Below are 135860 nucleotides of genomic sequence, written 5' to 3'. Positions count from 1 at the left end.
AGCACCACCAGGCCCCGCGCCTTTGTTCCCCCAACCCCTGCCCGACAAGACCAGCTCTTCACTCTGGCCTCAACAGAATGTCCTTTCCTGTAAGCCAGAGAGCATGGTTCCAGCCACAAACGTGACTCCGTTTCCCAAGTAGGCAAAGAGGGGCTGGGGAGGGAAGGCGGAACAGTCCGGGAAGCCATCCTGGAGGCAGGGGCAGGGTGGCCCCGATGTTGGCTCTGGAAAAGGGGAGGGAGGGGACTTCCAGGCCGCCAGTGGCCTTGGGACGGGCAGAGATCCAGGGGCCACCGAAAGCCCAGAGCCCAAGGGAGGCAGCCTGGGGGAGGGGCGGCTGCCATGCCAGAGAAGCACAGAGGGGTCAGGGTTCGGGCAGAGAGGAAAACAAGCAGAAACCTCTGTTCCAAGTGGCAGCTCCCCAACCTGCAGACCAGCCAGGCCCAGGCCAGGCAGGGTGGTGCACGCGGAGAACCACAGGGCCATTCAATCCTGCTGTTTACAAAGCCCAGGGCTCCAGGGCCATGGTCAGGCTCCCAGGCTGTGTCTCCATAGCAACGTCACTTCTCATCCCCGCTACCAAGGAAACCAGACCTAGAGCTCCTACACACCCCTTAGGAAGCTGCTGGGGCTGCCAACACATCCCGCCCCCACCCCACCTCTGAGAAGGGGGTCCCATATCTTTAATCTGCAGCAGCCCAGCTCCGCCTTCATTTCTAGCAAAGTTTCTGTTCCAAAGCACAGAGGTACCTGCTGAGAAGCCTGGCTGGCTCCGCGGAAGCGTCTGCTAGGGTTTGTTTGTAAGCAGCGGGGCGACGCAGCCACTGCCGCGTCAGGTTAAACCTGATCTGGCCCACAGGGTGGGGGGCAGGTGAGGGGCACTGGAGTCCTGCCATAAACGCAGGAGCCAGAGACCACGACCCCGCGGTGGTCAGGGAGCCATGGAGAGGGAGAACGTGGCCTTGGAGCCTGGCCACGTGACCAGACGCCCAGCTCCATCTCAGGCATGTGGGTGAAGAAAGGATGAGGGGTGGGGTGCCCGTGGTGCCAGCCTCAAGAGGCCGGCTTGAGTCCAGGCAGACGGGGTCCGGACGCCGCCTGGGAGCGAGGTGTTGCCTCTGCTGTGTGCCCATCTCCCACCCACGAGAGGACAGGAGTGACCCCCCACAAGCCGCGACCGTCCAAACATCTGGGGGACCAAACTGCCCCTGGGGCACGGCTGCTCCAGAGCCTGAGCCTCCAAGAGCTCAGGACCCTCGAGCCTCTCACCCCTGCCTTCCGCCTGCCTCCTTGCACGCCCCCCTGCCTCTCCAGTCCAGGTTTCCCCTCTCCGGGAACGTGGAGAAGCTGCTGGGGGTGACGCCACACCACAAGGGTGCCTCTCCCGAGAGCTGACTGAGGGATGGCGGCACCGACCAATATGTGGCCCCCAGGACAGCGCCCCCTCCCCACGCACACATGCCTTCCAGCAGCGGGGGAGAAGACGCCACCTGAGCAGAGAGTGGAGGTGACTTCAGGTCACGCTGTTGCAACCACTGAACTCAAGCTGCACAAGGCTTTCTTCAAGGAGCCAGGTGACCCTGCTCAAATGAGCACACAGCGGACCGACTAGTACAGAGGGTTACGATCACAAGGTAAAGAGCTCACGGGGGCTGCTGAGCAAAAACGATCACGGTGAGTTTCTCCTGAATGTCCTGCAGTGAACTAGCCACAGTGACTCGGCGGGGAAGAGGGGACAGGTTCCCGGGGCTCGCCCCCATGGCCAGGGCCACAGTGCAGGTGAGCCTGCTGCCTCCCAGCCTCCACCACCTTCCCTCCTCAGAGCCCGGCTCCCAGCGGCCCAGCGCCTCAGGAGAGCCGGACTCATGCCTCATGGGACGGACAGGCCCTCCAACCTCACCCTTTCACCTTCTCCCACCCAATCCCACCAGCACTGGGACTCCCACGCCCCCAGGGCCTGCGCCCGGCCCTGAAGGAACTCAGGCCAGTGGGTACCAGAACATACGCCCTTTCTGGCTTCCTGAGACCACTTTCACTGTACAAACAAGAAACCCCGAGGTTCCCAGCAGCCTGGAAACTACAGGTGAGAACGGCCGTGAGAGGAGTCTCAGGTCTGCTCCACCGCACACCTGCCTGCAGGTGCCGGGCGGTCCAGCCCCCCAGGGCCCTGGCACCCGGGATGCCCTGGAAGGGACGGAGCCAAAGGAGACCAGCGGGTGCATGGGCACCTGCCTCTTGAGGTGGCTGATGTATCTTCCTTTGCCAGGAAGGGCGGCTGAGGACATTCCCCGTGGCACCCCCACCTCCCCAGCCCCGGCCCCTCTGAGAAAGCTGCCCTCCAGGGCCGTCACAGCCGACACAGACCAGCTGCATGTGGGCCCTCCCTACCCGGCAACGCTTTAAAGGGGCACCTCGCCCGTACACGGGGCGGGACGGCTCAAGTCACCAAGGAACATGGCCCACCTTTCCACACACATGCCGCCGGCAGTAACGCAAACAGTGGGCAGATGGAAAACGGCTTCTCCCTGAAAACAAAACTGGCAACCTGGCCAGAACTGAGAAACCGTCCTCATTCTTCTCAAACAGGCTTCAGAGTCTGGCCATCCTAGGACAGGACGCTCTGCCCACTTCTCTCATCTAGGTAGCCGTCCCCCGGGGCAGCTTTCTGGGGCTTCTGAGCGCTCACTCCCAGCTCTGCCTCTCCTAGGCCAGATCTCCGCAGGGGAAAATGAGGGCTGGGTGGCGTGTAGCTGGAGAAATGCTCCAGGTTGGTCTTCAAGAAGAGAAGATGCTTAAACGTCTCCACCAGGAGCAGGGAGTTGTACTCCATGATGGTGGGGCTGCCCAGGGAGGCAAAGACGCTTGCAGAGGAGGCGCTTGTCGGCAGGGGGAGCAGGACAGGAAAGGTAGGTGGTGGCCAGTCTCGCCAGGGCTGGCCAGATGTCCCGCCGCTTCTTCCAGTAAGCCAAGGGGTCCTCATGGGCACCCACTGTCTTGTTCTCACGCAGGTGCTTCTTGACGATGATGCTAGCCAGGTGGCTCTCCGTGGACCGGGAGGCATCGCTCCACTCAGAGGCCAGCAGCCCCATGCTCTCCAGCCGCTCCAACAGGCTCTTCTCACTCTGGCCCAGCAGCGAGGACCCGGAGGAGGGGGGCCAGATTCTCTGCACTGGCTCCCCCTGGCCCTTCCCTTCTGACCCGGGGCTCCTAGCTCCTCTGTTGCTCAGGGAGGCCTCCACCCACCCAGCCTTGGGGCCCTGCAGGGAAGGGGAGGGTGGCACGGGCTATTTAGACAGCATGAGCTCCTTCACTTTGTACACAAGACCCTGCTTCCAGTGGTACCTGTCCACCCCCTCGGGGAGGATAGTCTCGATCCTGCCCTTTAAGCGGGGGTCTGGCAGGGTCCTCGTGGTGGAAGAGCTCGGTAAGCTGGTGGTCCGTGGAGAGCTGCAGGGGCCGGGCCCTCGGCCAGCCACACGGCCGCGCCAATCTCCTGGGCGCTCCGCTCCTCAAAGTGCCCACGTTCCACTCCAAGGAGACAGGCGGGTAGCGCAGCTGGGGTGGCACCGGGCGGAACGCGGCCTGGGCGGCACGCGCCTCCTCGGCCGCCACCCGGAAGGGTCGTGGGTGCATGATCGGGCTGTCAGTCAGGCTCCAGGAGGTGGCCTGGAGACAGGGCGGCCCCCGCCTTGCCCAGCTGCTGCTTCTCGTAAACTCGTGCAGGCGGCCGCTGCTGCACCCACCAGCCACTCTGGCCGGCGGTGCATGGACACCCAGTGGTCCGCACAAGTTTCTTTTCAGGAAGCCCGGGCACGGGGAGACGGGTCCGAGAGCCACAGGCCGAGCTGGCCCCGCAGCCTGTCCTCCGGAGTGCAGCCCAGGGGCAGGCCGCGGACCCCAAGCACCGCCTGCCTCCTCAGGCCCCTCGGTGGGCAGTGACATCCACAGAGTCCACGTCCTTGGCCCGGCTACCACGGAACGGTGAGGTGGATTCGGATGCCCTCGGCCCGGCACCTGCTCACCCATCGCCTCGTGGAGCAGGGGCTCTGCTCTATGGGAGAAGGCCGGAGGCTGGAGGCGGTGGCAAGGGTCCCCCCTGGGCCACGAACCTCCTGAAAGGGTGGAGACCAGACAAAGGAGAGCGGCAGGGCTGGGCTACAAAGGAGCTCCGCGGTGCTCTGGTTCCAGGCCTGGGCCTGGGGCTGGCTGGGGGGCATACGTGCCACCTGGGTCCTGCCCAACCACCATCAGGGGAGTGGCAGGGTCCTCTCTAGAGGGGGAGCAGGTTGGGGAGGGCCACGCGGAATCACCTGTCCGTCCCTATCTTCCAGAGGTGAGGCATCGGGCGCTGGCATGGTGACGGTGGCCCTCAGGGATACGGCTGCTGGCCCACCAAGGCCAGGCCCTTCTGCTGCTTCTCGGGTGGCCCTCCCCGCTGCCCCCCGGGGCCTCCTGCCTCCAGCCCTGTGCTTCCCCACCAAGTGATGGGACAGACGCGAGCATTGGGGCTGCCCCTTCACTTCACCAGGCCTGATGCTCGACTGGCATGGAATGCGGGTGACCCAGCGGACGTTCCTGCAAGTTGACAGTAAAGAAGTGCCTCATGTTGGGGAGGGCCGCTGACCCGGGGACAGCCTGGGGGCCCATCCCTTGGCCTCGGCCTGCGCGGTTCTCCCCGGCTTCTACAGGCACAGCAGCTTCAGGGCCAGGCGGCTGCTCGCCCCCACCAGGAAGCAAGTGTCTCTTCTTCTGCTTCTTGAGGTGACGTGCCTCTCTGGCCAGACGGGCTATGAGGATGCCGGCCAGCCTTGCCTCCTCAGCCTCGCTGGGCTGGCCTGCCTCCAAGCCCGTCCGGCCTGACCAGGGCTGAGCACCAGGTCCCCCACCTCGCACCGTCCGCGGGCCTTACACCTGCACACCTTCTCCCCCCGCTGCACAGGGCACCCCTGCCCTGGCGCGGATAGGAGGCCACAGGGCCTGGAGTCTCTCCTTCGGCCAAGGGCATGACAATCTGCAGAGGGGGCAGCCAAGCCAGGGCCAGGCCTCCCCAGGCAGTGGGCCTGTCTCCTCACTGAGGACATCGAGGCCCAGGAGACCTCCCTCCTGCCCCTCCCGGAAATCCTGGTCAAGCACAGGGACCCACAGGCTGCTGGGCAGGGGGCGGGCTCTCTTCCTCTGCTGGGAAGGGTCCCTCCCACCCATCTTCTGAGCACTGGAGCTTCTGGTCTTCCAGGGGCCACTGCTGGCCTTCTCCTCTACGTCTGCAAACTCAAGCTTGACCTCAGTCTCCGGCAGGTGCTGCCTGGCACCCTGGCCGAGCCCACAAGGGGCGCTGGTAGCTCTGGCATCGAACTTGGAGCTGGGAGGAGCCGGAATGGCGGGTGGGGTCGTGGGTCTAGTCCTGGAAGAGTCGGCATACATCTGGGGCTCTTGCCCCACGGATCCTGAGGACGTCTGCTTCTTGCGGGGCTTTATGACTTTTTCTACTTCTGACATGCCTGGGAGCTTGGGGCAGTGAGAATGTGGGCCTGGGCTGTAAGGCAAGCGGAAGAGGATGGCTCTTGCCTAGTGGGCTCTCAACCGTGGGCACCATTGAGGGGGGACATGAGGCCAGAGATGGGGAGAAGGGAGCACTGGAGGACCTGAGGAGTCATGACCACTGGAGATCAATCCCAGGACAGAGCTCTCCAGACCCCACCCTCCTTGGCGAGGGAGGCCTGACATTCACTGTTCCGGACCCAGCAGAACCACAGCCCTTGGCACCTGAGTGGTATCTGTGTCTGTCTTCTTTGCCACGCTAACGCTGTTTTGTTTTTTTTTTTTAATGTTTATCCAAAACCTAGTAGGCACTTGACAATGTTTCTGCGTGCTGGATACAGTATACAGTAGGCAAGGCCCCTGCATGCAGGTAGGCCCCCAGGCTGGCGGGAGAGGCAGACGTGAATGAAACTCTCACTCGCACGACAGGAAGAGGAGAGCCCCACTGTGGGCTGTATGGGGGCACTGCGGGGCCGTGGGACCCCGGGGGGGGCTGACCTCACCATGACGTAGGGCTCCAAGGCACCAGGCAGGCTTCCCGGGGAGAGCCATGGGTGCCCGCACTGTCAGCGAGGCCGTGGGAGCAGAGGGGGCCAGGCTTGGCATCCTGGGCACCCACAGGGCCCAGGAAAACAGGGGCATCACTCAGTCCTGCGGAGCAAGGCAGCCTGATGCTTCCCAAGCCTCCATCAGGGCACAAAGGACGGGGCAGCTCCTGACGCTGCCGACTCAGCATCTCCTCCCCTCGGAGCCTGCTCTGCTCTGGGTCCGGCCCCCACCACTCCCTGGCTCTGCCCCCCACCGACCCCAAGGCCCCAGTTGACTCCCACTTCTCTGCACCAGCCCCACCCACCCCGTTCTCTCGACTCTGGACAGCATGGTCTCCTTGGCTTCCTGTCACCGGAGACTCCTTCCCAGCCTCTGCCCTGCTCCCTTGTCCCCTGCCTGCCCCTTAATGACATTTCCTCGTCTCACCTACCATGCCCTCCCCCAGACTGGGCCCCTCCACACCACCAAGCGAGCGAGCGTTGCAACCCCCAGCCCCGCCTGGTTCACGACCCCCTCGCGGGCTGCCCCTCACCCACTCTGCCTGCAGTCAGCTCAAACCAGGGCACAGACTCCAGTTCACCCAGACGCTCAGACCCTACACCCAGGCACCGTCCTCAACCCCTCCCCACCCCCCACACTCATTTTCCTGGAGATGAGATCAAATTCAGGGCCGCTCTCAAAAGAAAAGAGACACGAAGAAGTCAGAGATGAAACATGCAGAAAGGAGAAAAGAAAATGCGAGGGAAGGTGAAAGGCCAGCGAGCAAGGACGTGTCTCCCAGGGAAAGAGAAGGTTCAGAGGAGGACGGCGGGTCCACCCCAGGCACCTGAGGAGGAGGAGCGTGCGTCCCTCCAGCCCAGAGCGAGACGCAGGCTAACCTAGGAGATTTAAGCCAGGACGTTCTGACTCGGTAACGTGAAACGTTCAGAAGCGCCATCAGGGATGGCAGGGAGCGACGAGCCTGCTGGGCAGCTCAAGGGAGGTTCGACTGTGAAAGCAGGTGGACAGCTCGACACCGAGGAGCCCTGTCCAGTGGGAGAGGCCTCAGGAGAACCAAGAGGAAACCGCCCCAGCCCATCACTAGACAACCAAGTCAGCCACCACCACACCAGGCACCTGGAGCCCGCTGGAGGGGACGCCACAGAGGGGCCGGGTCAAGGCACAGACGAAGGGCCAGACGCTGCCGTGGTCCAGAGGAAGGGCTCTAGATGTCAGAACCAGAATGGACTCCCCTCTGCTCTTATTTTGATTGAAGAAACGGAAACCCAGAGCAGAAACATGATGCTCCGTGGCACAGCAGAGGACCGGAGCGGTCTGTCGGCTCCGTCGCTCTTGGGCCCACAGAGCAGGGTACCAGAGGCAGGCCTGTGTCCTGCCTGCACTCACGGATGAGGGCAGAGAAAAGCATAACACCTGTGAGTCAGGCTGCAGCCTGGGGCACACCCCAACACCTTCACCCAAGGGCCCGAGTGGACCCCAGGGCACCAATCCTGTTCCGTCCCCGACCAGCCTTGTCCCACCGGTCTGTCTGTATTCTGCGGACACCTTTGATCCACTTGACTATTTAACAAAACTTCGTCAATATCTACCATGAGCCAGCACTGTGCCTAAACACACACACAGGAGAGGAGCTGTCAGCTGGCACGCGGGGCTCAGGACGACAAGACAACCTGGGAACAGCGAGGCAAGCGGGGCGAGTGCTGCAGAGCCCGGGCGGGCTGCCCGGGAGGCACACCGAGTCTATGACACCGGAGTTTAGTGCTGTCTCTGAAGGGTGGCTCCCCTTGGGCTACCGCTTGAGGAACCCCGTCTCTGGACAGAGAGCCCTGGGCAGATCAGGAACCTGGGGCGATGGGCGGCACCCACAGTAAAGCGCCCCTTTCTCTCCAACGAAGCACAGCAGGATGAGAGCTGCGGAAAGCTGGCCTCGAGTCTACACGAATCCAAAGTATAAAATTTAAAAAGAAAGTCACCCACAAACTCCAGGACTTTGGTTATTAGTGAGAGATTGTTTGTGACATGTCTCATAACAGCTGACACATGCACCTTCGAGGACGACAAGATGGACAGTCGGGCTGAGCTGGAGGATGCGGGGGACCCCACAGAGGCAGGCCTGGCCCTGAGAAGTGAATGGGGGGCGGGGGGCAGAGGAGCAGGTGATGGCGGCAGGGCTGCAGGTGAAGGGACAGTTTGGAGAGCCATGCGGGGGGCAGGTGTGCTTGGGCCGCTGCGTGGAGGAGGGGACACATAGGGCCTCCCCAGTGGTCCTCCCCAGTAACCCAGATCAGCTACAGATGTGGCGATTTTAAGGTTCTCCTGCAACAAGTCTTCAGGAGTAGACGTGACAGGTACTGAGCTAAAGATGCAGATCCACAGAAAAGTCCCCATAGAAACGGAGGGAAAACACTGGCAGGAGAAGAAAGGGGAGGGTGGTTGCCCAGGCAACACACTGTGGGGAAGGTAGAGGAGGAGCAGACTCCAAAGGTGCCCTATGGGCAGAGGGCAGAGAAACACCTAAGTGATGTTAGGGAGGGCCAAGGGAAGCCCTTCCAGAAAGGACAGACAGGGTCACTTCAGTGGGATGAGGTGGCTGGAGCCCCCAGCTATGCAATGAGAAGCAGGGGGTGCAGGCACTTGCTGTGTCAAAGGGTCAGGAGGGGAAAGGCTTAGCTCCATCTCAAGACAGAGCAAAGGTGCAGTGGGAAGATAGGGAGGCCTGGTGGCAGGAGCCTCCAGAGGGCGAGGGGCTCGAGGCACAGGTGCATGTCGAGCCGGGAGATGGAAGGAGTTATCCTCAGAGACGAGAAAGAATCTATTTTTTTTTCCCCCCTGACACAGCAAAGAAGGATGCTGGGGTGGCAGGCAAGTCCTTGAGTGAGGGCAGGGGGAGGACCCAGGCAGTTTATGCCCAGGAGCCTACAGTCTCCCAAGGGGAAGCCATATACTCAGAGAGGCAGCAACCTGCTGGCTGAGCCTGAGGCAGGCGGGGCCTCAGCACAGGCGCTGGTTCAACGGATCAGAGGTTTCCTCACCACCCTCACCAGTGGCTTCCCAGGTGGCTCAGGGATAAAGCATCCACCTGCCCAGGCAGGAGACGTGGGTTTGATCCCTGGGTCAGGAAGATCCCCTAGAGAAGGAAATGGCAACCCACTCCAGTATTCCTGCCTGGACAATCCCACGGACAGAGGAGCCTGTTGGGCTACAGTCATGGGGTTGCAAAGAGTCAGACATGCCTTAGCACCTCAACAACAACTCTTAACAGGCCTTTTCCCACGCGCAGGCCCAGAAGGAAAGGGGGCACTTTTCTATTTCTCCTAGGCCTGCCTCACCCCAGCGCCTCGTTTGCAACTCAGCCTACCCTGGGCATTCAGGACCTATGCCAGAGAGACGTTTTCACCCTGCTCAGTCACCAGCCCCCACCTCTGTCAGTCCCTGCACTGGGGGGGTGGAGGGGGGGAGGGGGTGGTGCCAGTCCATCCCCGCCAGACCTGCAGGGGACTTCAAAGCACTGGATGAGCCTCCAAGTCCTGGGCTTCTCATTCCCCTACCCACTCAAGCTAGGAGGAGATAGAAGATGGTGAAGAAGAGGATGGGACTAGAGGAACACATGGATGTGAAAGCCTAGAGCAAACCACTGTACATTTCCGGCTTTGGTCCCAAGTGCACACTTGGTTGCACGCAAACCCTAAAGAAGAGGCTTGAAACAAACACGCATCATTAGGTTTCATCATATGCAAAAAGTGACACAAAATGAGGTGTTTTAAACTACACACACTTGGCTCTTTTCTGCGAGGCTGCTCTCCATAGTGGATTGAGAGCATCAAGTTCCACAGCCAGTCTATGGGGGCTTAAATCCTGCCTGTGGGCGAAGAGCTGTGTGCTCCTCCCGCTACTGAGCCTCGGTTTCCCCGTCTACACAACAGGGAGAACAGCACCTGACTCACTGGCTTGTGAAGGATTAGTGACGTTCGGTTCAGTTCAGTTCAGTCTCTCAGTCGTGTCCGACTCTGTGACCCCATGGACTGCAGCACGCCAGGAATCTCTGTCCATCACCAACTCCCGGAGTTCACTCAAACTCATGTCCATCGAGTCAGTGATGCCATCCAGCCATCTCATCCTCTGTCGTCCCCTTCTCCTCCCGCCCTCAATCTTTCCCAGCATCAGGGTCTTTTCCAATGAGTCAGTTCTTCGCATCAAGGTATCGAGCGACAGTTCCAGGCATAGACTGACTGATGGACATGAGCTCGCTGTCCAGCGCGGACTCTGAAGACCGGGGAGACCGGGCCGCCCGCTGGGCCGAGGTCAGGACAAGCTGCCTCTGCCCCTGGAATCCAGGGACCGCCACGCTCGCTCCCCGGCTTACCTACTGCCGAGGGTCAGGCCGGCCGGCGGGGCCGACGGAAACGGGACGCCCGCGCCACTCCACCAGCCACCGGCCGCGGCCCCGCAGCTGGGAGCAGGGCGCCGCCTCCCACCCCCTGGCGCAGCGCAGCAGCTGGACCTACCAGGAGGCGCCCAGGGCCCAGCACAGCCAAGGGGGAGGAGTCCAGGTTCCGGGGCGGACTTACGGAAGCCACAGCCCAAGGGATCCTCCGCTCCCAAGCGCGTCCCGAGGCGCCTACGTTCCTCCTACCAGCAGTCAGCAGGGAGTGCGCAGGCGCGGCGGGCCCCGACCGGAAACGGTGAGGTCTCGCCGGCTCCTCCGCCGGAAGTCGCTCACTGCTCTGCCCAGATTGACATTGTTCTAGTTTAAGGGTGCTAGTTTGGAGGGGGCGGGGAGAGACTTGTTTGCTTGTTTATAATCGTGCTAGTTTAGCTCTATGGTCTTGGAAGAAGCGCTGGCATGAGCTGCGGGCCGATGGCGACCAAGTCTTCCTTTTCCACTGGCCGATCCCCAAGGTCCCTTCCACCGCGGGGCCTTTAACCCACCTGAACTTGACCTTTGTGCATGATTTGAGACGGGGGGTTCATCTGACCTTTTTATCATTTAGAGCTGATCCTCCTGCAGTGTGTATTCCTCGCTGATTACTTCTGCACCCCCCCCCCCACTCCCGCCTTCTTTCACTCCCATATACGTAGGAATCTATTCCTAGGCTCCATATTCTAATGCATTTCTATTCTATACTAATAGTCTCTCCCTGCAGGAATACATTTCTGGTTTTTTAAGACATGATTTAGATCCAATCAATGTCCCAATTTTAAGTGTGCATTGCAGTGGATTTTGACAAATTTGTTCACTTGCAGAACCACCTTCACAATTAAGGTGTAGGATATGTCTATCCACACACACATCCAGTAATAATAAAGTAATAAATCACTTCACCTTTTCCCAATGAGCTTTCCACCCTGTGCCCCAGGTAACAGCTAATATGCCATCTGTCATGAAAGACTAGGTTTACATTCCCTAATACTTCATAAAGATGGCACTACACACTATGCAGTTTTTATGTATAGCCTCTTTGGCTTAATGCAATGTTTCCGGGATTCAGCCATGCTGTTGTATGAATCAGGAACTCATTCATTTTTATTGTTGAGTAGAATTCCTTTATATGAATGTAGCATAATTTGTTTACCCATTTACCCTGTTGACAACTTGGATTCTTTTCAATTTTCAGTTCAGTTCAGTTGCTCATTCGTGTCCACCTCTTTGCGACCCCATGAATCGCAGCACGCCAGGCCTCCCTGTCCATCACCAACTCCCAGAGTTCACTCAGACTCACATCCATCGAGTCAGTGATGCCATCCAGCCATCTCATCCTCTGTCATCCCCTTCTCCTGCCCCCAATCCCTCCCGGCATCAGAGTCTTTTCCAATGAGTCAACTCTTCGCATCAGGTGGCCAAAGTACTGGAGTTTCAGCTTTAGCATCATTCCTTCCAAGAAATCCCAGGGCTGATCTCCTTCAGAATGGACTGGTTGGATCTCCTTGCAGTCCAAGGGACTCTCAAGAGTCTTCTCCAACACCACAGTTCAAAAGCATCAATTCTTTGGCACTCAGCTTTCTTCACAGTCCAACTCTCACATGCATACATGACCACTGAAAAAACCATAACCTTGACTAGACAGACCTTTGTTGGCAAAGTAATGTTTCTGCTTTTCAATATGTTATCTAGGTTGGTCATAACTTTTCTTCCAAGGAGTAAGCGTCTTTTAATTTCATGGCTGCAGTCACCATCTGCAGTGATTTTGGAGCCCACAAAAATAAAGTCTGACACTGTTTCCACTGTTTCCCCATCTATTTCCCATGAAGTGATGGGACCAGATGCCATGATCTTCGTTTTCTGAATGTTGAGCTTTAAGCCAACTTTTTCACTTTCCTCTTTCACCTTCATCAAGAGGCTTTTAGTTCCTCTTCGCTTTCTGCCATAAGGGTGGTGTCATCTGCATATCTGAGGTTATTGATATTTCTCTCAGCAATCTTGATTCCAGCTTGTGCTTCTTCCAGCCCAGCGTTTCTCATGATGTACTCTGCGTTGAAGTTAAATAAGCAGGGTGACAATATACAGCCTTGACGTACTCCTTTTCCTATTTGCAACCAGTCTGTTGTTCCATGTCCAGTTCTAACTGTTGCTTCCTGACCTGCATACAGATTTCTCAAGAGGCAGGTCAGATGGTCTGGTATTCCCATCTCTTTCAGAATTTTCCACAGTTTATTGTGATCCACACAGTCAAAGGCTTTGGCATAGTCAATAAAGCAGAAATAGATGTTTTTCTGGAACTCTTTTGCGTTTTTGATGATCCAGCGGATGTTGGCAATTTGGTCTCTGGTTCCTCTGCCTTTTCTAAAACCAGCTTGAACAACTGGAAATTCGCTGTTCATGTATTGCTGAAGCCTGGCTTGGAGAATTTTGAGCATTACTTTACTAGCGTGTGAGATAACTGCTATGAACAGACCTGTCTTTGTGAGGGCAGAAGTTTTCATTTATCTTTGGTAAGATAGTAGTGACCATGGTGGGGTCTATGGTAAATAATGCCTAACTCTGTAAGAAACTGCCAAACTATTCTCCAAAGTGTTTGTGCCGTTTTGTATTCCTAGGAACAATGTTCAAATTGCCTCCAATCCTCATCAGCACTTTATTGTCAGCCCTTTTCATTTTAGTCATTTGCATTTCCAGGTGAATAATAATGGTGATTACATTTTCAGGTGCTTTTTTGCCATTTGTATGTCTTCTTTTGTGAAGTGTGGTTGCAAATTCTTTGCCTACTTTAAAACATTGGGTTTGTCTTACTGTTGAATTCTTTATATATTTATATTTGGCTCAGTTCATTATATATTCTGGACATATGCACTGCAGATATTTTCTCCAAATTTTCTTAACAATGTTTCAAAGACCAGTAGTAGAGATGGCGCTGTCTGATCTCACCACCATCACCCCACACAGAGGAACCCAGAGATCAAATTGCCAACATCCATTGGATCATACAAAAAGCAAGAGAGTTCCAGAAAAACATCTACTTGTGCTTTACTGACTACGCCAAAGCCTTTGACTGTGTGGATCACAACAAACTGGAAAAGTCTTCAAGAGATGGGAATATCAGACCACCTTACCTGCCTCCTGAGAAATCTGTATGCAGGTCAAGAAGCAACACTTAGAACTGGACAGGGAACAACCAACTGGTTTCAAACTGGGAAAGGAGTAAGTCAAGGCTATATATTGTCACCATGCTTATTTAACTTATATGTGGAGTATATCATGTGAAATGCCAGACTGGATGAAGTACAAGCTAGAATCAAGATTGCCAGGAGAAATATCAATGACCTCAAATATGCAGATGACACCACCCTTATGGCAGAAAGCAAAGAGGAACTAAAGAGCCTCTTGATGAGGGTGAAAGAGGAGAGTGAAAAAGCTGGCTTAAAACTCAACATTCAAAAAACGAAGACTATCACTACATGGCAAATGGATGGGGAAACACTGGAAACAGTGACAGACTTTCTTTTCTTTGGTTCCAACATCAGTGCAGATGGTAACTGCAGCCATGAAATTAAAAGACTCTTGCTCCTTGGAAGAAAAGCTATGACAAACCTAGACATCACATTAAAAAGCAGAGACATTACTTTGCCAACAAAGGTCCATCTAATCAAAGCTGTGCTTTTCCAGTAGTCGTGTACAGATGTGAGAGTTGGATCATAAAGAAGGCTGAGCACCGAAGAATTGATGCTTTTGAACTGTGGTGTTGGAGAACACTCTTGAGAGTCCATTGGACTGCAAGGAAATCAAACCAAATCCTGAAGGAAATCAGTCCTGAATATTCATTGGAAGGACTGACGCTGAAGCTCCAATACTTTGGCCACCTGATGTGAAAACCTGATTCATTGGAAAGGACCCTGATGCTGGGAAAGACTGAAAGCAGGAGAAGAAGGGGACCACAGAGGATGAGATGGTTGGATGGCATCACCAACTCAATGGACATGAGTTTGAGCAAGCTCTGGGAGATGATGATGGACAGGGAAGCCTGGTGTGCTGCAGTCCATGGGATCGCAAAGAGTCAGGCATGAGTGGATGACTGGACAATAACAACACTAATATAAAATTTAATAATGGGGCACCTGGGAGGGGGTAGCTGAGGTGAGGGGATGGAGGGGAGCTCTCTATACTTTCTGCTCAGATTTTCTGTAAACCTAAAAGTGTTCTAAAAAAAATAAAGTCTATTAATTTTTTAAAGTGACAGCAGTAACGTTACTTGGATTATGAATCAGAGACCTCGTGATCTGTGTTTAAATGATCTAACTGTGAGCCATTATTATCTAAAAAGCACCTTTCCACCCACAGCACAGCCAGTCACCCAGATGTTTGTGGCTTCCAGAACCTGGGGGTCTGCCTCCTGGCAGAAGCACGACTTTCCCACCAGGTCTTCTTCCCACCCTCTCCCTCCTTCCTTCTGGCCCTGTCGAGGGCACTGGCTTTGATAATCATATGTGCGTGCTAAGTCGCTTCAGTCGTGTCTGACTCTTTGCGATCCTATGGACTGTAGCCCGCCAGGCTCCTCTGTCCATGGGATTCTCCAAGCAAGAATACTGGAGTGGGCTGCCATACCCTCCTCCAGGGGATCTTTCCATCCTAGGGATTGAACCTTCGTCTCTTAGTCTCCTGCATTGGCAGGCAGCTTCTTTATCACTTGCACCACCTGGGAAGCCCGTGTTCAGACAAAATGCCCTTGAGAATCATCCAGTATCATCTTCCCCCAAATGTGTCTGATCAGATAGTCCTGGTTGGGTAGGAAGAGCAGACAATGTGTTGTTTTTCAAATAAAAATATCCAGATTCTTCCCCGGAGTCTGTGAGGCACAGCTGCTAATTCAGGTAGCTCCTTGGACCTTCTTAACTCACTTGAAAGCAGAAATAGTAATAGTAATTGGGAGAGCTGACCAAACACACACAGCTCTTAGGGTCAAGACAAAGCCTCTAATGCTGGATGAGGAAAACTTCCAACCATTTCCTGAGTCAGAAGATGACCTTTCCTACCTTTCCTCTCCTCTCCTTACTCCTTCCATGTTCTGTTTGCTAAGCCCCCCTAGAAGAAAGTAGCCTAATTTAAAAAGCCTCCCAACAAGTGGGGTTGGGGTGGAGGTGAAGGTTGGTGGTACTGAGATCTAATCTACAGTGACCACGTGTGTGGTCTCCAGATGAAAAGAAAATCAGCAGGGGGCACCCGGATTTGAACTGGGGACCTCTTGATCTGCAGTCAAATGCTCTACCCCTGAGCTATACCCCCAGGCCGTTCTAGGTTCTGAACTAGCACCAATTCACTGTGTCATAACACCCAGGTATGCAGTAGACGGCAATTACCATCCATTCTCTGAGAGCCAGTGGAAACCTGTAGAACTGCATCCCTCAGTAACGCCCTCTGGTCTCCAACCTCCCCTGCGCCTCCCACAGAAGTGCTTACTTCTTGGATGATTTCTCTACAGACTATGTCAGCTCTTTTGTTTTTTTCTTTCAGGTCAAACTAATTATCTCATCTATATACTGTTTGTCCTGTGGATTTATACCTTTTTATTGCTTTATTATAGTTGTTGTTCAGTTGCTAAGCTGTGTCCGACTCTTTGTGACCACACGGATTGCAGCACACCAGGCTTCCCTGTCCTTCACCATCTCCCCGAGTTTGCTCAAACTCATGTCTAGTGAGTCAGTGATGCCATCCAACCATCTCACCCTCTGTTGTCCCCTTCTCCTCCTCTCCTCAATCTTTCTAAGCATCAAGGTCTTTTCTAGTGAGTCAGCTCTTTGGATCAGGTGGCCAAAGTATTGGAACTTCAGCTTCAGCATCAGTCCTTTCAATGAATATTCAGGGTTGATTTCCTTTAGGGTTCACTGGTTTAATCTCCTTGTAGTCCAAGGGACTCTCAAGAGTCTTCTCCAGCAATCACAATTCAAAACCATTAATTCTTTGGCGCTCAGCCTTCTGTGGTCCAACTCTCACATCCAGACATGACTACTGAAGAAACCATAGCTTCAACTATACAGACCTTTGTTGGCAAAGTGATGTTCTGCTTTTTAATATGCCATCTAGGTTTATCACAGCTTTCCTTCCAAGGACCAAGTGTCTTTTAATGTTGTTACTACAGACACTATTCTACAGTGATTTTGGAGCCCAAGGAGATAAAGTCTGTCACTGTTTCCACTTTTTTCCCATCTATGTATCATGAAGTGATGGGACTGGATGCCAAAATCTTAGTTTTTTTGAATGTTGAGTTTTAAGCCAGTTTTTTCACTCTAACTGTTGCTTCTTGACCTGCATACAGGTTTCTCAGGAGACAGGTAAGTTGGTCTGGTATTCACATCTCTTTAAGAATTTTCCACAGTTTGTTGTGATCCGCACAAAGGCTTTAGACTAGTCAATGAAGCAGAAGTAGATGTTCTTCTGGAATTCTCTTGCTTTTTCTATGATCCAATGGATGTTGGCAATTTGATCTCTGGTTCCTCTGCCTTTTCTAAATCCAGCTTCAACATCTGGAAGTTCTCGATTCATGTACTGCTGAAGCCTAGCTTGAAGGATTTTGAGCATTACCTTGCTTTCATGTGAAATGAGCACAATTGTATGGTCATTTGAGCATTATTCAGCATTGCCTTTCTTTGGGATTAGAATGAAAACTGACCTTTTCTAGTCTTGTGGCCACTGCTGAGTTTTCCAGATTTGCTGACATACTGAGTACAGCACTTTATTATTATTTATCATAATTAGGAAAATATTATTTTTTAAAATTGTGTAAGTGAAAATATAGGCACAAATAAGTAAAATTAATTAGCTGTGTAGCCAGACCCATGAACCATGCATGCATTTCAAAATTTTTTTACATTTGATACTTTGGTGAGAACAGCAATTGAATAATAAAGTTGTCTTTACTGATACTTTATAGTATTATAAAATACATTTTTTAGGTATAAAGAAAAATAACTTCCAACCTAGAATTCCGACAAGATTGGGTGCATTCAGTGTGCTATGGCTGTAGAGGCAATCTAGAATTCTGAACCCAGGTAAACTGACATTCAAGCAAGAGGACAAAAGAAAGACATTTCAGATGTGCCAAACCTAAGAGCATTACCTGGATCAGAACCTCAATGAATTAAGGAGAAAGAAGGAATGAACCCAGAGAGAAACAAGGAAATGCAAAGCTGAAGGATGACACCCCTGGGATATCTGGAGCCGCCTTCTCTCCTGAGCGACTTGCCTTTGTGGGGCCAAAGATACTCTCCCAATCTCTGTTTCCTCATCTGCAATATACATGTAATAATACAACCCCCTGGGCTGAATTTTTCTGAGGCAGACTGAGATTTTCAGCTTGAATCGGGCTGCTCTGGACAGAAGAGCTGGATCTCCTTGACTCCCTTGAATGAGTTTTCCCCATATTTGCAGAAGCTTCTTTAGATTTAGTTTCCTGAATGGTAAACTAGGAAGAGAGCTAATCCATGACAAAGAAGACCCTCCCGGGGGCTCCCAGCAGGCAATGGGAGGAAAGGCTGGGGGGGTGGGATGTAAGGATATGGATCTTTGATGGAGTGGAGGAGGCACCAGTGCTCAGTAAACACACAGATGAGGCAAGGGTGAACAGGTACCCTGGGTGTGGCTGCGAGTGTGAAAGGGCCTGGTCACAGACTTGTGGATCTAGAGCAGCGGTTCTTAAAGCATGGCCCCAGACCCCCGGGATCAGAGAATTTACCTGAGAATTTGTTAATCAGAAACTTTCAGGGAGAAGCCTAGACATCCCTGTTTTAACAAGTCCTCCAAGTGATTTTGACACACCCTACAATTAAGAACCACGGGTCAAGAACCGAGTTCAGAGGATGACCAATCTCATTGTGGTCCTTGGTTTTCATCCTGCCTCTGCCCACCAGCTCAGCCTGACCCTGGGGCAGGAGCTAGAATTCCTAACCCATCCCTTCCTGGGGGTTCAGTACCTAAGTCTTCCTGCAGGTGGCGCACAAGGGAGCCGATATAGATCTGTGACAGGTGTTTCTCAAAGTGGGATCCCCCAGACCCTCAATAAGAAGCTTGTTCCTAACCCCACATCACATCTGCATATTTGACAAGCTCCCAAGATGCTTCCTGAGCACAGGAAATCTGAGGACTGGCCCGAAGGGTGCAGCATGCCCAAGGTCAAATTCTGGTGTCCCCATTAGCTTTTCCTTGTGCTCTGCTAAGCCCACACTCTAGTTCCCCTGATGGTCCCAATTCCTCATTAATCTATTAAAGCGCTCCTCTTCTGTAGCCTTTACATTTTTTGACTGATAGAGGATAGGGAAAAGAGGAAGATAAGAGACTCACTGGCTTAGTTATAAGGTCCTGAACCCAAAGTCAGGAGAAGTGGATTCAGGTCCTGAGTTTATCTGTGAGGAGCTGTGTGTGCTTGAGCAGACCAGTAATCCTGAATCTCTGTGTTCAGATGCCCACTGTGAAGGGCATAGACCAGTGACCCTGAAGGCCCCTCCTGCCATAAATACCAGTGTCAGTGCTTTTCCAGAAAGAGCAGGGAGGTGGTTACAGGGAGGGGGAACCTGGTGCTTGGTTTGCATCAAGGGAGTAAAATTATAGTGAGGCCAGTTTGGCAGCTTTGAGCAGGCCCAGCCTGGTGAACACCTTGTAGCAAAAATTTATAGGAGTGTTGGGCATGGCTACACAGGTAAAAGGTAGTACTAAGGCCTCCACTTACATCAGGGGGTATAGCTCAGGGGTAGAGCATTTGACTGCAGATCAAGAGGTCCCTGGTTCAAATCCAGGTGCCCCCTGCTGTCCTTCACTTTTGCTAGCTGGAGCTGATATTGAAGGTTCAGCTCCTTTCCCTAATCCAGGGCCTCAGGATACCAAGTCTTCTCAAATCTGGGAAAAATCTGGAGTAACTTAAAACCCTGTCTCTGAACACGACAAGCCTAGAGTGATACGTTCCTCCAACTATGGCTTTTTATTTCACTTACCACTGGTCTTGTCCTACATAGGCATGTTTCTACATGTTTTCATTGCCCTAAGTTAGTGCTGTGTTGGTAAGTGTTTAACAACCAGCTCTTGAGGGGAGGGGAAGCATTGATTTGCAGTGTTTTCCAACTTCACAGTATATATAATCTCACCAAATCCAATGTCAAGCCACAAACACAAGATCACTGATCATAGTGTTGGGAAGACATGCTGAACTGCCTCTCTGGTGCAAGTAAGCTCAAGCACACCACTGTTCCTAACCCATCTTCCCTATAGTGGCATGGGCTCTTTGACCCCCATGTTATCCTCACAAAGCTTACAGAAATAAGAGCAATGGCTATGACAGAATCATCCATTTACTCAAGACATATTTGTGTTCTACGTGATGCCAGACACAGGAGAGACAGAGCACAGCAGGAACTGCCTGTGGTGAGCAAGGGAATCAAATGAAGAACTGGTCAATTGAATGTAAGGATAACTAGATAAAAGAAGAAGGGTGCTAATTTAAAAGAAAAGAGGGGAAAAATAAAAGAAAAGGACTGCGGTAACCAGCAATATACTGGTTGAGAGTTGCTTGGACTCCAAGGAAATCAAACCAGTCAATCCTGAAGGAAATCAGTCCTGAATATTCACTGGAAGGACCGATGCTGAAGCTGAAGCTCCAATACTTTGGCCACCTGATGTGAAGAGCTGACTCATTAAAAAAGACCCTGATGCTGGGAAAGATTGAAAGCAGGAGGAAAAGGGGAAGACAGAGGATAAGATGGTTGGATGGCACCACCAACTCAATGGACATGAGTTTGAGCAGCTCTGGGAGATGGTGATGAACAGGGAAGCCTGGCATCCTGCAGCCCAGGGGTCGCAAAGAGTCGGACACGACTGAGCAACTGAACTGAACTGAACCTCCCCACCAACACACACTGTCTTCTTCCATCTCTCTTCCTGGCACTAGCTATATGGGATTAGGGGAACTTGTAGCTAAAATATATAAAGAAATTCTATAAATCAGTAAGAAAAAGGCCCAAAAAGTCTAATAGAAAATCAAGCAAACAATATGAACAAATTAGAGAAGTGGAAATCCAAATGGCCAACAAACAGATGAAGAGAGTCATGCTCATCAGGTATTATTAGTGAAATGTAAGTTAAAACAAGATACCATTTTACACACATTATCTGGTTGAAAAAATAAAAAAAGGCTGAGTAACAAATGAAGTCCAGGAGTTCCTGTAAGTTTTGTCAGAGTGTAAATAATTGCTTTGGAGGACAATTTGGTAATACCTTGTGACATTGAAAGTAAACATCACCCACAACTCTGCTCTTTACATGGAGACATACAGCCTAGAGAAGTTCCAGCACCCATGCACAGGGATCTATGTAGGGTTGCTCATTGTAACAGGAGAACCTGGAGTAATGCGAGTATCATCAACAAGGGAGTAGAAACACAACATGTATGTCACCCTGTGCTAGACCTGTCATTACGCTGATCAGTCAGCTATGCCACCACGATGCTGCATATCAAACGCCTGAAAACCCTGACTCAGAACAATAAGCATTTATATTTCACTCATATGACTCTGCTTCTGCCGAGGTTTGGCAACACTGGGCTCCAGGTCATTTTGTGGTTGGTCTGTTTTCCATGTTTCTTCTACGGCGTTGGTAGGCTGCCCAGGGAACACACCTCATGATGAAGACAGAAGCACAAACCATCTGCTCAGGGGGCCACCAGAGCTGGAGAAACCCCAGGAGCATGTACACGCAAGCCCTATCAATCAAAGAGTGTGCTGACGGCAATATCTTCCTGAGAGCACTTCCAGCCTGCAGCACAGGGCAGGAAGACAGTGCTGACAGCTGGAAGTCAGCTAGCGTGCATGGAAGTATTCAGAGCAAGGGGAGCTGCAGGCGACACTGACTGTGACTATTAGGAGACATGTCTGTTATAGTTTGTTAGCAGTTTTGACCTCTGTTAACATAACAGGTAATGATGGGGTTACATTGTTGTTTCCATTTGCTTTCCTTGCTTATAAATGATGGGAAGCATCTTTTCATGCTGGAAAGTCACTTCTACCACTTCTTTTGTGAATTGCCTGCTTGTCTCCTTTGCCATTAACCTGCTGTGTCTTATTGATGACCTCTGTATATGTTTGTTGTTCAGTCACTCAGTCGTGTCTGACTCTTTGCAACTTCATGGACTGCAGCATAGCAGGCTTCCCTGTCCATCACCAAGTCCTGGAGCTTGCTCAAATTCATGTCCATCGAGTCGGTGATGCCATCCAACAATCTCATCCCTCTGTTGGCCCCTTCTCCTTCTGCCTTCAATCTTTCCTGGCATCAGGGTCTTTTCCAATGAGCCAGCTCTTCCCATTAGGTGGCCAAAGTATTGGAGCTTCAGCTTCAGCATCAGTCCTTCCAATGAATATTCGGGGTTGATTTTCTTTAGGATTGACTGGTTTGACCTCCTTGCAGTTCAAGGGACTCTCAAGAATCTTCTCCAACACCACAGTTCAAAAGTATCAATTCTTTGGCACTCAGCCTTCTCCAAGTATCACAGCTGTACATGACTACTGGAAAAACCATATTTGTTGGCAAAGTAATTTGAATATGCTTTTCAATACATTGTCTGCTTGTCATAGCTTTTCTTCCAAGGAGCAAGTGTCTTTTAATTTCATGGCTGCGGTCACCATCTGCAGTGATTTTGGAGCCCAAGAAAAGAAAATCTGTCACTGTTTCCAGTGTTTCCCCATCCATTTGCCATGAAGTGATAATCTTCATTTTTTGAATGTTGAATTTTAAGCCAGCTTTTTCACTCTCCTCTTTCACTTTCGTCAAGAGGCTCTTTAGTTCCTCTTCACTTTCTGCAAGTGGTGTCATCTTCATATTTGAGGTTATAGCTATTTCTCCCAGCAACCTTGATTCCAGCTTGTGTTTCATCCAGCCTGGCATTTCACATGATGTACTCTGCATAGAAGTTAAAGGGTGACAATATACAGCCTTGACATACTCCTTTCCCAATTTGGAACCAATCCATCTTTCCCTTGTCAGTTCTAACTGTTACTTCTTGACCTGCATACAAGTTTCACAGGAGGCAAGTAAGGTGGTCTGGTATTCCCATCTCTTTAAGAGTTTTCCACAGTTTGTTGTGACCCACACAGTCAAAGGCTTTAGCATAGTCAGTGAAGCAGAAGTAGATATTTTTCTGGAATTCTCTTGCTTTTTCTATGATCCATTGGATGTTGGCAATTTGATCTCTGGTTCCTCTGACTTTTCTAAATCCAGCTTCAACATCTGGAAGTTCTTGGTTCACATACTGTTGAAGCCTAGCTTGAAGGATTTTGAGCATTGCTTTGCTAGCATGTGAAATGAGTGCAATTATGTGGTAGTTTGAACATTCTTTGACATTGCCCTTCTTTTGGATTGGACTGAAAACTGACCTTTCCAGTCCTATGGCCACTGCTGAGGTTTCCAAATTTGCTGGCATATTGAGTGCAGCACTTTAACAGCATCAACTTCTAGGATTTGAAATAGCTCAGCTGGAATGCCATCCCCTCCACCAGCTTTGTTCATAGCGATGCTTCCTAAGGCCCACTTGACTTCGTACTCCGGGATGTCTGACTCTAGGTGAGTGATCACACCATCGTGGTTATCCAAGTCATCATGATCTTTTTTGTACAGTTCTGTATATGTCATGGGTTGCAAATCATTTCCCTTGTCTGCCATTCATCTTTTTTCTCCAGGTTGTTCTTTTTGCTTTGCAGAAAATCTAAATTTTAATTAAAGTTCATCCATTTTATCTTCATCACTGCTGGATTTCTTTGTTTCCCCTCTTACTTAGACCTTTCCCATTAGGAGGTGATTTTTTAAATCCCCCTACGTCTTCTTCTGGTACATTTATAGTTTCATTTACATTTGATGCAGCCGGTAGTAATTTTGTCTCCAGGAGGGAGAGAGTCCCCACACTCCTCATTGCCTTTACTCATCTTCCCCTCACAGATTTGCTTTGCATGTTTATCAATTTGAGTTTATTTTTAGACTCTTCTTCTCTTCTATTGACTTGTCTATTCATGTGCTAACACCATTGTTTTCATTTCTGTAGCCTCTCATGTTGTGACTTCATAATACTTTTAAATATCTAGGAGGGCTAGTGTTCTTATCAATATTCTGCTTTTTAAGAAATTTCCTGGTTGTTTCTTAAACATTTAGTTTCCCCAAGAACTTTAGATTCAGCAGATCTAGTCTAGTACCCATTCCCTCTTCATCCCCACACCCCCAAAGCATGAGTGTTTTATCAAGAGGACAGTACATTTATAGACTACATTAAGAACATTTAATGCAAAGCACAGAAATACAACTGCATAAACAAGTTCTGGGTATTTTTTGTGGCACATATTTCGCAGGTTCTATCTCACACATCAAAGCACTCAGGGTGCTTGCCACTTTCTGCTCCACAAGGTGGATCTGTGTAGAGTCCGTGATGGGAATAAGAAAAGGTGAAGGAAGCTGAGATCCTGGCAGAATGAAGGGAACCATGAAAGTAGAGTTACTACGTAAAATTCACGTGATTGGTTGATGGCATTTATTGAGGAGGCAGGCACCATTAACCCATTTACCACACAGTCACAACCTCTACAGGGCTTCCCTGGTGGCTCAGACGGTAAAGCATCTGTCTGCAATGCAGGAGACCGGTGTTCGATCCCTGGGTTGGGAAGATCCCCTGGAGAAGGAAATGGCAGCCCACTCCAGTATTCTTGCCTGGAAAATCCCATGGATGGCAGAGCCTGGTAGGCTACTGTCCATGGGGTCACAGAGTCGGACACGACTGAGCGACTTCACTCTTCACTCAGAACCTCTACAAGGCAGGCACGAGTAGTATCATACCAACTGGGTGATAAAACCGAAGCTCAGAAAGATTAAATAACTTTCACTCAACTAATTACTGGAGAAGCTGGACTTTGAACTCAGGCAGCCCAGTTCCTGCAGCTCAGTCAAGGTGAACAGCCTCTGGGAGGCTGAGCAGACAGAAAAAAAGAGAAAAACTTGTTTGCTGAATCAATTGCTGCAGACCAAGAGCACAGCTGTTGCCCCTGGTATCAGCACGGGTGAAGGCTGCAGGCTATGCCATGATCCTGTTGCCACAAAACCAGAAATGAGTGAACAGGCTTTGGCACATACCGGCCAAATAGGCCTACAAAAGTTAAACATCCTTGGGTATTCTTTAGCTGTTACCACTAACAGACACTTGTAGCTGGACTTGTCCTTCACCAAGCTAATTACTCTCTGACTCCATAAAACCAAAAATCTTCAGGGTGCAGGTTATACCCTGCACCTGGCATTCTTCTCCCCCCATATATCCTCTTGTAGCATCCTGCATCTCAGAAAGAAGGTCACAGGCCGATAACTTCAGGGACACCAGACCCAGCTATTGAGTTGCCTGATGCCAGCTGTAGTCACTCTGAAACTTTGCAAGAGGAAGAAAAAGAAAATGCAAGACCTTCAAGAGGATATAAATCCTCTTCCCTACTCCCAAGAGAGGGGGACACAGCTCTCCAGGCGCTAGCCTGCTATGCATCCCTTTTGCCTGGCAAAAAATAAAGCTACTCTTTTCAATTTCCTCCAAACTCTGTCTCCATGTTTCTATTCGGCATTGGGGGACAGGGAGCCCAGACTTTGGCAACGGTCCTTGTGGCCCCATGCTCCCATTGTACTAGACTGGGAGTGGTCAGGCACAGAGGATCACTCATTGATGTCTCCCGGGTCTTTGTCAGGGGAGGAAAGGCTGACCTTTACTGCAGAGGGAAAGCCTTGCTGCCATCACAGCCCTTAATCCCCAGATCAGGGAGCTGAGGTGGGGGCTGTATGGGTTTCTAAGAATATCCACCTCAACCCTTTTCGGAGCAGATGCCTGCAGGGTGAGCCAAAGTTCAGCTGGGCTTGTGTGACACCCCGTCCCTCACCTGGCCTCTGCTGGACCACGTGGCACTGGGATTAGAGTCCACTCAGACACCCCATAATCCCCGAAGGCTTTGGTGCTCCTGAAACTGCTAGATGGCATTTCCAGGGGCTCCATGGAGCTCTGGCTCTTTATGTCTCAGCACAGAAATACCACTGCATGATTCCAAAATTCGGGTCCTAAGACCTGTGTGGGCCTGCCTAAGAACAACCCAGAGTTCTGGGATTAAAAGTCTGGGATCCTCGCTCCAGCCCTGGAGACCCTGTCGTGATGGGCCTGGCTTTAGTCCCAGCATTCTATGGGTCTGTCTGTTCTGGGTGATTCTCACCCAGGTTCATTACACGGAGCGTGGGCTGAGCTAGCGCAGACTTTGGTCACCAGCCCTCACCCTTCTGGCTCCAAGTCAAGCAGAACTGCAGTGGCTGCCAACTGACTCCATTCCTGGAAACCCCAAGGTGTATAAACAAAGATCATGCCCCACACGTGACCTTGGAGGTTCTCAGGAGCAGACAGCGATCACCCACCCTTGATTTCTCTGCTCTTCACATTCCCAGTGTTATCTGCACACTGATTTTTTTGTTCAAAGCAACCCAAAGGCCCTCATCACAGGCCTTGCTCTGGGTGTTTCAGCAGGGAGGGTGGCCCTGCAGCCTGCAGTAACAGACACCTCCATCCTCCCCATTGGGCCAATGGGTGTCCCTACCGTAGACTGGAATGTGCCAGGTCTCAGGATGCTGAGGTGGGGATAAGTCACGGAAGATCGTTAGGAAGCCGGGCCTCACAGGAGCATCCAGTTGTCAAGGTCCCTTAGTTTTCTGCCCTTTGGATTTCCCCAGAAATACCTGGATGTTGCAGTTACATATCGTTCAGTGACATTTCATCCAGGCTCCAGTACCATCTGGAAAATCTTCCCCGTTCCCTACAACTGCCGCACCTTCCAACATCAGTGCAGAGCAGTTGCACCCCCAATGACAGCATAATCTGGTCTGAGGTCTCCATCCTTTGGGCAGCACCGCCCTCTGCTGGCCAGCCTCTGTGCATGCAGCTGAGCTAAGCTTCCCACTCTGCCACTAGGGGCGGGTGGGGGTGTCCCACCCTTGCCCACTGGCCATCTTCAGGGATCGTTTGCTTCATGTAGTAAGTGTTTGCGTCAGAGGCAGTCATTTACTGATTCCCACCCCACTTGGCAAGGGAAGGGGGGTGGGAGGGTACTTCCTGCTTGAAACAAACAACAAGCCCGTCCACACCCGGCACTAAGAGACTCGACCAACCTGGCTTGGCTTCTGGCTGCCTAAGCAGCATCCCTGGGACAACCTGGCCACGTCGGGTTCCTGTCTGACCAAGCTCTGGGCCGTCAGAAGGATGTACTGTTAGAATATACTGTCTGTTCTAGCCAGTGCCCGACCCCGGGCCTCTGACCCCCGCCCCTCCACTCTTTCTTAGCGCATTCACGGTTGTGGATCCTCCTTGGTCCCTCTGGGAGAGAGATGTATCTCCTGCAGCCCAGGGGCGGCTCTTAAGAACCCTCCTGAGATGAACGCAGGAAGGCCCAGGCCCGTGTCCCGGTCTCAGTGGCCTAGCCGCACTTGTGCCTACCAACCATTTGTGACTTTTCACTCCTGGCTCTGCTTGGGCCCTGTCCACACCTCCCCTCAGCCTTCACCTTCCTGCCAAAATGCCCAGACCCTGCAGCGTTCTCATTTCCCTGTCAGTTGTTACAGAATAAAACGTACTTTCACGGCTTTAACTGATGTCTGATTGTGTTTATTTCTGACAAAACCTGCTCGCCCTGTGGTCCCCCCTCGTCCCTGCACTGAGGTGGGGTGCGAGCTTTGAGAGCAGCAGCATCCACACAAAGTGGGCACAGACCCCGGGAGGGCGTCCCAAGCTCGCTCTCCTTGAATGGCTGCAAAGGCAGAAAAGAAGGGAGAGGAGGGGAGGCAGCCTGCTGGGAGGGGTCTGCCTGCCCTGGGAGAGTGGGGGGTGGGGGCTTCCCGGGACAGAGGCCGCTGCCCAGTTCAGCAAGAACTCAGGGACAGACACACACACATCTCAGGTCTTCAGGCCACAGCTTCATCCTCATCTCCAAATCCAAGCATCCAACCACTTGCTGGGCATCTCCATGGGGAGACTGGGCTCACCAGGACACACAGGACGCCCCAGGTCATCGCTTCTCCTCTGTGGCCTCTTGCTGAAAGGTTCCAGCCACCAGGTCCTGGGCACCCCTTCATCCACGGCTCCCTGCAGGGTGCATCCTGCCTCATCCCTCCTCCCACATCCCTTGCTGGGCCCCTTGAGCTCCTAACTAGCCCTTCACCCATTCATGGGGCCCCATCCTCCCCACCACTCTCATCTGGGACCCATTACGCCCAGAGCAGAGATCATCCTAGAAGCCTAGTGGGGTCACATCCCACACCCCCCATCACTTTCATGGCTCCATATTCGCTTTGGATGAATCCAGGCTCCTCACTTCTCCCAGTCCCTTCTCCACGCACCCCACCCCTAGCTTCCCAGCTGCTCCTCCCAAGAGCTCCCCTCTCTGCTCATTCCATCACCCTCCCCTGTGCAGGGAACCACGGATATTTAGGAACACTTAGGAAAGAGCAGGCCATGCTCCACAAGTTGGGGACAGGCTTTATTGCAGAACCCCAGAGGCTGTGCACTCTCTGTAATCACAGCTGGGAGGTGGGCAAAGGTTCCACTTGAACGAGTCCTCCGTCTTCCTCCTCCTGCCAGGCCTGGTTCTGGGCAGACTCCGGGAAGCTATACTCACTCTCAGGTCTCAGGAAAACGTAGTCCTTGATGTCCATACTCCAGGGCTGCAGCTCCAAGCAGCTGCCAGGCCCCTTTCCTGCCCCTCAAATCCACCCACCGAGGAACCGGGAATTGGGTGGGCAGGGGTGCGGCAGGCAGCAAACTTGGCCTCAGCCAGGACTTTGCCCCCAGACAGGAGTTTCCCCACCTTTCATTCATTAGTCACTAGACATGGCCGCGAGACTCAGCACCCCCACTCCAAGGGGGCCACAGAGCTCAGCACAGCAAGGGAGCTGGAAAGGGGGTGGAGGAATGTCAAAGGGAGGCCCCATCTGAGTAACAGGCCAAGCCCAGAGCCAAGAAATCCAGGGGAGACATACCATGTTCTGCCACCGCGCCAAAACAGATGCCCGCTGAACAGAATGCCAATCAAATAAATAGTCAATAAAGACAAGAGACTGGCTTCCCCCGCCCCAGGGAGGCAGCACAGCGAGTCAGCTCTGGGACTGTCAGGTGTCTGCCCCAACTCTGCTGGGGGAAGTGAGCACATGGGCTGGGGCCCCAGGCTCCCTCTGGTCCGATGCCCACAAGCTCTTTCTCCGGTCCTCACCAGGCCAGGGGTTCCCCAGCCCACACTGGGGACAGTCCTCAGGGCCCACGGCACCGCCCACACCTCACTCACAACTGTCTGTCTTCACCCTCCCTCCATCCAGGTGACCTCGAGGGGCTCAGAAATCCTCCTCCCACAGGGAGTCTAGGCCTGGGGTGCAGGGGTGCAGCTGCTTCAGGCTGAGTCCCGGGGAAGGGAGGGAGCCTGATCCCCAGACAGGGAGGCCCAGGTCGGGGAGGAAGCGGGGAGAGGATATGCAGAGAAGATGCCACTTCCTGAGCAAGCCCCTTTGAGTGACTCAGAGGATAAAGGATGCTGAACATACAGCTTTTCAATCTTGATCCAAATTACTGTGGCGCTTTTTGTGTGTGAATGTTTGTCCGTTATGTCAACGTTTCCAGAAATTTCACATCAAAGCATGTCAGAAAATCAAAGAACTCCCAAGAGGGGCCTTCGCCATAGCCCATCTCACAGGTGAGGACCTCACGCGGGCAGATGATCCGGGATCACAGAGCCGGGCGGTGCAGGACCCGGCCTCCTCCCCAGGGCTTCCTCTCCAGCCTCGGAGCATCTTGGCTCCAAGCCCTCCTCCCCAGGACGGCCCGGCCGGCCTTGGGCTCCCCCTTGTAGTTCAAGGCAGCCCCCACCCTAGTCAGCTCCCGGCCAGGACCTACTCGGGGAGGAGCGGGCAGAGGGAACTTGAGGGCTGGACATCGGCTGCTCTGGCTGGCTCTGAGCCCGGCCTTCCTGAGCTGGGGAAGACAGGACTTTCCAGAACCCGGCAGGCCTTAGGGGAGGGGGCCCAGAGGGACCGGACACAGCTAGGGGGACGGAGACGGGGGACGGTGACAAAAGAGTCATCAGGGACAGTGGAGCCACGGTCATCCGGACAGCGGGGGCACCTGAAAGCACATCACGTGACAGCGTCACGGCCTCGCGGTGGAGACCCCGCCCCCCAGCCCCGCCTTGAGGAGCGGGGCTCACCAGGACCCCTGAGGCCTCCCTCCCAACAGATTCTGCTGCCTCCTCGGGGGTCTGCAAACCCACGAGCGAGGCTGGGCCCACGTGCTCCCCCCAGGACCCTGATCTTCTGTCTGTGCTGCCCAGCACAGCGTGGGGTTGGCGGGGTGGGGGGCGCGGAGCAGATGCTCAGGGGCTTGTTCTTCTTAATAAATGACAGCCTTCGTCCACACGCAAAGTCCTGCAACCCTGCCTGACCTTGTCCTCCCTACCCCTGCCTGCCCGCCCGCCCGCCCACCCAGCAGTACCTGAGGCCGCGGAGGCGACGGTCACTCCCACAGGAAGCGAACGTACCAGATGGTCTCATTCTTCAGCTGGGGCCCGAACAGGGGATTCAGCTGAGCCAAGATGGCGATGAGCCAGCTGCCAGGGACAGCACAGCGCCGGTGAGCCCGGGGCACCGGGAACTCCGCTGTGCGTCACGCCAGTGGTCACATGACCCACCCAGCGCATGGATGGTCTGGCTTCCAGAGGGAAGGGTCCCTTGGAGACATCCGCACTGCAGCCAGCTCCGGGGCTCAGTCAGGGCACGTGGGTTTGGGTTTAGGTTTGGTGACTTGTTTTGTAGATTTATAAGATCCCTGTGTTGGGGCTGGACTCAGGGTGTTAGAGAAGAGGTAAGACGGCCCCCAGGGGCACAGAGGGAAGCCATTCCGACTTAAGATGGCTTAAATACCTGGAGAATCCCATGGACAGAGGAGCCTGGTGGGCTAAGTCCATGGGGTCGCAAGAGTCCGACAGGACTGAGCGAGTAAACCGCCACCACCAACTGCTCATGAGAGAGGCCTCCCTCAAAACCAGAGCTTGGACTTATTCGTCAGTTTGGCAGCCAGGGAGATTTAAACATGGAGCAGGCTGACATAGAACCGGGGAGCAATGGTGGAGTGTCTCTTTTGTAAAAGGGGAGGGGCTACCATGAAAGGCACTTATAGAAAGAGAACACCTAGACCCTACTGACATGGAAATTGACCCCCTCACATGGTCCAGGCACTCACATCTCTTGGTATGTGTTCTGTATCCCAGGACTTGGAATATAGGACAGTATTCTATATGTACTGACTTAGCCAAGTTTGAAGACCACTGTTTACCCAGTGGTTCTAAATAGTCAGCATCACAAGCACTCAGGGGCATGCATTAAAAGTACAGATTCCTGGAGGGACTTCCCTGGTGGTCCACTGGTTAAGAATCTGCCTTCCAGTGCTAGGGATGTGAGTTCAATCCCTGGTTGGGGAACTAAAATCCCACATGTGGGGCAACTAATCCCCTCATGCCGCAACAAAAGACCCTGTGTGCTGCAACTAAGACCTGATGCAGACAAATAAATAAATTTTAAATAAAAATACAGATTCCCACGTGCAGACTGTGAGAACTATGATGTAGTGAGTCCAAGGTGGAACCCTGAAACCTGTGTTTTACAATCTCTCCAGGGGATTCTGATGCCCATCGGGGACAACAGGCACCGAGCGGGCCCCACTCACTCGTGTCACAGATGAGACAACCACAGCCCATGGACATGCCAGAGCTTGTCCAGATGATACACTCAGAACCAGAACCCAGAGTTCATAACTCCCAGCCCGTCGCTGTCTTTGCTACTCCAAACCCCTCTTCTTCTGTGGTTTACAGACTCAGCCTTTCAAGAGCTAAATGTGTAGGTACCAGGACAGAGGTGAGAGCAGGGCTGGGAGAGGAGGAAAGAAGGGAGGACAAGGGCCCCCGTGGACTAGGAGCTGGGAGAGCAGTACTTACAAGAGGTAACAGCAGACAGCAGTGGCCACCAGCATGGTGATGATCACCCTGCAATGGAAGAGGATGTCAGATCAGGATGGATGGAAGCAGCACCCTCAGGAGGCCTGGCCAAGGCCAGAGAAAGAGCTCCTGGTGCCAACCCCTTTCCCTCTGGCCTTCTTGATGCCACCTGAACACAAGGAGGCTGAGATCTTCCGGGGTAAGAATTGCTAGATGGAAAAGAAAAACTCCAAGTGTCACCTCTTGGGGAAGCCAACCTCGACCACATCCAACTTACATTATCCATCTTTCCCTTCACCTATCTCCGTTCTCCATCACCCACTGTTTCTCCATCGTAGAGGAGTCATGTTGGAGAACAACACTGCACACAGCTGCGTTTGCAGCCACCCACCGTGGAGTGGTCTCTGGGATCCAAAATTCACTGGGCAAAGGGAAGGAAGACAGAAGACAGAGCAAGAAGCAAGGAGACCGAGGGTCATCTCTGAGGCAGAGTAAGCAGTTACACTGAGAATAGGGACTTGTTGCCTTGAGTCCCACTCCAAGACTGGAAACAGAGGCTTTAAATGCAGCAGGAGAGACTTCAGTTAGAAGAAAAAACTCACCAGTGTGTAGGAGAGTTGATGCGCTAAAATGGTTTACAAGGTGAGGCCATGGGACCTCAGCCCTGAGAATTTTGAAAAACAGAGGCAACATCCATATGCAGCCTCCAGCTGAAGCTAACCCTAACCCAAACCAGGCCCTATGACCTCTGCTTGAGGTTGCTGCCAGAGACATCAGCATCTGATCCATTCTCTCAACATTACCAAGCACCATGGGCCAGTCCCGAGCTGGGCACTGGGGTCTACAGTGGTAAAAAGGCAGTCTTCCACCTTGAGGAACTTGTCATCAAAGGGTGAGGGCCCATCACTGCTGAAGAGACTATGAAGCAGAAACCTGTGAGTGGTGCAACAGGTATAGAAACCTGCTGGGAGCCCCCAAGAAATACTGACACTGGCTAAAAATTATTCCATACAGCATGTGCCACGCACAACTAACAGTTTTATATACATTATTTTGTGTAATCCTCAGAGCAGCCTTAAAAGGCAGGAGTCATCATCACCCCCAGTGACCCAAGAAGAAAGTGAGGCTTGAAGGGGTGAGGGACGCTCAAGGTCACAGCTGGGCAGGAATGGACAAGCTGCATCAGTGGCTCACCAGACTTTACCTTCCCAGGCGCGGGGGCAGGGAGCGGCGCGGGCGTAGCTGTCTCCTCCTTTCGACAGCACGACCTTCTCTGCCCTTTGGACCCGACAGCCCGCCTGTTCCCGGTTGTACGCGGCCCAGCGCGGACCCGGGAGGAGGACTGGGGCGCTGCGCGCCGGGACCAGTGCCCACTGCCCCGCTGCCGCCTCGCGCTGGAGGAGGGGTGGGCCCAGGCGCAGAGGGGTCCCCAAGGAGGCTGGGCCGCGCGCGATCCTTACCCGCGGTTGGGTCCTTTGGGCACGAACCAGGGCCCAGCGATGCCGATGAGGCCCCAGAACGTGGTGAAGATGACGACCGGGAGGGCGAAGGAGTGCGCCGTCATGGCCAGGCGCGGGATGCGGGTCAGAGCTGCGGATGCTCCGCTGGGTACCTGTCACGGCCGGGCAGGGGACTCCGAGCATGCGCAGCAGGACCCCGCCGCCCCGAGAGAGCGCTTTCTGCCGCCCCGCTCGCGCATGCGCGGCAGCTAGACACTCTGGACGGAGGGGGACTTTGATCCGCCCAGCCGGTTTCCTATAGGATTTATGGGATAGAGACACATATGGGGAAAAGCTACGCTTTATTCGGATAGCACAAAGGTTGAGAATCGAACATGGTTTTCTTAAACCGTGTTTTGCACATCTTTGAAACCAGAGAAGTGGACCTCGGCAGACGGACCCCTGGATGGAGGGAACAGGCCCATCATCACCTGGTCCTTAGCACCCTAGGAACTGAACGTGGGTTTGAGGGAAGGAAAAGGTCTGGAGGAGCTGACCTCCTCCGCGTCTGGCGAGGGCGGGGGCCGGCCCCCACCTCCTACCTGGTCTCTATGGCTATTGCACTCACGTTGTCGGTTATACCGCTGGTCACTGAGCTTGTCAGCCCTCTCGGCATCGCTATGGACACCACAGGCGGGGAACGAGAGTGGAGGCAGGGCAAGGGCTCTGGCCAAAGACAGAGCGCTCGCTCCTTCCATTCCCAGCGCCCTTCAGCTTGTTTTCTCCAGGAAAAAGTAGGCAGGCTCTCCAACAGTGGGGTCTCCAGGCCCTGGGGTCTGAAAGGCTGCCAGACTCTTGAAACAAAACGCAGGAGCCAGCCTGGGCAAGGGTAGGGGTTGGGGGGGGGGGGTCTCGCCATGCTTCGGCCCTGGGGTCCTCCCCAAAATGGCCAGCGTCCTCTTTTCCATGAGCTAACAGACGGGAGCCAGAGCATGGCTGTGCTCCTTGAGAAACTGGGCAGCGTAACTTCCCATGATAAACAGCATTTTCAGTAGTCCCCCTGCCCAAGGGGCCCAAGTTTCTCACAGCTGGCACTGGAGGCTTCCTGAGAGCACAGGTGTGGAGGGGCAGGGGCAGCTCTGGTGGGCCTCCGCCTCACGTGGGGTTTGTGCAGTGGGGCTAACGCACAGTGGTGCTGGCAGGACTAGTCTCTTGCTCTGAGGAGTCTTAAAGAATGGCAGCTGCCACGGGGAGGATGCTGCGGGAATGTCACTCAATGGGAATCCCAATGGTGGGAGCTATAAAACCCCCATTTGAAAGGACCCGTCTCTCTTCCACTGGCCGAGGGCGGATTCCTCAACTCCCTGTAGAGCCCCATGTGAATGGGTCGGGAGGCCTGGGCTCCATCTTGGCTGTGTGGACAGTGGCCGGGCCAGAGCTTCAAAGGCCCATGGTACACCTCAGCCCCCAGGACACAGCGCTGGAGACAGTGCCAAAGGTTAAAAGGCAGGAAGCGAGAACAAAATTCTTGGCTCAAAGCTGAAGAAAACAGGAAAGTGATGGCAGTAAGGCAGAGTCAGGAACACTGGGAACCATAGGTTCTGCCCATGAGGCACTTGGTACCAACATCTCAGGGGCTCTCAGCACCCTTCCGGGGTCTGCTCAAGGGTCAGACTGCTTGGGCCTGAAGCACAGAGCAGGGACCCCACCTGGGGCCCAGCAGCAAGCCAGGATGGAACGCTACATCTTGCCTGTCTAAAGCCAGAGAAAGGCAGAAGCCTTCCCTCCAAGCTCCCCTGGTTTCCCACCTGTGGGAAGGAAGGCGGGAGGCAGACACCACGTCATACTCGGCCAGTCAAGCAGCCTAGGCCTCCCCAGAGCAGCTGCCCTGGAAGGAAACATACCCTACTTCCTGGTGGAAACGGAGACGGGGAGAGGCAAGGGGAACCAAATCGTGTGGGACACCCTCTGTGCTGCCGGGGTGGTCTTCTCAGGCTTCAGTGAGCCCGCAAAGTTCCTGGGGGTCTGTGGGAAACAGTCCCAGGGAGCTGATCAGGTGGGTCTGCATTGAAACATTTAAACCAACACCCCTATTGATTCCCAGGCTGGTCCCCAGAGCACCTCTGGGAAGAATGGACTAGACCATTATGCTGAGGGCACCTCCTCCCACAATAAGGACATCGGTAGCAAGGGACAGGGACAAGAGCTGATGACAGCCAAGTCCACTCTGCCTCCTGGGGCCCGTCTTTGCCCGCAGAGGAGCTGTCAGCCAGCAGTCCCGTGGAGGCCGGGCACTAACAGGCACTTGGCTTCTCTGCTGCCGTTTCACATAGAGGGACGTGAAGGCACAGGAGACAGGGAAGGGGCCATCACGGTTGACCCACTGCCTGAAGCAGAGCTGGGGCTGGATCCCAAGCCCCCCAAGTGCAAACTCATCCTTACGCTCTGCTCCGCAGAAATCCAGAGCTCGGCATGACATAGAGGCTGGACTGGTGGGAAGCACCGGGCCCCTCCAGGGAGACACTCCTCCCGTCTAGGAGCTGTTGGTTGCTCAGGGTGCAGGGATTCTGCTTGCTGCATCCTAGAGGCAGGCCCCGCGATGAGGCAAAGACAGCCTCTGAGGCAGGTCTCCCGTGTGTTGAGACTTCCCTGCTTCTGCTATGGAGCCAGGGGGACAGAGCCCAGAGCCAGGCTGGCCCCAGTCCTGCTCACCCTCTGCCCTCACCTCATGCCTCAGGCTGTGCGTGGCCCCCTGGATGCTCCCCAACTACCCAGGGGCCGGAGTGCTCCTTCAAGCCCTTCCCCCAGCTGTCATTCCCACTTCAGCAAAGTCTTCTTGCCACCAGAAGCTGAGGGTTTCATGATGGGATTACGTACTGAAGCATCTTGAAAATGAGCTTGAGATAGAATCTCTATGCAAATTTAAGTGCTGTGAGGTCCCCCTGGGCCTGGAGAAGGGCCCCGGGAAACAGGCCGTGCACCTCCTAACCCCCGGCCTCCCCGGGGTGTGGCTTTAACTGCCTTGTCACTGCCCACCTCCCAGTGCTTAGCGTCCCACCCAGTGAAGACTCGGGTGGCCTTGAATCCCAGGGCCTGTCACCACGATCACAAGGCCAGGGCAGCATGGGGCTCCAAGGAATGAACCCCTCAGATTCCTGCTCCTACTACAGGAGTGCTTTAGCAGGACAGCCTGGGGCCTCCTGGCCAAGGAGGGGACACGGGAGCCTCTCAGGAGGCTCCAGGACGCAGGCCGTCAGGACCTCCACCGGTTCCCTGCAGGACGGGCCGGGCGGCTTCCAGGCAGTGGGCTCCTCCCTGCAGAGCGTGCCAGTCTTCTTCCTGAGCCCTGCCCCTCGTGTGGGAGGAAAGAGAAGCCACAGTGAACAGGAGAGAACAGTTCAGGTGATCATCCATCCCCCTCACATCCAGCTGCACCCAAGGGAGGCTGGGAGAGTAACCCCCGGCAGAACAGACTGGAGGCGGACAAGGACTGCTCTCTGGGGCTCAAGTGAGTCCCACTCGGCGGACTCTTCCACCCGAGGGCAGCAGAGCTCACGGGGCGATTCTGCCCCCAGGGGACCCTAGGCAGAGTCTGGAGGGAGACGTTTCCGATTCCTACAACTGGGAAGGTGCTGCTGGTAACCACTGGGTGTGCAGTGGGCAAGCCGGGGTTGGCTGAGCACAGGACGGGCCCCCACAACAAAAAACTATCTGGCCCCGAATGTCCACAGTGCCAAGGCTGAGAAACTGCCTGGGGAGGAAGGCTTTGTTATATAAAATCTGGCTGGGTTCTCTGTTTGCTTCAGAGGTATAGTCCCATTGCCCTGTGATTACTACCTGCAGAAGGGCATGGATGAGGGCACCTTCTCCTCCACCCCCGGGGGCCAGGCTCAAAGAGCAACTCGTTCAACAGATGCTGGGTGAAGGACCCTATCTCAGAAGCACCCTCTTTCCTTCTCCCCATTTCTGCCACCCACCTCCCTGCACCCACCACCCAGCAGCAGGCCCAGGGCCACCCTGCTCCCCACGGAGCCTGTCAGCCCTGAGGCCAGCCCACTGCTGATGACCACAGACCCCGAGACAGAATGAGAGTGGAAGCAACAGGACGGAGACCCGTGCACAGCCTGGAGAAGCTCTGGTTTTCTTTGTTCAGTGAACACTTGAAAAGAGGAAAATTTCTTGCTTAAGACTTTCAGTAACTGGGTCTCCAAGATAATATCACTTCCCTCAAACCTAGTCCCGGCCCAGCCCTCCAAGCGAGTTGAGAGGCTCTCCTCATGGACCCCTCCCCTGCCTGAAACCCCTAACCTTCTCCTCCACGTAGCATGGTCCTCACAGCCCCTCTGACCTGCACTGACCTCTTCCTGCTGCAAACAGGGTCCCCACAGCCCATGACAAGGTGGTGTCCCTGCCCTCACTCATCCAGTCCTCGAGTTAGTCCTGGTCATAGCTGAACCTTTAACGGACACCATGGGTATTACTCGCCAGACACTGTTCTAAGCACCTTTGTTGTTGTTGTTCAGTCACCAAGTTGTAAACAACTCTTCCCAACCCCATGGACTGCAGCACTCTAGGCTTCCCTGTCCCTTCCCATCTCCCAGAGTCATTAATTCACTTTGCAGATGAAAAACCAAAGTACAGAGAGATTAAGTTGCCCGAGGTCACATGCTAGTTAGCGGCACGACTAGAACTTGAACATGGGCAGCCTGGCTCTGGAACTTCCTGCTCTTAGTGCTGCGCCCTGCAGCCTGCAGTGTGGGCGCCCAGCCTGTCTAGCTGAATTATAAAGGTGACCTGTCCTGAGCACCCACCGGTCTAGCAAACAGTTAAGCACGTGACCCCTTAGAGCAAATCTGTGGTGACGGCTGACTTGAGCGGAATCTACCAGGCTGTCAGCTCAGGGCGGGCCTGGGAAGCTGAGGTTCTCCTCTTTAGTGTCCCTGCGTCTAGGAGCTCTGCTGTGCATACTTACTTGCGTGGGAGCGGGGCGGCACCGGGGCACAGGTGTAGACGTGGCTGAACCGCCGGCCTGAGGAGGTCAGGTACCAGTGCTGGATGGCCGGCTGGGGGTCATACTCTGTGACCGCCACACCATTCACGGCCGTCATCATAAGCATGTTGATCACTTCATTGGAGAGCTTGGTCCTCTCTTCGGTCCTGATCCGGTTCATGGCACTGAATCCGCGCTCACAGCAGGAGGTGGAGACAGGCACGCAGACCACCAGGGCCAGGAGCCGGCTGAGCAGGGGGAAGCGGCGGTGCTGGGCCAGCGCGTGCTTGCACAGCATGGAGAAGGGCAGGTTCTGGGCCATGGCCTTCAGGCCCAGCCACTCCTCCAGCAGAGCCTCCTCGCTGTATCCTGGGGGTAGTGAGAGCTCAAAATACCTGGCCAGGGTCAGGATGTCGTCATTCCCGAAACTGGCCAGGGCCATCCCACTTGGCCAGGCCTTGGTGTCAAACACCTCCATGTTCCTGAGCTGCGGGGGACGGTCAGCGTCAAACCTCCGCTGGAGGTATTCGATCCCCGTCAGGACCACTCTCTCCCTGTCTGCCTGGAACCACTGTTCTGACGTCTCAGTCCTCTCCAGCACGATGCCGTGGAGCCGCCCGTCCCTGAAGCCAGCATTGAACTCTTCCTCTTTGGGGCCTGCCCGGTGACGGAGGGTCTCCAGTGCCACGTAGGCCCGCCCCAGCGTGGCGTTCACCTCGGTGATCAGCACGATCTCCTTCTGGCATACCTCGGACAAAGGCCGGTAGAGGCTCAGGAAGTCCAAGAGGAAGTGGCAGAACTTGAGGAAATGGAAGCCCTTCATCAGCTTCAGCATGCCTTGGGCCCTGTGCCCAACCTGCCCACCCGCGTCCGCCACGCTCTGGAGGTGCCTGGCCAGGGCGGGCCAGCTCAGGGTGAGCGCGTTCAGCGTGCGCCTCTCGCTGGCTACCCACCTGACTGCATTCAGGTCCTTCAGGCGGACCATTTCCTGCTCCAGGGGAGCCGCGCCTTCCTGCAGCTCATTCAGCCTCTTGTTGGAGGACTGGTAGAACTTGAAGACGGTTCGGATGTGCCGGTCACACTTCTTGACCAGGCCAATGCCCCCGCAGGCGTCGACCACGGCCAGGGGGAGCCGGTGGGCCACGCAGTGCACTGGCAGCAGCCGGGGCAGGATCTCCTGGAGCTTCTCCACCAGGCCGCCCCCGCAGCGCAGCGGGGCGGAGCCGTCAGTTCCCAGGCCCACCACCCAGCCCGGCTTCCGGAAGGGGATGTCCAGCTCGTCCAGAGCCGAGATGATGGTCTCGAAGTATCCGTCGGCCGTCTCGCTGTGGAGGGGGGCCAGCGTGAGGTAAGACTCCTTCATCTCCGTCCCCTTTAAGTAGCGCAGGTAGATGCCCACGCAGGACTGGTCGGAGGCGTCCGTGGCGCCGTCCAGCAGCACGCTCAGGCACGGGGAGTTGCGCACGTCCTCCAAGATCTCCTTCTTCAGAGTCTCGGAGATGTGCTTGATGAACTGCGTGCAGGCGGTACGGTTTCGGTACTTGCCCAAAATCATGGTCCCCGTGCTCTGGAGGAGCTGCAGGATCTTCTCGAAGTCGTTCAGGGGCCTCGAGTGGTACGCGATCGAGTAGGCGGCATGGAAAAAGTGCTCCATGTTGGCCATCAGGTCACTGGAGATCTCGGGGACTGCGGCGGCCTGTGGGGCGTCCTCCCTGACTTCCACGGTGTTGACACAGAGCTTGTGTGCTTTGCTGACTTCATGGTACTTTAAAGTCTCCACTTTGAAAGGGCCCGTGTAGCCGCGGACCAGCCGGGATGATCTGTCATGGAGACTAGGCCTTTCTTTGCAAGCTGAGCAGAAAAGCTTGGTCTCTTTGGGATCCATCACTAACCACGGGAACTGCCCAAACCACGACCTCTGAATTGAGCGGGGTCTGTAAGTCCTCTTGATTTTCGCCTGTCCATCTGCCTCCAGTTCACAAAGGCGGGGCCTGCAGTAGGAGGTACACGTCTCCACAGAAGGAACTGGAAGCCACGAGGACTCTACAGCTGAGGCCTGTGTGTGTGCCTCTCTAACGGCCACCATCTTCTTTTTCCCTTTGGGGCAAATCAGACTGTGCTTGGTTTTGCTGCCCAGGACTCTGCAGCCTCCTATCAGCTAAGACACCCCAATTCAGTAAGTACCCCTTATGCAAAGTAGAGAAGATGGATGGGCTCCACCTTTCTAGAAATCAGAAAGTGAAAAGTGAAAAGTTGCTCAGTCGTGTTGGACTCTTTGCAACCCCATGGACTATACAGTCCATGGAATTCTCCAGGCCAGAATACTGGAGTGGGTAGCTGTCCCCTTCTCCAGGGGATCTTCCCAGGAGTGGCTTCTCTTGAAACCCTTTCCCATTATTTTCTCTGAAAGTCAGTCTGGCTCCCCATGGGTTATGTGCTAATCCTCATGGTTGCTTCAGCCAGCCACCCCTTCTCTACCCACACAGCTACCCTGGGATCAAGTGACATCAGATGCTCATAAGCTTAATTAACCACCTTGGCCGTAGATGCTGTTGGATGGTCTTAATCCTCTTTCGAGGCACCATAAAGAAATGAGGGCAAACATCCATAAGTCTTATTAGCCTGAGAAACAAAGGGGGCATGGAGGTTTACACAGTAGCTGCTGCTGCTAAGTCACTTCAGTCGTGTCCGACTCTGTGTGACCACATAGACGGCAGCCCACCAGGCTCTGCCGTCCCTGGGATTCTCCAGGCAAGAACACTGGAGTGGGTTGCCATTTCCTTCTCCAATGCATGAAAGTGAAAAGTGAAAGTGAAGTCGCTCAGTCGGTCCAACTCTTAGCGACCCCATGGACTGCAGCCTACCAGGCTCCTCCGTCCATGGGATTTTCCAGGCAAGAGTACTGGAATGGGGTTCCATTGCCTTCTCCGACACAGTAGCTAGGGGCCAATAAGTTACTGACAGACATATGCAGACCTGCTGACTCCCACAGACCAGCAGTGTTGACGCTAAACACAGAGGAGCAGGGGGAGGGAGGCGAGGCTCACGGCCTGTGGGTCACATGGCTCCTCATGACCAGTGTCCACCACGTATCTCCCCCATCAGCTCTACCACACCATCCTGGTTTCACCTCCACTCATCGAAGCTCCTTACTTTTCCCAAACAGTCCCAGTTTCTCAGACTATTCTATGCTCTGAAGGCAGGGTTAGTTTCATATTCATGTTTTTCTACCCAGGGCCTAACACAGGGCCCCATGCACAATAGAGTCACACGAGTGTGGCTGAACTGACACTGTGTGACGTGCTGTAGCTGCCTGGCCCCCGGACAGACAATTCAAGTGCCTGGTAGATCAAGACCCACCTGGAGGAGGACGGCCTTTCCCCCACTTTGGCCCATGTGGGTCCCTGATCCAGGGTGCAGCTCTCCGCTCCAGTTTTGAGATTAGGTCTGGTTTGGCAGCAGCAGGCCCTGTTTCAGGGACAAAGAGTCATAGTGACGTCACGGCCCTGGACTATCAAGTCAAGCAACCCACGCAAAAGACCTGGGGAGGCCTCGGGTGTATTTCCTGATAAAATCTATTCAACTAGGGGTGCGATGAAAGCATACCTGTCTAGGGTTCCAATTGATTCTTAAAACCCAAAAAAGGCAGCCAGATTAGGGGTATCCCTTAGCTCCATGGGCCAGACATGGAAGCCATGAGTCAGCTGCATACATCTACAGGGGAAAGGGTGAAAACAGGAAGAAATACAGAGGCCAAAAATAAAGAAGACAGGGAAGATAAAGTCACACAAGAAGTGGGAGAGGGTCACCAACAACTGTCCCCTGTACGTGCTTCTCAGAGACACCCATGGCTGGCCTTGGTGCAGGTGGCTACTACACGGGGCACTTGAAAGGCCCCTAACGCTGTGTCTACACCAGCAGTGGGCCCTGAAATCCGCCTCAAAGAGACTCATGTCTTTGGGTTAAGCACTGCCCTTTACTGAAAACATAAATAGTCTTCAGGGGTGTGTGAAAAAATTTCTCTCTTGATTTAAAATAAAATTCATCATCTCTACTTACATGCTTTTTATGTATCAATGTGAATGGGTGTATAAACTTTTTTGGAAAGACATATGCAAGCAACTGGTAACTGTGGGCACTTCTGTTGAGGGACTGAAGAACAAGGTAAAGGGAGACTATTTTCACTATTCATCTTCAGATCATTGGGATATATTTATATGTTCGTGTGTGTGTGTGTGTACCCACATATTATTACTAATGAAAATATAATAGATTATTAATCTGTGGTAGACTGAACACATATCCTTCTTAAAACATCTCTTAAATGAGGGCAAAGGAATAATAACAGTAAAAAGAAGCAATAGCCCAAGAGAGACACTGCACTAGAAATGTTAATGCATCTTTAGAAGGAAAGGAGATAAAAGAGAAGAACTGACAGAGCTGAACACCAAACGCCAGCAGAGGGGGTAACAAGGAGAAAAAAGTGAGGCTGACCTCAGAGTCCCCACAAGAGCCAGGACCTGGAGGCACCAGGAGCAGCAAAAGGTGGTGGCCAAGAAGAGACCTGTTCAAGTCCAGCTCCTCTCACCTAGTCCAGGAAACTGGAAAATACCACCACCCTCCCTCGGGGAGGAGAAGAGAGATTAGTCCACAGAAAAACTTAACCAGAAAGGTTCTAGGCCCTGGGATGGTGGGGTGAGTGAAAGATGAAGGAGAAGCACTGCAATGCAAATAGATGAAGACAGCCTACAGACCAGAAGTTGTATTCCAGGGCTCAGGAACACCAGCTTGGCATACAGCCATGCAGGAGACTACAAGTTTTCTTTAGAGAAACAGACCTGCCCCTCCCCAGCCCCCCTCACCAAAATACCTACGGATCCAGCCTTTGGAAGGTGTTTCAGTGAAACATCCAGGTTCACAGATGGTCACCCTACAGTGAATGTAACTGAGAGGTTAACAGGCAGGAAGGCCAGGGGTCTCCAAATGGAGCAAATAGGCTGCAAGTGTCAGACATTTCTTATCTCTCCCTTAAGCGGCAGGAGGAAACAAACTACAAGGGTCAGATTTTTCCTTCTCTATACAAAATTAAAAGGCGGTCTTTCTTAAAATTCTGTGTTGCCATGACGACACCTGGTTCCACCTGAACTTAACTTTTCTCAAACCTTGAGCTAACCAATGCATTTTTCTTATGGAAATATTTTTCTTAAGCTATGTTAATGAAACTATGTATTGGCTTTGGAATTTGCCTTTCTTCAAAATGGTTCCACCTAAGACTAACTTTTTTCTTTTCTCAAACCTTGGGCTGATTTCATATCAATTGTTTTATGGCTGGGGGCCATCCTATCTCAAAAATGCATATTGTGGAAGAGGGGCCTGGTGAAACTCCCTCAGCCTTGCGGTGTCTCTCTTATCTGTTTAATAGCTTTCTAACAGACATAAAACAGCTTGCAAAAGACTAGCAGGTGGGCACTCTGCTCCCTTCTGATGTCCATGTCAGAAGCTTTCTCTATCTCTTTTATACTTTAATAAAACTTTATTACACAAAAGCTCTGAGCAATTAAGCCTCATCACTGGCCCTGGACTGAATTCCTCTCCTCCGGAGGCCAAGAATCCAGCATCTTTCACGGCTTAGCAGCAACCTTTCATAACCTACCCCTTGAGTCCCAACCATGCACACAGAGATTCCAGTCAGTTTTTAAGGCTTTATTCTTAAATATGAATGAACCTAAAGATATTTATCCAAGACAAACCGTGAACATGAAACAAGAAGGAAAAAGAATGGAAGGAACTAGAGATAGAAGCAAAACAAAATTTCAATCCCTCCCCTAAAAAGGAGAATATTCCCACCAAGAAAAGTCATAATAGTTATCCATGAAAAGAGCAATGAAGACTCTGAGATTAAAAATATGATAGAAGAAATTTTTAAAAATTAAATAGAATTGTTAGAAAATAAAATGGAGGAAATCTCTAGGAAAGTCGAAGAAAAAACACAGAAGCAGAAAACAGGAAAAAAAGTAAAAAGTAAAACAAAACCAGGGACTTGATTTAGAAAGTCTAATATCTAACTAATAGGACTTGGGAGAAATAAAAAATAGGAAGGAAGAAATAATACAAAAATGTTTCCTCAAACTGGAAAGTATGTTTCCACGTGGAAGGGAAGCACCAGATACCTAGAACAAAAGATGATGAAAAAACATTTATATCATTAAGCACTAAGTACTTCAAAACACTGGGACAGATCTTAAAACCTTTAAGAGTGGAAAAACAGGCTGTGTTCAAAGATTTAGGAATAAAAATGTAATTAGACTTCTCAACAGGACCTATAAAACCTAAAAGCAGTGCTTTCAAAATTCTGAAGATAATCAAATCCAACCTGGAACTCTATACCCAAACCAAGTTATCAATTGTGAGAGCAGAATAAGGGCATTTTTAGACATACATACTCTAAAATATTTCCTCCCATGAACCCTTTCTTAGAAAGTTACTGAAGGATGTGCTCCAATAAAATGAAGATGTAAACCTAAAAGAAACAATAGATCTGGGAAATAGGGGACAGACAAAAGAAAGTCCAAGGCCACGGATATGCAGCAGGCCTAAAGAATAACTAGCTTAGGCAGAGCAGAGGGACGGAAGACTCAGTGATAGACATCTCCAGAAAAAAAGTGAGATAAGTCACGGGATGTTCGATCATGTGGAAGAAACTCTTTGAGGAGTTGTATAATTCCAGGGAGAACTTGAGAAGAAGTGGTGATAGCACAGAAAACTAACAAAATAAAAAATAAGAAAAAATTCAATTCCGGGGTGGGGGGGGGGGAATCTTACAGCAGAGGAAACATCATCATATGTCACTTTGATTAAAAGTAAATAATACATAATTAGGCAAATAATTCACATTGAATTAACCAAAAAAGTATGATATACCTGTTCTGAGAGGATGGAAGGAAGAGAAGTGGGGGTCTGGGGTGATGTAAGAGGGCCATATCTTCATCCTCCACAGTAGGAATCAATAGATAATATCTAAAATCAATAAATCAGGAATAGCAATAAATATATGCAACAGGATATTAAAGTGTGGTTCTGTCTGCCTGTTTTAAAGGCCCCCTCAAAATAGGAGCCAACTCTTTCCCCATTCCAAAGCTAGACCACCGAAGCCCTACTTGGAAAGAATGGCTGAAACACTGGGCTGTAACCCAAAGCTCCGCCACCAAGAGGGAGTCAGAACACTGGACTTGAAGAGGTCAGGGAGGTGGGTATTAGAGATGTTTCTGGAAAGAGCTGTTGGGTGTACTGTGAGTCCCCCATACTACCATGGGGAAGGGTAGAGTGGGGTGGCTTCTTTCCTCTGCCTAATGGAAATGACATATGACCTGCATTTCCTGGAGTTGTGGGACTACTCAGGAACCCCGGCCTAGAAAAAACTGAAGACATAAACTGACCCATGGGCCTAGCTGCACCAAGGCAGGTGGAATCTTAAGATCCCTGACCAGGCATCACACCTGCATCACTTAAACTGGAAGGTAGATTCTTAACCACTGGACCACCAGGGAAGTCCCTGCCTCTCTGAATTTGACCATTCTAAGTACTTTTTCAGATTATTTACTGTAAACAGAATCATAGTTTTTATCATTTTGTGACTGGCTTATTTCACCTAGCATGTCCTCAAGGTTCATCGATGTTTTGACATGTGTCAGAATTTCCTTCCATTTCAAGGCTGAATAATATTCCATTGTATGTATAGGTTACATTTGCTCATCCATTCATCCATCCATGGACATTTGGGTTCCTTCCACACTTTAGCTATCGTGAATAATGCTGCTATTCTGTTTTCAGAATATTCTGAAAATATTGCTGCTATTCTGTTTAAACCTTGCTTTCAATTATTTTGGATATATACCCAGAAGTAGAATTGCTGGGTCGTAGGATAATTCTTGGAGAAGGAAATGGCAACCCACTCCAGTACTCTTGCCTGGCGAATCCCTTGGACAGAGGAGCCTGGTGGGCTACAGTCCATGGGGGTCGCAGAGTCAGACACAACTGAGCAACTGACACATACACACATAATTCTTTAGCTCTTTGAGGAACTGCCATATTGTTTCCCACAGTGACAGTACCATTATATATTCCCACCAACAAGGCATAAGGATTCTAATTTCTTCACAACTTCATCAGTACTTGTTTTCCATTTTTTTGATAGTAGCCATCCTAATGGGTGTGAGGTGGTATCTCATTGTAGCATTGATCTATGTTTCCCTAATGATGAGTGATATTATCTTTTCATGTGTTTACTGGCCATTTGTACATCTTCTTTGAAGAAATGCCTATTCAAGTTCTGTATCCATTTTTAATCAGGTTTATTGCTGTTGAGTTTTAGGAGGTCTCTGTATAGTCTGGTATTAACCCCTAATCTGATATATGGTTTGCTAATATTTTCTCCCATTGTGTGTGCTGACTTTGTATTAGGTTTATGTGTTGTTTGTTTGTTTGTTTGTTTTTCCTTTTTCTGGCCATGCCACATGGCTTGTGGGATCTTAGTTCCCCAACCAGGGATTGAACTCAGGCCCTCTAAAGTGAGAGCACAAAGTCTTAACCACTGGACCACTAGACAATTCCTGGGTTATATGTCCTTTGATGCACAAAATTTTACAGTTTTCGTAAAGCCCAACTTGTCTATTTTTTTCTCTGTTGCTTGTGCCTCTTAGTCTATGTAGGTAAAGGTTTGTCAATTTTGTTGATCTTTGCAAAGAACCAACGTTTGTTTCCACTGATTTTTCTCTATTGTTTTTCTATTGTCTATTTATGTCTGCTCTAACCCTTATCATTTGCTTCCCTCTGTCAGCTTTGGGTCTAGTTTATTCTTCTTTTCCTAGTTCCTTAAGTTGTAAAGTTAGGTTGTTGATTTAAGATCTTTCTTGTTTTTAATGGAAGCATTTATAGCTATAAATATCCCCCTTAGCACCACTTATTCTATCCCACATCAAAATGATATGTTGTTTTTGTTTTCACTCATCTTTAAGTATCTTCTAATTTCTCTTGTGATTCTCTTCCTTAATCCATTGGTTGTTTAAAATTGCTTAATTTCCACAATTTTGTGAATTTTCCAGTTTTCTTTGTTATTGATTTCTAACCTCATCCCATTATATTTGGAGAAGATACTGTTTAATATCTATTTTTTTTTTAATCTATTGAGGCTTAATTTGTTACCAAACATAATCTAATGCCTCACGTGCATATGCGAAGAATGTGAATATTGCTACTTTTTGGTAGAGTGCTGTATCTAGTAGATATCTATTAGATCTAGTTGGTTATTGTCTAAGTACTCTATTTCTTTATCTTCTCTTTGGTTTTTCTACTCATTATTGTGACTGGGATACTGAAGTCTGTAACTATTATCATAGAACTGTTTACTTCCTTCAACTCTAGCAATTTTTGCTTCACAAATTTTGAGAGTCTGTCATTAGGTTTATATATATAATTTTATATCTTCTTTCTATATTGAAACTTTTATAAATATATAATATCTGTGTCTCTTATACATTTTTTTGATTTAAAGTCTATTTTTTCTGATACTTGTATAGCCAACTCTTGTTCTCTTTTGATTACTATTTGCATGGAATATTGTTTTCCATGCTTTCACTTTTAATCTATTTGTGTCTTTGGGTACAAAATTAGTTTCCTATGGACAGCAAATAGTTGGATCATGTGTTTTCATCTGTTCTACAATGTTTTTTGATTGGAGTGTTTAACCCATTTACAATTAAAGTAATTACTGATAAGAAGGGACTTATGACTGTCATTTTGCTATTTGTTTTCCATATGCCTTAGGCTTTTGCCCTTCATTTCCATCATCACTGTCTTCTTTTGTGTTTAGTTTATTTTTGTAGTGAAAACGTTTAAATTCCTTTCTAATTCCCTTTTGTGTATATTCTATAGCTATTTTCTTTCTGGTTACATGGGAATTACATTTAGGAATTCCCAGGTGGCTCAGTGGTAAAGAATCAGCCTGCCAATGCAAAAGAAATGGATTCAATCCCTGGGTAGGGACAATCCCCTGGAGGAGAAGATGGTAACCTACTCCAGTATTCCTGCAGGGAAAATCCCACAGGCAGAGGAGCCTAGCAGGCCACAGTCCATGGGATCACAGAGCCAGACATGACTTAGTGACTATACAACAACAACAAACATGGCAATTACATTTAACATCCTAAAGTACCAACACTCTTAATTTCAATTTAGCTTAACTTCAATAGTATACAAAAACTGCTCCTTTACAACTTTCCATCACTGATGTCACAAAATTACATCTTTATATACATGTGTCCCAAAACATAAACTAGTAATTCTTTTAAATGTATTAAATTATGTAGAAAATAAGATATGGAATTACAAAAATTAGAAAATACTAGCTTATAGATTAATAATTGTTTTTTTTTTTTTCCTTTAAATGTACCCGTCTCTCAAATCATGCAGGAAACAAAAGGTCCAGTTACCAACCATTGTTATGATAACAGCAGCTTTTGTAACTGCCCGTGTATTTACCTTGATTGAGACCTTCATTTCTCCATAAGCCTTCAAGTTACTGTCTAGTGTCCGTTCCTTTCACCTTGCACACCTCCCTGAGTGTTACTTGCAAGGAACATCTAGTGGTAAGGAGCGCCCTCAATTTTTGTTTAGCTTGACATCTCTTAATTCCACCCTGACTTTTGAAGGATAGTTTTGCCAGATATGGGACTCGGTTGACTTTTTTTTTTCATTTAGCACTTTGAATATATCTGCCCACTGCCTTCTGGCCTCTGGAAGTTAAATCTGTTTATAATCTTATTGAGGTCCCTTGTATGAGATGATTCACTTCTCTCTTGCTGCTTTCAACGTTCTCTTTGTTTTTGAAAGTTTGACTACAGTGTGTCTCAGTGTGGGTATGAGTTCATCTTACCTGAAGTCTACTGAGCTTCTTGGATATTTGTATTCATGAAGTGAAAGTGAAAGTGTAGGTCGCTCAGTCCTGTACAACTCTTTGCAACCCCACGAACAGTAGCCCACTAGGCCCCTCTGTCCATGGGATTCTCCAGGCAAGGATACTGGAGTGGGTTGCCATTCCCTTCTTCAGGGGATCTTCCTGACCCAAGGATCGAACCCAGGTCTCCCACCCTGCGGGCCGATTCTTTACAGTGTGAGCCACCATGTCTCTGATCAAATCTGAGGAGATTTTAGTCATTCTTTCTTTCCTTTTCTCTCTCTCTTTTCCTTCTGGGACTCCAACAATGTGCATGTTGGTCCACTTGATGGTTTCCTACATGTCCCTTGGGCTCTGTTCATTTTTCTTTGGCTTTTTTTGTCTCAGGGGCTCCATAATTTCCATTGTCCTATCCTCAAGCTTGCCGATTCTTTATTTTCCCTGCTCAAATCTGTTTTTGTATTCCTCTAGTTAATTTTTCATTTCAGTTCTAGTTTTCAGCTCTCAATCTTCTTTCTGGATACTTCTTTGGTTTTCTCTCTATTGATATTTCCATTTTATCCATACATTTCTGTCCTGACTTTCTCCACATCTCCCTAAAGTTCTCTGAGCATGTTTAAGACAGTTGTTTTAAACTATTTATTTAGTATACCTGCCATCAGGTCTTTTTCAGGGACAGTTTTTGTTTAATTTTTTCCTCTGAATGGGTCGTACTGTCCTATTTCTTTGTGTGCCTTGTGATTTTTTTGTTGAACACTGGACATTTGAATCTAATAATGTGGTAACTCTGGAAATCAAGATTCTCCCCTGTCCCCAAGGTTTGCTGTTTTTATTGATTTGGGTTACCATTATTATTATTTTTTTAATTTTTTAATCATTATAGGCTATCTCTGTGCCAAATATCAGCCTGAGGTGTAAACTTAAAGTCTTCTCAGGTCTTTTCAAGTCCTTCCCTAAGTCATGCAAAATCACTGTCTTAGTTTTCCTCCTATATGGTTTTGAATGTCCTAGTCTCTAATGTCTGGTTTCCAAAAAAAGGAGAAAGAGAAAAAGAAAAGGGGAAAGAATCTGCAGCAATAGGGGAGGTATACAACACTGGCCGCTTACTTCTTGGTCTGCACCTCTGTGATGAGAAGCAGCAGTCGGTGATCAGAGCACTGACCCCTGACTGATATTTAGAGGACAGTGCCCTTTTGGCCCACCCCAATTCCTGCCAACTCTGTGCAACCTGCTCTAGTCATGCAGTACAGCTGCTTGCTGTGATAGGAGAGAGAGAAGGGCAGCTGCTACTGTGCTAAGAGCTGAAATTGACCAAACTTAACCACAATTTACTTTCCAGCTCTTCCCCTGTAAGCTGAAAGCCTCTGACAGATTTCAGAGTTCCAAAATAGCTACACGAGACAGATTCTACCAGTGCAACTGTTGTCCAGGTAAGGAAACAGATTCTTGGTGCTCTTCCCAGAGTTCTCCTCCTAATCAGGACAGTTTTGAAGAGTACAGTATTGGTCATTTTATTAATTAAAATTAGAAAGCACAAATGTGACTAAAAAGTGATTGGAGGCCTACCTGTTACCTGAGTGTAACAAGTCATGGGCCCCACTCAAGGTTTCACCCTATAAAAAAGCCAAAATGGAGACCACAATTTGCTTTTATTTTTGGCCTCAGCATGCGGGATCTTAGTTCCCTGACCAGGGATTGAACCCATGCCCCCTACAGTGGTAGGGCAGAGTCTTAACCACTAGACCACCAGGGAAGTCCCAGAGGCCACCTTTTGAATAAACCCCTGGACCAAACACTCATAACCACATAACCAAATCTTAAACTGTCCTAATTTCCTCAAAATGCTGACTCTGGTTTTAAACAAGATTTAAGTTTCTTTCATGTCAGAGTGACTATACAGCTTCTAAGACAATTAGCTACACACAAGAAAAAGTAAACAGTGCTACTACCCTAGAGAGAATATAATCACAATAAAAAAAATACTCCTTAATTCACATTTTATAAACCGAGCATTACCTGCTGAGAGCCAAACTTTTAACCACTTCGGGTGTGAAGTCTCCCAGTTCATGAATTTCCTCAATAAAATATTCCTATCAGGAAAGCTCTCTGAATTTTCTTTTAACAATGCAAAGGGTAAAAAAGAAAATCCCCAAAGAGGTGACCCAAGCAAGTGGTGATGGAAAAGAATGTAGCTGTTTTAGAAATGCATCCTGCTGAAGTTTGTGCTTTTAAAAACAATATCTATATATATGTGTTTCTTAGGCATAATGAAACCAGTTACTGGAAAAAACAGCTAAAAATTTTTGGTGATAGAGAATGGTGGGACAGGAACTGTCATTTTTTTGTTATATGAGAATTATTTCGATTAAAAAAATATATAATTATTGGGCCTCCTTGGTGGTCCAGTGGTTAAGGATCCGCCTTGCAATACAGGGGACCCGGGTTCGATCCCTGGTCCAGGAAGATTCCACATGCTGAAGAGCAACTAAGTCGGTGAGCCACGACTACTGAGCCTGCGTGCCTAGAGGCTGTGCTCCACAATGAGAAGCTACCACAAGGCAAAGCCCACCCGCCACAACAAAGACCCAGCACAGCCAAAAAATCAGATAAATAAAGGTCTTTAAAAAACATAATTATGAAGAAATATTTTTAAAGACTAACTGAAATCGTACATGAGACTGAATATCCCTGAAAATGTTTGCCTCAGTTACGCTCCCTTGAGGATCGGTCACCTCTGACTGCCCGCAGCAGTGGCCCCATAAGTGCTGAACCCCAGGCACAGCTCTTTGAAACTATGGCTGAAATGGTGCTAAAAAACCTTTTCTTTTTGTTCTCTTCAGAACAAGTGAAACAGAGGGAATTTGCAAACAGATTCTCCATGTCTTAATAATGGAAAAGTGACTGAAGAGATATAAATACAGCACATGCACGCATGTGCATGTTGATACACACACACACACACACACACACACACACACACGAAGTCCAGAAAAATGGCCTGGCTTGCAAAGACAGATTCTGACCCTTTCAGGCTACTCTGACCCCAGGGTTGGCAGGCTGGCTCCCGCACCGGTTTGGAGATGGCCCCTCTGGCTCCTGGCACTGCTTCTTTCTCTCTAGCTCAGCAGGGCCCCACCGGGAGGCCAGATACGGCCCACCGTGCAGCAGCTAGCCTCCCAAACAACACATAAGCCACTCTAACTCCCGCTCATGTCACCGAGGGCTCTCCCACTCAGTTTTCTTTCCACTTGGTGACCTGACTTCTTCTCCCAGCTGTGAGGTCCAGCTGTCGCTGATGAGCTCACCTGTAGAAAAGGCACTGCACACCTGAAGTGAGTGACCTGCTACTCTGCATACGATGACACCTTTACTAGTAAGAACAAGGGTTACCACATAGTGCCTGTACTGGCTTGTCTGTTTCTGTAATGACAACTATTAATTTCTTAACAGTGAAATGTAACTGAATTTTCTTTTTTGGGGGGTGGGGGGAGCAAGAGATATCACCAAATATGGCCAAAGTTTGAAACCAGAATTTAAAATACTGAAATAAAAGAACAGCTGGAACTCTACATAGTGATAAACAGTTCTAAATGAGCAAGTCCACAAAAGTAAAGGTTGGCAGAGGAAAGCACTAAAATCAAAGCACAAACCTCTTCTTTTCTCCATAATCAAAGTGACTGTCCTCTACAAGTTCAGTCCTATTGATAAGACAACTGGTGGGGCCATGGAGGCTGAACCTGACCTGGAAACTACCAGCTGAAAAGCTTTAGTCGACAACAGTTTAACTGCTGCACAACTGACAGATTAACATTAAATCTGACTGCATCAAGTTGAGACTGTCTTTTTAAAAAACAGGTACCATAATAATAAAATCTAAAAGAACAAATCTACTAGTTGTAAGTCCTAATAAGAGAAACTAAAGAACTAGCTGGGTTTCCTCGAATGAAAAGAGCACAAGGAAATTGACAGCGCAAATGTGCTGCGATGCAGCCTGAGGCCCACCGGACCACAGAGACCCAGGACCTGAGCTGGGCTGACCCGAGCCAACCCCAGCCTCACCCCAGGGCAGTAGCCCCTTTCTGCACCTCAGTTCTCCCGGAGGAGAGGCCTACTTACTGAAGATTTCCCCACTTCCGAACATATAGAAGTTAAAAAGAAAAGGATAAAAAATGCTTAGATGACATGGTCCAGCTCAACAATCCAAGTCAGGCCCATGCCATGGGAAACACACCACTGTACCACCGGTCACCCCCGTCTTCCCCATGACTTTCCACAGGGGCCCAGAGGGCAGAGGGCACCACTGCTGCTCATTCCTTCAAAGGAAAAACCAACTTCCTGTGAGATTGGTTTCTTTCTCCCCCTCGCTCACTGGCTCTCTCAGACACTGTGGATGGTAGTAATGTTCTTTGAAGGTATGCTTCAAAGGCCTTGGCCCAGGACACGAGTACAATACCTCTGTCCTCATGAAAGAAACAATTTTTTACATCCTTTCTCAACATTTGAGGAGCCATTTAAAACTGTGAACAATGATAAGAAGTTGTATATTGGTCAAGGATGTACAGAAAATACTCATGTGCCCAGGAAAGGGTGCTGTGAGCCGGGGACGTGACACCAGGTAAGCCACAAATACTCGGATTCCTTATTCTGTAGAAGTCATGACCCAGGTCGCTGGTGGAATTCCTAAGTTAGGTACAGCAGCCTGTTCTGCAAGGCTTTTGTTACAATATAGGCTAGTAATAATAACAACAGCGTTTAAGATGAAGAGTTGTCTTTTTCGTGCCATGTGAAGATCTGGGTTGCCTGATGGATAAAGGAGGCAAAGAGAAGAACAAGGAGCAGATGCAAGAGAGCAGGCTGCTCCGGGAAGGTGGCAGCAGTGCGTGCGGATCGTGCTCCGGGGCCTATAGGCCAGGGACACCCGGGCCGGCCCTGCCCACCCCGCTGGCCCCGGGATGAAGCAGCGCTGGCTCAAAGCAGAGGTGGGAATCCAGGAGTCCAGCCGGACACTCTTTCTCGCCTCCCTGCCTCCACTCCCGCCGTCCCCAGCTCTGTCATGTCTGGAAGCCTGTCCTCCTCCTGCGCCTGGTTTTCAGCGCAATTAAAGCACTTCATTCTCTGTAAAGCCTGTCCTTACCCATCCCTCGGATGCCTGGCCACATTAAGCCACTGTCTGCAGCAGCCCCAGGGTGCTTCCTGAACCTCTTTTACAAAGCTTGTGTTATTTTCCAGTTTCTTATTAAAGTGCCTGTCTCTCCCACACCTGCTTGTCTCTTGGAAGCAGAGCCCTGACTCGTGCCCATTCAGCCGGCACACTGTAGGCACTCAATAGGTGTTTGGTGGAAGATGGATGACGACGGGTGGATGAAGAGGAGAAAGAGCACAGCACCCCGAGGCAGGGAGAGTTCTGAGACACAAAGATCTAATCGCTCTCTGCCTACATGCAGGGAGAGGGCAGAAAGGGGACGACAAGGACAAACGGAGCCACCCTCGCGGGTCCCCATATCCAGTGATGGCACAGACAGAGGGGCTTCTCGGATCTTTACCCAGGGACGCCAACAGCTCATAGTTCATCTGCATCACGTCTCTGTACAGCTCCTTCTGCCACTTGTCTAGGGCGCCCCACTCCTCCCGGGTGAAATACACCGCCACATCCTCAAACACCACCGGGAGCTCCTCCAACAGCCCCTCCTCAGAAGGACCCTGCAACAAAGAGTAGCAGGCACTCAGTACTCCTCTCACGTCAGACACCCAGCATGATGCTCTGGGGATCCTGCTCACGGCCTGTTTCTCCTGGGAAGCCTGCCAAGAGGCCCAGACGCTCTCTGAAGAATTCAGCTGTCCACCAAAGTCAAAGGAGCAAACGTGTGGCCCAGAGTCGGTAGGTAACAACTACACAAACCTCACCGTGATCCTAGAAGGAAGGGAAGACCCTTCCTCTTCTCTCTGGGAAGGAAAGGACAGGGCACTGAGGAAGAGGGTCTCGCAGAACCTCGTGGCTGCACCCGTCCTCGAGAGCACCTTCTACTCATCTACCGTTGCAAAGGTGGCCGCTGCCTCGGCCGCTGCCTCTGAGCCGCTGCTGAGGTTCCCCATCAGGATGGAAAGAGCAGTAAAACAACAAGTAAAGATGCTCCTGTTCAGTGACTAGGTTAACACACACTTTACTGCAAAAGGAATTCAGGCTATAAAAGGTTAGACCTGTTTATCATCTTCTAATCCTAAACACTGAAGGAACATGAAGGGAAATGAGCTTTGTCCCTTTTCTAGATTCCATAAAAATCCGAACTTACTAACTTTACCTACAATGTTAGGAATAAGGAACGTCTGAGCTCTTCTCAACAGAATACTAGAAGGGGCTGCTCAAAATGACTTGTAGTAAAACCCCGCTTATATGGGTGGAGGGGAGTTGAGAAAGGGGGATGGATCTGGTTACTCAGAGACCTCAATTAACACAGCTTCCCTGCAGCGCAATTTTCCAAAGAATCAGAAACTAAACCCGTTGCATTTGATAAACAGGCCTGAGGTGAGAAGTGGAGTCTGGGGGTCCCATCAGTGCAGCAGGACTGGGAGGAGAGCCCTGGGCTGGCGGCCAGGGGCTCAGCGGGAGGGCAGCACCACGAGCCCTTGTTCTCTGGCTACATCTTAGCTCTTGCCCAACAAAGTGAGTTCAACTACGCTTGCTCCACCCCCTTCAGTGCAGCATTAAAAACACATTACACAAAGTCTGAAGAAACATGAGTCCAAAGTTAAAGCTGAAACATATCTTTTACATTGATTATTTAAGAGCTCTGTGGCTGTTTTTATGGTTGTGGGTTATTTCTGGAGTTCTGTGGTCATTTTAGATTCTGGATAAAGATGGCTTTTCTGAATGTAGCTGTTCTCTTAATGTCAGAAGTTAGAGTATTTGGCCCCACTAATATGTTTTGTTATCTGCCAAAAGGAGATAATAGTAGTAGGGCTATTGTGGTCAGTAAAGGAGCTGATACATGTAAAGCACTTAAAATAAGACCTGGCACAGCTGAAGCATGGCAGCTTATGGTAACGTGATAATGTTAGCAGCAGCTGTGGCTAATGGAATTGTTCCACCATCATCATGCAATATACATTGTTGTCAGCACGGAATCCTCCCCCTTGAGCCATCATTATAAACATATTACCTGGCCACAGGGTTCAGCAGAGTCATTACATAAAATGTTATCATCTGAAGAACTGCGGATGTCATCAACGATTTCTGTTTGCCTGAAATCAGGGATGTGATCCAGGTACAATGCAGGAATTGCTCCATTCCCTCCAGGGTCCCCCAGGGCAGCTCTCGAGCTGGGCAGGAGCTGGGCCACGTTATCACAGGCCCCCAGAGGCCCTGGGGGGTAAAATATGGGATAATCTGCAGGGAAGAAGGGCCCCTGGCTGGCCAGTACATCACCAGACACCTCCTGGGTGCTCTGGAAACGGGCTGCCCAGAGTGGGTCCCGTGCCGCCAAGGCCTTGACACAGAACACGTGGGCCTTGCTCTTGGAGTGGTATTTGAGAGTCTCCACCTTGAATGGTCCGGTATAACCTTCTATTAATCTTGACCGCTTGTCCCTGACAGATGGGTATTCCCGGCAAGCACAGCAAAAGAGAGCCGTCTGCTCCTCATTCATGACCAACCACGGGAACTGCGCAAACCACGACTTCTGGATGGATCGGGGTTTGGAGGGTTTGCTGCTTCTTCCTGCACAGTCTCCCTGGAGGCTGCCTCTCTCTGAGCTGAAGTGGGACAGACAGGCTTCCTTCTGAGGAGGCAGGTAGAGTCCAGCTTCTCTGGATGGGCTCTGCATGTCCATTTCCTCCATGAAGCCCATCTTGGTTTTTCCTATAGAGAAAAGAGACAGGTGGAATTTTCTTTGAAATCCTACAGGTTGAGTCACTGCAACTCAGAGGTGCTCAGATCCACGTTCTATGAAAGCTGGAACCATAGCCACAAAGTGACCCACTGTGTCCCTGTTCTCTTCTCTCCGGCCCCCAGCCCCCTAGGCTCACTTTGCCTAACCCCAAAGAAACAAATGGACTTTAAGAAAAAGTTCCTTTTTTTCCCTAATATAAAGGACAGATACACCTGGTCAAAAAGAGAGCTCCACAATTTGACCTGTGCAGCCTAAGACAGTGGCACAGCCTTCAGGAGAGCAGACTTATTTACTAGAGACTGAACACTGAACTCAGAGAATGTAGGGTTAAAGAGGTAATTGAAGCAAACACCACCACTCCACACTTAGCAGGAATCCCCCTCTTTGATACCCTTGCCAGACAGGCATCTGCACTTGGCTCATGTATCTTCAGAGTGAGAGAACGCCCCCCACCCCCCTACTGGGCAGACAATTTTGGCCCCCAGAGAGTTCTCCTTGAGCTGCATCCATCCTGGAGCACCTCCCCCCTGGGAGGGCTACTTCAGCCCTCTCTCACACCACATCCCTTCTGAGAGGTGAAAACTCCCAGGACCTCACTAAGATTTTTCTTCTTTAAGCTAAACCAGAAGTTTCTTTATTCACGCCTTAGTTGAAATGCAGCTTAGACACCTCTAACTGCTCTCATGCACCAACAAGTTCAGATGCCCAGCAGGCAAGGACTTGACAGCATTTGCTCCAGGCCACTGGACCACAAAATGGTCCATTACCAATCCCGGAAGCACAAATCTACTAATAGACTCAATAGGTCCAAAGTTAAGAGCTAAACACAGCAAACACAAACCAAAACAAGTCAGTGTCTGTGAAGTCTAGGGCTCTGTGTGGTCCATCTGAGACAGGCCACAAGGGAGAGCAATCTTCCCTGATTCCATTCCTGGAGGAAGTAGCTCCACCTCCCCTTTCTGCGGTAGGAAGGGCTGGGTTAATGCTGTCAGACACGGTGATAGATGCCATCTGGCCTGGCTCTGGCCAAGCCAGTCCCTGAAGAGGACAGGCTTATCCAAGGAGGAAAGCAAACATCAATCCCCATGAGTTAGCAGCTATCCATTCATTTACCCGTTCATTCCACATTCAACTACTGAGCAACTGCTTGTCAGGCATCTTTCCTGGCATTGGGACTACGGTGGTAAATGAGACTAAGTCATGTCTTCACAGAACTTAGACTATATGTTTCTATACAGAAACATCTACTCTCAGGTAGAAATGCACTATAGGGAGATGAGAGCACGGAGAACGAGGTGTGCATGTCTTAGATCAAGTGACTGCTGGGGGAGGAGCAGCGTTCTCGTGTATAACTGGTGCACAGGGAGAAGTAGAGGACGAGGCCAGAGGCCTGGGGCCCAGCTTCCTGCTCCCTCCCTCCAGCGAAGCACCCCTCCTCCCGGGGCAGGTCTATGCTCACCTGGGTTGGGGCTCAAGTGACTCCTCTGACCTTGGACACTGGCGAGCCACGGTTCTGGCCCTTGCTCAAATTTATAGAACAGCTCCGGGCTGGCAATATTTGATCCTGAGTCAGGAACAAAGAAAAGCACTATGAGGTCGAATCCAGGTCACACAGGTTAAAAAGGTTATGAAAACTATTGGTTCAGAACAGAAGCTCAAACTCAAATGCTGGGGGGACCAGACAATAATCTGAGGAAACCAAGTGCGGGGGTGGGGGAAGGAGGGGGAAGCAGGGGAGGCTGTGGATCTGAGCCCAGGTAGGGGCAGCTGCTCAAATTCAGGAGAGACCATCAGTTAAATGCAGGGTCAGCACGGCCAGACCATCCCAGTTTTCAAGAGAAGCCAGAAATCCTATTTCTATGTGTTCCCCTCCATAGCTAAATACTGACAACTAACTTAAGTACTTTTTTAAATATATAATTTTATTGATTTATTTTTGGCTGTGCTAGGTTTTCTTTGCTGCATGGGCTTTCTTTTTAGTTGCAGAAAGCAGGGGCTACTGTTGAGTTAACGGTGTGTAGGCTTCTCGTAGCAGGGGCCTCTCTTGCTGCGGAGCACAGGCTCTAGGGTGGGTGGGCTTTGGTAGTTGCTGTTTCTTGGCTCTAGAGCGCAGACTGAATACTTGTGGTGCATGGGCTTAGTTGCTCTGAGGTATGTGGGATCTTCCTGGATCAGTGATCAAATCTGTGCCCCCTGCATTGGCAGGCAGTTTCTTTACCACTGAGCCCCCAGGAAAGCCCCTTATTTAAGCATTTTAAAGAAGTCAAACCAAAAAAAAAAGAGAAAAAAGGTGTAGGCCAAATCTGGCCCAGTGCTACTTTGCAACTTCTCGTTTAAAAGAATCATCAGTTTTCAAACTTTTTAGTAGACACAAAGAACGCAACCCCTCCATCCAAAGAGAGTTGAGACTGTTGGCCCCATAAACCTTAGACAAGGGCCAAGATGAAAAGAAGTAAAGAAATGCATGGTGATGGTCATCAAATTGAAATCAGAAGAATATATATGCACAAACACACAATGAACTACAATCACCTCTGTCCATGGTACCAGAAGTCTATCCACAGAGGAGAGAAAGGACATTCAGAAAATAAAAAAGATGAAAACTATCTACTTGGGCACAAATTTTTAAGTTGTTTAATTTCATTAAACCACTACAACAAGCCTGTGAAAAAGGAAAGCTTGTGAAGAAAGACACCAAGTCTCAAAAAGGCTAATGGGCTTGGCCAGGCCTTGTGGCAGAGCCGGCACTGAGACCAGATTTCCACGCTGCAGATCTGAGGCTTCTTCCACCACTGCCCACCACCTCCAGTGTCCTCTGGGCACTGAAACAAAACCCACCTTCCAGCAGCACAGTCCACAGGTGGGGCTCTCCCTGCCCCCGGCGCCCTGGGAAATGCTGAGGCATCCAGGTCTAGCCCTGGCACTTCTCTCGGCCAGTTTAAGTGGAGAAGAGAAAGCATGATGTGTGAATCCACAGGCAGTTAAGACAGATAGAGGACTGAGTGGATAAACAGTGTCAAGATGCTGGGGGATAAATGGTCAGATTCCAGACAATTCGCAAGCATGTCACAGTCAGACATGGTTGGGAATGCTGTGGGGAAGTGAACAGGAGCCATACCCAGAGATGCCACCAGCTTGTCAGAACCACAGATGTCCTTCTGCTGCTGACTCAGCAGCACCCACTCCTCCTGAAGCAAGTACACCGTGATGTCGTCAAACGTCACAGGAGCCTGGAAGGAAAAATGACACGAGGTAAGCACCAACTTCCTCCTTAGTCTTCCACGGCTGTGTTCACAATCACCTGAGGGCACCCTGGGAACAGAGGTGGGATCTACTGGGATCTACTCTGGAAACAGATCAGACTGGAGGAGGGGGCACCGTCAGTCTACACACAGGAGTGCACCTCATCGCTCTCCCCCACTGAGTGCAAGTCACAGAGGGAACGAGACCCCCTTCTTCTAGGGAGGGCCACACCCTGAAACCAAAGTGCTGTAACGAAGGCTGACTCTGGACTCTCACAATCCTCTCCCTGCACGCTCCTCGCCTGCTGTCCCACAGGACCCATTACTTCTCAGCCAGTGCGTCAGAAACAACCAACAGTGCTTCTTTTTGCAAAATCTTGAACGTGGTAAATATTCACTTAGGAAGATGTATCCAGTTTCTAGAAATAGTCAAATGTCACTGAGAATGATGCCTGTGAATGTTTCAATGATCAAGATGGGCAAGGCTTTAAAACTGAGAACTACATTCCATGGGGCTTGTAAAGGAGCTCGGTTCCACCAGAAAGGGGCAAGGAAATTCAGAAAATGTTTCAAGGAGTTCTGGATTAAGATGGCAAGTTCAACAAGTACACTGAATTTTGCTTCCTCCTGTGAATTTAAAAGACACCCTTCTCCCATGAAAAAACCCCAAACGATACACCCACTAGGATGGACAACACAACAAGGGGACAATAGCAATATAATTGTGCTAAATGAAAAACAGATGAAAAAGTAATAACTGAGCAGATCCAAGAAAACTGAATTCTCACCCAACAGTAGACAAACTGAGGAACAACCCAACTTACACCAGTAAATCAGAGGATTTATTGAGCCTCTCTAGAGAGAGACTCAGGCCTGGCCGCCCCAGGAACCATTGGCCTGGGAGTGAAGGCAGCAAGGCTAAAATAACAAGAGTTGGGGGAAAACTGTTTGCCAACAAATGCCAGACCCCTTACACAGGCTCCAAGATGGCAAGAGCCTCCTTCCCACATGGTCAGAGCTTCCAGTTAGAATTCTGGTTTTCCACTGTTTAGAGTCAGCAAACAACTGGACTACCAAGACACAGCAAAAGGCTCTTTCACACCTGACAGAGTCCAAAACAGATGGGGGTGTGGGGGTGGGGGCAGGGGGAGAAGGAGCTGAGGAAATGGATGTGAGGCAGGGAGGAAAACAATCTGTAAAAAACAAAAGTATCAATAGCCCCAGAGAAGTACGATATTGCAGCCATGAACCAAGTGGTTATAAAAGAAATAATCAGAAAACACTCAGAATCTGTTGCTGGTTATCCTTTTAAATTTTGTACCACCAACAATTATCAGCTACTCAAAGAAATAATATTAATAAATAAAATTCTCAACAACAACAAAAAACCCTCCCCCAAAGAAAAACATTTTGGGAAATCACATCCTTGGGGTATCGGCCGTTTCAAAGTGACAACACTGAGGGGACTATTTGGTAAGTCCAAATAGTCCAATGGCTATTTCCATTTATAGCAAATTATAGTATATTTTTTAAAATTTGCCTGTAACTTTATATTCCAATTTTAAGTACATGAAATATCTAACTTCAGCAAAGAAGCTTCTTGAGAAAAACAGTATACGTAATTCTTATAAGTCACTATTGATTTGTATATTTAAAAATAATTTGAGCATTTTTCTTGTAAATCAATATTTACTGCAGAAAATTTAGACAGAAAGCCCAAAAACAAAAAAAAATGCTTTAAGATCATCCACAATCTCCCCAATGAAAAAGAATTAGTATTGACATTTGATATGCAACTTGCCAGTCTTTTGTCTATGAATATGTATGAATGAACAGTTTTAAAAGTAACAATAGAATTGTACTGCCAATGTGTATGTTTTAAATAACTATTCACTCTCAGAGTGTCTTCCAAAGCAAAATATGATTATAATTCCAAAAAACTGCTGCAAGCACACTGCAGGATGGACTCCACTAAAAGCAGGCAATCAGACAGGAAACAGGTACACACAGGATATGGCCTAAGGAGAGCCAATGCGGGGAAGTGGGTAGAAAACCCTCAAGATTATAACGAAGGAAGATCCCAGGACTACTGCACACCAGGGCGACAGGGCAAGCTGTTCCGACCAGGACAGGTCAGAGTGTGTGACCAAGGGCAAGCAGGGCTCCCTGTTCATTCCACCCACCCTGCCTTCCTGAGGGAACAGGTGGGCAAAATGAAAGCCACCGGACCCATCACTCTATGAGTGCCACAAGGACGGAGAACACGGCCAGGGCTGAATGTTTAGATACTAAAGAAGTATCTTCCCACAAGAGCCTTGTGATGACCGCAATGTAAAACACACACCTACACACAGACACACACACACAAATCTGCTTGAATAGGAGGACTTTCTTACCTACACAGACAGCAAGGAATATCCCTGGATGTTCTATTTTAGTGATTCCTACTGTCTATAGGTAGAGCTGAGTTCTGAGCCCAGCACCAAGTTCCCTAGATCTGAGCCTGACTCCCCTTCCTCAGCTCTAGACATTGCCCCACCTGGAACCTCTACTGCAGTCAGGTCAGGTGAATATAATTGTAATCACAACCCTGTATTATTCCTTTCTTCCCTCCACACACCCAGTCTTCAGATTTCCCGATTCTGCCCACTTCCACCAACCCACTTAAGTTCCTACTCACAGTCCATCTCTTTCTCAAGGGATTTCCTGTCCACCGAGCGAAGCACTTCTGCTTCCCCTGAGCAGGAAGCCCTTATGATGCCTGGTGCTCGGAAGCCTACACTGATTATCTTATTTTATAACCACCTTCACCATCACCACCCTTCCTCCCATCACCACCACAGGATTTCATAGGCATTTAATTCATTTGTTCACTGAACACACATTTTATTTGTTTCTGTGTGTGCTTGGAGATCCTAAGATATAAAAGACACAATATTCATCAAGGAGAATAAAACCCCTTGGGAGGTGACAGACAACTATGATATAAGTGCAACAACAAAACTGGGTCCAGAGAGCAAATGAGAAGGGAATAATCACTTCTAGGGGAAGGGAAGGAGGTTTGCTAGAGGTCGGTGACTAGGAACCAGAGATGCTGTTGAGGCAATAAACAAATATACAATAAATACCCCTATCTGGCAGCACCACCAAATCTCCCAGCGGACACAGAACACGGTGTTCGTCACAGCACCCACACCTATAGCAGAAAGCCCTCTGCAGAGATGCTATCTTGAGTCATTCATTCAAAAAATACTGAGAACCTATTACATGCCATATATTGCTCCACTATTCTAGCTGGGGATATAGCAGACAGTAAGTCAGCAAACATGTGAGTAAATAAATAAATGTAAGAATTTTATACAGTGATAAGGGCTGGGAAGAAAATGAAACAGGATAATGGTATAGAGTGATGGGGAAGTCTTTGACCTCTATCCATTCTTCTGCAGTGACAAGCAAGACACCCCACACCCAATCCTATAGGCCAAGACTGCCTTTACTTAATAAATATCACAAAATAGCATCAAAGGAAGATTCTAATAATAGATCAATAATACCTCACATGGACCCCCCAGTCTTCCAGCTTTGAGCCAAAAGAGTGATATAAAGAATGGAACTTTCCCTGGCGCCTCAGACAGTAAAAAATCTGCCTGCAGCACAGGAGAACTCAGTTCAATCCCTGGATTGGGAAGATCCCCTGGAGAAGGGAATGGCTACCCATTCCCGTACTCTTTCCTGGAGAATGCCATGAACAGAGGAGACTAGGAGGCTTCAGTCCATGCGGCTGCAAAGAGTCGGATACAACTGAGTGACTAATCCTTTCACTTTTAGAATAGCACAGCTATTCTACTCAGGCCTTAGTTATCATCATTCATTTGCATATCATCTTACATGTCTAGTTTGTTCTGTAATCACTTTATCTTTGAATAACATTCTCATTCCCCAAGCTAAAAAAACACATACACCTGGAAAGGGTGTCCTTTTGATATCCTGCAATCAAGATTAGAATCAAGAATGAAATTTCCAGTCCCCAAGGTTTTAAATTAGTGATTGGGCCTGAAAAGGATTTCCCTCATAGCTCAGCTGGTAAAGAATCTGCCTGCAATGCAGGAGACCCCAGTTCGATTCCTTGGTCAGGAAGATCCCCTGGAGAAGGGATAGGCTACCCAGTATTCTGGCCTGGAGAATTCCATGGAAGACCATAGGGGTGCAAAGAGTCGGACATGACTGAGTGACTTTCACTTTCCTGAAAAGGACATAAAATTTCTCTTCCACTTCCCAAAATATTTGTAGTTCTCTCTTTTCATACTAAAGACTAAGAAAGGCTACAAATGGACAGAATCGCTTGAAATCAACCTCAAATCACTAATTCCAATTTGCAATGCCAATTGTTTATAGCCCTTCTTCCCCACTACATTTTGCTTCCCCTGTCCAAAATCAGGTTCAGTTTAAAATAAACCTCGGATATTACCTGAGGGCAAGGGCCATTTCCTTTACGTTTTTTGTATCCCCTAAAGCAGGAGTTGGGGGCTGCCCAACTCCTGAGTGAGTGAGTTGGGGCTTCCCCCTTCCTGAGCAAAGTCGCTCAGTCATGTCCGACTCTTTGTGACCCTATGGACTGTAGCCTGCCAGGTTCCTCCATCCACGGGGTTTTTCCAGGCAAGAATACTGGAGTGGGTTGCCATTTCCTTCTCCAGGGTATCTTCCCAACCCAGGGATCGAACCTGGGTTTCCTGCACTGCAGGCATACTCTTTACCGTCTGAGCCCCCAGGAAAGCCCTCCCAGTTGGTGCTAGTGGTAAAGAATCCACCTGCCAATGCAGGAGCCATAAGAGACAATGGTCAGATCCCTGGGTTGGGAAGATCCCCTGGAGGAGGGCATGGCAACCCACTCCAGTGTTGTTGCCTGGAGAATCCCATGGACAGAGGAGCCTGGCGGGCTACAGTCCTTAGGGTTGCAAAGAGTTGGACACGACTAAAGTGACTTAGCATGGCACAGCACAGCAAAGCAGGGGTCCCCCAACGTTCAGGATCTAATGCCGAATGATCTGAGGTGGAGCTGATGTAAGAATAAGAAGAAGTACACAATAAATACAATGTGCTTGAATAATCCTCAAACCATCTCCCACAACAGTCACCACCCTCCCCCCAACATTATTCCCCTCTGGTCCGTGGAAAAACTGCCCTTCAGATAGCCAGTCCCTGGCACCAAAAACGCTGCGGACCGCTGCCCTAAAGTGCTAAGTATGAGGCTAGCAGGCAGGTCATCTTCAATCTTCCTCTGGTTAGGTTGTTGGGCTTTATTGTCCTGGACTGTTTATAGGTTGTTACATCTGGAAAATGCATTGTGGAGAGGGCTGAGTAAGGAAAATATGCTTAAGCAAGGAGTAACTTCTTTTGTAATTCAAAGTCTTTCCCAGTCTTCCCAGGAATAAGTACAGCATCAAAATACCCTCCTGATTCTTTCTCTCTTTCGTCTGTGGGGCCACCCTGCCGCGCTTGTCCGTGTTACTGAGGTGAAAACTGCAGGAGAGTTCCTGGAGGAAAGTGGTCATTTCATATTTATCCTGTACTTCCAGAATCTCCATCAACTTAAATCCCTGACCACAAAGGCTCATTAAACGAGCAATTTTTTTTTTTTTTTTTTTTTTTAAAGAGACTCAATCCGCATTCGAAAATGTTTGCTGAAGACATTCCTCTTTGGCCAGAGAAGAAACAACCCTCAAGAACTAGCATCAAAGAATCTTAGAAAGATCTTAGTCCCCAAAGTCTGCCATGGTCTCCAAGTCAAGAGCATGCGACCACGCTGGTCTTTGCTGACAGACTCTGAGCTCTTAGCAATCCTGCCAAACCCACTTAAGTCTATCTTCAAGCACTCTTCCCCACCTTTTCTTACAACTCCGCTTCTTGCCCAAAGCCTGAAAAAAATTTATGGGACTATGCTTCTCAGAAATATTCAGATACTCCACGAAGTAGAAATTGGCAAGAAATATTCTAGATGCCAAGTCTTTTGCTTCTCAGCCCTTTCTTGGAAGAGACATCTAGGCAGGGCCAAGCCCTCACCCTGCCCTCCCCTGGCTCCCAGTAGTGGTGTCTTATCCAGCCTTTGAGGCTTAACCACCTTAAACCACCTTAAAGCCTTAAACCACCACAGGCCTCTTAAACGCCAACGCTGGGAAAAACGGGAAGCCCTTACGCATTACTCCACTAAGCGGGTCACCCACCCAGCACCAACGGGGCGACCAATCGGCAAAGCGCGGCTGAGCCAACCGCGGAGGGACGGAGCGGAAGGCTGCGCGGGACTCGCCGGGAGAGCGAACGAAGAGGCGGGCGAGCGGGCGAGTCCTTCCCTGCAAGGCTGGCTCATCTGCGCGGACTCCGCCTGTAGCGCCCGCCTCGCCGGAGCCCAGACCTGGGACCGACGGGAGGGGAGTGACGGCCCCCGGGCCCTTCCAGGCCTACCTTCCCCGACTCCCTGGGCTCCATGGCCCCGCTTTCGGTGGCCCGTGCCGCCCCCGCCACTGCCGTCAGGCCGCCCCCTCCCCCCGCGGCCTGGCCTGAGGAGGCCGCAGCCGCCGCCGCGACCACCTGAGAGAACCCGGATTCCCGGTGGGGAGGGCGCCCGAGAGGGAGGGAGCGCGGCCCGGAACCGGCAGTGCCTCCTCAGAGGGGGCGGTGGCGCTCGCGGTTCCCGGAGAGGCGCGCGGCCGGTACTCGCGTCGCACCAGGCGAACCGCTTTACGGCACCCGCCCAGCCCCGGGCATCATGGGAAGCGCAGTCCAGGCTCAGTAAGCGGCTTCGAGAGCCGCTTGTTGGCTTGGGGAATACAGGGTCTCGGTTGGACAGAGCGGTTAGTTCTCTACCCTCTCCACTCTCCAAGGCCCAACAGTAAGGGCAGAATGCTCTGATTGGGCTATAAGATTGCTTGTTCTTGCGTCTGTTCCTTCCCATTTTTGCCAGTAACTGCAGTTGCATAGGACTCTCCTGTCGGGGTGGTCTGAGGAATATGAAGGGAGAGAGGGTAAATACAGAATCACTGGACATTGGAGCAGAAGTGTCCAGCCTGGCTTCCTCCCTCTCCACTCCATCCTGGAAGCAAAGCTGGAGACCAAGGTTTGGTCCTGGAAAGTGACCCAAGAGAGCAGACCTTGGGACTTGGGAGGGTTAAGCAGGGAAGAGGAAAAATTGATGGATGGATACGTTTTCGAGGTGACTGCTGTAGGTATTGGGGGCTTCATTCCACTTCTAAGAATTATACAGAATGCCTCTCCCCATAATAGTCCATTGAACAATGGGAGGAGGGGAGCTCAGCATTCACCCATTGCTCCCATCCCCAGAAGTTGAGAGTTGCCCAACTAGACGGTAACTGCACTCGGTCCTCACACTTGTACTTCTAGCTGTGCTTGTATGGAGGCCAGGTGGACACTCTGTGGTCAGAAAGCCCTGGGGCAGAAAGCAAAAGAAGCTTGAAAAGAAGCTGCTGCTGCTGCTGCTGCTAAGTCGCTTCAGTCGTGTCAGACTCTGTGTGACCCCATAGACGGCAGCCCACCAGGCTCCCCCGTCCCTGGGATTCTCCAGGCAAGAACACTGGAGTGGGTTGCCATTTCCTTCTCCAATGCATGAAAGTGAAAAGTAAAAGTGAAGTCGCTCAGTCGTGTCCGACTCTTAGCGGCCCCATGGACTGCAGCCTAGCAGGCTCCTCCGTCCATGGGATTTTCTAGGCAAAAGTACTGGAGTGGGGTGCCATTGCCTTCTCCGTGAAAAGAAGCTATATAATGGCAAATCAGCACATGAACAAGAATGCTCAGCATCATCAGTCATTTGTTGTTGAGTCACTAAATTGTGTGCAGCTCTTTGCAACGCCATGGACTGCAGCATACCAGGTTTCCCTGTCCTTAAGTATCTCCCGGAGTTTGCTCAGATTCATGGACATTGAGTCAGTGATGTTATCTAGCCATTTCATTAGTCATTAAGGAAATACAAATTAAAATTGCAATGGGACACAACTTCTTACCCACTGAATGGGTAATAAAAAAAAATAAGAAAGATAACAGCAAGTGTTGGAGAGAATGTAGAGAAATGAGCCCTGGTACATTTTGGGGCAGAAGTGGGGATGGCATAGGGGCAGGGGAGGGAGATGTAAAATGGTGCAACCACTTTGGGAAACAGTTTGAAAGTTTCTTAAGAGGTTAAACTTACCATATGACCTAGCAATTCCCACTGCTAGGTATATACCCAAGAGAAATGAAAACATGACCACACAAAGACTTGTATAGGAATGTTTATAGCAGCTTTAAATGTTTATAGCATGAGTTTGAGCAAGCTCCAGGAGTTGGTGATGGACAGGGAAGCCTGGTATGCTATAGTCCATGAAGTAACATAGAGTCAGACACAACTGAATGACTAAATTGAACTGAATTGATGGCAGCTTTATTCATAGTAGACCAAAAACAAGGAAGTACTCAACTGTCCATCAACTGATGAATGCGTAGATAAAATACGGCATATCCACACAATGATTACTATTCAGCAACAAAAGGGAACAAGCTGCTGGCACATGCTGTAATATGAAAGTGTGAAAGGAAAGGAAAATAAAAATGGAGTTGGTATTGCTAAGAGAGCTCTTGAAAATGGAGCTGAGAGTCCATTAAGGGCGTGTGACTTATTCATTTCTCAGCCTGGGTGGAATCTGATCTTTTGACTTGTTGGCTTGGGGAATACAGGGTCTTGTTGATTTGTTGGTTTGGGGAATACAGGGTCCAGAATACCTTCCAGAAACTCAAGATACTAACCAGACCCTTACCCTAAAATATGATCATCTCTTTACTTCTTGGATCCACGGACAAAGCAATGTTGCATGCTATTTTAGTTAACAATAATTGTTGCTGCCATCAAGCCATCAACAACTGTAGCCACAGCCCCATGGTGTACCCTGAGGGGATTCAGGATGGAGGAAAACAGGGTACTGACCCAAATAGTTAAGATGCATAGGTAAGGGATAATTTCAATGAACCCAGACTCTTGCATCTTCCCATACATAGAAAAGCACTACAATCATTAACTGGAGATATCAGTATTTTGTGATTAGCAATAATCGATTGATGTTCAACTACATTTTTTTTCCTCAGAAAAATCTATTATTCCTCCACTGCCTCAGAGTTCCTCAGAGCTGTCTGAAAGTCTGTCTCCCAAAACATAGTCCTCAGTAAGGGCTCCAAATAAAACAGGCAATTTTTAGGTAGCGTGTTTTTCTTCTATTGACAGGCCTTCTTTAAAATGACTCCTGATTCTTAGTATTAGTAGTGTGCTCAGTCGTGTCTGACTCTTTTTCAACCCCATGTGTAGCCCACCAGGCTCCTCTGTCCATGGAATTTTCCAGCTAAGAATACTGGAATGGGTTGCCACTTCTTACTGCAGGGGATCTTCCCGACCCAGGGATTGCATTTGCAGGCGGATTCTTCACCACTAGCACCACCTGATTCCTTATCGACAACTATTTTCTGATTCACATCAGACTCAATCCACTCTCTCCAGGCAACTTTAAACAACCTCGTGGCTCTTTGTTTTTATTAGCAGAACACTCCTTCAGGGTTACCCGTATTCATGTCTCCTGAATTGTAATTCTTAAGGTTCCCAATAAATTTATTTGCAACCTCCTGTATTATTTATTTTGCTTGACAGATGAATCTCAAAATCATCATGCTAATATGAAGGAGCCAGACATTTATATGAAGTGTCCAGAACAGGCACATCTCAGTTCAGTTCAGTCGCTCAGTCGTGTCCGAATATTTGAGACCCCATGGACTGCAGCAGGCCAGGCTTCCCTGTCCATCACCAACTCCCAGAGCCTGCTCAAACTCATGTCCATAGAGTTGGTGGTGCAGTTCAACCATCTCATCCTGTCAGCCCCTTCTCCTCCCACCCTCAATCTTTCCCAGTATCAGGGTCTTTTCCAATGAGTCGGTTCTTCGCATCAGGTGGCCAAAGTATTGGAGCTTCAGCTTCAGCATCAGTCCTTCCAAAGAATATTCAGGACTGATTTCCTTTAGGATGGACTGGTTTGATCTTCTTGCAGTCCAAGGAACTCTCAAGAGTCTTCTCCAACACCACAGTTCAAAAGCATCAATTCTTCAGTGCTTAGCTTTCTTTATAGTCCAACTCTCACATCCATACACAACTACTGGAAAAACCACAGCTTTGACTAGACGGACCCAATAAAACGGATTGTTTTATACAATCACTGGGCCTGGAGGTGGGAAGAATGTATCGTATATTGGCTTGAAATAATGCAAATGTTCTAAAACTAGCCTGTGGTGATGTTTGTGTGTGTTTTCTATAAAAGTCAACTTTTATAAAACTTTGTGTTTTCCATAAGTCATCAATGTGTAAACTCAAAATGGGTGAATTTCATAGGATCTAAATTATATCTCAATAAAACTTTTCAGAAGGAGGAAGAGAAGCAGACCTCAGCGTGAGATGAATGTATCTTGCATGGAAATGCCTGCCAGAGCTGCAGCTGCCATCAGATGGGGTGAGGGATGGGACCTGGGGCCCTAGAGATGTCTCGTACCAGAAATCTTAAGACTTTACATCCCAACTGCTAAAGATGAGGTATCTGAGGCTCAGATATGGGAGGTGACTCGCCCAAGTTCACTATCATGAGCGATTCGCAGAGGTTTCCCAAGTGACAGTCCTTGTACAGGTCCAGGCCAGGGCGCAAAACCCACCCTCCCACCCCCACAACTCCCAGCCCGCCTCCCCTCCCCTCTGAATCCTGGGATGCAGACTCTGTACACGGGCTTGCTGCCAATGTCACTTTATTTGGAATACGCTAGAACTAGAACAGGGGATGGGGGGCGGGGCATGGGAGGAGGGGTCATGATGGCCAGTGCAGGCCTCATCCAGGGAAGCCGTCAGCGCTCTGAGAAATCACCTCCTGGAGGACAAATAAGAGGGAGATGCGCTATCAAAAGAGGCAGGGTAATCGGGCTGGGAAGGGATGGGGCTGGAGAGAGGGAAGGTGCTGAGCAAACTGGCAGGAGAGGAAGGGAGAGCCGCCAGGAGGAAGACCGCAGTCACGGTGAGCTTCTGCCCCAGGCGTTCTCAGCGCCCTTCCATCTCTTTCTCACCCGCCACACTGTGTGGTGGCCTCGGGTTAACATGTACCAGGTGTTTATAGAGAACCTGGCACTTCGCATACAGCCTCTCACCAAGTCCTCCCAACAAGCCTGTGCAGATCGTCACCCGGGTGTAAAGACGAGGTCATGGAACCTCAACAAGGGAGGAAATGGATGAGCTGGGGTTCGAACCTGATGTGCCTGACCCCGAACATCTGGGCTTAAGTGTGACTGGAGAACAAACCAACAAGAATGATAAGAAGGGGAATGGAGCAGAGCAGGACTCGGAGGAGGAAATTCACGCGAGGGGCTGTCGGGTAACGCGCCCGGCCTGGCCAGCTCCTGGCCTCAGGTGACCCCCGACCCCGGCCTAAGCCCCGGCCCCGCCCCACCTCCCAAGACCCCGCCCACAAAGAACCCCGCCCCTCCGGGAGCCCCGCCCACACCCACCCTGGCAGGCGCTGCACTGGCAGCTGTGAATGACCGGCAGCACCACCAGCTCTGTGCGGCCGCCAGGGCAGCGCAGGTTCAGGATGCGCACCGGGTTCTCAGGGTCTAGGCGGTAGCTACAGCAGTCACACTGACTCTGCAGGTACGGTTCCTGGGCGAGAGGGAGCAGGTGGCTGAGCTGGGGAGGGGCAAAGAGTTTGCCCAAGCCACCTGCCTTCCCTGGCCTTTCCTATCCAAGACAGCAGAGTGCAGGGAGAACCAGATTCCAAGATCTCAGCTCCCAGACCTCTTCGCCAAATAGGGAAGCCAGGCGGGGGGCGTGTCACCACCAAGCCCCCAGTTCTCCAAGAAGCCCACCTCCTCCGTTCCAGGCCCCACCCATCTGAGCATCCAACAACTTGCAGGTTAAACGAGTGCTTTTTTAACGCGCTCATCACTGCATCCTGGTAGCAGCGGGGGAAAGACACGGGTCTACTTCTAAGTGTAGTTGAAGAGACAGAGTAGTAATTTCTGAATCTACAAATAATGAAGTCCTCAACTGCACAGTCCGATCCTAAGTGCAAAGTGAGTTCTAACTCCAAAGCAGGCACTCTTGCTTTATGATTATACAGTAACTCTGTGACTCCTGCTGAACGTTTGATTTAATTTTACGTGTAATTCTAACTTTATTTTTAAGTAGGTCATACATTCATACAATACCAAGTTAAAGATCGACAACAGAAAAAAATTCTCCCCCTGATTCTATCCCACTGCCACTTACTTTTTCCTCCCCAGAAAAAAAAATGTATTAACTGTCCTCTCCTCACTCTGTGTTTTTTAAAAAACCCAAAAAGTGATTTGAGAGGCATTTCCAGAAGGTTTCAGGAGTGCTCGGGGGAGCAGGAGAGTGGCCACAGGTTGAGGACCAGGTGGGAAAGCACCTTTGTCTTCCAGGCATAGGTTACTTTGGCTAGGTGGGCTGAGGCAGGGCCAGGATCCGAGTGAGGCTCCACTCTGGCTGGATGCTGGGCAGGTCGGAGCCACAGCTCTCCAGGCTCAGGGCTGGGGGAGTCAGGGTGACACAGGGCTCCTGAGGAGGTCGGTGCCAGGAGGGTGAGCGCAGAGCGGAGCTCTGTCTCAGCCTTCTGGGCAACATCCAGGACGAGACTACCGTGGATAACATCTGCCCTTCAGCCTTCGCTCACTGTATCACGGGTTAACTCAGCACCTCCCTGCCTTTCTCTGTTGTTCTGGCTGGCCTGTCTTGAGGGGCATAGTGGGCCGAAAAGTAGGTGCCAGGGGCTGTGTGGGGCCACAGTAGGGAGGAGCAGTATAAAAGCCCCAGGAGGGGCAGGAGGCAGGCAGCAGACTCCAGAGCCCAAGCCCCACTGAAAGTCGCCGGGCCACCTGGCTCTGATCAGCTGTAGGCCTGCGAGATGACTCTGTCGCTCATGTCCCCTGGGCTCTGCCTGGGTTCTGGGCTCACAGCCGCAGGCCCTGGGTGTCTGCCGGTTGAGCTGCCTCCCTGAGCCGGCAGGCCCCCCACCCCGTGCTCACCTCAGGCAGGACGTTGGTGCTGGACGGGCAGTGCCCGCTGCAGTAGTTCACTTCCACCTGCTCTAGGTAGCAGGCGCCCTTGGTGAGGTTGCGAAGCTCCGTGAGGTGCCTGCAGGAGACGGGCTGCTTTTCTGTAGGGGAGGGGCAGGGCAGGGAGTGGACCATGATGAGGGGACTTCATGAGGCAACAGAGCGTGGACCCGAGCAGGGCAGGCTGGGTGGGGGTGGCCTGGTATTGTGACGCAGTGCCGGGGGTCTTCACTCTGCTAATCTGCATGGTGGGGAGGACGGGGGAAGGTGGCCTCCCCAGGGCAGGGGGTGGGGGGGAGAGAAGGGCCCAGAGCAAGCAGGAGGGGCCCCCCGCCCGGCGTACCCGGAGCCTCCTGGCGGCAAGTGGGACAGCAGCTTCCAGGCTCCTGCACGGCCGTCTCACCCTGCAGATGGAGGGGGCACCCCAGTCCGCTCAGGAGGAAGGCCCAGTGCCCCACACTGCCTGCTTGAGGCCCTGAGACCACCCTTCAGGGAGGGACCCGGGAAGGAGCCCAGGGCCGCGGGGCTCAGGTGGGTACCTGGGCACAGGTGAGTGAGGGGCAGTGCTGGGTGCAGACACTCTCCCCGTTGACGCAGCGGCAGCTCTCACAGGCCTCCTGCCACTCGGATCCCGGCTGGGGAAGGGGGGCAGAACTTGCTCTCCATACCTCCCTCCCCATCACAGACTTTTCTGTTGCCCAGCCCCCCACCCCGAGCCCACCCAGGGGCCTGGCCAGGGCAGTGGCCTGAGACCAGCGTCGGCAGCAAGGGTTTCAGGAGGGAGGTGGGCCCCTGAGGGCCAGAGATGGTCCAAGTGTGCCAGCCGCTGGCCAAGCTGCCTGCTGCTGTGGGTCCGGGTACAGGGGTAGGAGCCAGGGACAAACCAGTGGTCCAGAGCCCTGGGTCAGGAAGGGCCAGGGGGCACTGAGGGCCGCAGTGGCTCACCGGGTGGGGGCGCCCGTGGTGCCAGCACTCGCAGAGATCCACGGGCACGCAGGGGCCCTCCTGGCTGCGGAAGTGCCCGCGCTGGCACACACAGCCCGGGGCCTGCCTCCCATTGCAGTTGCCCTGGGTCTCTGTGGCGTTGGGTTCCTGGCACGTCTGCTCGCAGGGCCCCAGCTCCCCGGGGGCCACCTGCTGCCACGTTTCTCCAGGGGGGCACTCTGCCAGGGAAGACCACCCATCCCACCACTCAGGTCAGCCCTGGGTCCAGCCTCCACCCTCCCCCTCCCACACTGGGCACCCCAGGTCCCTCCCCGCTCCTCAGCACTGCCCACTCGGCTCCAGCAGCCTCCAGATATCTTGGTCTCCAAACCCACCTCTCTGCTCCTATCCACCCTCCCACATAGTAGTGGGGCCCAGCTTGGTGGCTGGGGGGTAGCACTGGCCCCTCTCCCCTCATCAGGGCAGCCTAGCCTTGGATTTGGAGGGACCAGCAGGAACCTGGGCAGCCCACATCTCACCCTGACAGTCAGTGAGGGAGCAGCTGAAGGCTCCACCTTGGCAGACGCTGGGAAGACAAATGCTCTCTTCAGATGCCCGCCATGCCCTCCTCCCCACCCCCATTCTCTGCTCCCCACCCCCACTCTCAGCACCCCACCCCGACACTGTCCCCACCCACACTCCCCGCCCTCACCAGTGGGTGCAGTTCTGGGTGAGCAGAGTCCCTGGGGGCAGCTCTCGGTGCTGCTCTTCAAGAGTCAAGGTGAGGCCCCAGGGCAGAGACAGCTGGGTGCACGGGCACTCGGCAGGGGGCACACACGTGCCGTTGTGCAGCAGCTGAGGCAGGGCAGGTTCGAGTTACATGTGACCACCACTCCTGCCCCCCCACCAGCCTGGTCCCCCACTCGAGAGTCAGGGCACAGCACCCAAACCCACCTGCCCTCTGGGGCAGTCACAGCCAAGCTGGCAGGGTTCCTGCATGCAGGGGGTGCCAGGCTGCAGATGCGAACAGAGGCGTGGGCACGAGACAGTGCAGGCACTGAGCACCTGGCCAGGTGGGCACTCTGGGGGTGGAGGGGAAGCAGAGAATGAGGTGGAGTCCAAGGGGGGGTCCTCAGGACAGGCCCCAGGCTGGGCAGGAACCCACCACCCTGGGCACTCACCGGGGCAGGGCTGCAGGTTACAGTCCTGCCGTTGCTCCGTGTCCTGGGCCTGGCATGGTGCCACCCCGGGGCCCTCCTTGCAGCTCCGATGTCTTTTGGTGGTGCCCCCACCACAGGGAGCAGAGCAGTTGCTCCAGGCTGACCAAGGCCCGAGGGTTGGACACTCATGGGAGGAACACGCCAGGGACCCGTTGACACAGGTGCTGGGGGCAGGGGTGTGCAGAAAGGGCTCAGAGCCCCGAGAGTCAGGATGAACAGCCTTTGCTCCCCAACAATGCCCCATAACCTTGAGCTGGCTCGAGCCTCCCACCCAAAGCTCCCCGTCCCCGTGTGGCCATTGGAGGGCATTCGTACCAGTTTCTGCAGTCCAGCCGCACCACCTCAGCCGGGGCCAGCGCCCAGGAAGCGTTGGGGCTGGGGAGGCCGCAGCGGCAAGAAGACACAGGCACACAGTGCCCATCCTGTACCAGCTGGCCAGGGGGACAGCGGCAGCCTGGGAGAGGGGGTGAGGGGACAAGCAGGATGTGGCAGGCGCACACGGGGAGCCCTCTCTCAGCAAGAGGGATTCCAGCCCCTGGGGCAGCCCTGGCGTGCCCTTCCTCCCACCCCTCCCACAGGATCAGGCCTCTCTAGGCTGCCCCGTGTGTGGAGACCCCCCTTGGGGACCTCTGAGGCTGCCCCAGAGCACCCCAAGGACACAGCACATCTTGACCAAGGCTCACTCAGGCAGGACCCCCAGCTGGTCACTAAAAGTGACCCAGGGATCCACTCTGCTGCCCTGTAACTCATGACCCAGCCGTCCGCCCACCCCAGGTCACAAGCTCTTGGGCAGCAGGAGGCAATGGGCTTCCCCAGAGTCCCTGGGCCGGGCGGTGGGCATGGCCTGGCCACCTGGGCGGCATGGTCCCTGCAGACACTCCACGCGGTCCCAGAGGTCGACACAGCTTCTTGGGCACTGGTTGGCACAGTCAGGGGTGGGCACGGTGTCCTGGGCCTCGCAGCTCTCTCCTGCGGACCAGAAGGTCAGAGTCTGGCCTGAGGTGTTCTCGAGTCCCCAGCCTTCCACGGGCACCTCCAGGGGCTGAGGCAGCAGCTCCCACCCCACCCCAGAGGCCATATCCCCGGCCCCTCTTTCAATGCTGGATCCGTTACCTGGGCAAGGCCCCATGTTACAGCTCTCAGTCTGAGCCCATGGCCCCCGGCAGCCTCCTCCAGGGGGGCCTCCGGCCTCTCTCCAGCGCAGCCGGAATCCCCCACTGCAGGGCACCTGGCAGGGGCTCCAGGCCCCCCAGGGACCCCACTGACATAAGTCTGGGGAGAGAAAACGGGAGTCAGTACCCAGGCCCACCCCCCGCCCCCTGGCTCCCTCTGCAGCCCTGAGCCCCCTTCCTCCTCTTCCAGCTGCTGCCCCCTCCCAACCTCAAATCCAGCAGACCCTGGAGTCTAGCAGGAGGATGAGCCAGCCAGCTAAGGGCCCCCCCACCAACAAAACATGAATAGCGGAGCCCAGCCCTACCCGGCCAGGCCCCGCCCCTTACAAGACCCCGCCCATTCCCAGCCCCACGTGGCCCCGCCCCCCCATCACCTTGGCAGGCTCCAGGATCTGGACAGAGGCGTTGTTGGCTGAGTGGCACAGTGCAGAGGTCTGGGTCCCCGGCCCACGGCCTCCCCGTCTCAGGGTCCAAACAGAGGCGGTGGCGGTGCTGCTCCGAAGCCAGCGTGGGGGCCGAGGTGGGGAACAAGCCAGCTGTGTCCTGGGGCCAGCGCTCCTCTAGGGCAGTCCTGGAGGCAGGGGCCAGCAGGCCGAGGGGCAGGCAGGGCCCACAGGGTGACCACTCAGACCAGCCGCTCAGAGGCAGAAGACCTAGGAAGGGCGGCTTGTGAGTGTCCTTCCCAGGGACTCCCCCCACCAGACCCAGAGACCACAGTGGATGGGGAACAAGAGGCTCCTGTTGTGACCAGAAAGTTCCAGAAACAGGAGAGCCGGAGTAGGGGGACCAACCATCCTGGTTTGTCTGGGACTGTCCCAGTCCTAGAAATGAAAGTTCCAAGTCCCACTACCACCCAGTCCTGGGCAAAAAACCACCCCCACCCAAGTCCTGGGCAGAAATCCAGCCCCCTACCCGAGTCCCGGAAAAAGAGGGACAGCTGGTCTCCCCGGTCCAGTCACCTTGACAGCCTTGGCTGGTGCACTCTAGCTCCCCGCGCTGGCATTCACTGTGGGAGGGGGTGGTCAGGGTGGGCTCCAGGAGGCAGGACCCAGCCCAGAATGGTGGGTTGGTGGGTTGGTGGGTGGGGGGCTCATGTAGGGGTAACCTGGGCTCTGGGCTCATTTGGAGCAGGGGGAGGCTGGGACCTTGGGGCTCTGCTTGGCCTTCTCTGCGGGGGTCAGGCCGCCCTGCGGAACCCCTCCTCCTCCCTGGTCCAGTCCCTGGTCCCAGACCTCTGATGCCACCTCCCTCACCCCCAACACTCACCACTCTTTGCAGCCCAGCTGCAGGCGGTCCCCGGGGGCCAGGGTCACCCCAGCTCCTTCTCCTGACACGTGCTGGCAGTTACACTGTTCTGGGGGTACGCAGCCTCCGGCCTGCTCCAGTAGCCCCTGTGCAGAAGGGAACAGGGGACAAGGCCTTGTGGCATCTCATCGTCACCCTAATGTCCACCCATGCCTGGCCCCCAGCAGGTGCCGTGCGTGCTGCCGAGTCAATGGTGTGGGCAAACGGCCGCCTGGCAGAATGTGCAGTGCTGTCCAGATGAGAGGTTCAGAGGGGAGGGGAGGAGGTGCGGGAGAATGGACAGGGGACCCCTCCTCCTGGGGCGTCTCCCCTGGCTCCACTCCTCACCTCAGGGCAGTAGCAGCCAGGCTGGCAGGGCGGCAGGTCCTGGCAGAGCCAAGGGCTCAGGTATGTGGCACAGAGTCCAGTGCAGGGGGAGCCGCAGGCCTGGAACTCGAAGGGAGGTGCACAGCTGTCCTCTGCAGGGGGAGGCAGGCAGGCAGACAGGCTGGTGCAGGGTGCAGCCCAGAGACACTGTCTGCCCCCCAAACCCAGAGGGCACAGTGCGTGGTCCCATCACCTCCCCTTGAAGTCACCCAGTAAGAGTGCAAGATACTGCCCCCCTGCGGTAGGTAAGGACAGACCAGTGTTGCCCCATCCATGCCCACTCAGTCCCTGTAGGCACCTCCAACTGTTTGGACCCAGAAGAGCCAGCAAGCCGCAGGGGGTTCAAGCCCTGGCAGGTAGCTCCCGGGATTGGCAGGTGGGAGGCAGAGGGGTGGAGATGGAGGGCAGCTGGAGTAATAAGTGGGCAAAGACCCACCATGCCTGGGGCAGCTACCAGTGGACACAAAGCCACAGCTGGGGGGCTTCACTGGTGGCTCAGTGGTAGAGAATCCACCTGCCAATGCAGGAGACACGGGTTCGATCCCTGGTCTGGGAAGCTCCCATGTGGCAAGAAGCAACTAAGCCCGTACGCTACAACTACTGAGCTTGTGCACTAGAGACCAAGAGCTACAACTACAGAGCTCATGTGCTGCAACTACTGAAGCCCACGTGCCCTAGAACATGTGCTCTGCAACAAGAGAAGACACCGCAATGAGAAGACCAAGCACTGCAACTAGAGAGTAGCCCCCACTTGCTGCAACTACAGAAAAGACACACACACACACACACACACAGCCACAGCTGGGCCTGTAGCTGCAAAGTGAGAAAACCACGGTGAAGGCTTGTGGGGCAGGGTGGGGACGAGCACCCGAGGGTGAGGCAGGGAGCAGCTGGAGCAGGGTCCCAGCCAAGGGCAGGGTCGGTGCAGGCACGGGCAACCCCTCTGAGGACCTGGGCACCCTGAGTATCACTCTAAGAGGAGCTGGCGGTGCCCCCTGGGGACCCCAGGAGGCCCCTGCCAGGGTTCGTCTCCCCAGCTCCCTGCTCCCGGGGCCTCACCGGAGCAGTTTCCCATGAGGCAAGGCCGGAAGTGGCCGTCCAGTCGAGTGCAGGGGGTGCCCACCCCGGCACCCCCGGGCGCGGGCCGCTGGTGTCGGTAGCGCTGCTGTACCAGCACCTCGCATGAGCACCGCGTCCAGCTGCTCCAGCTGCTCCACACACACTCCTCTAGGGACCAAGCGGGGCCAGGGCTCAGCCAAGGGCCTCTCTGAGCTCCCCAGCCTCTCTCCCACCCACCCTCCCCTCTCATCCCAGCCCCAGCCAACACCCTGAACAGGCAAAGGGCCAAAGGAAGCCAAGAATTCCAAAAGGTCCCAGCTGGCGGGCTTCCCTGCCACCCAGCAGTGAGGGTCACATGCCACAGGGCTCTAAAGGACTGATGGTGGAAGAGGGAAAACACTGAAAAAAGTCTTGAGAGGAGGTGCGTGCTTGCTCAGTCACTCAGTCGTGTCTGACTCTTTGTGACCCCACGGACTGTAGCCTGCCAGGCTCCTCTGTCCATGGGATTCTCCAGGCAAGAATCCTGGAGTAGGTTGCCATGCCCTCCTCCAGGGGATCTTCCCAATCCAGGGATCAAACACAGGTCCCCTGTGGCTCCTGCACTGGCAGGCAGATTCTTTACCACTGAGCCACCTGGGAATCCCTTGGGAGGAAATAAACAGACGTATATTTTGGGGAGATAATCGGGAACTTGATTATAATAATAAACATTCTCTGGATCTTGCGCAGGTAGGAGACAGAGAAGGGGGCTTCACTTCTGACACACACTCACCCAGGCAGGGCCCCACGTAGCAGGCCTGGGTGTCCAGGCGCGGGGAGGTACTGTTGCAGGCGGGCTCAGCCTCGGCCAGCAGGCAGGGGCAGGACGCAGAGCGAGAGGCCAGGCCCGGGCCGCAGCTGCGGGAGCAGGGCCCCCAGGGGCCCCAGGAGCAGGCATCTGGCAGCGCCGGGCAAGGCCACAGCCCGCAGCGCCGGCTCTGGGCATCGGGGCCCAGGCAGGGGGAGCCCCCTCGGGGAGGGGCCGAGGCCACACAGACCCGGGTGCGGACCTGGTTTCCGCCTCCACAGGAGACAGGGCAGTCAGACCAGGCGGACCACGGCGTCCAGGCCCCGAGCCCTGCGGGAGGCAGCAGGGAGGTTAGAGAAATCAGAGGAACAAAGAGGCAGAGGGTTGGACGGGACCCTCAGCACATAGGGGCCAGCGGTTGGAAACACGGCAGGAGGGAAACACAAACAGAGCTGATAAGCGGAGGCCAAGGTGGAAGGGCCAGCAGGGTAGGGGGTTTGGGAATGAACCCCCAGACCTGCACACTCGGCGTCTTCACATATGATGCCCTCCGGGGTGCAGGAGCTGAGGGAGGAGCCCAGACTCAGGGACGCTGCTGCCCAGCAGCATGGCACCCTCCCCTGTCTGCCCCCCGCCCCTGCCCCAGGGCTCACCACTGCTGGCATCCATCCTGCAGCCAGCTGTCCCCCAGGGAGCGGGGGCGAGTGCCCTGCAGGCACAGGGGTGGGCACGGGGACTGAGGGCAGGGCTGGCTCTGGGACTGCTCCTCCCGACACTCCGGGGCCCACGAGCCCGATGTGGAAGACCTGGGTGGGGCCCCGGGGCGGAGAAGGTGAGAGATGGTCCCAGGCCCTTCGTCATGCCTCCCACCGCCCGTGGGGAAGCCCAGCGCAGGTGTGGAGGTGGCTAAGGAAAGGCAGGGATGACCAGGGACCAAAGCCAAGGCCAGGTCACGGGGTGGGCACAAAGTCACCAGCGGTGACAGGATCCAGGAACCCCGGCAATCCAGGAGGCAGCGTCCAGGCTGCGGGAGGCCCCGGTGGAGCGAGGTGACACAGGCCCGGCCCTTCCCCGTACCGGAAGCGGCTCTGCTGCCCTGCGGGCCCGCACGAGTGGCTGCAGGGACTCCATGCTGACCAGCGGCTCCAGGCGCAGTGGGCAGGAGGCGGGCAGGGCTGGGCCGTGCAGGAGAGCTGCCCTGCCCGGCACGTGCAGTTGTTGCAGGCCTCCTGGAACTGGCTCCCCGGGGCCCAGCTGTGGCCCTGGGCATCCGTGCACTCACAGTGCCCGAGGGGCACGCAGCCGCCGTCCTGCTCCAGGGACCCTGCGGGGGGCGGCCCTCCAGAGCTGATGCCCACGCCCCAGGGCCCCCCTCTGCCTTCCCGCTGAGCTGCCCCGCCGTGCCCAAAGGGAGCACCTACCCTCGGGACAGCGGCAGCCCTGCTGGCAGGCCTGGTCCTCCTGACACACAATCCCCTCCTGGAGGTCTGAGCAGCGGTGGGGGCAGCGGTTGGCACAGCTGACCACCTCCATGCCTGCAGGGCAGCCCTCCTCTGGGCAGACAGGAAGACCAGAGTCAAGAGGCCCTGAGCCCTGGGACTCGGGAACCCTCCCCCTGCCCCATGGGGGCCACCCTGACCTCCATGAAGCCATATGACCAGTCTCTCCCCTCCCCCAGGCTGGTGCCCAGGGAAGCCTGGGGTCCTGGGGAGACCCTGGGGGTCCTAGTGACACACTGAGGGACAGTCAGTTCCTCTCACTGTGAGTGCGCAGCACCTAGCCTGCTCCTGAGAAGTGTTTGTGAGGTGGACTGAATGCGTGCGTCTAAAAGCCAGCATTCTCACCTATGTGGCTCCTTTGTGTTCATCCAGAGAAGGATGGAAGGGATGGGGGGGTGATCAGTGCGGGGGGTGGTCCTAATAGAGGTGGTGGGCCTTAGAGTACAGGGTCCATAGGGTCAGTGAGCTTGGAAGAACCAACTTCAGAAGGAGCTGGAGCTCGGAGTGGGTGACGGGGGTGACAACCTGGCTGGCTCAGTGGACCTCCAAGGCACCAGGTATCTCAAGACTGTTATCCTCAAACCCCCTGAAACTCTTGACCGGGTGGTTCCAGGAACTGAAGCGGGGGGGTCACAGCTGAGAGGATGAGCTCTAGTCCCAGGTGGGGGTGGGCAGTGGGGGCGGATTGGGCAGCTCAGCCCTGGCCACTGGGAGTCCTTGCCCAAAGCCCAGGCCCCACCACCATCTGCCCTTGCGGGGCTTGGTTTCCTTCACTGGCCGATGAGGTAGCAGCCTGCCCCCCATCCACATTGCACAGCGATGTGGGGGGTGAAATTAGAGGAGGGGGTGGGGAGAGCTTCGCAGGGAGCAAGGGCAGGAGGGCTGTCACCACTGCCGTACCACAGGGCGCAGGATTGCAGAGCCGTGCGTGGTGCCTCTCCCCAACACAGGGGGCACCGCCGTTCTTGGGTGGGGGGCTCGAGCAGCTGCGGCTCCTCAGGGACCGACCCCCTCCGCAGCTCCGGTCGCACCAGGACCAGGGGCTCCAGCGTGACCAGCCTCCGGGTACTGAATGGGCCAGAGAAGGGCTGCACCAGGGGTCTGGCTCAGGCAGGGACCCCCAAAGTGTCCCCCGAGCCTGGGGCGAGGTCCCACTCGAGATGGAAGGGCCCGGGGTGGGGTGGGGCACTGATGCTAAGGAAGGGCAGTCTGGCTGGGCGCTCACCGCCCACCGCACCTGGGCAAGCTCGCAGGTTGCAGAAGCGGCGTTCCTGGTAGGCTGTAAGCACGTCGGGGCACCAGTGTCCGCCGGGCCCTGGGGGGTGGTAGGCCCGCAGGCGGCGCTGCTGGCCCACCCCACAGCTGCGGGAGCACGGCTCCCACGGGGCCCAGGCGGTCCAGGAACAGTTCCCGGCCACGCAGCCGGGGCCCGGGCACAGGGGCAACTCTGCGGACGGGACAGGAGGCCGCTGAGCTGCAGCCAGCCCCCTGACCCCCACCCTCCCCGCCCCAGCTCAAGTGCCAACCTCCTCAGCGGGGGCTGGCTATGCCCCATCCTGCCCCCCTTTCAGATCTGACCCTGACTGTCGTGTGGCTTTGGCAACCGAGCCTCGGTTTCCCCTCTCTCGGGGTGACAGTGGCACAGGGTGGGGAGACAGTAGTCCCAGACTCCCAGGGTGGCTGAGGGATTGGATGGGACCTTTTTTAGGGGGGAGTATTTGGTACCCACATGAGTGAGGATGGGTGGAAGGTGGCAGGGCTCTCCAACAGCTGTTGGGGTTCACAAAGAAGGCCCAGGGTCAGGTTGAGAACTCCGTATTTGCACAAGGAGTATTAGATGTGGGGCTTGGGGCTGGACGTTGGCTGGGGTTAGAATGACGCGTTAGAGGGGAGGTTCAGGGTCCAGACCCGGGGCAGCGTCAGAGGTCAGGACCGGAAGGCGCACCTGTGCAGGAGGGCAGGTTGCAGGGGCGCTCCTGGGAAGCGGCACCCCCAGTGCAGTTCGCCAGACAGAGGCGGCTGCGGCTGCGCCAAGCGGGGTGAGCCGGGTCTGTGCAGGTGCCAGAGCAGGGGGACCACGGGGACCACAGGCCCCAGCCGCCTTGGGTGGGGAGAGGAGACCCCCAAGGAGTCAGCCCTGGGCTCCTGGGCTCCTGAGCTCGAAGCAGGGCTGGGGAGGGAGGAGGCCCGGGGCTTGCTCTTCCCCAAGGGGAGGGGTGCAGGGAATCGGGGTGGGAACCTGGGGAGTCTGATACCTGGAAGGCCTGTCGCTGGCTCCACCGTGGACCCTGCAGCCCCTGTGCCAAAGGAAACCTGTTCAGAAGTGTTTCCCAGGCAGAAGTGCACGAGGCCCAAGCCCCAGGGCTGGTGGTCAAGTTCCCCAAACCTGTCTCTCTCTGGTTCAGCCCAGACACCCCAGGCCCCAAGCACAGCACTTGCTCACAGTAGCAAGGCCTTTACTCAGGCCATGCCTGATTCCTGGCATCCCTTCCTCCAACACCGTCTGAGTCCTCTCCATCCCTCAGAGCCCCTCAGATGCCACCTCCTCCAGGAAGCCTTCCTAGGAGAATTCTCAACCTCCCTCGTTTTCCCGAGCACACGCATTCTCCTACAGGGCACACCCCCCATGCTGAAATGGGTTATCTGAGCCCCTGGACTCCAAGGTCAGGGTCCTCACTCTCCTACCCAACCCCCCACACACATTCGGCAAGAGTTCCAGAAATTTGGTTGAATGTATCTGAGCAGAAGAGAAACACTGAGCTAGACCCAGAGTGGGGACAGGGATGGACAGACAGGAAGGGACAAAGGGCCAGCCAGACGCCTCCCACCCCGCCCCCCTTCCCTCACCTGGGCACTCCGGGCTGGGGCAGTACTCGAGGTCCCAGCGGGGCCCGTGGCAGCCCTGGCCACCAGGAGCGGGCGTGGGGCGCACACACTGGCGGCTGCGGGTGCGGGTGCCCAGCCTGCCACAGGAGCGGGAGCAGGGGCTCCACGGACCCCAGGGGCCGAAGCCACCAGCAGCCTTGGAGCAGGCCCCCATGGAGCAGGACAGCTTCCCGTGTGCACAGGAGCTGGGGAGAGGGTGTGAGGATGAGGGGCCGGCAGCTCGGACCCCAGGAGAAAGGGGTGCAGGCAGACACATCAGCCCCTAAGGGCGAGGAGACAGAGCTAGGCTGGGGCGGGGGATGGAGGAAGGGGTGCAGGGCCGCCCAGGGCCCCTCGACACATCCTCTCACCCCCTAACCCTCAAATCCCAGCCCCAAATCCCCTACACTCTCATCATCCCCCTCAAATTCCCCCCACCCCAAATCTCTCACACCCTCACCAGTTGTGACAGCCTGTACGGAGGCTCTGACCCGAGCCCAACTCATCGCCAGGCCCAAGAGGCTGACCGTTTTCTCCCAGAACAGACAGGTGAGCCCCTGGGTCAGCACTGGCAGCTCCTAACCCCTGCAGCCACCAGGCGGTGAGCACACAGGGGCACTCCTGGGATGGGGGAGAAAGTGCAGAGACACAGGCTGGAGCCACCTGCCAGGGGCCAGTCCTACCCCACCCCACCCCCATGGACATCCTTGGAAGCGGGATGGGGAGAAGGAGACAGGTAGGAAAGATGCTCCTGACAGCTCCGGGTCCTAAGACACCACTTCCAATAGCAAGTGGGACTGTGTACCTGCGTCAGGGAGCTGACCATGAGCAATGTAAGGCTATGGCTTGACCAGAGCTGGCCAGGCACCTTCCTGATCAGAGCACTTAGCCAGGACATGGCAGGGTCAACAGAGGCCATTTACAGGATGGGACCCACGAGAGGAGAGCGAGGGAGGCGGAAAGGGCCTGAGCCAGGAACAGGGACGCCTGCGTTTGAGTCTAGCTCTGCTGGGAACTGTCCCCTGACTCGGTGTGTCTCTTCCCCTGCCCAGGGCTCAGGGCCACCAGCTCTAAGTCAGGACACTTAGAGGCCATCCAGAGGCCACAGGGTCTGCAGAGGTGAGAGCTGACGGGGGAGGGGAGGGCCCTGGGCTGCTGGCAGGGGGAGTCCTAACCTGGACACAGGCTGAGCGGTGCAGGAAGGTGCCCTCGGGGCAGTGACAGCCCTCCTCGCAGCCAGCGGAGAAGCAGCCCACCTGCCCGGTGACGTGGGCGCAGGAGAAGGGGCACCCTTCACTGGGCTGACATTCGCGGTACAGACGCCCGGCCGGGCAGCCTGCCTCTGAAGGGAACCCCCCAAGTGAGCACCCGCACTACACCGCCCTCACAGCCTCCTGTGCCCACCTCCGCTCCCCCCAGTGCCCATTCCCTCCTGTGTCCCCCCGGAGTCCTGCGGACCACACCCTCCCTGGGCCGGGCCCTGGGTCACGCCCGCTCCTACTGTCTCCCCTGCCCCCCAATCCACCTGCCTCCTCTTCTGTTTGCCCACCACTGGCCTGGGTGAGGGGTGGCATGTGGCAATGGGGTGGGAGAGGTCAAAAGGCAACCCATGAGTCAGAGTCAAAGGCCAGGATGGGGATCAGGAGTGACAGAGTCCGGGCCAGGGCTCACCTCTGCAGACCTGGGTGCGGCAGGTGCGGCTCTGGCGGGCAGGCCCGGGGCAGGGGGGGCGCGGGCAACGGCGGGAGCGCAGCTGCTCCCCTCCACCACAGGAGACGCTGCAGTCCTCCCAGGGGCCCCAGGAGCCCCACAGCCCCGGCCCTGAGCAGGCGGGCACCTCCTGGCACTGAAGGATGCCTGCCACGCAGGTGCTGGGGACAAGGGTGGGGTGTTAGAAAACAGGGCCCTGCCCGCTTCCCCCAGGGCCCTCCTGCCCAGCTGGCAGCCCACACCTCCCTGACGCTCTTGGCTCACCAGTTGTCACACGGCCCCGTCACCACCTCACCGGGCTGCAGGCTCTCCCAGGAGCTGAGCCCAGACCCCGCGGAGCGGCTCTGGTTCTCAGGGATCCCTGAGGGCACAGGAAGGGGGCGGGTGCTTCAGACGGCTCAGCCAATCACCAACCCTGCTCAGGGCTCTACCCCGCTGTCTCCACCCATGGGGACCCAGGTCCTGGAGGGCGGAGGACACAGAAGCCCCAACGGGCACCAGCCCCGGGACGTGGGAGTTGCCCATTCCTGTCCCACAGTCCCAGGCTGGCCCCCGTGGGCAAAGGTGTAGGGGCCAGGCGGGAGGGCACTGCTGTGCTCAGGGGCGGGCTGGGGGAGGCACTGACCCATGGCTCCAGGCTGGTACTGGCAGCGGCACTGGGCGGGGGGCACGCAAAGGCCGTCCTGGGACAGCTGGCCAGGGGGGCACCCACAGCGGGGCTGCTGGCAGCCCGTTGAGTCTGGCTGGCACTCGACCCCAGGGGACAGGTCCTCGCAGGAGCGGGGGCAGGGCTGCCCACAGGGGAGAAGATCCTGGCCACCCACACAGTCTGCAGCAGGAGGGAAGCAGAAAGGGTGGGTTTGGGGGGGTCCACCCTGGGGGGGGTTATCCTGAGAGTTGGGTGACCAGCCCTCCCGCCATGCCTACCACCTGCTAGGACCTTCACTTGCCCAGTTCCATGGGGTGAGTGCCCTAAGTGCGCTCCCTCAAAGAAAGTGGCCTGCATGTGTATATGTGGTGGTGGGAGGGGGGTGGGGGGGCGAGTCAGATGCAGGGGATCAAAGGTCAGAGGTAGCATCTCCCTAGCCTAACAAGCCACCACCACTACCCGCCATCTCTGCAGAAGTCCTCACCCGTGCACTGAGTGGAATTGCCCTGGCAGGGGCGACTCTGCCTGTGGCCCCCAGGGCAGGGCCGGCCTCCCTCAGAGGTGGGGGGCCAGCTACACGCTCGGCTGCGATGGGACTGCCCCAGGCACACGTCACAGGGAGACCACAGTCCCCACGGGCTCCAGGCTCCATCCACTGTGGCAAAAATACAAAAGCATCCCTTTGCCTTGGGAGGCCCGAGAGGTCCCAGCCCACTGGGATTAGTGCCGCCTGGTGGGGCGTCTCACCTGGGCACTCGGGGGGTCTGGCGCAGGTCTCCCTCTGATGCTGGGCCCCCGCCTCCCCTGCCTCCCCGGGGCACGGGGCCCCGCCATGCTGTGGAGCCGGGCAGCTGCAGGCCCTGGAGCGGGTCCTCGTCTGTTCCTGGCAGGGCTGGGAGCACGCTGTCCACTCTGACCACAGGCACCAGGCTCCAGGCACTGTGGGGGTGAATGGTGAGCCCTGGGGTACAGCCATCCCTCCCCCGGTCCCAGCCCTCCCTGCGCCCCAGGACACTGCTTTTTCTCACCTCGCTCTGAGCAGGGTACATACCTGGGCAAGGCAGGTCTGTGCAAGTGAGCTGGCCCTCGGAGCAGGTGCTGGGCGGGGCACGCAGACAGAGAGGGCAGCTCGTTCGCACCGTGCCCTCCACACACACCCCTCCCCGTCTGCCTCCCCTTCCCCTTTCCCCCACCTCCAGCCTCTGAGGTCTCAGTCACCCTCCCCACTCTCCAGCACCTCTAGTCCCTGCTCCCTGACCCACTCCAGGCATGCTCAGGGGTCCTGCGGACTCAGTCCTATGGGGAAGTGACCACAGGTCGTCTGCGGCTGAAGGAAGCCAGACAGCAGGAGGAAACACCACACCGCCACCCCCTGTCCCCTCAAAGCACAAGCCTAGCTCTTCAAAGTCTCAGATCCCCAGAGCTGGCTGCCTCAGTTTCCCCACCTGTCAGACCAGGGATTAGGGTACCTGCTGCATCTTCTCAGGGCTTGTGGGAGCCTAGTGTGCATCAGCTGAGACCGGGAAAGCTCGGGTGTGTGAGACACGGAGTGGACTAGCCCTGCCCTCACCCGTGGCATCCTGCCTGCACGCCGCCCCCCCCCCCCGCCCCCACCGGCCCTCACCAGTAGTTGCAGCCGTCAGGCTTGGCCAGCTGGGCTCCTGGACGGTGCCGTTCCCCAGTCAGCAGGTCCAGGCAGCTGCAGTGACCGGGCTGCACGCAGACGGTGCCGTCAGCACTCAGCACCTGGCCTGGGGGGCAGTAACAGCCGGGCTGGCAGTGCCAAACGCAGTGCTGGGGGACAGGAAGAGAGGGCCCGGGTCAGTGGAAAGCCGGGGGCCCAAGGGAACTGCTGCGGAATGGAGGGGGTCGCCGGGAGCCACGATGAAGTGAAGGAGGCTGCGGGGGTGGGGGGGGTGCGGCGGAGAGGGGCGCAGAGGGGAGGAAGTGTGATGCTCCAGGTCATAGCTGTCTTTAAACACAGTTTATGCCGCGTTTCCACTGGAGTTTCTCCTCCAGGGGAGGAGAGTGGAGAAGGGACAGCCTGCGAGGAGCTTCCCTGAATGGAGTATCCTCCAGACGTTGGGCCCCGTAGAGGGTTGAGTGGGGACCAAGGCAGATCTAGGACGGAGGGAGCCGGGGACCGGAAAGCTGGCGGGAGCGGCGGGCGTTTGGGAAAGCGCCGGGACTCCCTGGGAGAGGTCGGGACCAGACACCGTGTCCTGGTCCTCCCGCCTCCGTGTGGAGCCTCCCGTCCCCCTTGGACAGGCCCAAGCAAGGCTTCTCAAAGCGCCGTCCCTTCGCCCTAGCTGTTTGCTCCAGCATCTTTCGACTCGGGGCCGCTTCCTCGCCACTGCGCAGGCGCCACTGGACCGCGCCCACCCCCAGCGGCAGCCGGCCTGGGTCCCTCTCCATGGTCCTGGACTGGCCCCTCGCCCCGGCAGGCGCGTGCGCACTCACGCGCGCACAGGGTCAAGGTCTGCGCACCAACGTGCCTGGGCGGGGGGGCTTCGGATGGATGATCCATCAAAAGGACTGCCCTTTTCCTGTGCGTTCCTGCTGTTTCTATCATAAAACGTGTCAACCGAGAAACGTATATGCTGTGTAAGGACGACAAGGGCTACTGGATGAGGCTCACTCCCGCTGCTCTCTAGAATCAGGAGCCAGGCCGGCTGGGCGCTGACCCCTTTCCTTCCCTCCAACCGCGGACGGCCCCAGGTCAGAGGAGCCACACCTGCCGCCCGGCAATGTGACCGTCAGGAGCCCAGACTCACCACGAGGTCATCGCAGGAGCGAGGGCAGGGAGGGCCACAGGCGCTGTACTCCGCCCCTTCGATGGCGGTGCAGTTGGTCACTGCGGAGTAGGGGGGTGGGGGGAGGAGGGCACCCGGGTGGGTTGACAGCTGTGCGGTTCAATCTCACGCCCCTCCACCTCCCTGCTCGCCTCCCCAGAATGCCCCCCACAGCTTTCCCACCTCTCCTCCTTGACCCCCATCGCCGTCCCTGGCAGGTACCTGGGCATGGCAGAGCCTGGCAGGCCGCCCCCTGGGCCCGAGGCCCCTCGCAGTAATCCCCCAGGCCCTGGGGTGGGGGCTGATCACAGGCTCGACTCCGGCTCCGGAGACCCCCTCCACAGCTCCGGCTACAGCTGGACCAGGGTCCCCAAGGGCCCCAGCCTCCAGCTCCTGGAGAACAGAAGAGGAAGCAGTGGCGAGGGGCTGCGCTTGACTGGGGCAAGGTGGTGGGCACGTCTGGGCTCCACAGGACTCACGGTCACACTCTGGCAGGAGGCAGGGCTCCTCCTCTGCCTCAGGGCCTGGGCAAAGAGGGGGCACCGAGGACAGCAGGAGTGGTGGGGCCATACTGGACGGCGCCCCACTGGGGGGCCCAGTGCAGAAGCGGTGTCTATGGCGCCGGGCTGGGCCACAAGAGGCCGAGCACTCACTCCATGGGGTCCAGGGTGACCACGTTGGCTGACCTGGGGTGCGCAGCAGGGAGAGGCAGAGAGGACAGAGCAATGGAAGGCCAAAGGGGCCCAAAGGGCGAGGGGCAGGGTGCACAGGACAGGCCGCCCCTTCCCTGCCCCCCTCTCCCAAAGGCTTTCCTCCCCAGTGCTACCTCCCTCCCACCCCTGCACAGACCCACTCTGGCGGGGCAGGGGGAGTGAAGTCAAGAGAGGCCCCCTTCTCACCCTCCTCACAGGGCCAGGAGGTGCAGTTAGTGATGAGCCCAGAGACACAGGAGCTGGTGGAGAAGCAGCAAATGGTGGGGGAGCTCTTACAGGCTGAATGTGTCCCCTCAAATTCACATGTCAGAGCCCTAACATGTGAGCGTGACTGCAGAATTGTGACCTTGTTTGGAGAGGGGGGTCTTTGCAGAGGTGATCAAGTTAGAATGGAGCCGTTAGGGTGACCCCAACACAATGTGACTGCTGTCCTTCTACAAAGGTACAGACAGAGGGGATGTGAAGACCCAGGGAGGAGTTGGCCATGTGAAGCTGGTGGGAGGGATGCAGCCACAGGCCAGGGGAGGCCAGGAATTGCCCACAAACTCCACAAGATGAGTGGGACTGGGAAGAGCCCCAGCAGACGGAGACAGGTGGGAAGAGGGAGACTGATGAGGAGGGGGCAGGCGAGGGGCACACGCAGGCTTGCTGAACACTGTGCCTGTGAGAGGGTGCGTCTCTGTGGCCCATGGAGGCCAAGACTCCCCCACCCCCCAATGCAGAGGAGAGACAGAGGGTCCTTGGGGTCACGGGGCAATTGCAGGGGGCGGGAGCCTCACCAATTCTCACATGGACGAAGCACAGCACTGCCTGGGGGGTGGAGGCGTCCCCCATGGGTGCAGGGGCAGTCCCAGGTGGGCACGCACACGTTGTTCTGGAATCAAAAACCCTCCACTGCCTTCTGGTTTCCAGTGCGTTCTGCCCACGCTCCCCCAAAGCAGAGCTCAGCACCCACCTGGCAGGCGCCCACCCTCAAATGTCATGGATACTCCTTCCAAACACCCATTTCTTCCCAATTTCCAGCATTGGGGAAATGCACACCATCAGGTGCAAGGGCCATGGGGAGGGTCATGGACCCCCGATTTCTGGGAGAAAAGACCTGATGGCCACTCACCCAGGGTCACGTGCTGGTCATGGAGCTGGCAGAGCAGAACCACGTGTCCCAAGTTCAGCGCTCTGTCCTCAACCCTGCAGGCTCTCCCTGCCTCCCGCCCCACACTCTTGGCTTTGCCCCTGCCCAGGCCCTGAGGAGGCCAGGCAGGGGACACTCACCAGCAGGAGCATCCCAGAAGGGCAGTAGCAGCCAGGGTGGCAGGGCTGGTCAGCCCCTCTTGGAGCGCTGAGCTCTGCACAGGACGCAGGCCCCTGGGCACAGTCCAGCCACTGCTTGCCCGGGGGACACACACCGGGCACTGGCCCTGGAGGACACAGGTGGACAGCTCAGCCCAGGCACGTTCGATTCTCCCCCAGGGTCTCCCCCCGGGGAGAAGGCATCAGCTCTAGGTGTGGCCGGGAAGGTCATGGGGTTCCCCGGAAGCTCCAGGATAGGAGTTCCTGGGGGGACAGGGAGGGGTTGACGGAGCTCTGGGAGGTGTAGGGAGGAGAAGGTGGGTGCCCTCACCCACACAGGGCTGCAGACCACAGGTAGAGAAGTCCACGGGGCTGGGCCCGCTGCTCCCTCGGGTGCGATTCCGGTAGCCGCCCCCACAGGGCACAGAGCATGGAGACCAGGGGCCCCACTCCCCACCAGGACCTGGGGTGACACCCAGGTCACTACAGGTCCTGCCTATCACACCCAGGCCCCTGGTCACTCCACCCGCCGGATCCCAGGCCCCAGCAGGCTCACACCCACCTCCGGACACCTCACCCCTCCTCAGGAGGCCCCAGGATACCACCTGGAACAGGGCCTCCAGGGAGGACCCCTTAGAGCTCCCGGGGAACCACACCCTCGTGCCATCTCCTTGGGCAGGCCCTTGCACCTGTCCCGGGATCCAGGGCAGGGAGTCCCCAGGTTTGAGGACCCCAGTCGCGGCTCTCACCTCCGCATGGCCGCAGGCTGCAGAATTCAGCCTCCATGTTGGGGCCCTGGCACGCAGCCCCCCCGAAGGCAGCAGGGGGAGCCGTGCCTGCCCGGAAGCGCCGCCGAACGCCCACGTTACAGCTGCGGCTGCAGAGACTCCACGGGGTCCAGGGGCTCCAGCCACAGGCCACTGCCAGGGTGGGTGTGGGGGAGAGACATGGGATGTGTGAGACAGGTCAAGTCCTCCCTGGACCCCAACTTCCTGAGGGCACCCCCGACACCACCAGGTTGATTACTTAAGGGACCAGCATCCCTGAGACCCAACCACTGCCAATTCCTTGGCCCCGAGTATGGGGGTACCTGGGCAGGGCTCTGAGGCACACACCATCTCACCAGAGATACAGGTGCTGCAGAGAGAGGACCCAAGGAGGCCACAGTCAGCCTTCCCCTTGCACCCCTGTGTACCTGCCCCCAGGGAGAAGAGGCCAGGATGCGGTGTCCACCGCACAGAAGAGGAACCCGAGGGTCTGGGAAGTAAAGCAAGTTGCCCTACGTCTCACGTGGAGTTCGTGAGTGACCAAGGATTCTCACCCAGCCTCCTCCCCCAATTCCACCCTCCACGAGCTCCCTGACACCCCCAGGCACCGTGCTGCTCTCTGTCCCATGGTTTTATTGCCTTGATAAAAAGAATTTGCCTTTTTGTAATTTTATTCCATTTATATTTATTAAACACTGTAGAAATGGTTTTGAGTGACTCTTCCAGGCCAGTTAGGAGCTACTCAGAAGGAGTAGATACTAGTTTGAGTCTCCTGGATTTCTCTTTTGAGGTTTTCCTCCTTTTTGTTTTTCTCCAGTAAATGTTTCAAAACCCACTCCTCAAAAATGTTGACATTTCAGAAAAAAAAATCTAGAAAGGAAAACGAGAAAGGGGCAGGGGAGAGAGGAAGAATGAAGGTGGGGATTGGGGGAGGACCAGGACATAGAAAGTAAAAAGGAAGATTAAAATGAACTGAATAAAGAAAAATAATAACAAAAAAAGGAATGGGGTTAGTGCCCCCTCTGCTGGCGGATTCCTGGTATCAGCTTTGTGAGTTGGGCGATTCAAGGTTTCTGAGCAGAAATCAAGTGGGTCCCAGGAAGTCAATTATACTCAGAAAAGAGAAACAGAGGCAACTGGAAGGAGAACGTAGACCTGCTCCCCTAACTCTAGACTCTCAGTTCAGTTCAGTGGCTCAGTCGTGTCCAATTCTTTGCGACCCCATGGATTGCAACATGCCAGGCCTCCCTGTCCAGCACCAACTCCCAGAACAACTCTAGGCTCTAGTTCCATCATAAATCGCCTCCCTCAATTGAGCCTCGGTCTCCCCATAAGTAAACAAGCTGGACAGTTCCTACAGACGCCCGCCCTTCCGGGCTTCACGTCAGGATGGAGGCATGCTGAGCACCCCCGCTGCTGGTGTGAGTCCATGCCCACCCACCTCGTGGCTACGGGCCTCCCCACTCCACGCTCCCTGATCCTGATGCCCACCAGTTGCTGCAGGAGTCCAGCCGGGCCACTTCTCCAGGGGCATAGAGCTGCCCGCGCAGCTGGCAGGGGCACTGACTCGGAGGCAGGCAGCTGCTGTTGTGCAGGAAGAGGCCCGCAGGGCAGGCGCAGCCAGCGGTGCAGACGCCAGTGCACTCCACCCCAGGGCCCCGCGCCAGGCACAGCCCAGGGCATGGGCCCCCCTCCCAGCGGCACTGCTCTGCTGAGCGGAACACCATGTCGCCCGGGCACTGGGCTGCACAGGGAAGACAGAGCAGGTCTCGGCAGGGGGCACACCGAAGGGCCCGGGAGATGGGAGGGTGTGTGGGGGGGGAAGCTGGGGGCTGAAGGAGACAGGAAATAGGGCCAAGTCAGCTCAAGGCACAGCCTTTCCTGGAGGCAGAGGTCAGTGCCAAGCGAAGGTGGGTAGGGAGAAGGTCAGCACCCCCCGGGGGCCGGCTGGTCGAAGCGGGCTGGAGAACGGGAAGGGGACATTCACCTGTGCAGGGCTGCGTGTTGCAGTCCCTGGTCTGGCTGTGGGGTCCCTGGCACCCGGGGTCCCCAGGAGCCGAGGCAGAGCACCTGCGCCCTCGGGTCTGGACGCCCCCATTACATGGGGCGGAGCAGGCGGACCAGGCGGCCCACTGACCCCAGACACCCAGCCCTGGGAGGAAGAGACAGCCAACAACGGTCAGGGACGTGGCAGAGATGAGGGATGGCCAGGGTGGGTGGGGGGCGGGGGGTCCGGAGGTCTGCAGGGTCTGAACAGCAGCCTCAGCCCCCACCACATCCACACCTCCAGGGCTGCCCCCAACACGCCTTCAGGCCAGGTCCACCCTGTGCATCCTCCGCTGGGCTTCCAGGGGGGCTATGACTGGGGGCCAGAGAGAAGCTTCTGGGCAACAGCCAGGTTTGCCTCCACCCTTCCCAAAGTGTTCTTCTCTTCATCTGTGCCTCACCCCACCCGAGGGCCCCCAGAAGGTGCCATACCTAGGCACACAGGGGGGCTGCAGGGCTCCTCCTGGGTGGACTCTCCTGGGCAGGACATGTCCCCAGGGCCAGGGCAGAGCCGGGAACGGCTGCGCAGGGCTGGGCCCCCTCCAGGGACGAGACAGCTCCGGGAGCAGGCGGACCAGGGAGCCCAGGGTGTCCAGCCCAGCACCTCTGCAAGGAAAAAGGTGGGAGGCTGCATGGGGCCCTGCAAGGCGGGGGTGGCTGGGGGCAACCGGGGTGAGGTCCAAGAAGCTACAGGGGCAAGAGAAGGGCTCGTGAGGGAGGGCGTGGTCTCTGCCCCTGCGGGACCCCAAACGTGGACCCAGGTCTCCCTCTCAGAGCTTAGCTTCCTGCTGAATCTGGTTTGCGTAAACTCCGGGAGTCAGTGATGGACAGGGAGGCCTGGCGTGCTGCAATCCATGGCGTTGCAAAAAGTCGGACACGACTTAGCAACTGAACTGAACTGAACTGAATCTGGTTCACTGGGCCCTCACCTCTATCTGGGGGCCTGGAAGGTACCTCCACAAGCCCACACCCATCCTCACGTTTTATTCCAGAGCCTTCTAAACAACGGTCCTTCATTCAGCCTCAGTGAGGAAATCCTAGAGACCCCTCAGACAGCCAGCTGCCATTCTCCAACAGCCCCTCCTTCCTTCTCCTGCTCAGAACCTGCACCCACATCCCCTGGGCCCCCAGCTGCACCCCAACTTCCCTGCTCTCACCCTGCCCAGTTGCCTGCTCACAAAAGACCCACAGACCTCCGCTGGGATGGCTCTGGGCCCCCCTCCACCCCACCCCCCCCCCGCCATGGAACAAGGGCATCAGTCTTGGGCTCCAGGAAGTCCTGAACTAGCCCTCTCTTCCTGCCCCCGCCCCCAGGTCCAGCCTCAGGCCTCCATCCTGCTGTCAGACACTTGCGCCCCTGCCCAGGCCTTCATCTCCTCCCGGGGGCGCCTCCTGAATGGGGGGGCTTCGCCGACCACCCAGCAGAGTGACCAGCAGGCTCGACCCAGCCGCGCTCTCCTGGCAGGATCTGGAAGACGGAGGCTGGTGGGGACCCACCTGCTCCGCACGCCGAGTAGCAGGCCTGCAGCTCCTGCCTCTGGCCCTCACACGGGGCGCCCCCCAACGCAGCCGGAGGGTTGGAGGGGGACCTGAGGAGAGAGGCAGCGTGGGCACCGCTCCCCACCCCGCCCCTCGCCCCCCCACCCCAAGGCCCTCCGCTCGCCCCGTGCCGCCTCATCCCTTATGGTTCCATCGCCCCTCTGCCTGCACACCTGAACCGGGCCCTCACGCCAGAGCCACAGGAGCGGTCGCAGGGACCCCAGGACGACCAGGCTGACCAGCCGCAGGGCACGGGGCAGCCCCCTGGTTCACACAGCAGGGCCCCCTTCTCACACACGCTGGGGGGTGGCGGAGGGCCGAGGGCGGAGGTCAGGACCGGAAGGCGGGGACTGGCCCCTGACCCCGCCCCGCTCCCCCCCCCCCCCAACGGCGGGCAGGCTGCCTGACCATCGGCTGCAGTTGTCCAGGAGGAAGGGCACGCCTGGCTGCTGCAGCTCTTCGCCCACAAGGCAGGGGCACTCGGAGGGGGGCAGGCAGCCCGCGTCCTGGAGAAGGAGCCCAGGGGGGCAGCGACACCCTGGGTGGGGGAGGGGGCTCTCAGGCCGGAGAATGGGGGACAGCAGGGAGGCGGGGTGGAGACAGAGGGCTGGTGGGCCTGCTGGACACCCACACTTCCCCCACCACCCCCGAGGACCTTGCCCGCAGCACCCCTGCTTGCTGGGTGCGTCTCACCCTCCAGACAGAGTCCGCTGCAGCTCCTGTTGGCCTCAGGATCCAGGCAGGAGGGTGGGCACGGTGGCACCAGCCCCTTCCGGCAGAGCTCAGCACTCACATGCACGCGGCCCTGCCCGCAGTCTGGGGGATGGGGGTGGGGGGGTGGAGGATGGGCACCAGGCAGGAGACACTGAGAGGCCCAGCGACGGGTCCCACAGCCCCATCCCCACCCCGGGGCTTCCCCCCTCAGATGCCCCCCCGCCCCAGCCCAGCTCCTCTCACCTGTGCCACCTGCACAGGGCTGCAGGCCGCAGGGTGCCCTCTCCTGAGGGGGCCCGGGGCAGGGGGCACCACCATTCTTGGGCGGGGGGTCCATACAGCTTCTCTGACGACTCCGATGGCCGCCCCCACACGAGACGCTGCAGGGCCCCCAGGCCTCCCATTCAACCCACGCCCCAGCCACTGCGGGGGAGCGGGAGGAAGAATGGGGGTGAACCAGGCGGTGAACCCCAAGAGCTGCCACCCCGCTAGAGAGAGCAGGGCCAAGGGGCTGGGAAATCTGGGCAGTGGCCAGCGGGGTGGCTTAAGGCAGCGCCCCGAGGCCTCCGCAGCTTCCTCTCGTGTCCCAGGAAAGCCCCCTTAGGTGGGTAGGGCGGGTGACGTGTGGAAAGGCCTCTGGGGATCAACGCTCTGGTCCCCGAAAATGGAATCCCGGGGCGGCGCGCCCCCTGGAGGCAGCGGTGAGAAGCGGGGTTACAAGGGCTGCCTGCGGGCGGAGGAAGGCCCGCGTGGGAAACCCTGGATGCAAGGATGCGGCGGGCTGCGGCCCCTCCCTGAACAAAAGCGCCGCGGGGCCTCGGGCGCAGAGCCCGGGACCAGCGGGGCCGCCTGTTCACAGCCTCCCTCTGGGGCGGGCCGGCCGCGGCTCCAGTTCCCACACTCCGGCAGGAAGGGGGCCAGGCAGGGAGCCGCCTTCGGACAAGCCCTCAGTGGGGAGGCGAGGCTGGGATGTCGGAGGGGGCTGTCCTCCTAGAGTCCCGAAGCCGGACACACGGGTCCCACGGGGGAGCAGGGGCATTTCCCCGTGAGGGTGTCCCACCTTGGGGGTGAGGGGGGTGCGGGGAGGCCTGGGAGGGGAGGCCGGTTACCTGGGCAGGCCTGCACGAAGCAGGGCTGGCTGCGGAGCCTGTCTCGTGGGCAGCTGCCCCCGGGCAGGGGCGGCCGCAGCAGCTCCCGGCGCTGGAAGGCGAGGCCCAGGCCACAGCTACGGCTGCAGCTGCTCCAGCCAGACCAGGGCGCCAGGCCACAGTCCACTGCAGGAACGGGTGGGCCGGGTTCAGAGAGGGGCTCACGCGGGAGCCGGCCCTCCCCAGGGCGGCCCCCGGCCTGACCCGGACCAGCCTCGCCCCTACCACAGCCATTCTCGTCCGAGCCGTCCTGGCAGTCCAGCTGCAGGTCGCAGCGCCGCTCGGCGGGCAGACACTCCCCACTGCCGCAGGTCAGCTGGCTCGGCGAGCAGAGGCCCCTGGAGGCCGGCAACCCAGGCAGGGTGGTGGTGGGCACGGTGAAGGGCATGGTGCCCACTGCCCGTGCTGGGGTTGGGGAAGGGCAAGGGCACAGGTGATTCCGGCCAGCGATAAACTGACCCCTTCAACCCCAGGCCCAGTGCAGAACTGAACCTGCTGACCCTGGCCTGGCCTTCCCTTCCTCCTGATTCCTCCCACACCCACCCAGCCCAGCACCCAGGCCTCCCTCTATGAGTGGGGTGGTCTTCCATCCACACACCATCTCACAGTCTCTCTGTCAACAGCTCTTTGAATGTCCCAAGAGAAGCCAGAACAGTTCACTCCCCAGGTATCCCTTCCTGATGGATTCCCCCTGGAGTAACTGGCTAATACTCCATCCTTCCCGTTATTGGCTAATACTTGATTGTTCTTCTTTTGATTGAAAACTAGGCTTTGAGCATATTGGTCTACTTTGATGGATGGATAGATGGGTTGATAATGGATGGATGGATGGATGGATGGATGAACAACCTCCAAGGTCAGAGAGGTTTTATAAAACACCTATCCCATGGTGCCCCTTCACTACCAGCCAAAACACACACTGCTGGTTGTTTTAACCCAGTCGGTTTCCTTCCACTCCCCGTGGCCACTAGACTTTCCCAGGACCTTCTCATATATGCTAGAAACAGAGGTAGGCACCTCCCCAAACCTACAGCCGTCTTGACATTACCACCCACATGGCACCGGACTCTCCAGGGTCTCACCGCAGGGCCTTTCATCAGAGCCGTCCAGACAGTCCTCTCTCCCGTCACACAGCTGCTCCAGCTCCACGCAGCCCAGAACCTTGCAAGGCACCTGGCCTGGGCTGCACTGCACAGGCGGGAAGGGCCCCAGCATGGTGCTCCGTTCTGTGGGCGCCACCGCAGCCAGCTGACAGGCCATCGCCCCCTCCCCAGCCCTGTCCTCTCTCCTCCATCACCTCCTAGCAACCCCCAGCCTCCCTCCTGACATCCACTGTGCCCTCCCTTCCTGCCCCTCGTGGGATTACGGAAAAGCAGGGAGTGGTCTCGGGAGACTTGGATCCTAGGCTTGATCCTCCCAAGCCCCTGAGCTCAAGCTATGTGACCCGGAGCAAAGCAGCCAAGCTCTCAGGGGCTCGGTTCCTCTACGGGGAAGCCGTCTCTACAGGGCAGGAGGCATCTCACCAGCAGGGACCTCGGGCGTCACCATGGGGTGTGGGGGGAGCACCGTCACAGCTGCCATTTCCGGTCTCAGGGCCTGTGCCTCCGGTTGGGAGGTGGGGCTGGGGGTCACGGTCTGCACAGATCCCCCAGGACTTGGGTGAGGCTCGGACCCAAGACTCGCTGGCCCCTTGCCTAGGAGTGCAGGAGGGAGGGGGAGCCCATCAGTTCCCTGTCCCTGAGATAAGGCCAACGTGGGCCCTCCAGAGGGTTTTCCAGGTCTTGGGGTGGTGACAGGTGACACCCCACCTTCTGAGGGGCTTCAGATCTAAATGGAAAGGGGACTCGGTCAACCCAGGGGCACAAGAAGGGTTTTAACTGAACGCAGAAAAAAAGCTGAGTTTTGAGTGAGATGTGTACTCTCCACTCACAAAGGCACACACAGCAGCCTCCAAGTGAAACTCACTATAAAGTCAACTCACTATAAAGTTTATGGAGAAACGCAAACGGCAGCAGGAGGAGCCACCTTGCCAGAGACTCAGCACCAGCCCTTTACTGCAGGTACAGAGAAATCGGCCGGGAGCCTCCTGGCAGCTACAGGGAAAAGAGGGATGAACCTATTTTGTACAAGAGATTCATGCTTAAAAAGACAGCCTTTTTTCTAGAACCAGACTTGGGATGAGAGGAGACTTCGTCATGGGAGTCTGCATTCTGTGGACCCAAGCGATGGTTCAAGCGGCTTCTCACAAGAGATGCAGAAGCACTGCTAGCCAGGCTTCCGAATAGCTATCCTCAGAACTTTCTGGAAGGGACCATATGCACCCATTATAAGTGCTCCTGGGCTCACAGAGGGGGAAACTGAGGCTCCGGGCAGGTGGTGAGATGGACCCAACACGTCCCAAGAGAGAAGGTCATTCCCAGCTGCCCTGATAGCCCTCACTGGCCACCTTCGCTCTCCTGGGCCCTCGTGCAGGTGAAGGGCCAGGCGGCCATGGTTGCAGGGGGGGCTGGCACACAACAGGAGCCCCTTCCTTGTCCTATTTAGGACCCCGCTAACTGGGTGACCCTGGCTTCCCTGTGCCCACTGACAGACATCTGCTGCCTGCAAACGCTTCTGAAATGGGTGCCTGGCTGGGTGAGTGCGAGGGTGAGGGGTGGAGGGAGTTCTGGGCGGCAGCCCACAGATGGGCCAGGGGCCTGGGGAAGGCAGCCACCCCCTGCAGGGCACAGGCTCAGCCCCGGGGACCAGCCAGAAGCCTCGCACCCTGGAGTCCAGGATGGTGGGCAGGGGCTGGACCTGGCCAAGGAGTCCACGGGGACCACACCTGCCTCCCTGAGCCGCCCTTGCTCAGTCAGAGGACAAGAAGGGTCAAAAAACTGAACTCCAGAGATGTAACAGCCCCCTGCCCTGAAAGAACAGGCAGGCTGGCAGGGGTCGGGGGTGTGTGGCCAGGAAGGCGGCCTGGAGTTTGGGCACGTACCTGTGGGGGTCACGGGTGACCCCCGCCCGGGATGCCAGTGGTCAGCTTCTGCTTCTGCCAGACCCTGCGGAGAGAGGAGATGGTCAGCTGCCGGTGAGGCCCCAGCCCGGGGGCAGTTCAGCCTGGCGTCCAGCTTCTCATCCCCTCCGGGAGTGCACTCAGACCCCCAGCTCCAACCCTCTCCACGGCGCAGGGCAGAGCTGGGGTGTGCAGTCTTGATGTCGGGTTCCACACACCCCAGGTGCTAGGAGCTCAGGAGCTGTTCTTCCTGCACGCCCAGGCTTGTGCCTGAGTGCTGGGGTCACTCTCCCTTCTGGGGTCCCCACCAGGCTGTTCTCCTGTGGGACAAGTGCCCGGCCCCCATCTCTACGTTACCCCCCACCTCCCATCCTTCAAGCCTTGTCCAGGAAGCCTCTGGGGCCTATGGGCTCAGGTTGGCTCTGAGCACCTGATGCCCTGGTACCGGCCTGTGGGCATCGCCACGCTACAGGTACATGGGCCTTTACGCTTCTCCCGTCTCCCTGACTCCTCCCGGCCCAGCATCTGCCCAGTGCTCCCTGCACCCTCTGGCCCCCAGCCCAGCACCAGGCTGGCCCCAGGAGGCCCAAGGCCGAAGCCCCAATGGAGAAAGGAATACCAGGGCTGCACAGGGAGGAAACGCTAGCTGACAGCGCAAAGGGAATGAGGACCAGGGCTGCTGAGATGCTGGCGTGCCCCGGGCTCTGCGCCCCACCCACTGGGCTCGCGTCTCCCCACACACCTCGCTGGGCTGAGGGGGCAGCTGTCCAGGCTGGGTGGAGGAGGGCGCGGAGCTCCAGGCTGTGGACTCGATTCTGAGAGAAAAATAACCACGGGGCTCCAGGGGCCCTCCCAGCTTCGGAAGCCCCATCCCAGCAGGGGTCATCCCTGGGCTGGCCTGGGGAGGGCACTGCCCGCTGAGACTAGACATGGGGATGCCCTCCACCATGGTCCCAAAGGTCAGAGTCCCCTGCAGGTGTTGTTAAGCAGAGGGCTGGGCGTCCCCCAACCCCCAGTGTCTGCCTCAGCAGGTCCGGGCTGCAGCCTGAGAATCTGCATTTCTACCAAATTCCAGGTGATGCTGACGCCTCTGGTTCAGGGCCCACCCTCTGAGAACCACTGATCTCCAGCTCCAGGACAACAGCAGAGAATCCCACGTGGGAAGGGGCCTCCGAAGGCGCCCAGCTACAGCGACTCAGCACATCCGGACCCACGGGCACTTTGGGTTGAAGGTGACACAGGCTCCTCCCACAAAGCTGGGCCCCCCAACCAAGGCTAGGCCAGGTGGCAGGGTGCCCCATACCTGCCAGCGCCTGCGGGTGGCGTTATGCAGCCCTCCTCATCGGAGCCGTCCTCGCAGTCCTCCACACCGTCGCATGGGGCCCCCCTGGGGGCACACTCGCCACTGGCACAGCGGTGCCCAACCCCTGGGCACAGGGGCGCTGCCCAGTGGGGACATGGCAGGGTGGGGGGATGGCTGAGGGCTCCTGCCCATCCCTCCTGCCCACTGCCATCTCTCCCTCCCCCAGCCCAGCCTGTACCTGGCTCACAGCCCAGCAGCTCCACCCGCAGGGGGCCACCCAGGTTGGCATCACTGCGGGGGGCAGCCTGGCGGTGCCCATCAGAAGGCCACACCCGGACGTGCCGCGCCTGCACCATCCGGGCAAATGTCCACACCGTGGAGGGGCCATCCCAGTTCTTGAGGAAAAGCTACGAGCACAGGGGTGTCTGCTCAGGCTGCCATCATGACCCTGCCCAGTGCGCCCCCCCCCCCCCCCGCCCATCCCCCCAACCTCCATGGCATGGCATGGCATGGACCGGGCCATCCCAGCAATCATAGTCTCCCAGCATGAGTCATCCGGGCCCCTCAAGGCTAAGGGGCTCTGGTCCTAGTTTCCTGAGGGCAGGGTGCCCACTGCGGTGTCCCCAGGGCCAGGCCAGTGCCCACACGTGGCAAAGAAAGTGAAAGTGAAGTCGCCCAGTCGTGTCTGACTCTTTGTGACCCTATGGACTGTAGCCTACCAGGCTCCTCTGTCCATGGGATTCTCCAGGCAAGAATACTGGAGCAGGTGGCCATTTCCTTCTCCAGGGCATCTTCCCCACCCAGGGATTGAACCCGGGTGTCCGGCATTACAGGCAGATTCTTTACCATCTGAGTCTCCCTGGGGAGGATGCTAGCCCCAGGAGGGCAGAGCTGTGCTCAGCTGCTCTCTGCACACCCCAAGGCCCTCACTGAACTCGCTATCACCCCAAACTCCCTCCCTCCACAGTAGGGTTTCTCACAGCCGCCCCCCATCTGAGCCACTTCGATCGTGTCTGATGCCCTTTCGACTGTGGCCCTTCTGCCCCACAGAACACTGTCCCTGCTACTAACAGGTGCTGAACAAGCCTCTAAAGTAGGAAATGTCCCTCCAGAGACAAGAAACCCCTTGGGAACATAGACTGTGGGCCCCACACAAAAGGGCATGGTGGGTCACTGGTCCAGGGAGCCCGAGTGGGTGGTACCTGGGGTGCAGGCTGAGTGCCAGGCCGGATGTCACGATAGCTGTGCCAGTGTAGACCATCACTGCTGACCTGGAGCCAGTCTGAGGACCCAGCCCCCTGCACTATGATGCCTGGGGGAGGGGCAGGGGGCAGAGCTAAAGCAGCGAGTGCCACCCCCAGCCTGCCATCCTCCACCCCTTCCTCCTCCAGCCCCGGCCTCTGCTGTCCCCCCACTGACCGGTGAGGTTCCTGGGCTGGAGCAGGTCGAGCTGCAGGTAGGGAGGCGGGGTGTGCCCCTGAGTATCAGCGTGCTCCACAGGGTTCCAGCCTGGCGCCCCCGGGGCAGGCCTCAGGACGGCAGCCCAGGCAGGGTGCTCCAGCTGCTGGGACGAAGCAGGCAGGCTCCCTTCGGGGAGTTGGGCCAGGCCCAGGGGTGAATAGCAGGGATCTGGGTGCACAAGAGAGGGGCTGGAGCCTGCCGGGGCCATAGTTAGGAAGGCACAAGGGGTGCTGTGGAGGGTTGAGAGCCCACCTGGTTGACCTTGTAGGGTCACTGGAGGCTGGTCCAGGGAGGGCAGGGGTAGGGAGGAAACAGGTTGGGCTGAGGTTCTAGATCCTTAGGATAACCGTCCTCCCCATGGGAGGCAAGAGGTATAGTCCAGTGATCCAGTCTCCCCTCCCAGGCTGGACAACCCCTCAGCAACACCCTCCTTCGGCCCAACAGCCCGTGCCCTTTACCTCCAGGGGGAGGCAGAAGGTAGGTGATCAGAAGGGCTCCGATCTGAGGGCTGGGGGTCGGAGCGGGCACGGGAGTGGCCATGGGGTAGACCGTCTGGTTCTCTCCTGGAGGCGGGGGAGGAGAGACAGGCTCACACCAGGCCCCGGCCCTCACCTCTCTCCACTTGTTGGAGCACTTTATCTCCCAGGACTTCCCTGGGAGCTTTGGCAACAGCGCCCCCCTCCCACAGCTGGGAAAGGTCCATCCCCAAATGAGTCAGTGGTTTTCGCTTCCACTGAATGTATTTAGAGAACACAAACTAAAGCCACCTGCCCAAAGCCACTTCAGGGGCCAAGACTGAGTGGCTGCAGTTCAGTTCCTGATCAAGGCTGCTGTCGCTAATAGGGGACCTTTGTGGGCACCAGAAAAGGGCATCTCTGGATGGAAGAGGTTTTTCAAGCTAAAGTCTGGTCCCCACTCGCCACGTAACTTGTGCAGTCAGCCGCCTGTGCCACTGTGCAGGCGGGCGCTCTCCTAACCTCAGCAGCCTGTAGGTGCACTTTAAAGATATGAAATCTGGGACCCAAAATGCATCCGTTTTTGAGCCTTTGTATTCTGTTTTATTTATGACTCAGTTTCCAAGTAAAGACGATCTTGAAAAGTCCAACTTGGTCATGGTTGCTCTTAGAGGGAACAAGAAAGGAACCAGATCCAGCCCATCGTAACCAGAGAAAGGAAAGTACCCTCAAGGGTGACCTCGTGGGGGAGGTCAGAGGAGGCGGGCAGAGACTGAGGCCCAGTCTTAGGGGCCCCCACCCCCACCCAGAGGGCCCCTTCCTTGCCCAGCTTCCACAACCCAGGCTCCCCTCACCCTGAGGCTGGGGTAGCCAGTGCCGCCCCCACCCCCCGGGACTTGGTGCCGCCACCTCTGACTCCCTGCCATCGTCCTCCCCCTGGAACTCCTCTGCCGCCCCCCAGACCCACTCACCAGGCGGCACGCAGCGGCAACACGACTCCCCCACTCCCTCCACCAGAACCCAGTCCTACAAATGCAAGAGTGTGCGGAATTGGCCACCTGCCCGTCCCTGGCCCGCTCCATCAGCTGCCACCCTCAATTTTGGCCTCTACACACTGCTCCTCACCCCACCCCTGCTGGCCACCCGGGCGCCCCCTGGCCCGCCTCACCTGGGGGCAGCTGCCCAGTGGGCAGTAGGGGGAGCAGCGTGCCGAGCCGTCATGCAAACACTGGCAGACCCTGCAGGGGCCCGCTCGCCAGCGCTCCCCCACGCGGTGGACCCGGCCATCCTGCTCGCAGCCTTCACAGGGCTCTGTCTGGCACCTGGGAAAGGGGGCCACCCCTCACCTGGTGACCAGCCCACCCTGGCCTGCCTGAGGGAGGCATTTCCCAGGACTCGGGACTTTTGGTGATAACAAGTCCTGGAGAGTCCTGGGCCACAGGGGACACTTGGTCATCCCATCACCCTGACCCCACCCCTGAACCAGAGCGACTGCAGCTGACCCAGGAGAGGGTGGTGGAAGCAATTTGTGTCAAGGCCCTTGGCCAGTAAAGCCAGTCTCAAAGTGGGGTGGGCAGGCAGATATGGCTACTCCCCACCACAAGCCTCAACCTAGGTACCTCCAGAGGCACAGGGTGCAGACCAAAGGGTCCATATCCACCCCCAGACCTGTGGGCTCCCTACATCCCCCTTTTGGACCTACTGGGCATAAAACTGATGCAGAAGGCCAGGGGTCCCCAAAGATGTGCTGGGAGTCCTGGTGTTTAGACTAATAGGGCACACAATGGGGGTGGTCCTCATCTGGGCTCTGGCCTGTGGAAGCACTTCAAGTGAGGAAGGGCGCACACAGGCAGCTTCCCAGCTGGGAGCTGGAGGTGCGGTTCCTGGAGTACGGTACCTGCGGGCCTTGCGGTGGAGGCCCCGGCACTGGTGCCCTCGACCAGCCGGGCGGGGGTTGTTGGGGCTCCGGAAGGACCACTGGACGCTCCGGCTGCCACAAGGGCCCAGGCACTCAGCCCAGGGGGACCACGCTGACCAGCCGCAGTTCACTGAGGAGGGGCCATGAGTCAGGGCTGGGGGAGGCGGGGCGGTCTGGGGGAGACCAGAGGCCCCTGGGGGAGACCAGAGCCCCTCGGGAAGGCTCGGGGTGGGGCTCACCTGCACAGTCTGGGCTGGGCTGGCAGCGCCGGGGCCGCCCGTCCTGGCAGATGCAGAGCTGGCAGTCAGTCTTGATGCGCTGCCCGGGCCAGTAGTGGCTGCCATCCACCAGGCAGGGGCACTGCCGTGGCCACACGCACTGCCCCTGGGCAGCCAGCACCTGCCCCGCGGGGCACCAGCAGCCTGAGGGAGGCCCGGAGTGAGGCCTCCCTGCAGAGAGCTCGGCTGAGCGGACAGGCCCCCCGCACCCCAGGTCCAGAGCCCCCTTACCTGGGCCGCCACAGGGCTGGTCGGAGGGGCACGTGGCCTGACCAGAGATGTCATCACAGGTCAAAGGGCAAGGAACGCAGGCATGGAACACCCGCTCCCCAGAGCAGGTGACGTTGGGGCAGCCGTCCTGAGGGCAGGGCCCTGGGAGGAGGTCATCGCGGGTGGGTCCCCATCAGGGACAAGCTCCCCCGACCACCGCCCCTCCACCCTCCCTCCACTGTGCCCGCCTCCTGTCCACTCACGGGTCTCCCAGGTGCTGGGAGGGCCCCCGGGCAGCATGGCACAGGTCCGGCCACCGTTCTGGGGCGGATGGCACTCCCGGTGGCGAGCCGTGACGCCCCCGCATGGCTCAGAGCATGGGGACCAGCGCGACCAGGAGGTCCATGCACCGTCCTCTGTGGGGGGCGAGGGCCGGCCAGTAGGGTGGGGGGGCGGCTGTGAGGCTGGGGGAGGCCCGGCGCCCTCCTCCTCTTCCCCCCTGCTCTCCACAGGCCCTGCCCGCCACAATGGGCTCCTGGCGCCCAGGTGCCCCCCTCACCTGGGCAGGCGGCCGCAAAGCAGGCCCGAGTCTGGCGCTCTGGGCCGGGGCAGTGCCGCAGCACCGGCAGGCTCAGGGGTGAGCAGCGGCGACTCCGGCCCTGCGCCCCAGGCCCGCACGTCCGGCTGCACGGTTCCCAGGGGCTCCAGGGCCCCCAGGCCCCACAGCCCTGCTCCTCTGGGGAGGGCCCTGCCGTCCCGGCCAGCTCACAGTCGGGCTGCCCGTCGCACACCTGGGGTCAGAACAGCGGGGTCGGGGCGACTCGTGCTTTGATGGCACCGGGGGCTCTGGCCTGCTGCACCACCCGCTCCCCAGCCTCACCTGCTGGAAACCGATGCAGAGGCCATCCGGGCAGGAGTATTCTGGGCAGGGAAGCCCTGTCCGGTTGGGGCCTCCTGGGGCCTGCAGCCTCTCTGAGGGAAGAGAAGAGAAAACACTTAGGTGGAAGGGAGAGCCACGTCCCCAGCCCTCATCAGACTTGGCCTCCATCAGGGGAACAGCATGCCCACCCTGTCCTCACCCCGGGGACAGGTGGGGAGCCCATCCCAGAGCCGCTGAGGGTTCGGGCACAATTGGGGAGTCAAATCACAGGGGAAGAGACCCCTGCAAGGGGACAGCTGGGTGGAGCCTGCAAGGCGTGGGCCTCCAAAGGCATGCAGGGGTTGTATGCATGCTAAGTCACTTCAGTCTTCCGACTCTTTGCGACCCCATGGACTGTAGCCCACCAGGCTCCTCTGGCCATGGGGTTCTCCAGGCAAGAATACTGGAGTGGGTTGCCATGCCCTCCTCCAGGGGATCTTCCCGACCCAGGGATCAAACCCTAGTCTCCTGTGTCTCCTGCACTGGCAGGAGGGTTCTTTACCACTAGTGCCACCTGGGAAGCCCAAAATGTTAATCTCTCAGTCGTGTCTGACTCTTTGTGACCACATGGACTAGAGCCCACCAGGCTCCTCTGTCCATGGGCTTCTCCAGGCAAGAACACTAGAGTCCGTTGCCACTTCCTTCTCCAGGGGATCTTCCCAACCCAGGGATCGAACCCAAATCTCCTGCCTTGCAGGCAGATTCTTTTACCACTGAGTCACAGGGGAACCCTGGAGGGGGCCAAGTATGAGATAAAAACCACCCAGCCTGGCTCAGAGACATCTTTGGGAGGGTGCAGGAAAGCAGGCCATGGGAAGGGGAGGAAATGGAGCCTATGGACAGCGCCACCCCCACCCCCCAGGTAGTCAGGACAGTGAAGGTCTGACTTGCAGGGACACAAAAAGGAGCCCCCAGTTTTGGTGGGAAGAGGCTGAGGGGAGACCCCAAAACAGGTCCACCCCCTGCGGCACAGCCACTCGGCCGCCTTTTTATCAAAGACAGAAAGCCCTTTCTACTCTCCACCCTCCCCGGGCTGGGTGGACGAGCAGAAGTTTTCAGAGTTTCCCAGAAGAGATTCAAGGAGCACAAAACTCACTCCAGGCTCGGATGCCCTAGACCTAAGTCACTCTCTCTAGCGGGGGCGCCCGGGTTGGGGTGGGAAGAGAGGGCGATCCGCCCGCCAGCGCGTGTCGCGGCCGGGCTCTCACCGCAGGCGCCCGGGTCCTCGTCTGAGCCGTCGGGGCAATGCGGGACGCCGTCGCACAGCTGCTCCGCGGCCACGCAGTGCGGGCCGCGCGCGCAGGGTGCGTGGTGCGGCGCGCAGGGCCGGTCGCAGCCGCTCTCGTCGCTGCCGTCGGCGCAGTCCCCCTCGCCGTCGCAGCGCCAGCCCCGGGGCGCGCACTCGCCGCTGCTGCACGCGAAGTCCAAGGGGCCGCAGGGCAGCGCTGCGGGGACGTCCTCGCTAGACGCCGGCGGGGCGGACCAACTCCCCGCAGGCCGGCGGGCCCTTCCACCGCCGCCGCCCCTCTCCAAGCCCCTCCGGGCCCCCTCCCTGCGCCCGGCCCTCCCCCGACCTTGGGCCCCTCCCCTCGCATTTTGATGACCGATTGGTTTTCCTAAAGCTCTCCCCTCATCCAAGAATTCCCAAAAGACGCCACTCCGCTTAGCTTAGACGAGGCTTTGAACTCCTGGGAAGATTTGTACTCTTTTCAGTCCTCTCTCCCTTCGCCTCCTTCATTCCGCTGTCTCCAGGAAGCTGGTCTGGACCCTGCTCCTTCCCCGCCTCCCCACCATGTGCCCCTAGGTCTCCCCCTGAGACCCTGTCCCCTCCCTCCCAGGCCTCCAGATGCCAGCTTTTTAATGCCCTTTGCTCCAGGAGGCTCACCAGGGCCGACACTGGCCAGGGGGGTAGGTGCAGTCTCCCAGGAGACAGCAGAGGGGCCAGGCAAGGTACCAGCAGGAGGAGTGGGCAGAGAGGGGAGGGGGCAGTGCCCAGGCCCCTCGTCGGCTCCATCCAGACAGTCCCAGACTCCATCACACAGCCGGATGGCCCCCAGGCAGGTACCATCGACGCAGGACACCTCCCCAGGGGCGCAGTCCACTTGTCCTGTAGCCAAAGAGAGGGGCTGGTCCCAGGGTACTGCTCCTTGGGATGCCCTCTCTAACATGCCCACAGGTGCCCACTTCTCAGCCGGAACCTGCATTGGTGAAGGAGGGGAGGCAGGCAGGTTGGGGCTCACGAGACAGATGCCTGGTGGGCATCTGGTGGGCTGGAGCCCGGGATAGGGACCACTAACCCAGGCAGGACTCCTCGTCAGCACCATCCGGACAGTCGGGGTGCCCGTCGCAGAGCCGGGCCAGGGGCAGGCAGTGCCCGTCGGCACAGGCCAGTGAGTCCTGGGGGCACGGGCAGCCCTGCTCATCCGTCCCGTCTCCACAGTCGTCCTGCCCATCGCAGAGCAGGACCAGGGGCAGGCAGCGGCCGGAGCTGCAAGATACCTGCCCCTCGCCACAGACCGGGGTGGCACAGCCTGGGGCAGAGAGGGCCGGCAGGCTCAGGACACCCACAGAGGCCCCCAGAGATGCCCCAACACCAGAAACCAGGGTTGAACCCTGCCCACAAGCGGCTAGCAACTGGACCTGCAGCTTAGGAAGCAGCCCTAGGACTCGTGCTTCCATCGGAGGCCTGACCCACCACTTGTCACTGCCGCACGCCACCTAGGACACTCACCCTCCTCGTCTGAGCCATCGCCACAATCATCCTGGTTGTCACAGAGCCACCCGAGGGGCACACAGTGCCCGCTGTCCCGGCATGGGGTCTCTCCCTCCGCACAACCAGGCCCGGGCTCCACACAGCGGCCGCCATCGTCCCCACAAAGCCACTGACTTTCCCGACACGTGCTGAGGACAAGGCGTCCGGGGATCAGCGGCAGCACTGGGCTTGGGCAGCCCAGGGCACGGGGGCACCCCCCGCCCCTGCTCACCAGTTGTTGCCACAGTCCTTCTGCAGCACTGTGCCCGGTGGGAAGAAGCTGCCCCCCCACTCGCAGGGGCAGGCAGCCAGCTCCAAGCAGACGCCTCCTGAGGGCAAAGACAACAGGACTCCAGCCAAAGGGGCACCCCGTCACCACGGCCTTGTGGCCCCTCCGCACCCCCCTACCCAGAGCCCCCTCCCCTCTGCCCACTCTGACCCTACACACCATGCAGCAGAGTCCCCTCAGGGCAGAAGCAGCCCTCCACACAGGTGACGGCCCGGCAGGGCCACCCAGGCTCAGGACGGTGGTTGTGGCACGTGGCGGGGCACATGGGGCCACAGGCCTCATACACCTGGCCCCCCTCACACTGCAGAGCTGTGTGGGAAGGAGAGAGGCCTGTGTCACCGCGGGGCGAGGGCCCCAGGAAGCAAGAGCAGTGGGCAAGCCAGCCCAAAGTGAGGCCCGTGGAGGGCACCAGGGTGTATGAATGGCGTGGATGTCTTGCTGGGAGCCTGCCAAGGCTATTTGCGACAGAGCAGTGATCTCAGCATGTTTGGTTCATCTATGACAGCGTCTGGCTCATAGTAAGCACTCCAGGAATGAATGAATGAATGAATGGCTCTCAGGCCAGAAATATCCCCAAAGGAGCTGAGCAGGTGGTGAGATGGGGTATTGAGGACCGAGGGCTGGGCACACTTACGGCAGAGCTCCTGGCTGCGCCAGCGCACGTGGATCCCGTGCCGGGCACACTCGTCTGCATAGGTGGCAATGGCCGAGCAGAGACACTCACAGTCGCCTCCGGAATCGCAGCTGTGGGAGGGAGTGGTCAGCCCCCCTGCCACGCCCCTGCTGACCACCCACACCCACCCCAGGTCCCCAGGCCTGCCCCTCTCACCCGCAGGCATCATACACACACTGCTCGTAGTGCTGCTGCGGGGGCACCTCCACGTGGCACCGGGCAAAGAGCGGCTGCAGCACCACCCCGCAGCGAGCGCGGGCCCAGCCGGCCCGGTGGGCGTTCACCTGCAGGGATGCCCCCGTGGACCAGCCAGACCCCTCCACAGCACCCCGCCTCTGGAACCACCCCCCACCCCGGGTTCCAGCAGCTGCCCCCTTCCACCCTCCCCCCCCTCTCCAGCCATCCTCACGGCACAGGGGTGTGGCAGGTCCCCTGGCTCTGGGCAGAGAGGACCGAGGCGCCAGGAGTGGGCGGCCAGTTCAGCTGTGGGCTCCAGGACCCCCTGGCGGCTCCGAAGGTCGTTACTGGCGTCTCCATCGAAGTCTCCACACAGGCCAGCCACCCTGCCGCGGAGCTGGGGGGACAGCTGCACCAGGACCCGGGTGCCTGGACAGAGAGTGTGGCAGGGGGACTCTGGAGACGGATCTGGGGGCCTTCTTCAGGGCTGGGAGTGGGGAGAAGACCTGCTGGTGGTGGTGCTTTAGTCGCTCAGTCATGTCCGACTCTTGCGACTCTCATGGACTGCAGCCCACCAGGCTCCTCTGTCCATGGGATGCTCCAGGCAAGAATACTGGAGTGGGTTGCCATGCCCTTCTCCAGAGGATCTTCCTGACCCAGGAATCGAACCCGGATCTCCTGCATTGCAATCAGATTCTTTACTAACTGAGCTACAAGGAGTGGGGAGAAGACCTAGACGCCTATATTATATGGTTTGACCATCTGACAAAGGTACCAACCCCTCAGTGGGGGAGCTGGTTCCCTCACGTTTGGGACGGATGCTTGGCGGTGACGGACGTGAGACCTACCTATGGGGGGCTCAGGGCAGGAAGTGAGAGCCTACTTTCTTAACTAAACTCAGGTTGGAGGTGGGGTATGGAAAATCTCCAGAGGGCGGGATTCCCGAGTCCAGGACAGACTGTGACACCCTCCAGTCCCAGAGGCCTCACTGCAGATGACTTTTCCCACACTGGGGGCCGTTTGGATTTCCTTTGATTTCTCAGTAAAAAGTTATTTCTAAATCACCCGCTGCTTGGGTTTGGGTGGTGGGCTGTTAGGAGATTTCTTTTTATTTCTTCTCTCTAAAACTTGCTGGTTTTTTTCCAACTGTTTCTTTTGGCGAGGAGGTATTGCTTTCATAAGGCAGAAAGATGTAATGATGAAAGTGTAATTTGGAGACTCCAACCAGATGTGCACAAGAGGAAGACTTTCAGGGTAGGGGGGGAGCTGCAGGGCATGGGTCAGATGACTGGGGGATGGGGTGCTGACCTCCATCCCAGAGCAAGGTGAGGCCCAGGCGGGTGCTGAGAAGCAGGAAGAGGCCGGCGGGGTGCAGGCTCAGCCCGGGGCCTGAGTAGACCTTGGGGGGCGTCACACTCACCCCATTCACCGTCACTGCCCTGCCTGTGGGGGAGCAGAGGCATTCAGGCCCGGCCTCAGGGTCCAGGGGCTCCGAGATCCCCATGAGGCCCTCCCAGCCTCCCTCCCCTCCAGCCTTTCCTTTGCTTCTCCAGCCATGTGACTTGGCGCAAGTCATTAGACCTCTCTGGGCTTTAATTTCCTGGAGCCTTCCAGAATCAGGATTCCCAACCAAGAGAAGAGTCACCAGCTCCCCACCCTGGGACTGATGGCTAGCAGTGGGGAGATGTGTGAAACCCCAGGCCTCGCTGTTTCCGCAGAGCTGTGATGCCACCCGGGTGGAGGCCCTCCTCCCTGGCCCACGTCACCCTTCCATGTCACAGCCACCTCTGAGCATGTGCACAACGGTGCCCTGCAGCCGCACAGTCAGCGCCTTGGTGCAGGTGAGGCCACTGGCTCCGCAGGGCAGGTTTTGGGCAGAGACCATGAACTGGCCGCTGGCCTCTCGCACCAGCAGGTACTCGCAGGCCCCAGGGAAGGTGAGGGCCAGCCCGTCGAACGTCACATAGTGAGGGGCGCCTGACGCCCGGCACCGTCCATCGCACCGCTGGCCCGTGCAGTGCCACTGCCGACCCTGGCACACGCTGTGGGCAACGGGGGAGAGGAAACCATCAGGAAGACCAGGACCCAGGGCGGGGGGTCAGGGGGCGGTGGGCTGAATGCCGGGGAGGCAGCGGTCCAGATTCCAGGCAACGCCAGACAAACCCTCAGGTCAGAGAGATGCTGGGAGCTTCCACTGTCCAGGCCTGTCTGGATATCCCTCCCCACCTATCATCCCAACCCCCAGCCAGGGGTCACTAGGTCACAGGGTCACAGGTCACAGGGCGGGGCCTATATACCACAGGTTGCAGTCCTCCTGGATTGTAGCATTGGGCAGGTACCACTGGCCGCCATGACGGCAGGGACAGAGCTCGGGAGGCACGCAGCGTTCCTCCTAGCAGAGGCCAGGGACAAGGGGCTCCATGGAGGACTGCCTGGTGCCCCCTCCCTGCCAGTTACACCCAGCCAGGGGCCAGGGCAGGGCACTGGCTAGGGAGCCCCTCCCAGACATACCAACAGCACGGTGCCTGGGGGGCAGACACAGCCCCCCGGGCTGCCTGGGGGGCAGGGGCGGTCGGCATCAGGGCTGTCACAGGTGAGGAGGCAGGCTCCAGGGACATAGACGAGCTCACGGGGGCAGAAGGTCCGGGGCGGAGCACAGCGGTGAGCAGTGCAGTTCCAGAGGCCCCTCTCCTGGCAGACGCTGCCGGAAGTTGGGAGGCAGGGAAAAGACCTCACTTCCAGGCCCCTGACCTGCCCTGGGACAGCCTAAGGATCCCAGGGGGTCCAGAGCCCCTAACCTTGTGGGAAGGTCCACCTCCGATGCTGGAGACCTGAGTGTCTCGCCCCCAACCCCAGTTGCCCCAAGCACAAGAAGTGTGACAAGCACCTGGCCACAGCTGGGATTACACACTGCCAGCCTGCCCCAACACCAATAGGAGCCATTCTCTGGGCTTTGGGGAGGGGCCAAGATACTGAACAACCCTACTCCCAGTATGGGTGGGAGAAGGGTTTCACTGAAGTCTCACCCACCAAACCCTGGACTCTGGCACAGTGTCGTAGATCTGCAACTTCTCTTTATGTCCTAACTCTTAGAGGAGCCTCTGGACCACACTCAACTGGAATTCAGAGACCTGGGTTCTGTCCTTAGTCATTAACAAGCTCTGTGACTCTGCAAGCTGTTTAGCCTATCTGCACCTCAGTTTTCTCATCTGCAAAATGGCAACAATTCTTCTACTTCCTACTTTATTAGGGTATTGGGCTTCCTTGGTGGCCCAGCAGGCAAGAAACTGCAGGAGACCACAGGTTTGATCTCTGGGTGGGGAAGATCCTCTGGAGGAGGGCATGGCAACCCACTCCAGCACTCTTGCCTGGAGAATCCCATGGACAGAGGACCCTGGAGGGCTACAGTCCATAGAATCCCACGACTAAAGCAACTTAGCACACACACAAGAATTAAGATTAAATAAGGTAATGTACATAAAAGTGCTTTATAAGCCCTAAAGTACTCCACAACTGAGGGATGTTATCAGTGCTCTGATGGGCATGCCATCCTCCCCACATCTGTCACCCTGTTTCTCTAAGCTACACCTTTTCACCCCCAAGCTCTTTGCTTCCCCCCACAGGTCTCCGCTCTCACCAGTGGTTGCAGTCCTTCATAGCGGCACTGCCAGGGGCATAGCGATGGGCCCCAAGCTGGCAGGGGCACAAGTTGGGGGGCACACACTGGCCCTCGGGGTCCCACAGCAGCCCCAGGGGGCAATTACAGCCGGCCACACAGCTGTCCAGCTCCCCACAGTCTTCAGGCTCCCCGCAGTTGCGACCGCATGCTGGGGCACACTCCTGGTACTCCTGGCCACCAGGACACAGGACAGCTGGGCACAGAGATACATGCAGGTCAGGGGCTGCTCTGCCCCCTTGCCTCCAAAAGAAAGCAAAGCCAGCAATCTGCAGAGGTCAGAGATCCTTCTGGGACCCTCCCCTGCTGCAAAGCCCCTGGATCCCCCTGTGCTGGAAGGAGTGTAAGGGTGCAGCTAGCTGGCTGAGCAGACTCACGGCAGAAGGTCCGGTTTCTCCAGGAAGGCAGGGCACCCTCCTGGGCACAGCGCCGAGCATAGGCCGCAAGCACGGGACACAGGCAGTCCCGGCCAGGGGCGCAGCCACACACAGCTGCCAAGCAGCGCAGGTGGAACGGCTCCCTGTCCACCAGCCCGTGGCACTCCTTGGAGGGAGACAAGGAAATGGCTCAGCTCCTTCCCATGGATTCCCCACTGCCACCTCCTGGTGCTCAGCATGGCTCAGAGTGAGGCCCTCCCAGGAGCCCAGAAGGATGCCAGGGCAGGTATTGACCCCATCTTACAGGGGCAAACAGGACGAGTGCCCCCAAGCTGGCTACCTGGAAGGTTGGGCCATGCAGGATGGCACAGGCTACCTCCGCGAAAACCTGGCGCTCAGTGTGGGTGCTGCAGGGGGAAAGCGGGGTGCTGGCCTCCAAGGAGCACGTTCCCCCGCCTGCCACCTGGAACTTGCTAGCAAAAGCAGTGATACTGGTCTCCACATCGCCAGCAGGGGTCAGGAAGTCATCCTGCTGATTCCGGGTGAAGGTGCCACACAGACCCTGCACCTGGGCCGCGGGAGTGGGCACAGGACAGTCAAACCCAGGCCCACAGCGGCCGGGCCCAGCCACTCATCCGCCCTCTGGGCACACCTGGTGGGCGTGGTGGGGGTCCAGGGTGATGTAGGCTGCAGGGTCAGACACTCCCCAGAGGATGCGGGCACCAGGCCAGCGCAGCAGCAGGAAAGAGGAAGAGGCCCGGGAGACACTGAGGCCCCCAGCTGCACTCCAGGGCAAGGCCACATCCTGACCGTTGACCAGCACAGCTCCTGGAATAGGAGGAGGGGGCCACCCACAAAGGGCTGGGCTAGGCCAATGAGGTGGAGGGAAGGCACATTTCAGGATGGGACTGTTAAGAAAGGGAAGGACCCAGGGTAGGAGGTGGGGAGCTCCGTCTCAGTGGGCCGCTCACCCTGAGCAAGGGGAACCGAAGTGACCCCTGGGAGGTCACCCATCCCACCTGAGCAACCCCCATGGGACCCTTAGCACCCACTTGGCCTTTGCCCTTGAAGTCAGTGTGCAGGAGGAACTGGGAAGGGCCTGCCTGGACTAGGTATACCGTGAAGCCTTTCAGCTCCTTCAGAACCCTTTGAACTGTATTTTCCCCTGAGATGGGATAGGCAGAAGATGCCTGGGAAAATTGCCACAGGCCTTTTTGCATCTTCCAGAGATGGCAGAGTGAGGGGAAAGCTGAGACAGTGACCTCGGTTGTGGGAGTCTAACTGGAGAATTTGGGTTCAGGAACCACAGGGCAGTGTGGACAGAAAGTGCTGGAGAGAAGCGGAGTCCACAGGGAGAGGGGAGCTGGAAGGAGGCCACTCCGGAGGGCTGTTGAGTGCGGAAGGCCTGGAAGGCATGGGCCCTGAGAGCTGGGGCTACCTGAGTCCCTGAGCTGGACGAGTGTGTCCCCCAGGGAGACAGAGATGGCATGGAGGCAGCTCCCAGCGTCACAGTCCCCGTGTTCCAGTACAATCAGCAGCTGCCGCTTGGCAAAGTCCTGGGCAGATGGTGAGGAACGTGGTGGGGGTGGGGCGGGAGGGTCCCTCCTGGGCCTCTCCTGTTGTACTGGACACCCATAGCCCACACTCCGAACAGCTCCCACAGAACTGTGCTGACGGCTTGCCAGCCAGCCGCATTCTGTGAGGTGAGGGGCTTAACCCTCACCAAGGGCTGGCATGTGTGACTGTGTGTGTGTATGCACGTGCACATGTGGAAGTGTGTGACTGTGTGTGTGTAAGCACGTGCACATGTGGACGTGTGTGTGTGTGTGTGCGCGCGTGCGCGCGCATGCACCGGTTCGGGCAACATGCTTCCTCTCCCTCCTCCCTGTGGGGACATATGCTCACGTCTTTGAGTGCCCTCAAGGGTGCACACGTATGAGAGCGTCCCAAGAGCCCCTGTTTGTGTCTACGTGTGTAAGAAGGTGCCGGGTCGGAACCTGGGAAGTCACCTCACTTTACCGGGGGAGGAGGGCTGGGGACGAAGGCGGACCCTTCTTTATTTGCGCCCCCCATTCGCCCCCGGGGTCGTCTTGCAGGAAGGAGCGTGTGTGACAAGCCCAGCCGTCCCATCTGTGAGAAAGGGCTGTACGGGTGGGTTCTGCGTGGCGCCCCCGACCCGGGGCGGCGCCGACAGCGAGACTTCCACGGGAACCTGAGGCGGCGGCGAGAACCCGGAGGGCAGGCTAGGGGGTGTGCGGCTGCCATCTTCCCGCCGGAGCCGGGCCGTCTCAGAGTCTCCCTGGACGGCTGTCTCGTTTATTCAGCGGTTTCCTTACAGTCACTGCTCTCCCCCACCCCCACCAGCACCCCTACGAGGGCCCCCAGGACTCTGGCACGACCCCCCGCTTCCGCTCCCGCCGTCTGCCGGCGCTGCACACCTGCACCAGGATGAAGCGGCAACCGGCGCGGCCGCGGAAGGAGAAGCTCCGCCCATCGAAGGTGACGTAATGCCCGTCCCCGCCCACCGCGCACTCGGAGGCGCACGGCGCCTGCGCGCAGAGCCAGCGGCCGTCCTTGCACACGCTGCGGGCACAGGGGCGAGGAGACTACGTTCAGGGTCCGCGCCGCCGGGGGTCGGGAGTGGGGGCGGTACCGAGCTGAAGACTCCCTCCCACCCCCCACCCCCCAACACTCTGGTCCCCCTCCCTCCCCCGGCACTCCCTTCCCCCACGTTAGGACTAGAGGTCTGCTGATGGAGGTCGCCCGCTGGGTTTTTAAGCAGGACAGTCAGTTATAACTTGAGAGGTCACAGGTCACTTGCGAGGGAGGCTCCTCCAGAACCGAGGCAGGTTGCAGAGCAGATGGCATAAGAGAGGGATCAGAAGGGACCTACGGGTAGCCCTTCAGCCCCCCGCGAAGGGGCCCGCCAGGCCCGCGCACCCACCACGGGTTGCAGAGCTGGCGCACAGTGTCCCCGGGCTCGTAGCGCCGGCGTCGGCGGTAGCAGGGGCAGCGGGCGGCGGACACGCACAGGTCGCCGTCCCAGAAGAGACCCGGCGGGCACTCGCAGCCGCTCACGCACTCTTCCCCGCAGCTCCGCTCGCTTCCCTCGCCCACTGCCGAGCAGCTGGGCGGGCAGGCCGAGGCGCAGTCGGAGTACAGCTGGCCCCCCGGACACAGGCGCTCTGCGGGGTATAGGGGTGGGCTGTAAGACCCAAGGAGTTCCCCGCCTCCGGCCAGAGCCCACTGGCGGAACCCCACCCCAGGGAAACAGGAGCCACGCGAGGGCCCTCGGTCAATCCCCGGATTCCACAGAGAGGGGAGGCCAGAGGCTGGGCAGAGAAGAGCAGGCAGCCGCCCTACCGCAGAAGCCGGGCTTCCTCCAGCGCACCGCGATGCGCCGAGTCGCACAGTCCTGGGCGTAGCTGGCCAGGGTGGCGCACACGGCCTCCAGCCGCTCTGCCCGCCCACTGCCCGCTGGGGCCCCAGCACAGTAGGCGAAGAGGCAGGCCTCGTGGTACTCGGCAGGGGGCACCTGCCAAGAGAAGATAGCCCTTCAGCAACCAGCATCCAGCGCCTCCCTCCTTTTGCTCCTCAAATGCCCTTGTTTTACGATCAAAAAGGTGAACGCTGCAAAGGACCTTAGAGATAACATATTGGGGCCGTCTCATCTCCCAGAGATCAAATCAAGGCAAGTCGGGGAGGGGGGGGGCCCTGACCCATGCCCCAAAGCAATTTGGTGGCAGGACCAGGGGCCCCGTTTGGCACCACCCTAGCACTCGTCACCTCTTTAATGCCTGATGCCACCTCCACCCCCATCCATACCTGGGTGTGGCATTCTCTGAATGGGCCTTCCAGCAGCTGGTGGCACACATCCTGGGCTTCAGCCCGAAGCTGGCCAGCCTCCGTGCCCGTCTCTGTGCCCCTCAGGGGGTCCTCACAGCCTTGAGCTGCCTCCACTGCATCCAGACACCCAAGCTGGGGACAATGGGAGTCAGGCCAAGGAGCCAGGATGAGGGATATTAACCAGGACATCAGGAAAATGGCCATTGCCCTGGCAGCTGGCTCAAGACCCCACCCTCATGGCTACCAGCCCAGACATCCTGGGACTGTGAAGGGCAGCAGAGTGGCAAGCCCAAGTGGATGTGGGGGGCCAGGATCACTGTGAACCCACAGGCAGGAGGTTAGATAACTAGCTAGTGAACCAAAGCTTGTTGGTGACCAGGTGGGTGAGCAGGCAGAAAGCGAGGGAACCCAGCACTGCAGTCTCACCTCTGAGTCTGGGAGTCTCCAGGAATTCCCAAAGGTGGCAGCTAGCGCAGCCAGTCCCCTGCCGGGCTCTAGGAAGTCATCTGGGGGAGGTTGAGGCAGAGTGGCTATGTCTGGGGACTCCTGTCTCCCCTTCCTTCCCACAGCAGCCACCAAGCCTCACCCCCACTCACCCTCAGGCCGGCCGTTGTAGACCCCACAGAGGCCTTGAGTCTGTCCCTGGAGCTCGTGGTCCACAGAAATGGAGACGGAACTGGACCGGTCCAGCCGCACAACGACCCCCAGGCCTCCCAACAGCACCAGCCAGTCCCCTTGCCACTGCAGGCTGAGCCCTGGGCAGGAGAAGTGGAGAGTCACAGCCCCACCCCTCCCACCATCACACCAGGGCTCAGACTGCCCTGGGAAGGAGAAAAGGGCTTCTCACTATCCTAGAGAGTTCTGCACGCTATACCCTTTAAAGCAGAAGCCACTGGTTTCCCATCACAGACCTCTTTTGAGAAGTTCATGAGCACTATGGATGCGCTCTTGAGAATAAACTACAGGTAAACTACAGAAGGCAATGGCACCCCACTCCAGTACTTTTGCCTGGAAAATCCCATGGACGGAGAAGCCTGGTAGGCTGCAGTCCATGGGGTCGCTAGAGTCGGACACGACTAAGGGACTTCACTTTCACTTTTCACTTTCATGCATTGGAGAAGGAAATGGCAACCCACTCCAGTGTCCTTGCCTGGAGAATCCCAGGGACGGGGAAGCCTGGTGGGCTGCCGTCTATGCAGTCGCACAGAGTCGGACACGACTGAAGCGACTTAGCAGCAGCAAACTACAACACACACACACACACACACACACACACACCCCTACCTCACTCCCCAGACCCCAGGCAAGACAGAATTCTGGGAGGAGCCTGACCCATCTAGCAGCATAAAAGCCCCGCCTCTGAGGCCTGGTTGCAGGGGTGAGTAGAGGGACTTTCCCCAGGTCACCCTGTGAGGGGGCGGGTTGCAGGGGTAGGGGATGAGGACCACGACTTCCTGGCATATCAGCAGGCTCCCTCATCTCCAAATGCTGACTCCCAACAGCTGTGGGGGTGTTGGGAAGCTGCAGGCGCCCACCCAGCTGCCTAACTTCAGCTGCCCAACTTCAGCTGCCCTCTGACCCGTGCCCTGCGGATGGACAGACTGTCCCAGAGAAGTGAATGGGGCCCTGGGCCACCTCCTGGTGCCCACCCGCCTTACCAGGGAGCAGCTGAGACGCCCCCTCAGGTACCAGCCGCCCGTTCACAGAGACGTTTTCACCCCGGATCAGCACCTCCTCTGGTCCCATCATTACCCGGGCCTGTGGGGGCGAGGGGGCGGGTGACACGTCGAGGAAGTGTTGAGGTCAGTGGCCCTCCTCCCCCTGTGTCCAGCTCCCTCTCTGTGTCCGGATCCATCTCCCTCCTCACCAGCTGACAGTGCCCAGGCTGGGGACAATGCCCCCTGGGCTGGAGGTGGACGGCCCAGGTGGCATCAGCCGCACCCGCCAGCAGGTAGGTGCAGCGGCCCAGGAAGTGGAAGTGCCGTCCATCGAAGGTGCGATAGTGGAAGCCAGACCAGGTGGCGCAGGTGGCCGAGGGACGCTGGCGCTGGCTCCAGAGCTGGGCCACAGCCCCCGCCAGGGGCTGCAGGATGGCTGGGGAGGGTGTGCTGCCTGGGGGAGATACACCAACGGTGACCTCTGAGCACGGGAAGCGGGGTGGAGGTGGTCAGTGCGCGGTTACCAGTGGTGACCAAAGGTGGCAGGCGGCTTTTCTGAGCAAAGAGGGCAGTGGGCTCCACAGAGGGACCCAGAGCTCAAGAATTCTAAGTGGGGTGCCTGTCGGGGACAGGGTCCCGGCTGGGGCTCTGCTTTTCACGCAGGCTGGAACTCTGTGGACCCACCCAGTCGACTGTGGTTGGAGCAGCTGTGGCAGGTCTGGGAGCGGCCATCCCGCCAGCTGTGTCCCCAAGGTTGGGCACAGCACTCCTCCAGGCTTCCTGCAGGCACGTTCACTGAGCCTGCCCCCAGGTTGCACAGCCAGGTGGCAAAGCAGTGGCCCTCAGGGCTGGCCTCTGAAAGGGCTGCGGTGGATGGAAAGAGAGAAGGGGGTGGACCCAGATATTCCACCTGGACCCGGCTTCCCTCCCCAGGCAGCCTGCTGCCTCCAGGAAACCCCAGATCTGGGCTGATCCTGGGCGCTTACCTAGGGTACAGTGGGTGCCCCCCCAGCCTGGGCAGCAGGCCCTCACTGTCTGGTTCCAGGCAGCAGGCCGGGTCTCTGGGGGTCTGGGTCCATGGAGCAGGGGGAGGGAACAAGATGGCAGTGTTCAGCCCCATCCCTGGGAATGGCCTGGGACATTGCCTCTGATCACCTGCTCTCTAAGAGGCTTTAATGTGTAATTTTCCATTCTTGGTGTCAATTTCCAAAGCGAGAATGATCTCAGGAAGGCAGACTGAGGGGTAGGCAGAGGCAGCAGGCATCTTGACCCTGCCCGGCACTGCCCAAGGATGTGCCCACTCATCCACCACCCCGTTCCCCCATTTGGCCCCCCTTGAGTCCACCCCGGACCTGCTTGCCAGATGCCTGCATCACCAGGCCACCCCTCAGTCCTCCCCCGCTCTCAGGAGGTCACCCCACTGCTCTCGCCAGCCCAGTGGGCTCCTCGTCACTCACTTGTAGATGGCACAGAGCCCCGCACGGCCACTCCAGGTCAGGTCCAGCCGCCAGCCCCGGCGCTGGTAATGCTGGAGGCTGGCACAGGGCACCAGGTCCTCCTGACGGGGGGTGACTTCCTCCTCCACCAGGACGGTCTCTGTCCGCTCGCACCACCGCCTGCCCACGGACGAGGACCAACAGCTGCGACCACTGTCCCCCTCTGCCTGGGAGGCCCTGTCCCACGACCCCACTGCCCGGGAGAGTTTACTGAAGAGGAGGCTGACTTAAGCTGGCTGAGGGGGACGAGGAGGGAGTCTGGCCACCCCAGAAGGTCCTAATCTCGGGGTGGGAGGAGAAGGCCCTGAGGTGGGCTCCTTACCCATTAGCCAGTGCCCATGCTGCCCCGAAGAGGAGGGCAGGGAGCAGCATGGTGACCCCCGGTCACCTGTCGGGGGGCTCTGAGGCTCTGTGGAGGCCGTGCTGCGGCAGGGATGCAGAGAGGCCAGGCCAGGGCTCCCCGGCCCCCCACACGGTGGCGGCTGCTGCAGCCTGGCCTCAAGGGTCCAAGGCAGCCTGAGGCAGTGAGGGCGAGGCCTGGGAGGCTGGGCAGGCTTTATCTCAGCCCTGTGCCCCAGAGCACCAGCTGCCCAGAAACAGATTGGACCTGCCTACACATAGCATGGTCCCCTCCAATGCCAACTCTCCCTGGAAACAGTGCCCTTCCTGGGGTGTGTGTGTGTGTGTGTGTGTGTGTGTGTGTGTGACACTCTGGGCCTCTGAGAGCCCACACTCCCTGGAAACAGTGTCCTTCCTGGTGTGTGTGTGTGTAATAAGGGGATCCACGTATGTGTGTGTGTCTGTGTGTGTAATGAGGGGCCACAGCCAGATACTCTGGGCCTCTGATAGCCCACACTCTCAGGCCCTACCACCAACTACTGTGGACATGAACAAACCACACTCTTTCTGGGCCTCAGTTTCCTTACTAGTAAAAACCTCAGGGCCTCCAGGAAATCATGGGGGGTGGGACAGGGGCTCCATGAATACTTTGAAATTGTGTGCGTGAGTGCTTTTCTGATGACAGTTCCACAACTTCTATTAGATTCTCAAGGGGAGCCATGACCCCACACTAGGGTTGAGTCACAAGGCCACTGCCTTCCGGCCCTCAAGTCCAGAGTATCTGAGCCTCTCCCCTGTCCCTTTTCTGTATCTCCTGCCCGCCCCAACCCCACAAACCAGGCACTCCAGAAACGAGGGTCTGTGAGCAGAAGGAACGGGGTTTCCAGGGTGGTTGGATTGTTTGGGGCCAGGGGTCCCTCTGTGCGGTCTGACTTCTTAGTGAGGGTGATGACGTGTGGCCAGCTGGGTCCACCCTGGTCCCCTAGGATTCATGGGATCCAGAACCAGGAAGCTCAGACAGGGCAATGACAGCCAGCCTCAAGGAAGAGTGCTTGGGGTAGAAAGGGGGGACTGCAGGAGGCAGAGGGGCCCTGGAGACAGCTCTCCCAGCCCTGGGGGCCAGGCAACCGGATGGAATAATCTGGAGCATCCGGTTAGAAGCCAGCAGCAGCTCGCTCCCCAGGGGAATCCTGGTTACATCCTGGTTACTGGTCCCCAGGGGGATCCTGGTTACATCCTGGTTACCGGTTACCAGCTCCCAGGACACCCAGGCCGGAAAGTGTCTTGGGCCTGGTATCCCATAACCCTCCACCCCCAAGCCTGATGTGCCTGACTCCAAACACCCCACACAATCACTGCACCTGTGGGGGGGTGTGTGTGTGGTGGTGGGCGGAGGAGGTGGCTGTTAGGAACCAGAGCCGTGCCAGGCATTCTTCTGGGCCAAAAGGGAATGCAGTGAATCTCTCCAGGAGCTCCTGGATGGGGTCTCTGGAAAGGTCCCAGGTCAGGACCTGGACACCCAGCTGTCCCCAGCTTTCACACATGCATACCTGGACACACCCTCCGGCACCTCACACGCTCACACTCTGCTGCAGGTGTTACAAGGACCCACGCGGGTGCTCTGGCCCTGCACAGGCACACAGCCGTGTGCTCTGTTCCCAGGGCCATCCTGCAGTCTAGAGAGCAGGCCCGGCCCTGCTGGCTGAAGCAGCGCATCCAGAAGGGAAGGTAGAAGGGCCCTTCACAGCTGACCCCAAGGAACCCTGTGCTCTTCCAGGTACCCCCGTCCCTGTCTCCCTCATCCTAGACATCAAGAAACACTGGTGTGGCCCTGCGGCTCACCTTGCCTCTCTGTCCCCTAGGATCCCCTCCGGGTGATGGGGTGGGGACAGTCAGGGGAGCCTGCTCTTTGCTCCAAGAGCCAACCTCCCTCCCCATGCCCTGCTCTAGGGAACCTGAAGAGACTGGAGAAGGAGGTTAGGGAGGGAGGCCTGGAAGAACCAGCCCACAGTTTAGATGGAGGAGGATGGGATATGGGGAGCTTTCAGGGACTGGGGTGGTATCCCAGTGGCAAGGCTGCAGAGAAACATCACAGCCCAGGGCGGGGACCTCTGAGGGTTGAGAGCATCCCTCCAGCCGGCCAGGAGGCTCCGGCCCATCACACCCAGGGGACTACCCGCCCCCTCCCCGCCCCCGCCCCCGGGAGGCAGAGGCTCCCCTGGATGATGCCCTGGCTTCTTCAGGCCTTCACACCGCGTGACTCCGGCCACACCCCTGAACCTCCTCCCCCTACCAGCCCTGCCTTGTCCCAGGTGACCTAGTTGGAAGCCCTGACCCCCATTTCCACTCCGAAGGTCAAGTTCTTCGCAGGCACCGGGGCCCACGCCTGGTCTCCTTCGGGCTCACCTCGAGGCCCCGAGGGACCGTGGGGTGGGGGGAGGGGGAGCGGGTACGAGTCGAGGTGGGTCCGAGCGGGATCCGCTGGAGAGCCGGACAGGGCCGGAGCCTGCCAGACAGACCCCACCGACTGACAGTCAGGGGACTCATCCCCAACGCCGCCAGAACGCAGCGAACGCACACACACTCCTGGTGGGGCCTCGCGATTCAAAGACCGCAGCCCAGACGCTAGCTCCCCTCCCTCGAGCAGGCCCCCTCCTCTCCCCTCAACTCCTCACCTCCTCCCCTACCCCACCCCCCGACGCCCCGCGCGCCACCTTCCCCGGGCTCCTCCCTCCACGCCTGCCAGCGCCCTCCCTCGCCGCCCGAGTGCCTGTCCTCCCCTCCCTCCTCCCCTCCCCCATCCCTCTCCCCCACCCCTTCCCTTCCCTTCCTTTCCCTTCCCTTCCCCTCCCCGCTCCTGCGTTCCCACTTTCCGGCACCGACCGCGGGCCGTCGTTGGTCCAGACCTTCACCTGCCCGCCGGGACCCCGCTGGGCACGCCCTCCTCCCCCAGGGCACCCGGTCCCTGACCCGCCTCCCCTCTCCCCTCCTCCCCTGCCGCTCCCCTGCTCCCTCTCCCTCTGCGTCTTCTCCTCTCCCCCTCCCCGCGAAGTTTCGGGGCTGTCAGTCTGTCAAGTCTCTGGGGCCGTCTGCACCCGAGCTGCAGAGCCCGCGAGGGGGAGCAGGAGAACCGGGCGCCCGGGTCGGGGCCGCGTCGGGGCCGGTTCCCGCCGCACCCACAGCCGCCGCCCGCGCCGCGCAGGTGACAGCCCCCGGGGTGCGGGCGCCGAGAGCGCGGGGTGGGGGGGCGGCTGGGAAAGGGGGGCCCCGAGGGCACAGGAGGGGCGGGGGCTGGGGGAGAGCTGGGTGTTGGGACGGGGGAGGAGGAGGGCCTGGCTGGGGTGGGGGAGGTCAGGGTTCCTGGGAGAGCGGAGAGACCGACCCGGAGGGCTGGGCTGGCGCCGGGGACCGGGGGCCGCGTGGGGGTCCAGAGCGGGGAACGGGTGGGAGGCCCTCAAGGAAAGGAGGGGGAGGGCGCAGGGGAGGGGGCCCGGGGGAAGGCGAGGAAGGGGAGGCGCGGGGACCCGGCGTTCGGGAGGGGCGCGAGAAGGGCGCTGACAGGTGAGCCCGGAGCGGCGGGAGCGAGGTCCGGGCGGAGGGGCCGAGGCGGGGGACCACACGGGGGCGGGGGGCGGGGAGGCGAAAGGGGTCCCTGGGCTAGGGGAGGGAAACTTGAGAAGTCGGCGGGGAGCAAAAAAATGGGGCAGGGGGCTACCGAGCGGGAGGGGAGGGGACGCGGAGGTGAGCTGGGAGGCTGGGGAGGGGGGCGCAGGGCCGGGCACGGGGGCCAGAGTGAGCGGCCCAGCCGCAGACCCCGAGGTTTGGGTGGGGGGCGGCTAGAGAAGGAGGCGGGGGGGGCGGGGGCTCGGAAAGCGGACGGGAAGGGGGCGGGGGCCGTTCTGGGGAGTGGGGCTCGGGAGGGAAGGGAAGCGAGAGGCTGCCGGGGAGGCTGAGGGGGAAGGGAGACGGGGCCTCGGAGGGGGAGGGAACCGAGGTGAAGAGAGGAGAGGAGAAGGGAAGCCGGGTTGGGGGAGGAGAGGGCCGGGGAGGGGAGGAAGGAAAAGAGGAGGGGGAAGGAAGGGAGGGAGTGTGCAGTCGGGAGGGGTGAGGAGGCGGGGGACGGGCAGGGAGAGCCCGGAGCGGCTGGGGAGGCGGCCCCGGCCCCGGGGAGGGGGACGGGGAGGGGACCGCCGCCGCGGAGGCTGCCCGGGCGGAGGGTCAGGGGGGCGGTGGCAGTGGAGCGCAGACAGGAGCGGGGCCGGGAGGGGTGGAGCCGGCGGGCTGTGGGCAGGGGCGGGGCCGGGGGCGGAGCTGGGGAGCCAGCCAGCTCCCGTGGGGAGAGAGGGCGGAAGGCGGAGGGCGAGGGATAGGGGAGGGGTGCAGGGACCGCTGCCAGGGAGGCTGTCGGGGGTGGGGTGGGGGTGGGGAGGGGAGTCTGCTGGGGGATGGGCAGGGGACCCGCCGGAGCCGGAACCGCCGTGGGGGCTTTGAGGGTCGGGTGTACGGGCCTCAGAAAGCCCCGCGGGGGAGGGGCGATGGTCTTGAGGTCGGGTTCTGGGGTAAGGCTGTCAAGAGCTCTTTCCTGCCTCCAGGGAGGACCCTCCTGCGACGGCCTCCCCAACTCGTGGCCCCAAGCAGTGATACCTCCGGCCCGCCCCCCACCCCCACCCCAGGCTGGCTCCTGTTTCACCAGCTCCTGCGATGACAGCTGGAGGGCCAAGGAGACGAAGTTCCCTGCTCCTCACCGCAGGTCTCCCACCCTCCACCCTCTTCCCAGAGAGTCGGTTGATTCCTGACATCCCCAGGCAAGGGCCCTGGGGAGGAGGGGGTGGTGGTGGGGAGCGCTGATGGGCTGGTGCTGGACCCCAGTGACCTGCAGGTGGGGGTGAGAAGCTGATTTCCAGAGCTGACCCCGAGCTTAGCTTGTAGAAATGGTTTCAGCCCTTTTCCTCACCTTCAAAGGCGTCTGCTTTCTGAAATCCACAGTCCCTCAACTCCCTCACCGTCCCTGAGGACATCCCTTTCGGAGCCCCTGGGGCTAGCTGATGGGAAGAGGTTGGGCAGAACCAGGGCCCAGGTAGAAGCTGCAGAGGAGAATCTGAACAAGGATGTATGTTCTCCTTAGGGTCCGTGGCCAGATCCCCAGGAGGAGTCACCCTGGGTTGCCATGAGAGAGACCTTGGAGGCCCTCAGCTCCCTGGGTGAGCCTACAGAACTGGAGGAACTTGGGTGGGGGGCAGGGGAGTAGGAGGCTTCAAGGGCATACCATGCCTGTTGTTCAGTCGCCCATTCGGATCTGACTCTTTGTGACCCCATGGACTGCAGCACACCAGGCCTCCCTGTCCCTCACCATCTCCCGGAAGTTTGCCCAAGTTCATGTCCATTGCATCAGAGATGGCCCTTCACGGATCACTGCCTTGTCGTGGCAAAGGGGCTTGCATAACACAGTGAAGCTATTAGCCATGTCCTGCAGGGCCACCCAAGACGGATGGGTCAAAATGGAGAGTTCTGACAAAACATGATCCACTGGAGGAGGGAATGGCAAACCACCCCAGTATACTTGCCGTGAGAACCTCATGAACTGTTACCAGGCCTGCTGCTTCCCTAATTCAGACCGTAGAGCATCCCCAGGAGGCTGCGACCCTGATACCCCTGAGACCCTGGGGGCTTTTAGGGCAGCATCCTTTCTGGTTTCATCACAAAGAATGCCTGCCTGGTCCATGCTGGAGGTTGTGCTAGTACTAACAGAACAGCAGGATAGTTAAGTCTATTCTCTCTCTAAATCTATTCATCTCTGTCCTTGATTCGATGTAAAGCAGCTAAGGTTGATATTTGGTCAGGCTGCTGGGGAAGCTGGTTGTCCCTTGTCCGTGATGGTTAGAGACCTCGCTTTCCTTAACGCCCAGGGAAAACTCTTTTGGGCTGGGACGGGGAAGAGCAACCGTCTTGGATCACCTCTTCTGTACGATCTGCTTGACTTGCACCCATCCTTTTGCCTGTAACAGGACTCTCTGTGGGACAGCCGGAGATGACCCCCCAAAGTGAGCCTGGGGAACGGTCCCACGATGCCCAGGAGCAGATGTCTCCTCCCCAGGAAGAGAGCGTGCTGGGTACATGCTCAGGTAAGTGGGGACTACGGAAGCTGGCTCAGGACGGAGTCCTCCTTCCTTCGTCAAATATTTATTGAGCACCTACTAAGTGCCCCACGCTATTCTAGATACCAGGGATACCTCAGTGACCAAGGAGACAAAAGATACCTGCCTTCCAGGAGCTTAATCCTAGTGAGGACAGAGGACTAGCAGACAACAAATGTAGGAATAAATGCACTTATAACCTGGGTTGGAAGAGGCTTTGCGGGTGGGGCAGGCAGGAGGATTGAATAGAGGTGTGAGAGTCAGCCTCCCTGCGAAAGTAAGATTGAAAGAGGTGGCCAAGCAGATACGGGGAAAAGAAGCCTAAAGCAGGCGTGGACCTGGCCTTCTGACTTTCCCATCTTCTCCAGTGATTTGCCTGGAAACTGGGGCCCATCTGGTAGCTAGGAAGTTCCCCATCTCTCCTCCTAGGGCCTCTTGGAAGCCTCAGGACAGGGACCATTCTTGCTTCCACTCTCTTACACACACATGTTTGAAGCCCCTCACACTTGTGGCTCTTGCAACCTGCATGGCCTGGGGCAGCTGGGAATTCAGCCCCTGCAGGTTTGATATGGGACCACTCCTGCCTGTGGGGCTGGAGCCGGGGTTTCAGAAGCCCCTGCCTCCTGGCACCAGGGGGGACCTCTCTCCATCTCTGGTGTCTGCAGCATCCTTGAGGTAGCCTGTTCTCTGCCAGGGCGCGAGGCCCCCCGACCGGAGAAAGGTGCCCCCACGGAACAAGGTGAAGCTCCCTGCAGAGAAGGCCAGGTGTGTGCACCACGCAAGCCTGAGCCCACGGGCTCCTGCCCAGGTGAGTCTTCCCAGCAGTCCATCCTACCAGGGGGCCAGGCGGAGGGAACAGGGGTGTGCAGGCATCGTGTAAAAAGAAAGCCACCCCAGGGCCTTCCAACCCAAGATGAATCAGGCCCTGCCACCTTTCTGCTGTAGAGCTTTAGCACCCAGCAGGAATTCTGCACCCACAGACAACAGGAATCAGAGAGGCTAGTCACCAAAGAGAAATACACTCTCACTTCCACGTCTTCCGGAAGTCTTACCTTTCCATTCTCTCTACCCCAGTCGATGTTCACACCTGTTGACAGCTTGAATCATGATTCCCACGAAGACACGTGGTGTCAGTGTCGATCAACCTTTTCATTGTCATCCCCAGACCTGCTCCCTCCCCCAAATCTCCACTGACCTTGGTGCTACCCAGATGAACTGTTGTACTTGATGCATCTCCCCCATATCCACAGTGATCAAACAGTTGGTTCTCTCTCCACAACCCTACCCATCACTTCCTTCCACCACCACCAGCCTTATCACCTCTTGCCTGAGTGATGTCACCTATTCCACAAGGGCTTATTTGGTGCCCGCTCGGGCTAGGCTGTTTTAGGTAGAACAGAAAGAGATGGGCTGTAGAGTGACGTGGTCCTGGGTTCGAATCCCTGCTCCACGTGTTTATAGCTGAGTGATCTTGGATAGGCTACAGGAGCCTCAGTTTGTTCACAAGGAAGAAGGGTAACTTCTGCGCAGGGGTTTGGGTGAAGGTTTGTGAGAGTGTACACACAGTGCCTCATCTCCAGTTGGCTCTCAGTACATGATGGCAATCCTCAAGCTGTCTGCCCTCCAGAGACTGAAATCTGACACCAATATGAGCTAGAAGAAAGAACGACAAGAACAAATAACGATAAAGCCATGTCACAAGGAAGTGTGGAAGAGTCAACCATGTTTATATGAGACCCTCATGTGTTGGATTTGTCAAAGCTTTTGTTGGTTTGTGCTCCATGTTGAGAGAGGTGTAGACTTCAACTCGGATGAGGCTGGAGGATGGGAAGACATCCTTGGCTGACTTAGAAGTAGGCAAGTTGACATATTAATAACTGGGGTTATAGGAGACCAGCTTACCTGAAGTGAGGGGTTTATGCCTGGGAGTATTGAGAGAGTTGGACTGGGTTGGGGTGAGTCTCAGATGCAGCTAGAGAAGACTTTATACTCTAAATAATGGGGAGCTATTGATGGTTCTTTGGTAGCAAAGTTGCACAAAGAAAATGAAAGTGATAGCGCAGTATGATAAAGAGCTGTTTGAAATGGATGAATCAGTAAAAGAAACTGGAAGGAAATCTAATTGTGATAGTTCAAGCCCCATGCTATTTATTACAGACTTTTAGAGCCAGACAGGAAGTCCAATCAGCTGGTTCCAAGGCTCTGAAACAAGAATCACTTTGGGAGCTTGAAAGAAAGGGAACAGATTCATGGGCCTGGGTCCCTTAGATGCACTTAAAAAGTTCCCCAGGAGATTAGGACATGGCACCAGATTTAGGCACCATGAACCGGTCCATTGCTTACACCTAAGCAAGCTAACAAACTCAACTCAAAGAAAACTCAATTCAAAGAGATTAAGTGACTCAACCGTGGTCACACTGCTGCTTAGTGGCAGAGAAAAACCCAAATGCACCCTCCCAGTCTGGGTCCTGAACTCCTTCCTCTTGGCTGGGTCATCTCAGTGCCCAAGAAGGGCAGAGCACCAGGGGAACCTGTATCAAACCTGCTTCCCCCAGAGGGCCTTCCCTGTGTCTCCAGAGGTTGGCACCATCCATTGGTTCCCCATGTTCTGTAAACTCAATCCTCTTCTTAAACTGGGATTTCCCACCTGGCCCTAGAAGTGAAGGGAGTAGGAGCAGGGGGGAGCCTTTGAGAAACCACAGGGAGGAATGCAAAGGTCTCTGGTCACTGGCAAGGAGTTAGAAGATCCCCTGGAGAAGGGAATGGCAACCCAGTCCAGTATTCTTGTCTGGAGAATCCCACGGACAGAGGGGCCTGGCGGGCTATACAGTCCCCGGGGTCGCAAAGAGTCGGACACAACTGAGCAAATAACACAGAAACAAGGTGAGCGTCAAGATCAGCCCACAGGACGATGCGGAAGACCTTCTCCTGAGGGCAGTGGAGTAGATCCAGGAAGGTGGGGTGTTTGCTGATAAGCCTGCTGAGCTGCAGTGGATTCACAGGGCACAAAGGGGAGTTGCTCATCTGCAGATGGGAGACTGTGGTTCCAGAAAGGAGTGGGCTGGACAGCAAGATGGGGGTGGCCCCCCTTCGCATGGGCCTCTGACCCCTCAGAGTGAAAGCTGAAGTCTGAACCCTGAGTGAGGGTAAGGGGTGCCCACCATAGCGGCAGGGTCTCCTTAAGGAGGCAGGCAAGCCAAGGAGAAAGCACCCCCTGGCTTGGAGAGCCTGGGAGGAGGACTTAGGGTGGTCCTCCGATTTGGACATTTCCAGGAACTTTCCAGTGGAAGGAGCAGGAGCTAGGCTTAGGGACTTCAGGAAGTGGTGGTCCTATTGGCAAACAAACAGATCAGGTGAAAGTCAGTCAGTCCATTCTTTGCGACCCGCATGAACTATACAGTCCATGGAATTCTCCAGGATAGAATACTGGAGTGGGTAGCCTTTCCCTTCTCCAGGGGATCGTCCCAACCCAGGAATTGAACCCAGGTGTCCTGCATTGCGGACGGGCGCATTCTTTACCAGCTGAACCACAAACGTGGGGTTTAACAGACTCGCCTTGTTTTGCCCTTTCAGGGGACGAGTGGATGATTCGGAAGGTGAAGGTAGAGGAGGAGGAGGATCGGGAGGCCCACGAGGAGGCGGAATGGCCCCAGCATCTGGCATTACGCCCCAGCCCCTTTCCCCCGCCTGACCTGGGATCTCTGGCCGCCGCGTATAAGCTGGAGCCGGGGGCCCCAGGGACACTGGGTGGGCTCGCGCTGGCCGGGTGGGTACCGACCGCCTCGGAGAAGCCCTACGGCTGCGGGGAGTGCGAGCGCCGGTTCCGGGACCAGCTGACCCTGCGGCTACACCAGCGGCTGCACCGCGGCGAGGGTCCGTGCGCCTGCCCCGACTGCGGCCGCAGCTTCACGCAGCGCGCGCACCTGCTGCTGCACCAACGCAGCCACCGCGGCGAGCGGCCCTTCCCCTGCTCCGAGTGCGACAAGCGCTTCAGCAAGAAGGCGCACCTGACCCGCCACCTGCGCACGCACACGGGCGAGCGGCCCTACCCGTGCGCCGAGTGCGGCAAGCGCTTCAGCCAGAAGATCCACCTGGGCTCGCACCAGAAGACGCACACGGGCGAGCGGCCCTTCCCCTGCCCCGAGTGCGAGAAGCGCTTTCGCAAAAAGACGCACCTGATCCGCCACCAGCGCATCCACACGGGCGAGAGGCCCTACCAGTGCGCGCAGTGCGCCCGCAGCTTCACGCACAAGCAGCACTTGGTGCGGCACCAGAGGGTGCACGCCGCGGCCGGCCGCACCCCGCCCTCTCCCGACGCGCCGGCCTCGCCCACGTCCCCTGCCCCGTCCCCCACCGCCTCCCCTCCCGGACCCAAGCCTTTCTCCTGCTCCCACTGCGGCCTGAGCTTCGGCTGGAAGAAGAATCTCACCACGCACCAGCGCCTGCACAGCGGCGAGGAGCGCCCTTTCGGGTGCGACGAGTGCGCGCTGGGCGCCCCTGTGGACCCCGCGGCCCCCCAGCCCTTGGCCTGCGCGCCCCGAGGCACTCCGGCCGGCGAGCGGTCCTTCCTCTGCCCCGAGTGCGGGCGCAGCTTCGCCCACGGGCAGCACCTGGCACGACACCGGCGGGTGCACACGGGCGAGCGGCCCTTCGCCTGCGCTCAGTGTGGCCGCCGCTTTGGCTCGCGGCCCAACCTGGTGGCCCACTCCAGGGCCCACAGCGGCGCCAGGCCTTTCGCCTGCGCGCAGTGCGGCCGCCGCTTCAGCCGCAAGTCGCACCTGGGTCGCCACCAGGCGGTGCACACGGGCAGTAGGCCCCACGCCTGCGCCGTGTGCGCCCGCAGCTTCAGCTCCAAGACCAACCTGGTCCGCCACCAGGCGGTGCACACCGGCTCCCGCCCCTTCCCCTGCCCGCAGTGCGGCAAGAGCTTCAGCCGCAAGACCCACCTGGTGCGACACCAGCGCATCCATGGAGGAGCCGCCCACCCGGCCTCCGGATCTGACCTCTCGAGCCCAGCCTGGCCCACGTCCACCGACGTGACCGCACCCGCGCTTTTCTTCTGAGCTTCGTTCTAGACCGGACCCGGCCTTTCCCTTCTTTTGCTCCCTGGTTCCAGAGACCCATGCCGGACATCTCCTGGACACCGTGGCTTGGATTGCCCGTGGCCGTTTTCCTCTCTTCTCCATCCTGCTGAAGAAAGTCTGGAAAGGATACCTGGCTTTGACCTTCTGTGTCTGAGACAGGGCTAAGAGTAAACCCTTGATGGAAACAGTTTAGGCCTGAGTCCTTGGAAATCTCCCACTAAGAGACCCAGTGGGAAAGATGATGTTTCCTGGACCACTCCCCACCGAGGACTGAGTCAGGAACCTCTACAGGGGCAGGGAAAGAATGGCGATCTGTGTACTGAAAGTTTCATTAAAATTATAATCCAAAGGTTCTGGGGCTGTGGAATGAGTTGGGGATGGAACCCCTGACTTTTCTCACCCACCCTTTTCTACCTTAGTGCACACACAGACACTCCTTCCCATCCTATCTGGGTGAGTTCAATTTAGCCAGCTGCCAATAATGGGCTTTCTCAAATCAAAATATGATACAGCTAATTGCTGAATCGCTCTCTTGCTCCCTGACCTTAGCTCAAATCTGACAAGGAAGAAGCATCGGTATACATTTCTCATGCCAGGGATCGAAGGCTAAACCATAGGGAAGACAAAGAGAGGGAGCAGGGTTCCCCTGGCCGTTCCCATGGAGACAGGGTGCCACCGAAGGCTCTGGAGCTCCAGGCCTCTGCCTGGGTTTGCAGCTTTCCCAAGGGGATCTTGCAGCCCCACCTGCCACTCTGCCTGGCAGCAGGGGGAAGCACGTGAGTGACAGATGAAGGTTCCTGTAAGTTCTCTTTATGATGGCGGCTTGATCCAGACATCTCTAGCTGAGCTGCCCTAGCCGAGGCCGACAGGAGAGCTGAGTGACCCGAAGGGGTAGGATGATGGGGGAAATGTGTTGAACTTGGAGTGAGAAGTCTTACACTTGACCTTTCCTCAGTCTCTTTAGGACTTGGAGCAGAGCCCTTCATTTTCCTGGGTCTCTGCTTTCTCATTTGAGTAAGATTGTTGATGTTGATGAGGGCTGAGGCTTTTTTCCAATTCTAATGTCACGATCAGCAAGGTAGCACTAGTGGTAAAGAATCTGCCTGCCAATGCAGGAGACATGAGACATGGGTTCAGTTCTTGTCTAGGAAAGATTCCCCTGGAGGAGGAAATGGCAACCCGCTCCAGTTTTCTTGCCTGGAGAATCCCATGAAGAGAGGCGCCTGGGGGACTACAGTCTATAGGGTCACAAAGAAGCAACTTAGCACAAAGGTTTCAGAATAACCCTAGCAAATATTTACTGGGTGCCAACATTGTGCCAGAGGATGAGATGGTTGGATGGCATCACCGACTCAGTGGACGTGAGTTTGAGCAAGCTCTGGGAGTTGGTGATGGACAGGGAGGCCTGGCGTGCTGCAGTCCATGGTGTCGCAAAGAGTCAGACATGACTGAAGTGAACTACTTTGTGCCAAGTCCTGCACTAGGCATGGGCAACAATAGTAAGCAAGACAGACAGGCCCCTCTGCCCTCACAGAGCTTACAGGAAACAGGAGGATTGTGGGGCTAGGGCCAGCGCAAAGGGCACTGCGAGTGGAGCCCAAAATCTAGGAAAAGTCAAGGGAAGTTCACAGGTTGAAGACACCTCTAGAGGGAGCCCTGAAGGATGGGTGCACGCAGCAAGTGACTAACTCCTCTTCCTGGTCCTTTTCTTGGGTACCCACCTCCTTCCTATCCTGGTATTGTAATTCCAGTTGTTTTATTTTATTTTATTTTTACTTTACAATATTGTATTGGTTTTGCCATACATCAGCTTGAATCTGCCATAGGTATACATGTGTTCCCCATCCTGAACCCCACTCCCACCTCCCTCCCCATACCATCCCTCTGGGTCATCCCAGTGCACCAGCCCCAAGCATCCTGTATCATGCATTGAACCTGGACTGGTGATTCATTTCATATATGATATTATACATGTTTCAATGCCATTCTCCCAAATCATCCCACCCTCTCCCTCTCCCACAGAGTCCAAAAGACTGTTCTG

The 135860-nt window shown here is 56.3% G+C and overlaps 6 protein-coding genes and 2 non-coding genes across 23 annotated transcripts in view; 3 read left to right on the top strand and 5 right to left on the bottom strand.

The window, feature by feature from the left end:
- The window catches only part of LOC112586669, an 8828-nt gene extending 555 nt beyond the window's left edge, over positions 1-8273 (top strand). The window contains exons 1-3 of one of the 3 annotated variants that reach the window (XM_044947029.2): positions 1-2083; positions 2708-2906; positions 3009-8273. The exon at positions 1-2083 is cut by the window's left edge and continues 555 nt beyond it. In XM_044947029.2, the coding sequence (XP_044802964.2) occupies positions 3022-3939 (918 nt within the window). In that variant the 5' untranslated portion in view covers positions 1-2083; positions 2708-2906; positions 3009-3021 and the 3' untranslated portion in view covers positions 3940-8273. Of the gene's footprint in view, positions 2907-3008 lie in introns of all 3 variants that reach the window. The other 2 variants (XM_044947030.2, XM_044947028.2) reach the window with 2 other exon arrangements.
- The window catches only part of LRRC61 (leucine rich repeat containing 61), a 12735-nt gene extending 1965 nt beyond the window's left edge, over positions 1-10770 (bottom strand). The window contains exon 1 of one of the 5 annotated variants that reach the window (XM_045166476.1): positions 10656-10770. The gene's annotated coding sequence lies outside the window, so the exon portion shown is untranslated. The other 4 variants (XM_006072241.4, XM_006072243.4, XM_006072242.3 and 1 more) reach the window with 4 other exon arrangements.
- Positions 10771-15730: 4960 nt separating this feature from the next.
- TRNAC-GCA lies at positions 15731-15802 on the bottom strand. Its single transcript has one exon. It is a non-coding gene; the product is annotated as a tRNA-Cys (tRNA).
- A 3440-nt stretch (positions 15803-19242) lies between these two features.
- On the top strand, positions 19243-19314 carry TRNAC-GCA. Its single transcript has one exon. It is a non-coding gene; the product is annotated as a tRNA-Cys (tRNA).
- Positions 19315-28056: 8742 nt separating this feature from the next.
- ATP6V0E2 (ATPase H+ transporting V0 subunit e2) lies at positions 28057-33279 on the bottom strand. The gene is made up of 4 exons (XM_006072240.3): positions 33033-33279; positions 31573-31620; positions 30075-30189; positions 28057-29708 (listed from the first exon to the last, which is right to left on the bottom strand). The coding sequence occupies exons 1-3, from the start codon at positions 33134-33136 to the stop codon at positions 30096-30098; spliced, it is 246 nt and encodes an 81-aa protein (XP_006072302.1). The 5' UTR covers positions 33137-33279; the 3' UTR covers positions 28057-29708; positions 30075-30095.
- Positions 33280-33356: 77 nt separating this feature from the next.
- Positions 33357-66802, bottom strand: ZNF862 (zinc finger protein 862). Of its 4 annotated transcripts, XR_006553005.2 has the most exons (9): positions 66540-66802; positions 59957-60068; positions 58298-58402; positions 56110-56807; positions 54496-54652; positions 41362-41469; positions 37984-40098; positions 35454-36363; positions 33357-35036 (listed from the first exon to the last, which is right to left on the bottom strand). XR_006553005.2 is itself a non-coding variant. In XM_006072238.4 (8 exons), the coding sequence occupies exons 1-8, from the start codon at positions 66561-66563 to the stop codon at positions 36176-36178; spliced, it is 3507 nt and encodes a 1168-aa protein (XP_006072300.3). In that variant the 5' UTR covers positions 66564-66802; the 3' UTR covers positions 33357-36175. The 4 variants fall into 4 exon arrangements, 3 of the variants coding, with proteins under 3 accessions (XP_006072300.3, XP_006072301.3, XP_025147859.1); XM_006072238.4 differs by having other exon boundaries at positions 33357-36363; XM_006072239.4 differs by having other exon boundaries at positions 33357-36357.
- Positions 66803-70882: 4080 nt separating this feature from the next.
- Positions 70883-123877, bottom strand: SSPOP (SCO-spondin). Its single transcript, XM_044947027.2, has 103 exons — positions 122585-123877; positions 122224-122382; positions 121753-121835; positions 121451-121630; positions 120976-121220; positions 120767-120866; positions 119705-119863; positions 119535-119614; positions 119088-119240; positions 118626-118797; positions 118207-118447; positions 117701-117845; positions 116701-116818; positions 115915-116090; positions 115603-115830; positions 115263-115428; positions 114847-115081; positions 113721-113910; positions 113507-113601; positions 112995-113251; positions 112518-112652; positions 111442-111638; positions 111189-111316; positions 110994-111103; positions 110519-110668; positions 110303-110399; positions 110050-110219; positions 109616-109849; positions 109204-109425; positions 108527-108763; positions 107280-107371; positions 106959-107190; positions 106663-106815; positions 106421-106561; positions 106151-106333; positions 105891-106041; positions 105162-105315; positions 104965-105019; positions 103997-104101; positions 103497-103706; positions 103280-103389; positions 102316-102484; positions 102078-102216; positions 101517-101589; positions 100757-100820; positions 99300-99470; positions 98859-99002; positions 98002-98181; positions 97738-97902; positions 96872-97051; positions 96608-96730; positions 96323-96452; positions 96088-96213; positions 95873-95964; positions 94808-94981; positions 94317-94481; positions 93821-94073; positions 92653-92699; positions 92312-92482; positions 91894-92025; positions 91545-91690; positions 91052-91146; positions 90459-90511; positions 90039-90245; positions 89782-89952; positions 89542-89621; positions 88392-88561; positions 87819-87865; positions 87515-87706; positions 87252-87422; positions 86744-86947; positions 86383-86479; positions 86080-86279; positions 85584-85750; positions 84869-85029; positions 84391-84614; positions 83799-83840; positions 83489-83644; positions 82781-82990; positions 82444-82611; positions 81466-81597; positions 81122-81368; positions 80698-80850; positions 80562-80608; positions 80030-80374; positions 79258-79425; positions 78160-78290; positions 77794-77918; positions 77487-77533; positions 76902-77180; positions 76469-76627; positions 76208-76324; positions 75671-75809; positions 75317-75519; positions 75090-75217; positions 74848-74990; positions 74675-74721; positions 74157-74374; positions 73751-73846; positions 73555-73615; positions 73182-73312; positions 71646-71796; positions 70883-71014 (listed from the first exon to the last, which is right to left on the bottom strand). Exons 1-103 carry the CDS (start codon positions 122632-122634, stop codon positions 70992-70994), a joined length of 15447 nt encoding a protein of 5148 aa, XP_044802962.2. The 5' UTR covers positions 122635-123877; the 3' UTR covers positions 70883-70991.
- A 1545-nt stretch (positions 123878-125422) lies between these two features.
- ZNF467 (zinc finger protein 467) lies at positions 125423-134157 on the top strand. 7 transcript variants are annotated; one of them, XM_006072234.3, is made up of 6 exons: positions 125424-125803; positions 127194-127351; positions 127727-127802; positions 128607-128723; positions 129430-129543; positions 132309-134157. In XM_006072234.3, exons 3-6 carry the CDS (start codon positions 127769-127771, stop codon positions 133796-133798), a joined length of 1755 nt encoding a protein of 584 aa, XP_006072296.2. In that variant the 5' UTR covers positions 125424-125803; positions 127194-127351; positions 127727-127768; the 3' UTR covers positions 133799-134157. The 7 variants fall into 7 exon arrangements, with proteins under 7 accessions (XP_044802961.1, XP_006072296.2, XP_025147878.2 ...); XM_025292093.2 differs by having other exon boundaries at positions 127194-127406; XM_044947026.1 differs by lacking the exon at positions 129430-129543 and having other exon boundaries at positions 125423-125803; positions 127194-127406.
- The last annotated feature ends 1703 nt before the right edge of the window (positions 134158-135860 follow it).

This window comes from Bubalus bubalis, chromosome 8 (genome assembly GCF_019923935.1).
Source record: "Bubalus bubalis isolate 160015118507 breed Murrah chromosome 8, NDDB_SH_1, whole genome shotgun sequence".
Lineage (NCBI taxonomy): Eukaryota > Metazoa > Chordata > Mammalia > Artiodactyla > Bovidae > Bubalus > Bubalus bubalis.
Note: the sequence above shows the minus strand (reverse complement) of the source record. Positions and strands in the feature narration are given on the sequence as shown.

Excerpts from the sequence above, each read along its gene's own strand:
- ATP6V0E2 (XM_006072240.3), bottom strand. The coding sequence starts at position 33,136 with ATGACGGCGCACTCCTTCGCCCTCCCGGTCGTCATCTTCACCACGTTC. Across the intron at positions 31,621-33,032 it reads CCCAAAGGACCCAACCGCGG|GGTGATCATCACCATGCTGG; the intron begins GTAAGGATCGCG and ends CTTCCATTGCAG. Across the intron at positions 30,190-31,572 it reads GCTGTCTGCTGTTACCTCTT|CTGGCTCATCGCCATCTTGG; the intron begins GTAAGTACTGCT and ends TGTCCCTGGCAG.
- ZNF467 (XM_044947024.1), top strand. The coding sequence starts at position 127,769 with ATGAGAGAGACCTTGGAGGCCCTCAGCTCCCTGG. Across the intron at positions 127,803-128,606 it reads GGAGGCCCTCAGCTCCCTGG|GACTCTCTGTGGGACAGCCG; the intron begins GTGAGCCTACAG and ends TGCCTGTAACAG. Across the intron at positions 128,724-129,429 it reads CGTGCTGGGTACATGCTCAG|GGCGCGAGGCCCCCCGACCG; the intron begins GTAAGTGGGGAC and ends GTTCTCTGCCAG.
- SSPOP (XM_044947027.2), bottom strand. The coding sequence starts at position 122,634 with ATGCTGCTCCCTGCCCTCCTCTTCGGGGCAGCATGGGCACTGGCTAAT. Across the intron at positions 106,816-106,958 it reads CTTTGCGGCCGCCTGCCCAG|AGGACGGTGCATGGACCTCC; the intron begins GTGAGGGGGGCA and ends CGCCCCCCACAG. Across the intron at positions 94,074-94,316 it reads CAACACGCAGCCCTGCACAG|CCCAGTGCCCGGGCGACATG; the intron begins GTGAATGTCCCC and ends TTCCCTGTGCAG.
- ZNF862 (XM_006072238.4), bottom strand. The coding sequence starts at position 66,563 with ATGGAGCCCAGGGAGTCGGGGAAG. Across the intron at positions 60,069-66,539 it reads AGCCCAGGGAGTCGGGGAAG|GCTCCTGTGACGTTTGACGA; the intron begins GTAGGCCTGGAA and ends TTTTCCTTCCAG. Across the intron at positions 40,099-41,361 it reads GAAAGGCCGTCCTCCTCCAG|GGAAAAAGAAGATGGTGGCC; the intron begins GTGGGTCTTGAT and ends TTTGCCCCAAAG.